Consider the following 127,214-nt stretch of genomic DNA (forward strand, 5'->3'; position numbering starts at 1 on the left):
ATTTATATGTCTTATATCCATGGCATTATTATTAGAATCCCTTGGGGACTGGCTTTTCAATCCTTATCCTTTTCTGTCCACCCTTTTCAGGGACTCTTAAGTGTGCTTTGTTTAAGTTGATGCTGATTTTGTGTTTCTTGATAGATTGAATTTTATTATAGTAATTTGAGTATGAGGAGTGGTGGCAGTATTAGGGTTAAATCCTAAAAGGATCCCATTGGGAAAAAAAGAGTTCAGAGTCTGCTTCTGGAATGATAGGCTCAGAGCCTGTCAACTAATATCCAGAGAGTGGTTTCTTCCCTAGTGAGTTCTTCTCTCAGTCTGCTGCAGTCAAGGAGGCACTCGGATGAATCCTAGAAATCTATGTAGCATTCCAAAGGCCTCGCATCATGTTTGTTATGGCTACTGCACCTCAAAAGAGACATAGAATGCTGGAGAAATGCCAGGTGTGAGAACTGAAGCGACTGGGGATTTCCTCTTCCTTCTGCCCACATTTTCTCTCATTCTCTCACTTTCTTCCTTCACAAGTGTTTTGTGACTCTATCTCCCTAAAGCATAAATAGTATACCTTAGACATAGGTGATAAGCATAGGAATTAAAAAAAAATTAAGGAGTTCCCGTCGTGGCGCAGTGGTTAACGAATCCGACTAGGAGCCATGAGGTTGCGGGTTCGGTCCCTGCCCTTGCTCAGTGGGTTAACGATCCGGCGTTGCGGTGAGCTGTGGTGTAGGTTGCAGACGCGGCTCGGATCCCGCGTTGCTGTGGCTCTGGTGTAGGCCGGTGGCTACAGCTCCGATTCAACCCCTAGCCTGGGAACCTCCATATGCCGCGGGAGCAGCCCAAGAAATAGCAACAACAACAACAACGAAAAAGACAAAAGACAAAAAAAAAAAAATTAAATTGGTTTTTTGAAGGGCACAGTTTTTAAGTAGTTAAGTTGCTTATAATATGTAAAAAAATATATACTTGTAATATATTTGTATATATTTAATATATATTAAATAAATATATGGTGTATTTATTTTATAATAAATATAATAAATATAAATATATGTTTATTTGTATACATAATAATTTATTCAGCCTCTTTTTCTTGTGAATTGTACAAATTTTTTTCTAAATATAATTTAATTTTATTTTGATTTTATAATGATTTTTATTTTTTCCATTATAGCTGGTTTATACTGTTCTGTCAATTTTCTGCTATACCGCAAGGTGACCCAGTCACACGTACATGTATACATTCTTTTTTCTCGCATTGTCATGCTCCATCATAAGTGACTAGATATAGTTCCCAGCAGGATCTCATTGCTTATCCATTCCCAAGGCAATAGTTTGCATCTAATAACCCTAAATTCCCAATCCATCCCAATCCCTCCCCCTCCCCCTTGGCAACCACAACTCTGTTTTCCATGTCCATGATTTTCTTTTCTGTGGAAAGGTTCATTGGTGCTATATATTAGATTCTAGATATAAGTGATATCATATGGTATTTGTCTTTCTCTTTCTGACTTACTTCACTTAGTACGAGATTCTCTAGTTCCATCCATGTTGCTGCAAATGGCATTATTTTGTTCGTTTTTATGGCTGAGAAGTATTCCATTGTGTATATATACCACATCTTCTTAATCCATTCATCTGTTGATGGACATTTAGGTTTTTTCCATGTCTTGGCTAGTGTGCATAGTGCTGCAATGAATATGCAGGTGCAGGTGTCTTTTTCAAGGAAAGTTTTGTCCAATATATGCCCAACAGTGGGATTGCTTGGTCATATGGTAGTTCTATGTATACTTTTCTGAGGTACCTCCATACTGTTTTCCATAGTGGTTGTATCAATTTACATTCCCACCAACAGTGCTGGAGGGTTCCCTTTTCTCTGCACCCTCTCTAGCATTTGTTATTTGTGGACTTATTAATGATGGCCATTCTGACTGGTGTGAGGTGGTACTTCATGGTAGTTTTGATTTGCATTTCTCTAATAATCAGGGATGTTGAACATTTTTTCATATGCTTGTTGGCCATCTTTATATCTTCTTTGGAGAAGTGTCTATTCAGATCTTTTGCCCATTTTTCATTTGGGCTGTTGACTTTTTTGCTTTTGAGTTGTGTAAGTTGTTTGTATGTTTTAGAGATTAAGCCCCTGTCAGTTGCATCATTTGAAACTATTTTCTCCCATTCTTTAAGTTGTCCTTTTGTTTTTTTCATGGTTTCCTTTGCAGTGCAAAAGCATGTCATTTTGATTAGGTCCCACTGGTTTATTTTTGTTTTTGTTTCTATTGCCTTGGGAGACTGACCTAAGAAAACATTTGTAAAGTTAATGTCAGATAATGTTCTGCCTATGTTCTCTTCTAGAAGTTTGATGGTGTCTTGTCTTACATTTAAGTCTTTCAGCCATTTTGAGTTTATTTTTGTGCATGGTGTGAGGGTGTGTTCTAGTTTCATTGCTTTGCATGCAGCTATCCTGTTTTCCCAGCAATTCTTGCTGAACAGACTGTCTTTTTCCCATTTTATGTTCTTGCCTCCTTTGTCAAAGATTAATTGACCATAGGTGTGTCTGGGTTTATTTCTGGGTTCTCTATTCTGTTCCATTGGAATGTCTGTTTTGGTACCAGTACCATACTTTCTTGATGGCTGTGGCTTTGTAATATTGCCACAGTTGTAATACACCACAACTCATAGCAATGCCAGATCCTTAACCCACTGAGCAAGGCCAGGGATCAAACCTGCAACCTCATGCTTCCTAGTCGGATTTGTGTCTCATTTCTTTTCCTGTGGTTGATTTCTACTTTCATGCCATTGTGGTCAGAGAAGATACTTGAAATAATTTCTATACTCTTAAGTTTGTTGAGGTTAGCTTTGTGTGCCAGTATGTGATCAATCCTTGGAAATGTACCATGTGCACTTGAGAAGAATGTATATTCTGGTTTTTTTTGGAGGTAATGTCCTGGAAATGTCTATGAAATCCAACTTTTCTATTGTGTCATTTAGGATCTCTGTTGCCTTATTGATTTTCTGTCTAGAGGACCTGTCCATTGATGTGAGTGGGGTGTCAAAGTCTCCTACGATGATTGTATTCCCATCAGTTTCTCCTTTTATGTCTGTTAGTGTTCGTTGTAGATATCTGCGTGCTCCTATATTAGGGACATATATTCTGACGATTGTAATATCCTCTTCTTGAATGGATTTTTCACCATTAAATAGTGTCCTTCCTTGTCTTTCTTTATGGCCTTCGTTTTAAAGTTTTTGTCCGATATGAGTATTGCAACTCCTGATTCCCTGTCTTGTCCATTGGAATGAAATAGCTTTTCCCATCCCCTCACTTTCAACTTATATGTGCCCTTTGCCCTAAGGTGAGTGTCTTGTAGACAGAAGATTGTAGGGTTTTGCTTTTTTTTATCCAATCTGCCACTCTGTGTCTTTTGACTGGAGCATTCAGTCCACTGACATTTAAGGTAATTATTGATAGATATGTATTTATTGCCATTTTAAACCTTGTTTTCCAGTAGATCCTATGTTTCTCCTTTCTTCCTTTCTTTCTTTCTTTCTTTTTTTTTTTTGATTGGATGATTTCCACTTATTTTATGCTTGAGTACTTTTCTTTTTAGTTTTTGTGAATGTAATGTTTGGTTTTGATTTGTGGTTGCCCTGTTTTTTAAGTACATTAACCCCTTTCTGTATCTTCTTGCTTTAGCCTGAGAGTCATATAGGCTCAAACACATTATTAAAAAAAAAGATTCTATATTTTCTTACATTCCTTCCCTATATTCTGTGATTTTGAAGTCTTTTTTTTAACATCTTCATGTTTGTCCTTTTGATGTTCCTCGTGTTTATCATTGTTTTCACAAGAGATTTTTTTTTTTTCTCCTTCTTCTTCTTTTAGATGTGTATGCTGGCTTATTTAAGTGATTGCTTTCCAATTGTGGTTTCCTCCATCCTACTAATTTTTACTTCTTTTTTTATTTAGAGAAGCCCTTTCACCATTTCTTTTAGAATGGGTTTTGTATTGCCGTACTCTTTTAGCTTTTGTTTGTTGGAGAAATTCTTTATTTCCCCTTCTATTTTAAATAATATTCTTGCTGGATAGAGTATTCTAGGCTGCACATTTTTTCCTTTCAGAACTTTAAATATGTCTTGCCACTCCCTTCTGGCCTATAGTGTTTCTGTTGAGAATTTAGCTGATAACCTTATGGGGGTTCCCTTATAATTAATGCTTTGTTTTTCTCTTGCTGCCTTTAGAATCCCCTCTTAAACTTTTGCCATTTTTAATATAATATGTCTTGGTGTGGTCCTATTTGGATTCAACTTGTTTGGGGCCTTCTGTGCTTCCTTTATCTTGATATCAGTTTCCTTTAGATTTGTAAATTTTTCAGACATAATTTCCTCAAATATATTTTATTTATTTATTTATTTATTTATTTATTTATTTTGCCGAATATATTTTCAATCCCCTTTTCTTTTTCTTCTCCTCCTGGAATTCTTATTATGCATAGATTGCCCGCTTTATATTATCCCATATATCTCTTATATTGCTTTCGTGTTTTTTCATTTCGTTTTCTGTCTGCTGTCCTAATTGGGTGATTTCCTTTATTATATCTTCAAAGTCACTAATTCGTTCCTCTGCATTATTCATTCTGCTCTTTAGTATCTTTAGCTCAGTTTGCATTTCTGCTAATGAATTTTCTAATTTTTCTATGTTCTTCCTTATATTTTCTAGTACCTTCTACAGGAATCTGCATTACTGTTCATATCTGCTCTTAATTCCTTGGTATTAAGCCTTAATTCCTTCAGGATTTTCACTACCTCCCTTTTGAACTCAGTGTCTGTCAGACTGCAGAGGTCTGTTTCATTGTTTGCTGCTTCATGTGAATTCTGTTCCTTTAACTGGGAATGGTTTCTGAGCTTCTTCATCTTGCTTATGTTTTTCTTTTTCTGTGAGTTTAGGGAAACCAAACTGTCATCTTGGACGGCTACTTCTATGCAAGAGCACCCCTTTGTATTTTGTGGGGGATTACTATTTATTTTTGGCATGGGAGTTTGAATATTTGCTGTCTCTTTCTTCGGTGTGAGCAGGCTATTATCCTCAGGGTGCTGAGTGTGTTTCCAGGGAGAAGGAGGTAATGGGTAAGGCTAGTCGTCAGTGTCTGGTTGCTGGGGTCTTAACAACAGCAAGGATGTGCAGGAAGGTGGTACAGGCTACTCCTAGTTTCAGGGCCTTGGGAAGTGGTAGTGAGCCTAGGCAGATTTACAAGGTACCCAGAGCATTTGGCAGTGGCAGCAGCAGGGTGTGTGAGTTCCCAGAGGAGTGAGAGAAACAACAGGTAGTGTTCAATTGCAGTGCCCTTCTCTGAGGTGATTGGAGCTGCAAGTCCTGCCTGTTCAGGGACCCCAGTGGGAGCAGGCCATGCCTACCTCTGGAGTCAGTGATAGCTGTGGTGGTTTGCCCCTGCCACCTGCAGACCACACAAAAAGCACACTATCTCACTTAGTTCATACAGGAGATGCTGCCCAGGCTTCTCCTAGTTGCAGGATCCTGGAAGTGACAGAGATCAAGCATGTAGGCTCTGCCCAGAGTGTTGGGCAGTGACAGCAGCAGGGCCAGTGTGCTCCCAGGGGTCGAGAGTGTTCAGTCACAGTGCCCTCCTCTGTGGTGCCCTTGAGGTGATTGGAGCTGCAAGTGGTGCCTGTACAGGGACCCCTAGTGGTGGTGGGCCACGCCCACCTCTGGAGTCAGAGATAATTGCAGTAGTTTGCCCCTGCCACCTATAGACCATGCAAGAAGCACCTCTTCCCACTTGGCCCCCACAGGAGGTGCTGCACCAGCTGCTCCTAGGTATAGGTTCCTTGGAAGGGACAGTGATCAAGGGTCTGCCAAACCCTGAGGTGACTGGGGCCACAGGTGGAGCCCACTCACAGGCCCCCGGTGGTGGCAGCCCTTGCCTCCCTCTGGTCTCTGAGATGATTTCAATGGTCCTTCCCTGCTGCCTGTAGATCATGCAAGAGGCACCATGTTGCATTTAGCCCCCTGCTGCCCTTAGCCCACACGAGGTGCCCAGCCATCCATAGCCTGCACAAGAAGCTCCCAGTCTCCTCTAGTGCAAGCCAGTGGCTTCTTGCCACCTGAAGCCTGCACCAGAGGTGCCCCACCATCTGAGAGCCCGCACTTGGATACACAGGGAGATTCCTATGGCGGTCCACCCCTCCTCCTCTCACCCTCCTCAACAATGGCACCTTGCTTCTCCTAACACCCAGACCTTCTCCCAGGTTCCCTCTGCCTTGTTGTTTCACTCCCCAGCCTGTAGCACACTGCTCCCCTGCCCAAGGCACAGCACTCCTTAGTCCCTTAGGCTGTCCCCACACAGCAAAGCCTAGTCCTCTCCCCAGGCCTGACCTCCAGAGCTTGAGTCTCAGCACCCAGACACACCTGAGCATCTCAGGCTGTGGTGGCCAGGGCCGGTGGTTCAGATGATCTGTGCGGCTCTCACTCTACTTTTCCCTCCTCAGCTCATCTACTGTGCTTTTCTTGGCAACACTGAGGTCCCTCCATCTTGGCTGATCTCCCCATCAGTTAGGTGACTTCCCAGGGTGTAGGTTCCTTTTCTCCTTCACAGCTCCCTCTCAGGAATGCTAGTCCCATCCTGATTCCTTTTCTCAGTCTCTCTCTCTCTCTTTTTTCTTTTGTTCTACCCAGTTACAGTTATGTCAAGAGTTTCTTGCCCTTTTTGGAGGTTTAAGTTCTTTTGCCAGCATTCAGTAGATGTTCTGTATGAACTGTTTTACATGTAGATGTGTTTTTTTGATGTGTTTGTGGGAGAAGGAAAGTGCAATGTCTTACTCCTCTGCCACCTTGAACTGCCTCCTGATCTATTTAATCTTATTATTACATAATTTTTAGTTATCACATTTTTATATCTTGAAACATCTATACTCTTATCCAACAATCTTTTGAAATAATATGGGTCATTCTTTAATTTTTACTATTAAATCTTTTTATATTTATTCTGTAATATTTGATACATGTGAAAGACTACTTAACTTATTTGTAGGTTAAGAAATGTGGAGTTCCTGGAGTTCCCATCATGGCTCAGTGGTTAATGAATCTGACTGGTATCCATGAGGACTTGGATTTGATCCCTGGCCTTGCTTAGTGGGCTAAGATTGGCATTGCCATGAGCTGTGGTGTCGGTCTCAGACACGGCTTGGATCCTGTGTTGCTGTGGCTGTGGTGTAGGCTGACAGCTACAACTCTGATTTGACCCCTGGCCTGGGGAACCTCCATATGCTGCAGGTGCGGCCCTAAAAAGACAAAGGACAAAGAGAAACAAAAAGTAGAGTTCCTATTGTGGCTCAGCAGGTTAAGGATGCAGCTTTGTCTCTCTGAGGATGTGGGTTTGATCCCTGGCCTTGCTCAGTGAATTAAGGATCAGGTGTTGCTGTAAGCTGTGGCATAGATTGCAGATGTGGCCCAGATCTGGTGTTGTCATGGCTGAGGCAAAGGCCTCAGCTGTAGCTCGGATTTGACCCCTAGCCCAGGAACTTCCATATTGCTACAGGTACAACCATTAAAAAAAAATGTGATCAAATAAGCACCTATGAACTTAGTGGATTACTTCTATAGCTGTCAGAGCTTATCCATTCTGATCACTACCCCCTAAACACACACACACACACACACACACACACACACACACACACACTATCGCTTATAGGGTTTTTCTTAAAAGTCATGGAGAGATTTGATTGTGCCTTTCTGTGTTCTCATTATATCTTACAAACCTTGTTTTTAGGTTTACCTGTATTTCTAAGCTAACATTCATAGATGCTTGCAATGTGCAAGGCAGTTCTTATCACTGTCCTAAGAACGGGTGTTAACTTCATCTCTTCTATGGATGTTTGCTTTAAGCCACATTCAACAGAAGGCTCATTAGCTTATGCAGACATAGATTTATTTTTCTCTCTCAACAAGAAAGTCTGCAGTTAATGCTATAAAGCTAGCATGACAGCAAAAATTCGTCGCATGTGACCTGGTCTCTTACATTAGGTTCCCCAGAAACAGACCCTGATTAAGGGATTTATTAGCATGTGACTTACTAAGGAAATATTCCCAAGAAAGACTTCTTGAGGGAGTTGGGCAGACCAGGAATGAACAGAAATCTGAGCAAGAAGGTGATCTCATATTGAAGTCCAGCAGAGGGTGACTTCCACTAGAATCCTATAGGGGAAATTTTGAGTGAAAACTAAATTTTTTTCACCCAAAAAAAGGGAGGTGGGCTTTCAAAATCTTTGTGAGGCTTATGGAAGGAATGCAAACTCGTAGAAACTGATCTTTCTGTGCAAGAGAGCACAGCAACATCAGTACTGTAAGGGCAGTCTCTGTAAGGAGAGTTGCAAATGCTGGATATTGAAAGCACACAGAAGTTGTGGCAATGGCTGGTGGTCTGATTATGTAGTATACCCATAAATATTATCATAGAATTCAGTATAAAGGAATCTGAGGAGATTTGAGCAGAACACCAATATTGTTCTTTATACTAGTGTTCTCCCATTTTTTTTCCCACCTACCGCTTTTAATGTGTAAGCCTTTGTCCCCTTGTGTATTACCTCATGGTCAGAAGTTTTCTGCTCTACATTCAGCCTCATATATATGGTCTAGGTAGGAAGAAGGGGAGAGGGTAAAAGACTGAAAAAGGACATGCAAGCTGAATATATCCCCTTAAAAAATTTTTTTCTCAAACCATTATACTGTCTATATTGTATTGCCCAGAAGAATGTCAAATGGTTACCACGTTACTGTGTGGGAGTCTGGGAAAGAGTGAATTTTTAGTTGGGCTTCTTGCTGCCCAGTATAAAATGAGGTTGTTCTGTTGGTAGGAAAGCAGGGGTGATGGTGATAGATATTAAGTAAACAACTGTAATGTTTTGTATCTCATCATTTTGCAGTGGATAAGTTGAGACTGAGCAAGGTTATATAATTTGCTAAAGTTGCACAGCCAATAAGCAGTAAACTAAGCCTATGTTCTTAATATGCTGGGGAGCGATTCTTGCATTCTATTTATGGGAGTATCCTCTGGATTAGGGACTATAATTGGACTTGGGCAAGTGTTTTGTCATCTTGGCACCTCAATAGGAAGTAGCTAATTGATGCATCCAGTATACATGGCATGTATTTAAGGAGTATCTGCTAGAAGATTAGATATCTGGGCTATAGAAGTGATTGCATGAGGAGAGAAGGAACTTTAGGACAAGCCTGTCCCCATCCTCGCTCTAGTATCTCAGTTGAAGATTTTTCTATCTATTCGATTACTCAGTATGAGGCACAAAGTTTGAAGTTGGGGCTGGTTTTTGGATTGTTTTGTTCTGCAGATATGGGATTGTGAATTAATCCTTTTAGACGCTGTTGCATTCTAATTAAATTAGCAAATTTCTTTCCCAAATTCTCCAAATTTCAACTTTCTTAGCTTTTTTTCCATCTCTAAGTCACTTTACTCATTGAAACAAAGTTTTCTCAATATTTTAAGGTATACAATAAATACATAAAAATGTAAAGAATATAAATAAAATTAGGGAAAAGAAAGTTTTAACATAATTGTCCATTTCTGGTACAATGAAATGGGCAAGTTCCTTCAGGTAATGTGTCTTAGAGACCATCAAAACATGTGCAAGTAGCATTATTCACAATAGCCAGGACATGGAAACAACCTAAATGTCCATCAACAGATGATTGGATTCGGAAGAGGTGGTATATATACACAATGGAATACTACTCAGCCACAAAAAAGAATGACATAATGCCATTTGCAGCAACCTGGATGGAACTAGAGAATCTCACACTGAGTGAAATGAGTCAGAAAGACAAAGACAAATACCATATGATATCACTTATAGCTAGAATCTAATATCTAGCACAAATGAACATCTCCTCAGAAAAGAAAATCATGGACTTGGAAAATAGACTTGTGGCTGCCTGATGGGAGAGAGAGGGAGTGGGAGGGATCGGGAGCTTGGGCTTATCAGACACAACTTGGAATAGATGTACAAGGAGATCCTGCTGAGTAGCATTGAGAACTATGTCCAGATACTCATATTGCAACAGAACAAAGAGTGGGGAAAAAAAATGTATACATGTAAGGAAAACTTGATCCCCTTGCTGTACAGTGGGAAAAAATAAATAAAATAAACAAACAAACAAACAAAAAACACGTGCAAGTAAGTGACAAAGAGCCACCGCATATTTGAATATTTTAATCAAATAATACTATGGTGATAGTGGAAAGTATTTTTTAAAGGAAATTTAAACATGTTTTATAAGATAACCAGGTTGAAAGATATATAAATAAGGAGTCAGTTTAAAGTTCTGATGCAAGTATATGTTGGCTCTTTGATTTGGGGTAAAAGTCACTGAATATCTCCTTTATGCTGGTGCATGATGGACACTGGGAGTATAATGGTGAAAAAGACACAATCTCTTCTCTGAAAAAATCTTATGTAATTTTAAGGCACCAAGAATATTAGGCAAATGACCTACCCCATTTGCTGACATTGATGGATTGGGGTATGCTTTCTTTTACTTAAGAATTTCATAATATTGCATCATTTTATGATAAAATCATTATGGTCTCACATACTTTTGAAAAATACAGTTTATTCAAGAATATAAACAATGTGCATTGGATATATTTGGTTACTTTGTAATAATCATTTTAAGTATATCATACAGATACATATGGTCAACACTTAGTATTTTTCAGAGAGAATTATATAGATTCAGCTTTTATTTTTGTCTCTATAGTAAAATTATTGACAAAGCAATGAAACAAAGACATATTTTTTCTACAATTGTTTGTCCTCCTATAGTGATTCTCAGGCCCTTTTATTTTATGTTTCACCAACAGTTATATTCAGTATATCTCAACAAATTAAAAACTAAAAGGCCTATACTTTCCAAAAAAATTATATTTTATAAGCAGTCTGTTATTATGTTTATCATTTATTATTAGTATTATGCCTATGAACAATTTAAGGAGAAATTGCTAAGGATTTTTGTTTTTGTTTTTGTTTTTTTTGGCTGTGTCTGTGGCATGTGGAATTTCCCAGGCCAGGGATCAAACCTGTACCACAGCAACGACCTGGGCTGCTGCTGTGACAGTGTCAGATACTTAACCTGCTGTGTCACAAGGGAATTCTGCTAAGGTTTAAAAATAAGCAAAAGCTATTTAGTAGCTGAAAAATGTTATTATATGCTTTAGTACAAATGTTAGGTATCTTAGTAACAATAAAATATGAAGATGTTTAATAAAGAACATTGCCATCTGTAAGTTTATAGCATAAGGCAGCCAAAGCAGAATAAAGATGTTAACATCCAGAGGTCAGGTGATGTGGAAGTGAAGCTCACAGGGTACAAATGTAATGTGTACCACAGTGGGTCAAATGAAATGGAGAAGGACCGTAAGTCAAATGAATATTCCATAGTAAGCAGGGTCATTGGGAATTTGAACAACAAAAGGACTTGTGCACACGTAGGAGGAAAGGATTAGAGGAAATTCCGTCCAAGGTGATGAGTATATCAAGTCATAGATCCCTGGAAGCCAGGGTCAAAAGAACATGGTATGCCATAAACATGAGGGACAGTTGGTTATTGAAATTGCAATTTTAATCCTGTGTCCCTCTAGGCTTGGTAGGTTAGATTAGATGACTTCTGCAACACACCCCCTCCCGCCACCATGGTACTTGGATCCCATGGTGCTTAGGTACCCGAACATGTGTTGTGGCTCAGTGCTTTAAAAGAAATTCGAATTTGTTAGATATTCCTAACAATTTCACTGGAATTTATTCACTTTCTAACATAAGAGTGCCTTGCTTAAAGTTAACTCAGTCTGTAAAAATCAGGATTAAAAGATGAGTAAAGGTGAAATTATTAACTTCTAAAATACTTGATTTATTTTTCCTAATTTTTAAATAATTTTCCTAAATTATTACCTGCCTAGCCATATAGGCATCTGAAGTTTCAAGTATTTACAAACTTGGTCTTTGATTCCAGTTGTGAAGTGTTCAATCTGTGTAATTTCCAATTATCTTTTTATTAGCAACTCTAGTGTTTGAGGCTATTGTTTGGAACCAGGGAAAATTATGTCCCTATGCAGCTCTTTAAAATGGATCCTTACGTAAAGTGAGACTGAGGATAAGGCCCTTGCTTCTCTCCAGAGGTCTCAGCTCTAAATATGAAATTATTTCTGGACTGAAAATAGAAAAAATAAAAGTTAGGCTGTATATCTTCATAATCTTAGTGAGTCTCTTTACTGATATGCTATTTAATATACTAATACTTGTATTGAATATGCAGTGATACAGAGGAAAATAAAAAACAGAACTAAAGGATTACAAAATAATATTTTTATACATAATAAGGAAAACATTACAGAGTATACCAAACATTATATTTCCCTTAAATGTTATCTGTCTCTTTCTTTACCTCTCATCCTTTCTCCAATGATAGCTATTTTGGCTACTCAATCCAAGATCCACAGCTTTCTGTCACATTAAGTTTGAGAGCTTAAATGTGGTATTCTCTCTATTTGAATCCTCAGGGTGTTCCCCTAGTTTGATTAGAGCTAGCTGGTTATTCTTTACTCCTAGAAACACTCCAGGATGGCTCTTACATTCAAATGAAACACATTTGGAGGGCTGCTCATGAAGGACAAAGAAGGCCTGTTCTGGCAGTGGGTTTTCACATTTTTGTAGCTGAGGAAAATAAGAGAGAAAGTAACCAATATGTGAGTGGGAAGTCCAGAATCAACTTTACATCCCTGTGTTGGAAACTAAAGGAGAATAATTATTCATCACTTGATATTTATAACAATCCTGATTACCGAGTAGGGAATAGAAGGCGGGAAAGAAGTGAGCAGAGAGCCAAAGTGGGGAGATTTGATTTGATTTACTGATAGTATATTTTGAGAGACATGATGGCTTAGAATAACTGGATCTGGATGCAGTTGTTCTCCATTTGTACCCCTCTTTGCCATGTACTATCTCCAAGACCTGGGCTCTTTGCTTTACCATTCAAGCCTCAATTTTAGTCTACCTGTCTTCTAAATTAGTCAGCCTCCAACTTACTCACAGATATGTGAGTGATATAAATGATTATTATTTTAAGACACTAAGTGTTGGAGATGGTTTGTTACATGGCAAACCTAACCAATATAATAATGTCATAAGAGTTACTGTGAGAATTACATGAGATAGTGCTTGTAAAAACATTTAGCCCACTGCTTGGTGTATGATAGAGCTCAGTAAGGGGTAAACTCTTATTATTGAGTAGTTACGTATGCCAAACAGCATTATATACACTTAGCTTTTTTTTTTTTGCTTTTTAGGGCCACACCTGCGACATGTGTATGTTTCCAGGCTAGGGGTCAAATCAGACTGTAGCTGCCAGCCACAGCCACAGCCACGGCAACACGGTATCTGAGCCATGTCTGTGACATACACCACAGGTAATGGCAATGCAAAATCCTTAACCCACTGAGCGAGACCAGGGAATCGAACCCACGTCTTCATGGATGCTAGTCAGATTCATTTCTGCTGTGCCACAATGGGAACTCCCTAGGATTTTTTTTTTTAAAAGAGATGCCTGTTACCATCCATTGTTTTGTTGATACCTTGCATGGCTATATTAGTTAGCTTTATAATCTGTGAATTTATATAATTTACCTTCTATATTATACTCTCATGTTTCCATTATTGTGCACAGTTTTGACTTGCTTGTTCCTTAGGATATTTGTAAAGCTTCATTATGAGCAATATAATACTGCTATTTACTAACTGAAGAAGACAATAGTGAATCCTATGATTAGAATGTAGATTGTTATGCTATCTATATATCTTGGCATATGGAAATGTTTATGACCCACCCTTTAGCAATCTCAGAGTATAAAACTACTTTTGCATTTGCTCAAGAAAATTATATTTTATGAGGAAATACATCCTGGAAGAACATAGTAGTTCCTAAAGCCAAATAGAAAGGATTTGAGATCATTCTGTGTAGCAGTGTTTCCAATATTTTAATGTACATATGAATTCTCTGGAGATGTATTAAAATGCTGATTCTGAGTCAGTTGAAAGGGAGCCTGAAAGCCTACATTTCTAATAAGCTCCCAGGTAAGGCCATACTGCTAGCAGAGAGCAGACTTTAAATAGCAGGGCTATACATGCTAATTTCCCTTCCTTCCCTACTCTAGAAGCAAGTTATTGATAGTAAGCATTTTGTTTTATGTACACTAGTATAGATAAAACTTCTTCTTCAAAATACCTCAAATACCCAAATCTACCCAAAACTTCTTCAAAATACCTCAAATACCCAAATCTTCACAGCTGGGTAGAGTCAAGTCATGACAATTAGGTACATATTTCCATTACCTCCACAGAATGCTCCTTACTGTTGGCATGCAGCAAGAAATCTTTGTCTTTTGTGGGGCTCAGGTTTACCATTAATTTCCGATGATCACCACCACCATCTTGCAATTTAAAAAGTGCAATTATAAAGTTAAGAATTATAACCCATTTTAATTTAAGTCAATTTAACACTGAGAAAAGAGTCCAAGGTGCACGTAAAACAACTGCTTCTTTCACTAACATGTCTCTTAGAAATATTTGTACCCAAATGAAACTAAAGAGTCATTGGACAGTAGTAATTCTAAATCCCCTTAGGAGGAGGGTTAATCTTCTTATATGCTTTTTAATTGCAGAATTGTGACTCAAATGGATGTTGCTCTGGGTATCAGCTTCTCTATCTACATAGAAAGCCACTGGTAGTTGTTCCCCCAAATCCAATTTCTTTCTCTTTTAGTGTGATAATAGAACATTTCCCAGCCTGCCTTCTTGTAGCTGAGTGTAGCAATGTTGTCTAAGTTCTAAGGTGAGGTGAGTGGAATTGTCAGGTGCAAGTTCCATTTTGTGTCTTTAAAAAGAAAGAGAATTCATGCATATGTTTTCCTCTGTACTACTGATTGGACATTGTCATGATGGCAAGAAATCTTGAACCACGTGTATGTTGGCAGAGCTAGAAAGAGGAAAGGAGTTGATTCGCTTGGCAACTTGTTGAGCAGAACTGTCATTCCAGCCCTGGCTAAGACAGAAATAAAAATTTGTGTAACCTAAACCACTATTATTCTGAATTTCTCTTAAATGTAACCAAACCTTTATCCTAATTACTAAACTGAAAATGGATAAAATGGAGTAAATCCTTTTAAAATCTAAAATCTAAGATTTTTATCATGAGCTTAGGTCAGGGAGAAACTTCTTAGACTGCTTTCCTTTCCCATGGAGCATTTTTGCATTTGTCTTTACCCTAAATTTAAAAATTCAAGCACCAGATCTACCCAGCCTTCCCAATTACCTGTTTCACTTGAGGGGATTTGGGAATCATAGTAACGGAGTAACACCTTATCTGAAAGAGAATGGGTAAAATCCCTTTGGTGAGATACAGTTTTATCAGATAGTTTCAATATATATGTATATATATATATATATATATATAACACATCAGAAAACATGCTCTTTTATTATGTATTAGTAAAAGCAAAACTTCTGTGATTTTGTGTAAGGTCTTAAAATGTATAAATATGTTCTGAGGAATTATCAAACAATATTGGTATTAAAATATTAAAAATATTGCTCATAGCATTGGTATATTCTTTTACTGGAGGTTGTAGTTTGGTGATATTGAGAAGACTGGAAAGACCTGGTAGGGTAATTTAGTGACAGCCAATATGTGTGGTACCTCCTTCCATATTTCACAACAGATACCACTTCTCAATATATCATTCTTCCCTGATGAACTCTGAATAAGCTTCTGAATCTCCTTCAGTACAGTGGTATTCAAGCATCCACTGCCAGTGTGTTGGAGTTAGCATGCAGCATGAAATCTATTTGCCATGACTGAGTTAATCTATTGTTTATGGTTTGGTAAATTTATTTTTTTAACCTTACTAGTCATCATTATATCATTATAGACAATAGGAAATGTTGTACCTTTCTCTTGGTCTTTTCTCAAGTCTTCAACATAGATCTCATAACTTCCATCCTCAAAAGCAAAAGTAATGTATTGATCGTTATATGTACTGAGAGAAGCAGAATGTTCTGTAACAAGTAAAAATCTTATTATTAAGAATTCAAAAAACTTATTTCCCTGAACAATCTTTTAGAAATAAAGAAAAAAAAAAACCTCCTCAATGGATTGTGTTTTTTTGTTTGTTTTTGCAATATAGCTTCACTTTGTCCATTACTATTCAATAGATGAAAGCCTTTGGCACAAGTTTAATGTAGCTCAAAGGCTGAGGTGGGCCACCTGAATGGGATTAAAAAATGCTAGCCTCCTGCATGAAGGCCATGGGAAGCTATGTTAGTGTGCTTATGGGAGGGTTTGGTGGGAAGAAAGAAGTGGGAAAATGATAGACCCTTGCCCGAGGAAACCTCCATTTCTTGGCTCCTCATGGTCTAGGGAGAACTACGGGCAAGAAGGAACTATATTTTGATAGACATGGATAAGTGAATTCCCAGTTGCAAAGCATAGAGTTACTCAGAGACTTCCAGCAGTCCTGAAGAATGCAGGTGTGAACCTCATTCTGTCCTCTGGCTAAATAACAGAGACACTTAAAGCAATACTCTCAATTTTTTTGAAGATGTACTGGTATATGTAGAAAATGATAGTATTTCTACACTGTGCTGGGGTAAACTGGAGAAGATATAGGGACTACATGTATAGGTCCTAGAGGAAAAAAAATCACTATATTTTCCTTAAGTATAGACTTATGTGCAAGAAAATAAAATATTAAAAAGAATATTAAATATTAAATTTATTTGCACAATTAGGTGATATGATTTAAAAACCATTAAAAACTATTTAGAATATTCAAGTTGAAATTTAAAAATATAATAGCTCTTCCTTTTCTTTCATTGTCAAATCGTTGAAGTTTGGGTAGATAATGTGGTTTTTTCTCCTAAAGGATGATGTATTCTTCCCAGGAATAATATATATGAGATTCTATTCCACGGCAAGCATTTCAAAATTATAGTAGATTTCTAACTATAGAATGCATATACATTGTTAGAGTAACTACCCTGTACCTAGTTTGAATACCGCTATGTGGGCATATCAACAGCAAGTGGACAGAAGTTTCTGATATACACAAAGTTGGAGACTTGGGGCTGCTTCCAGTTGTGGCACTTACCCGGGTCCTGTGTTTTACTTCCCTCCTTACCCTCATACCACCCCTGTGAGCAGTCTTACCTTTGATACTTAGAAGATTAGTTGCTGTGGTATATTTCTGGACCATAGTATTAGTAAAGGTGAAGCCCTCCACAGACCGTTCAAGGTGTCCTAGTTGCTGCTGACAGGCAGCAAGTACCAGAGGTTGCTTTTTGCATTTTTTACCTGCAGGACAAGGGTGGGGATAGGAGTGGACTGTCAGTACTCTATGAAGACCCGTCCCTTATCTCCTCTTTGACTGGATTTCCAGTCAAGGCTGCTTGTCGACAGTGTTGACTGGCCCCAGGACTTCAGCCACCACAGAATCTGAAGGGGTCAGCATCTCCTACACACTTATATCCCATTAGGGCACATCTGTTGGAATCCAGGCAGGAGAAAACTAGTCACCCAGTGGTCTCCACACCCCAAAGGCAACCCTATTAACATTTTAGTTTACTTCGTTGAAATAAAAGAAAAAAACCTTTATAAATATGTAAATATATTTATAATTTTGTATCCTCTATTTTCACTTAATATTTATAACATAACCACTTATCCCATGCTATTAAAAACTCTTTATATGCCATTTTGAAAATGGCTAAAAAATAGTTCATCATCTTTACACTTTTACAGGAGGAATTTGGGTGAGGAAAAAATATATATATCTTGAGGTGGTATATGAAGGCAAATGGAAGCCCAACACTATGTTGAAAAATTATCAGAAAATGCATAGTTTCTCCTTACCTTTTGTTGGTGAATGCCTTTTGGTGGTTTCTTTCCCAAAGTAACAGGCCTTCTTTTCTATGATAAGGCCAGAGCGAAGCTGCATAAAGTACATCTGACAGACTTCTTTAGCCTTCTGTTGGGATTCTAAGCAATTAAAAAAATTGTGATATCATTTCATTTCATCCATCTTTATCCTTTTACAAACCCTGAATATAGCAGGATAAGAAAGCAACTATAGATCTACAGTATCTTATCAGAATCCTTGGGGCCAGCTATATTTCAAATTTCAGAGATTTTTAGATTTTAAGATTGTTGAGTAGAGCATATGTTGTGTATAGCTTGCATATCCATCAGGGACTAGGGCAGCACCTCGTAATAAAAAAATAATAATTTTATACTAAAACATAGGAAGATTTTCATAAAGTAGAATAAATAAAGATCTTATGTTTATTCAGGTTATGATTTAATTGTCAAGTGAGCTCAGGTTGTATTTTGCTCTCAAACAAGTTATGAAACTTTAGGTCTTTAGAAAAGATTTTGGTTTCAAAATTGTTATAAGGGAGTATGGATCTACATCCAACAAATGTCAATCTTTGCCTGAGGAGGAGCTCTTACAGTCATATGAAATCTATAATCTTTTCTACTTATCTAAAATATGCTTTTTAACAATTTTAGAGGGATAGCTGTAGTCTATAAAGTTTATTGACATTAAAAATAGCTAACCTATGTCAAGGAGCTTTTTGCCTGTGTTTTCTTCTAAGAGTTTCATGGTTTCAGGTCTTACCTTTAAGTCTTTAATACACTGTGAGTTAATTTTTGTGTGTGGTGTAGATAGGAGTTAAGTTTCATTCTTTTATATGTGATTATCCAGTTTTTCCACCACCATTTATTGAAGAGATTATCTTTTCTCCATTGAGTATTTTTGGTTCCCTTGTCAAATATTAGTATGTCTACAGTAAGCCAAGCACTGTGCTGATAATTTTACATACTCTTTCATTTAACCCTTTACAAGTAATGTTGCAAGGTAGGTATGATTCTTTTATTTTATAGATGATCACTTGACGTTCTTAGCAGTCATGACACTTATCCAAGGTTATAGGTCTGGTGAGAAGTTGTGACTCAAATGTGTATAATATTAAAGCTCCTCTTCCATCTACCTCCATCTAAGAAAATGCTACACAGCAATTTTAGAGACTAATAAAATGCAAACTGAAATAAAATCAGTTGAAGTAAAAAATTGATTCAATAATTCTTATTTATCCAAATAAAAATTAACATTTCAAATAAAAATTAAATTTGCCACTTGGAAATGATAAAAAGCTTTTCAGAGCTCAATAGGAAAGAAAAATTTTAAATCTGAGTCATAAGATCTAAATTTTAAACATTATAGTAAATGAATTATCAAGCAAGTTATACAATATAGCTAAATTTCAATTCATAGTAATTCAGAAAATGAAAATAATTACTTGTGACTTTGAGATCCATTCTCTGATCTGTTTTTTTTACTCTCCAGAATATCTGCCTTCCTAATATGCTTTTTAAAGTTAAGTGGAATTAACTTTTGTTAGGTGCTATTTTGAGTTATCTATGTCTTGCCTCCAATTCAGATTAACAGCTTTAAGTGTATTCAACTTCAGAGCTGGGCAAGACTATTTTATCATAATCATCCACTCTGGAACTCCACAATATTGTTTTGTTTTACAATTTCAGAAATATCAGCTGTGGTATCTTACATATAGGGTTAGGGTTAGGGTTCAAAGATAATTTACAAAATTGTGCCATAGGCAACATTAAATTTGGTTTCCTGACAACTAATTTAATATAATACATTATTAATTATATGTTATGTGCTAGTCTTAGCCATCAATAACCAATGTTGTGTTTGATATCAATAACCAATATTGTGTTCGGATTGGCCTTTGTGGTTATTATGATTGCAAGATACCCTTCAGCAGTAACCATCAGGAAACTAAAAAAGTAGAGGTTTATTAATTATAAAACCTGAAAATTACACTGTGTATCTGGGATCACAGAGAGAGCACAGGTAGAGAGAGTTCATGGGACTGGGGTTCTGCTTTTTTTGAGGTTGAAGGAGCTTAGGATATCAAGAGCTCCCTATTTATTGGTGAATTTAAAATATAAAAGCAGGAACTTAAAGTGTGGGGAGGAAAAAAAAATAGTGGTCCAAATTGCTAGATATGGAAATCAACTAAGATTTCTGGTTCGTTATCTAGTCTTCTGGTTCATCATATGTTTATTTAAGATAACTGTCTTTCAACTGGGTACCACCTTGAAGTGGATAGCACAGCAACCAAAACTTAAGTCAGGCACTTACTTTAGAAAAAAGAAAAACAAAACCCAACTGTCAGAGTTCCCACTATACTGTATCACATTGTCTCTTGAGAGCTAAAAGACATGAAATGATACTCTTAGCATGCTCATTCCTAATATGCTTATCTTTATGTCTAGCATCTCATGGGGAAATGACAGGTATGTCTAATATTACAGACTGTATGGGGACCAAGATATTGATCTTGGATAGTAAGATATGAGGGTCATAATATTGAGGAAGTATTGTGGATGTAGAAGAAGAGAATTTGGGTTTAAAGATGTGAATGTAAAGGACAGCATCTAGTGGACAAACACTGGGTATTTATTGGGGCTGACTGTGTTTGAAGTATGTAAAATACTTTACATTGCGAGGATTTGGTAGAATGTATAATTTGGTGTCCTAGGCAGTGGAAACTGAGGTGTGAGGGCTGAGTTCTTGGCCTGAACACATAAAGCTGGCATGGCCATGGGAACTCTGTAGAAGATAGTGCCATTAGGGTCAGAGGGTCAGCTCAAACTTATGATAAGGCTATTGCAATTTCCTGTGTCTCCATCCTGCTTGATATCTGAGGGCAATGTCTTTGTAAGGCTTTTAAGCAAATTCTAATAAGTTTCATCATAGCAACAGGGTGATAAAATCCCTCAGGCATTTCTGGTAAGTGGGGATAGACCTGGAAATTTTGTTGTAGTTCTGCCACTGAGAGAGCCAGACAGTGGCTGAGAGGACCTACAGAAGTAAATCACTTCATCTTTCATTTTTCCTTAAACACTCATTTCACCAAGGTCTCTTCTCACTGCTGGCTGCCTTTAACCTGTCTGTGGCATTTGACTTGGGGACCGCATCCTTCTTTGAACCCTTCTTCCCTTATTGGGTGTATCAGCAGTCTCTTTAGATTCACCTTGTTTCCCTCTGATCAGTTCTTCTGTGTTTCTCTGATAGATCTTCCTTCTCTGCCTGCTCCTAAAATGTTGATGTTCCTGAGAATTTTGTCCTTTGCCTTTTCCTCTCATTCAAGACGTTCTTTCTGGGCCATCTTACTTGCTCCAGTGACTTCAATCAACTTTGTATATGCTGATGACTTAACATCAGATTTTATGAGAGGAACCACATATTCAGATTTTTATGTAAAATCTCCCAATTTTTAAATATTGCCTCAATTATAAAACAATAACACTGTTCAGTCCAAAAAAAAAAATATACTTCTCCTGGATGGATACACCCCACGGCTCCTGGATTATGTCTTCTGGATAGATCCATAAGGAAGCTGGATTTCAGGGCAGGGACAGGGTTGGTGGATATGACAGAGGAAGTAGCAGAGGAGAATGGCCTGACCCTGAGGAGTAGCTTCCTGGAAATAGGGAAGGAAATGAGTTTGGGGAGAGGCTTTCCTAAAGCTCATGAAGTCCTGTACTAAAGGTGAAATGCCCTGGTGATGACAAGAACTCATATGGTACCTGACTTATGGACACCTGTAACAGTTGGATACTGAGTTTTGTGACTTTGTGATTGTGTCAGATCCAGTTAGCCTAAGTGGGGAGAAGAAATTAAAATGAACTTTCTTGTTTTGTTGCTTGAGGGCTCATAATAGTTTATTTAGAAAAAGAAGATGTGACATTCCTTGCATCTTGAGTTTTGAGAAGCGGTTTGTACCTATCACATACCACAAGTATCTGCTAAAATTTTAGCCAGGAGTGTTTAAGTAACAATACTTTTAGTATTGAGCTGAGCCAATATTGTTGGAAGAGAAAATCTGTTAAGGAACAGTAAAAATAATGCGACATGATTTGAGGATTATCTTTACCATTATTTCTCTAAATGTGTAAATTAACTCTTAGGGCCACTGCTCCCTTAAAGGAGGGGTTACATTTTCTTTTTCCATCAATGCCAGCAACTCTGGTATATACTCCAGACTGTTCCCTCAGTCCAGAATCTATAGAGAGACCACACTTCCTAGGGTACAAAGAGAATGCATTCTGTATTAAGAAGCAATTTGGGGGTATATAGTCACTTCTGATGAGTCACTCTTCTTGCAAGGAGCATTCTGACTCAGACATAAATAAAAGGGACTAGCTTTGCTGTGATTTCCTGGCAATTCAGAAACCACAGTCAAATTACTGGTTTCCTTACGTACAAAAGAAGAACATGGGTGGGCCAGAGCCTCAGGGAGGACAGAAATGATATTCCTTAGCACTGACTTGTCTTCCAGCCTAAAATGTTTGGGGAGATGGGAGGAGTTCAAAGAACAAGGGTGTACCAGTCCCCACCATCATTTCTCATCCTCTGTTTTCTCACGGTCCACAGAGCTCTGTTAATTCTTTTGTGTTACTGCTCTCAAGTGAAAAACATGGGTATAAATTTGCAAAATTCTTTCCTAGGATAGGTAATTTTAAGGCTCAAAGTTGTATGCAGCCCTTTCATCTTAAAGCTATGGCAACTACCTGACTTTTTACCCTTCATCTTATTCCAAATCCTTTGAGTTTGCAACTGGATAGACTTGAGGATCATTTTGTCAATTATTTTCTATTTGGACCCTGGTTTATTTAAATATCTTCACTTGTTATTTTCTCCTTTATCAGAAGTCACAAGTCAAGACCACAAACTTGATATACCAAAGGTCTTAATAAATGTTGAATAGAAGTGGGCAAGTTTAAAATTTTGTCAGTTAATCTGGGGGAAAGGTTTTGGGACTTGGTGGCAAGAGGTATGGGTAGAGAAGGGATTGATATGAACAGCTACAATTGTGTTTATCATGGAGTTCCCATTGTGGTTCAGAAGTAATGAACCTGACTAGTATCCATGAGGATGTGGGTTCAACCCCTGGCCTCCTTCAGCGGGTTATTGCTGTGAGCTGTGGTGTAGGTTGCAGATGTGTCTCAGATCCTGCATTGCTGTGGCTGTGGCATAGGCTATCAGTAGCTTCTAGCCTGGGATCCTCCATATGTCACAGGTGTGTCCCTGAAAAGCAAAAATAAATAAATAAAATGGTTATGTTCATCACTATTAGCAGGTTTAAATCATCTGAGTCACACCTGTTCTGTGATATATCAAATAAGCAAAAGTTGGCCATATAGTCTGTTAAAATGAAACTCTCCTCTATTTCACACTTATGAGCTGTATCTTTCAATTTCAGCTCTTGTATTCTTAGTAATTTTTGGTAAGGTTATAAACCAAAACATATGGTTTATATGTAAAGCATATATAAACATTGGAATGATATGGGTTTGGTAATAGATTAAAAAAAATAGTGTATAAAACAATCAGAAAGACTTAAGTCCTTACTTCTCAACTTGGGAGATTTTATCGAGACTTTGCCGGCTGAGCTATTCATCTTTGCTGTGGAAATTTTGGTGGTTGAATACTTCACTTCAGGCTTCATTTTCAGGCTTCTGTTGGATTGAAATATAGCATTAGTGCATTTGTCTCAACTTGAAAACAAACAAAAACAACTGTAGATAGCCCAATGTATAATCGATAACACAGCTACATAGAGAAAATAATTATTTCAGTAAAATTTGAACATAGTATTCTGAATATATATCTAAATCAGAATATAGTCAGAGGACAAATTAACTGCAAAGAAACTCTACTCTGTGGGTTTATTGTTAGTGATAATATTGATATTGAAATTCTAAGACTGCGTTGCTGTGGCTGTGGGTAGGCCGGCAGCTACAGCTCCGATTCGACCCCTAACCTGGGAACCTTCATATGCCTTGAGTGTGGCCCTAAAAAAAAAAAAAAAAAAAAAAAAAAAGGAAGAAAAAGGAAAAAAGAAATAAATAAAAGTTAACACACGATGATGACCTAACTGCACTGTCGCACATTATGCTTACAAGTTAAATACTATTATTATGAAATTTATTATTTTAAAGGAGATGGACAACTGCCTGAGCATTTGAAGTTAAATTCCTAGTTCTGATTATTTTCTTTCTACATTTGGAGGGAGAAGACAGAAAACAGGGTCAGGAAGTTCCGGCATAAAGATGGAAATCAGGAGAGTAGATTCTGGTCCTGGTTCTGCTTTTGCGAACTAGATTCTTACACATAGCCGTTCTATTTACAGCCAGTTTCATGAAAAAAATTCTTTTTCTTTCTTTATTTTTGGGGGGGAGGGCCACACCTGAGATATATGCAGGTTCCCAGGCCAGGGGTCAAATCAGAGCAGTCAGAGCAGTAGCTGCCGGCCTGCCCACATCCACAGCAATGCCAGAACCAAGCCACATCTGTGACCTACACCACAGCTCATGGCAATGCCAGATTCTTAACCCACTGAGTGAGGTCAGGGACTGAACCTGTGTACTCATGGATACTAGTCAGATTTGTTTCTGCCCAGCCATGATGTGAACTCCTATTGTGTTAACTTTTAAATTGTACAGAAAATAGTTCAAATAGTTTCCTGCATATTTCAGTTCTTCAGGTAACTCTTTACTGATAGTATGAAAATTGCATTGCTAGATTTTTTAAAAGTTGTATTTTCAAATAAATCTAGGAAATGTTTCAATCTGTATTCCACTTCTTGGGAAGTCAGAATTCATATTAGTATAGTAAAGGTGTTGACAGTCCCTCACTGAAGAACTGTGGCTACCTTTAACTAATTATTTTCAGTAATTTTTTGATCTTGTAACCTCCTCAAGCTCCTCTGTTAACACTAATAGCTAGCTGGTTTGTGAGAACACACTTGGAGGAATTCTCCTCTAAACCAACATTAGCTTGCAGAGTTATATAAGATAGGTAAGAAACTGAAAATCACATTTAAAATGGAGTCATTGGCACAGAGAAAGTAAGCTGCTTTTTAAGAATAACATGATAAGTCAAAAGCATAGTCAAGAAATATTTTCTAATCCTAGTCTAAAAAACAAAGCAGTTTCTTTAAACTATCTACAAATCTTTTGCTTAAAAAATACCATCACCCTTTTCACCATTTTTTCAGCTTAAAATTTACTCTTTATTATCTTATTTTTAAATCAGAAATATTACAGAGTATATGGAAATATAAGCATTACTGGTTCCTTTTTGCTGCTTTTTCTAATAACATATGGCAAATACTCACCTAAGTTATAAATATGAAGGGTTGCTGTCAAGTAATGAGGTTTCCTGTCATCCGCACTTGGTAGTAGTTGATGCAGTTATATTCCAACTCTACTTTTATATACCCCTATTTGGTTTAAGCAACACTGGGTGACAGCATTTGATGAATAAGGCAATGCAACAACAGAACTAGTTGAATGGGTTAGAATGAGTAGAAACATATCTTATTCCCATGGCCAAATCCTAAACAGCTTTTAAGATTGTTCTAGCTTTAGCACTTTCAATGAGTTATATACTCGGTTAGTCATTTATTTTTATAAAACCTCTATGACATGGATTCCACGTAATGTTTATTGCTCAGTTATAAAGCAATAACTTTATAAAACAGGACACAGATTATTTAATTGCCTTTCTCTTTTCTACAGAAAGTTGAAAACTTTAAGTATTTTTTTTGCAGGTTATAAAGATGAGGTAAGTGCACTTAGAAAATGTATAAATGACCAGAAAGCATGTATGCTGTAGATCCTGACATTCTATTTTCAATGCAAAAATACTATGCATGTCTATTTTTTATTTTAAAAAGTAGAATCATACTGCAAATATTGTTTTGTAAGCTTTTTTTCATTATGTAATTAATACTACATCATAAACATTTCCACATGTTAGAATCATTCTTTTTACAGGAAGTATTACAAATAGCACTCATTCATGTAAATATATCATAAGCAATCTTATATTGACTAACTCTTTGGTTGTTTCCGGTTTTCTCTTTCTTTTTTTTCTTATATCACCAGTGTCACAACTGACAGCTGTGTGTATGTGTGTGCATGTGTATCTGTGTTTGATTCTTGGTAAACCTTTGTAAGTTCATTTGTAACATAAATTCCTAGTGGCAGAACGCTGTATCAAAGAGTACATGCACCTTGTATTTTAAAAGATATTATCCAATAGACTTCAAAAAATTTTGTATTGATTTATAATTTTTCAACAATTCAGATGAGTGCCTTTTTCTTCACTGCCTTTGCAGCAGTAGCATTCAACACCTTTAAAATGTTTGCATTTTTAAAGAGTGGAACATATCTCATGGTTTTGAATTTTATTTCTTTAATTATTTAGTGAGAATGAATATCTTGTTAAAACATATTTGTCGTCAGTGTCTGCAAATTAATGGTTTATACCAACTCTTGGTAAATTAAGAAATGAAACCCTTGTCTGTCAAAATTTTTCCTTAGTACCAATTATCTTTAGACTTTGAGAATTGCATTTTTTTAATTTTGACATGTTTTTAAATATCATGTAGTAAAATTCACTTAGTGTTTTCTTTTAGAACTTTTCATTTTTGTGTCATGCTTCAAAAGGTCTTCCCCTCCTCCAAGATTATAAATAAATTTATTATGTAATTTTCTAAAACTTTTATTCTTTACTATTTAATACCTAAATCTTTAATCCACTATTACTTTTAGTATAAAGTGCAAGAATTTTTTTCCTCAAATGCTTATCCCAAACACATGTGTAATCTTATTTAGATAAAGTGAAGTTTCATATTATGTAGGGACTGTCAGGCAGAGAGCTATAAGTGCAACAGTATGGAGTTTGAATTTTATCCTATAGACAATAGGAATCTTTTGAAAGTTTTATGAGCAAGTGAGAGATAACATCAAAGATGTGTCTTATGACTGTTTTTGTGGGGTTTTTTTGTTTGTTTGTTTGTTTTTTTTTTTTTTTTTTTTTTTTTTTTGCTATTTCTTGGGCCACTCCCGCGGCATATGGAGGTTCCCAGGCTAGGGGTCAAATCTGAGCTGTAGCCACCGGCCTACGCCAGAGCCACAGCAACGCGGGATCCGAGCCGCGTCTGCAACCCACACCACAGCTCACGGCAACGCCGGATCGTTAACCCACTGAGCAAGGGCAGGGACCGAACCCGCAACCTCATGGTTCCTAGTCGGATTCGTTAACCACTGCGCCACGACGGGAACTCCTGTTTGTTTGTTTGTTTTGGTCTTTTTAGGGCCATTCCATGGCATATGGAAGTTCCCAGACTAGGGGTTCTGTCGGAGCTGTAACTGCCAGCCTACACCACAGCCACAGCAATGCAAGATCCAAGCCACATCTGTGACCTACACCACAGCTCACTGAGCAAGGCCAGGGATCAAACCCGCATCCTCATGGGTACTAGTTGGATTTGTTATCACTGAGCCATGATGGAAACTCTTTATGACCATTATTTTATGGCTCTGTAAAGGACCAGAAGGAAGGATAGAAGGAAGTTAGAAGGCTAATTGAATAATCCAGGTAAAAATGGATGAGGAGAGACCTAGTAAGACTAGTAAGGAGAGGATGAACATGATGAGTGCTGCAGGCATTTCATAAGAGTCCTTGAATATAAGGATGAGAAAGGCTCCCAGAAAGCCCTGTTCTAGCTCTGTTAAGTCACTCAGCCCATTAGTAGCTGAGTCAAGATTAGAACCAAATTTCATTCCCAGTTCAAGGTTGTGTCCACCACAGAGCCCCCAGAGCTTGTTTTTGATATGAGCATATCAGCTATGGACTAGGGAGGGAGAGGTAAAGAGAAGTGAAAGTGGTGCCAGTGGTTCAGGGTAGGAAACTCAAGTGGAAGTTCTTTGGCAGAAACAGGTAGTGAGTGTGATTTTGGGCAAATAGTATCTCAAATTTGAGGAGCAATTAAGGGGAAATTTCAGCAGGGACCTGGAACTAGGTTGTGGGTAGAGACCAGAGTTAGCCATGTGGATTTGTTCATTTGTGAAAGCAAAAGAGTTGATGATGTGGGAACAAATGAGATTGTCTTTCCTGAGGGTGGAGCAGGAAGAGAAAGCTGTGTCTAGATGAAACTGTGGGTTAAGAGAAGAAAAAGAGTTAGCGAAGAAGATCGGAAACAGAAGCAGAAAAAAAAGAGGTCGTATTATCAAGGCTAGGAAAGGAGATAGTCTCAAAAAGGAACATTTGGTGATGAGTCCTGCAGGGCCCTAGCAGGAGATTAGTTAGGGATCTTAGAGAGAGTCCTTTAAGCATTGTGGGAAACTGCAGTGCATGACACAGTGTGAAGAAGAAAGGAGTGAGGCTTTTCAAGAAAGTAATGAGAGGGAGACAAAGAGTATCTTTATATCTTGACAGTAGCATGAAGAAGGGAAGATGCTACTTACTAGTTAAGTAATCTTGAGCAAGTTACTTGATGTCTTTAAGGCCTCAGTTTCCTCATAATAACATTTTTTTCTTATAATAATTTGAACTCGTAGGGTTGTTGTGAGAATTATATGAGAAGGGATATTTTAAGCACTTAGCACAATAGCTGGAACATAGTAGAAATTTAAACTAATGTTGCTGTTTGACTTTTTTTTTTTTTAATTGGGATATGGGACCCTTAGGAATGTTTCATTTCAGAGAGAAAGCCAATGAAAAGGAGAAAGTTGATATAGTAAAGTTCCAGAGGAGACAGAAAAGAGAGAGGGGGGGAAAAACATTACTGAAAGGGTCAACTTTGAAAAGGAAGAGACCTACTTCTTTCTTTCCTCCTTTGTGAGAGTAAGAAAAGCAAGAGAATGGGAGAAATGTGAAATGTAAGGTTTAGGAACATGAACTTGAGGGTCTTGTAAATGGCCTGAATCTTCTTCATAAAGTAGGTTGTGAGAAGTGTTACAGAAATTAAGAGCAATATGGTTAAAACAACTACCCAAGGAATGGGAGATCCTATTTGTTGAACAGCAAGTTTCATTTTTGGAAGATGAAAAAAGTTTTGGAGACAGATTGTGGTGATGGTTGCTCAACAATGTCACTGTACTTCACATACATTTTAAAAGGTTAAAATGGTAAATTTTGTTATATTTTAGCACAATTTTATATTTAAAATTTTTAAAATGAGGAGCTCCCATTGTGGCTCGGTGGTAACCAACTGACTAGTACCCATGAGGACACAGGTTCGATCCCTGGCTTCGCACAGTGGATTAAGGATCTGGCATTGCCATGAGCTGTGGTATAGGTCGCAGATGTGGCTTGGATCTGGTGTTGCTGTGGCTATGGTGTAGGCTGGCTGCTAAAGCTTCTGTGTGATCCCCGGGAACCTCCAGATACCATGGGTGTAGCCATAAAAAGCAAACAATTTTTTTTTAATTAAAAAAAAAAGGTTTTAAAAGTGGGATTGGGAAAAGTAGAAAAAGAGAAGGTTGTTTTATAAACAGGGAAATTCTAATGTTCCCTGTTTTGGAGGTAGAGATGTTCTGATGATAATGGTGGTGAGGATGAGGCTTTGTGGGTGAGCTATGGAAGACTACTAAAGAGTCATTTAAATAGGCACTAAAGTCAGCAAGGGTGATGACAACAGGGGCAGTATCAAACAGAAAAGGATGTTGGGGGTCTCTGTAACCAGAATGGAAAGAAATTAATGTAAGTAGTTACCAAGGGCAATGGAAAATGAGAAATATGCCACTTTCTCTATTGACCCTAAGAAAGAAGGAGAGCAAGGTTTGAGTGTCACCAGGGGAAAGCTCTATTTTAGATAATAAAAGGAAAGAAGGAATTCTTTTTGAAGAAGAAAGGAGGGAGGAGAGAGTAAAGAGTGTGTATGTAGTGGGAAGGCAACCTTCCAGAGCAAATGACATACATTTAAATTACAAAAAAGAAAAAATAAAAATGAAAAACTACAAGGAGATTTTAATCAATAAATAGTGTCTTATATAGAAATTCATTAGTTGGTAATTCATTTTTGAGCAACCACAACAATAAAAGTGTATGAGGTATAGTCATTTCCAAAGTTGCTGTGTGTGATTGCTTTTTTGGCTGTAGAAGGCTTCCAGAAACCTACATTAGACAAATATTGAGGAGTTCCTGTTGTGGCACATCGGAAACAAATCTATTATCCAGGAGGATGCGGGTTTGATCCCTAGCCTCACTCAGTGGGTTAAGAATCCAGCATTGCCGTGAGCTGTGGTGTAGGTTGCAGATGTGGTTCAGATTCTGAGTTGCTGTCGCTGTGGTGTAGACCAAGAGTTACAGCTCTGATTTGACTCCTAGCCTGGGAACTTCCATACGGCATGGGTGTGGCCCTAAAAAAAAAAAAAAGAAGAAAGAAAAAGCAAAACAAAAACAGATATTGAGTGCCCATGATTTGCCAGGGACTATGTATTCCATCAGCATTAACCCATGGGACACTACAAAAATTTTCACTTCATTTTGTCATACAGTCTACATCTGATCACCTGAAAAATCATTTACTAAATCATTAACCTTCTCTTATATGTCAAGCAATGCTCTTTGATTAGCAATTTTCCCTCTTTTAAAGTACTGGTACCCTTAAGAATGTTAAGTTAGCTGCTGGTCTTTCTTTCTTTATTGTGAATTTACTTTTTTTTTTTTTTTTTTAGGGCTGCAAATACAGCATATGGAAGTTCCCAGGCTAGGGGTAGAATTGGAGCTGCACAGCAATGACACAAACAGCAATGATAAATCAGAGCCAAGTCTGTGACCTACACCACAGCTCATGGTAATGCTGAATCCTTAACCCACTGAGCGAGGCCAGAGATCAAACCTGAATCCTCATGGACACCATGTTGGATTCTTAACCTGCTGAGCCTGCCACAATGGGAACTTTGTGAATTTACTTTTAAAATAAATAAATTTAAAGTAGATTCACTGAGAGTTCCCTTCGTGGCTCAGTGGTTAATGAACCTGACTAGGATCCATGAGGATGCAGGTTTGATCCCCAGCCCTGCTGTGGAGCAGCATTGCTGTGAGCTGTGGTATAGGTTGCAGACGCAGCTCAGATCCTACATTGCTGTAGCTGTGGTGTAGGCTGGCAGCTGTAGTTCTGATTTGACCCCTAGCCTGGGAGCTTCCATATGCTATGGGTGTGGCCCTAAAAAGCAAAAAAAAAAAAAAAAAAAAAAAAAAGAAAGAAAAGAAAAACCTTTAATGCCTTAGAATGTAGTTAAATGTTTGAAAAGAAACATTACTAGTCATCATTATAGGAATATCCCTACTTCTCTGAGGTTCCAAGTTCACAAATGGTGTGGATTTGTATCTGTACTACAATACAGAATGCTGCCTAGTAATAAGATCAGTAATCAAACATTTGTCTAGTGCTGGGCTAAGTGCTAGGGATACAGTAGTGAACAGAAAAAACTTCTTTCTGCCCCCCTGGAGTTTATTCTTTTGGGAGAAAGATGTTGAGCAAATGATCACACAAATAAATCATTTGCAAAAACTATAAATAATAATTAGGATGGTAAGGACGATAAAGGAGTAGTGTGGTCAGAGAAGGTAGCATGAAGAACACATGGCAGAGAGGAAACAGAGGGTGCCTTCTGGACAGAGAAAACTTCCGGGGCAAAGGCCCTGACAGAATTTGTAGTGTGTAGGGAACTGAGAAGGCCAGTGTGGCTGAAGCAGATTAGGAAATGGGGAGAGTATAACGTAATGGGCTGGAGTTGGGGATGGAATGACACAGAAGCCAGGAAGGAGCTTGGATTTTATTCAAGGTGCAGTGGGAAGCCAAAGAAGAGTTTAAGTGACATGGAATGTGACTTCGTTTTTTTTTGTTGTTTGTTTTTTTAAAGAGTGCTCTGGCTGCCATATGAGGAACAGATGGAAGGCAGTAAGAGGGAGTGAAATCAGCATGGAGTTGGCCTTAGTTCAAACTCTTTATAGTAGTGGTGGTGGTGATGCTAATGGTGTTAACAGTTACAGTGTCTTGAGCATCTTCTATAGGTCAGATGCTTTACATACAGTATTTTTGATTGTCACTATGACACTAGTATTTTAATATGATTGCCTCTGTTTAGAAGTGAGGAAATAGAGGATCAGAGAGATTAAATATCTTACCAAAAAAAAAAAAAAAAAAAACCACCACATAGCTAATAAGCAGCAAAGTCAGAATCTGAAATCAAGTCCATCTGGTTCTTTCTTTTATTCCATGGGACCCATTAGTAGAATGAGATGGAACTGTATTCCTGGGCCTTAAATTCCATTCACTGCCTTGTCAAGCTTGCATGTTCTTGCCTGTGTAGAGGATCTCTGAGGGTAGGGTGGGATTATACAAACCCATTGTTAGGTACTAGAAAATTACTGAAAGAAGACAGCACCCCCAAACTGGTTCTGCCTGGTAGGAGAGAGAGGAAATGGGGAGTATAACTAAGTTTGGCAACACTATGTGACTTAATTTTGAGAGATTTTGCAGTGGAGCAGAAGGGAGAAGGTAAGAGGAGAGGGTGCTCACACTGGCCTTCCGTGGTTGTGGTGGTTACATTCTTTCTTGGGAGAGATCAGAATACGTGATGCAGAAGAAGGGGAAGTTGAAGTTTTGTGAACAGTAAGACAGAACTCAAACTGAATCACTTCCTGCCCCTTACTCCTCAGCACTCTGAAAATTCTTACATGCCACTTAGTCAGACCCAAGAGAGAACACTTCTCCCAGAGAGAGGAAATATTCTGTAAAGAAATATGTTGAATCAATCTATGACTCAAACCAAAACTTTTGTGAGAGGAGGGGAGGGATAGTATAAGTTTTTAGGGAAATTTTCTTTTATGGCTTCAAGGTAAATAGCACAGCATTTATAAAGCATTCCCTGCCTTTTTTTTTTTTTTTTTTTTTTTTTTGTCTTTTGTCTTTTTAGGGCCACACTTATGGCACATGGAGGTTCCCAGGCTAGGGGTCTAATCGGAGCTGTTGCTGCTGGCCTATGCCAGAGCCACAGCGACACCAGATCTAAGCCTCGTCTGAGACCTACATCACAGCTCACAGCAACGCTAGATCCTTAACCCACTGAGTGAGGCCGAGGATCGAACCCGAAACCTCACGGTTCATAGTCGGATTCATTTCCGCTGCACTACAACAGAAACTCCTTCTATGCTTTCTTACAGTTTTCCTGGATGCAGTCTTATCTAATCATTTTTATACACTATACAACCTGCCCCTTCAAACTTTCTAGCCTTACACAGCCCTTCCCTCCATACCCTGTACATTTCAGACCCATTGGACTGTTTACTGTTCCTCAAGTTACCATGCACTTTTGCACCTTCATGCCTTTGCTCAAGCTCTTCCTCTTGCTAGATATACCTCTTCAACCCTTCACTTGGGAAACTTCTACTTAACTTAGAACTCAATTCAGTTGTCTTTGCCTCCCTCACCACACACAGTCAGCAGAATTTTTGTTTCCTCCCTTACTTTCTTATCATATCCAACTTTATTTGTTTCTCTATCTCCTTCTCTGAACTGCTAGCTCCTTGGGAACAAGGGTTATACCTTAGTCATCTTTTGTTTTCCAAGCAACTCACCATAAGCAGGCACTCAGTAAATGTTGTATAATTTAGATCATTCCTTGCAAAAACCCTACAAACTAAACAGGACAGATATCACCAATTGGACAGATGTAGAAACCCTGTCCAAATCCCAAAGAACTGTACAGAGTAGGGGAGTTGGAACTGTGGGTTGAGCATTGTGAAACTGGCACTACTGCATTCTGACCTACAAAAATAACATTTTCGTATGGCTTAGTCTACAAGAACCCAGGTCTTCTTGTTCTTGGGTTAATGTGTTTTCTAAAGCATTTAAAGAAGCTAACTTTCTGTTTGGCCCCGTAGTTTTAGTGTGACCAACATTTTGAATTATTCAGTTCAATGTGTTGTTTTATTACCATTGGATGCCCCTCCCCGTGCCTCACATATTTTGGAGACCCAACTGTGTCCTGAACCAAGTCTTTAGCGATTTTTAAAGAAGAAGCAGTAGAATGACCTCCCATTCCCAAGCTTAGACCCAGGATTTGCTCCCTCCGCAGAGGGCTTTTCAGCTCGCCAGGTCTCAGTTTCTTTATCTCAAAAATGAAGTGGGTGTTTGAAAGTGTGGGTATTCTTATCCTTTTGACTCTCTTTCCTGTGCCCTGTATAGGCTCCCAGTTCATCCCCTTCCTTACCTTCTTCCAGGCCTGCTTCTATACAAGAGCTGCAGCAGCCCCTTGCCCACCCAAAGGATGCCATCCTCAGAAAAATGTCCAAGCTCTTCCCAGCCCTGTGTTCTCCTCCTCTTCTTTTACTTACCTTATAGCAAACATGATGAGGGTGGACAAGGGGAAATTAAGTAACCTGAATATCATGCCTTGTATAGAGGTGGATCTGAAATCCAGGTAAGTCATGGACATGGGTACATTTCATCTTATGGCAAAATTACAGTGAAAAGGAAAGTCTATGGAGTCTGTATCATAGTTTTGTTTTTGTTTTTATGGATTCAGAAAGCTCCAAGTCCTAGAGGAAAGCAATGTGTAGGAAAGAAACATCAAGGAATAAATAGGTCTTTGGCTTTAGTTTGATGCTGAAGTTTAAAATTAAGATGACTTTTTTCTTTTACTTTAAAAATTCATTTTTAGGAACCATGAGGTTGCGGGTTTGATCCCTGGCTTCGCTCAGTGGGTTAAGGATCCAGCCTTGCCATGAGCTGTGGTGTAGGTCGCAGATGCGACTCAGATCTGGCATTGCTGTAGCTCTGGTGTAGGCCAGCGGCTACAGCTGCAATTAGACCCCTAGCTTGGGAACCTCCATATGCCACAGGAGTGGCCCTAGAAAAGGCAAAAAAAAAAAAAAAAAGACCAAAAAAATTTAAGTAAAACAGAACAAGTAATATTACAAATTATGAATTTTTTAAAAATTCAAAGGAGTATAAAAATTCAATAGAATTATTGAAAAATTAAAATAGAAATTCTGTTTTTTTTTAATTAACCCTCATATAATGTTCTCTGTGCCACACTGTACTGTACTAAGTGCTTTATATAAGTAACTTATTCAGTCATCATAACAGTTTTGTCAAGAGCATACTATTATTTCCCTTGTTTTACAGATGAGGAAACTGAGCCACAGAGATCAAAGAACTTACATAAGATCCCATAGCTAAAACCTCAAGCAGACATTTTTAGAATTCATGAGGTGCTCTAGGAAGGGGTGGAAGAATTCAAATCTGTTGGGCTTCAGATCTTCCTCCCTATTTGCAAACTCAGAGCAGAAACCCCTTTTCCATTCTGAACTTCTGCTTAAAGTTTTCTAGGTCAAAACATTTTTGCTACTAAGAAAACAAAAGCAAAAGTTTGAAAATATGGTATGTTATCTGGATTATTTGACCTTGTAAAGGAGACCAGTTCCTGCACCTTCAGTGGTTGTCTAGGTAGTGAGTAGATTTAGCAGCATTAAAAGGAAATCATTACATACAATCATTACAATTTATGGTTGGAAGAGGAAATTTTCAAAAGAATAAGAATTCTTTAAGAAGTAGAAAAAAGTAGAATCCTTTAAAAAGTAGAAAAAAGAAATATTGAATAGAAGTTCCTGTTGTGGCTCAGCAGAAATAAATCCAACTAGTATCCATGAGGACACCAGTTTGATCCCTGGCCTTGCTTAGTGGATTAAGGATCCAGCATGACCTGTGGTGTAGGTTGCAGATGTGGCTTGGATCTGGTGTTGCTGTGGCTGTGGCTTTCAATCTAGCTTGTAAGGCAGTGTAAGTGTGGAATGGAAAATATTTTAGATGTAATTAAAAATAAATCACAGAAAATATTTCTGGCAAGCATTCTGTAGAAGTTGGCAGGGAATAAGCAGTGGGGGCAAAATCTCAGCCTGGGCAAAGGCTTTGCTCAGAAGTACATGAAGAAAAAGCAAGTACCAAGCCACAGCATATGAATATACCTTAGTTACCAGGACATAAAAGCAGCACTCAAAACTGGAGATAAAATCCAATCTGTTTTGCTTCAGTTCACTGCATTAGCCTGACTTGTTTTGCTTTCTAAAAAGTTTATACTTAGATTCACAAAGGAAAACAACTTGCAAGGGCAGGCAATGATGATAGAGCAGACTCTATCACCCCTATTTATTCATAAAAAAGATAGTAATTGCATCTATGTGTATGTGTGCTTAAAAGAATTATTTCTGGATTGTGCCTAATTCTCCACAAATATATACCCACAAGTGTTAGAGCATCTGGAATTAATAACAATACAACAAAACAGATTGCTTAACCAAAGATGAAAACTTGCCCATTAATGTCAACTTGACTCTGTGCCCAGATTCCAAAGCCTAAACTGATTTAATATTTGCACAGTTACAAATCCTAACAAGGATGTGGTTCTGAGGGCAGTATCCAAAATTCTATTGGATGATTTGCTGTTGGTTTCTTAAGAAAAACATCAGATTTTATTTATTTATTTATTTATTTATTTATTTATTGTCTTTTTTAGGGCCGCAATGGTGGCATGTGGAGGTTCCTAGGCTAGGGATCGAGTCGGAGCTATAGCTGCTGGCTTATGCCATAGTCACAGCAGCACCAGATCTGAGCTGATCTGCGACCTACACCACAGCTCACAGCTCATACTGTCTCCTTAACCCACTAAGTGAAGCCAAGGATTGAACCTGTGTCCTCATGGATACCAATCAGATTCGTTTCCACTGAGCCACATCCAAGAGAAACATCAGATTTTAGTCAGGCAAAGACAGCTTTAGATTTTTAAGTGCATCTTCAAAGTAGAATGCATTATGACTTTAAATTAGCTGATTTAGAAATAGGCTGATTTGGGTATGGTACATTCTTAACTACATAAGACATTGATAAGAAGAATTTATTTCAGATACCACAGATATCTATTTAAAGCTAGATATGAAAATCTACCTAACTCCCATTCCCAGTGCATAGGGATGCCACTAGATAATTCTGGAATTGATCCTTGAGACTGGTAGGCTTCATTTGGAGGCAAATTTGGAAGAAAAAAAAAAACAAAAGGAGCTCCTGAAAGGATGAGCCAGATGGTTATGGTAATGGAGAAAGAAGGACTCTGTCTCTAAAATTTAGGACCAAGAGAAGGCAACCCAAAGCAGCAGTTGAAATAGCAGAAATTTGTACTGGTGGAAGATCCAATGTACCAGATCTACTTTAAAAATAAAAAACATTTAAGAAAAAATTTCCTATTTATGATTGAAAGTCAGCTACTAGTTTGTAAAGTGCTTGCTACTTATATCATGAAGACTATAAGTTGTAAAAATATTCTTTGCTTTGTCTGAACGTTCTCTTTTAAGGCTCCTCATATTCAACTAGAAGATAAGAATTGTCCTTGTGCTAAATAAAAACAATAATAAACAAATGGGTCCTAACTAAACTTTGTACAGAAAAGGAAACCATAAACAAAATGAAAAGACAACTTACAAAGTGGGAGAAAATATTTGCAAACAATGCAATCAACAAGAGATTAATTTCCAAAATATACAAACAGCTCATACAGCTTAATATCCAAAAAACAAACAACTCAATGAAAACAATGGGCAGAAATTCTAAAAAGACATTTCTCCAAAGATAGACAGATGGCCAAAAGGCACATGAAAAGATGCTCAACATCACTAATTATTAGAGAAATGCAAATCAAGACTACAATGAAGTTATACCTCTCACCAGTCAGAATGGTCATCATTAAAAAGTCTACAAATGATAAATGCTAGAAAGGGTGTGGAGAAAAAGAACCCTCCTCCACTATAGGTGGAAATATAAATTGGTACAGCCACTAAAGAGAAAAGTATGGGGGTTCCTTAAAAAACTGAAAATAGAGTTACCTTTTGATCTAGAAATCACATTCCTGGGCATATATCTAGAAAAAAAACTCTAATTTGAAAAGATGCACACAATCCAATGTACATAGCAGCACTATTCCCAGTAGCCAAGATATGGAAGCAACCTAAGTGTCCATCAACAGATGAATGGATAAAGATGTGGTGTATGTATATATCAGTGTATGTGTGTATATATATATATATCAACCATAGAAAAGAATGAAATAATGCCATTTGCAGCAACATGGATGGACCTAGAAATTATCATATTAAGTGAAGTGAGACAGAGAAAGACAAACATCATATGATATTTATATGTGGAATCTAAAAAATGATATAAATTAACTCATTTCCAAAACAGAAAGAGACTCACAGACATAGACAAAAACTCGGGGTTAGCAAAATGAATAGCCAAGGGTGGGTGGGTGATAAATTTGGAGGATGGGATTAACACATACACATTACTATATATAAAATAAGTAAACAACAAGGACTTACTATATAGCACAGGAATTATATTCAATATCTTAATAACTTAAAATGAAAAAGAATCTGAAAAGAATATATGTATATTATATATTTTATATATATATAAATCTCTTTGCTCTACACTTGAAACTAAAATTAACTATAAATTCTATACTATAGAAGTATGGTAAGTTGACTATACTTCAATTAAAAAAGACATAAATACACAAATAGTTATACACACACAGAAGAATTGTCCTTGTGCTAAAAAACCTTCCAAACCAATCAACCTATCAGCCTTTAGTGCTTTGATGATCTGGTTTATCAAATGCTCGTGATAATTACACACAGCAGATACTTTGTTAAATTATATGCCATTTGAATGATATATTAATTAAGAAAATTAATGAGCGTACATTATTATTCATTATTATTATTATTAGATCCTAATGATTCAAGAGTAATTTGATAAATTTTCTTTTCTTTTTTTGCTTTTTAAGGCCACACCCGTGACACATGGAAGTTCCCAGGCTAGGGGTCCAATCAGACCTAGAGCTGCTGGCCTATGCCACAGCCGCAGTAATGAGAGATCTGGAGCTGGGTCTGCAACCAACACCACAGCTCACAGTGAAGCCGTATCGTCAACCCACTGAGCCCAGGATCAAATCTGTGTCTTCATGAATACTAGCCAGGTTTGTAACCTGCTGAGCCACAGTGGGAACTCCTGATGATTTGTTTTCTTTTTTCTAATTAAGGTTACTTTGCAACTGATACAGAGCAGAGGGATACCTCAACTCCAAAATTACAATCCTAGGGAAGGTATTTTTTTTTCTGAAGTGTGTTTGTCAGCTAACTTAAGTTGAGGGAAAAAAATACTAGTTTCCCCAGACTGAAACAACATATTTCTAGGAAAGGGAAAGACAGTGCATGCCTTAAAGTTGAAGGTGAACCACAATGCCTATCTATCAGAAGGCTAAAATGAGATAGAAAATACCAGGTATTTGCAAGGATTTGAGACAACTGGAATTCTTATACATGGCTGCTGAGAGTGTAAATTGCTGCGGCCACTTTGGAAAATAATTTGATTGTATTCACTAAAGCTGAACATATGCATATCTTTGATCCAACAATTCTACTTGAAGGCATATACCCAACAGAAAGGCATTAAAATGTTTACCAAAAGACATGTAAGAGAATGTTCCTAGCAGTCCTAGTAATATAATTTCAAGCTAGAAATAGTGCAAATGTCTGTCTACATTATAAATTGTGGCACATTGATTTAGAGGAATTCTAACCGGTAATAAGAATAAACAAGCCACTTCTATGTGCAACAACACAGAGGCATTTCACAAACATAATACTGAGTAAATGAGGCCAGATACAAAAAAGTATATAACGTATGAATTCATTTATAAATAGTTCAGAACCCCCACAGGCAAATTGAATATATGATATTAGAAAACATAATAATGACTTTTTTTGAAGCGGAGAGAATTAACTAGAAGAGGTCATGAAGAAACTTCTGAAGTTCTTTACTCTTCTGTTTCTTTTTATGGTTACTAGGTTTGTTCACTTTGTGACAGTTCATTAAGCTGTATAGCTATGATTTGTGCAGTATGTTATGTATTAATGAATTTTTTAAGTTAAAAGAAATAGAAATTGCCAGTGAATTCTGAAATAAATGGATTCCACATTCTTAAGTGTGGTGGTCAAAGAGACTCATTGGCATAATTAAATAAGCACTCTATTTTATGGTTAAAAAAATTAAAGGAACATCAATGTCTGTTTGATAATGAACTTAGCTGACTAGAAAATGGTCAGACAGAAAATGGACGCATTTCCTTTCTTCCCTTAGTATGGAAGAAGTGCTTCTATTGTGCCTGATTAAAGATTTAATTTACGTCCTGAAAGAATTGAAAATCAGATTAATGCACACACAAAAAAATCCTAGGAATAAACCTGACCAAGGAGGTAGAAGACTTATACACTGAGAACTATAAAACATTAATTAAGGAAATTAAAGAGGATTCATAGAAATGGAAAGTATCTCATGCTTTTGGACTGGAAGAATTAATATTGTTAAAATGGCCATACTACCCAAAGCAAGCTGCAGATTTAATGTGATTCCTATCAAATTGCCCATTACATTTTTCACAGAACTATAACAAATAATCCAAAAATTTATGTAGAACCACAGAAGACCCAGAATTGTCAAAGCAATCTTCAGGAAAAAAAAAAAAAATACAAAGCTGAACACATAAATCTCTCAGACTTGAGATAATACCATAATGCTACAGTTATCAAAACAGTGTGGTATTGTTACAAAAACAGACATACAGATCAATGGGACAGAATAAAAAGCCCAGAAATAAACCCAGACACCTACAGTCAATTAATGTTCGACAAAGGGGGCAAAAATATAAAATGGAAAAAAGGCAGTCTCTTCAGCATGTGGTGCTGGGAAAACTGGACAGCTTCATGTAAATCAATGAAACTAGTACATACCCTCACACCATGTACAAAAATAAACTCAAAATGGCTTAGAGTCTTAAACATAAGACATAACACCATAAAACTTCTAGGAAAGAACATAAGCAAAACATTCTCTGACATCAACCATACAAATGTTTTCTGAGGTCAGTCTTCCAAGGCAATAGAAATAAACCAATGGGACCTAAATCAAACTGACAAACTCTTGCACGGCAAAGGAAACCATAAACAAAACAGAAAGACAACCTATGGAATGGGAGAAAATAGTTTCAAAAATATAACCGATAAAGGCTTAATCTCCAAATTATACAAACAACTCATACAACTCAGTAACAAAAAACAAACAAACAAACAAACAAAAAATCCAATTGGAAAATGGGCAGAAGACCTAAGTGGATTTTTCTCCAAAGAAGACATACAGATGGCAACAGGCACATGAAAATGTGTTCAGCATCACTAATTATTAGAGAAATGAAAATCAAAACTACAATTAGGTACCATCTCACATTAGTCAGAATGGCCATCATTAAGAAGGCTACAAATAGCAAATACCGTAGAGGGTGTGGAGAAAATGGAACCCTCCTACACTGTGGGAATGTAAATTGGTACAACCGCTATGGAAAACAGTATGGAGGTACCTCAGAAAACTAAAAATAGAAATACCATATTATCCAGCAGTCCCACTCCTGAGAATATATTTGGACAAAACTAATTCAAAAAGATACATGCACCCCTGTGTTCAGTATAGCACTATTCACAATAGCCAAGACATGGAAACCACCTAAATGTCCATGGATAGAGGAATGGATTAAGAAGATGTGGTTTATATTCACAATAGAATACTACTCAGCCACAAAAAGAACAAAATAATGATATTACTTATATGTGGAATATAAAATAAGACACAAGTGAATCTGTCTACAAAATAGAAACAGATTGACAGACGTAAAGCACAAACTTGTGGCTGCCAAGGAGGATGGGGAGGGAGTGGGATGGACTGAGAGTTTGAGTTAGTAGATGCAAACTATTACATTTAGAATAGATAAATAACAAGATCCTATTGTATAACACAGGAAACTATTTCTAATCACCTGGGATAGGCCAGGTGAAAGTAATATAAAAAAATTATGTATGTGTATGTATGCCTGGGTCACATTGCTATTCCGCATAAATTGGCACAACATTGTAAATCATCTATATTTTAATAAAGAAAGAAAATCAGATTAAAGAAGATTTTTAAGGTGTTTTTCAGACTAAGATAGTATCCTCAGGGTAACTCTGAAAAACATTTGGCTGCCCTTTTCAGTGATGGTCAAGAAGTCCTTATAAACTAAAAATGGTTGGAGTTCTGCAGGAATTAGAGGATGTTGAGAGTTACCTAACAAGAGTATTCTTTCTTAACTGACAAATCTCACTTCTTTCTCCAAAGAAGAAATCTAGATATGCAGAAACATAAGCCATTCATTGACAATACTGTTTCCATCTGACAATAATACATCCAAGTGTGGACATGTGACCCAGATCTAGCCAATGATGTCCCAGGTGTGCCTGGGACTTCTGGGAAAATTTCTCCTCTTAGAAGTAAGTGCTCACAGACATAGAGACCTTGTAGTTGCCAAGGGGGATGGGAGGGAGTGGGATGGATGGGGATTTTGGAGTTAGTAAATTTGAACTATTACATTTAGAATGGATAAGCAATGAGGTCCTACCGTACTTCCCAGGAAACCTATCCAGTCTCTTGGGATAGAACATGATGGGAGATAGTATGAGAAAAAGAATGTCCGTATATGTATGACTGGGTCACAACGCTATACAGCAGAAATTGGCACGACACTATAAATGAACTATATGTATATTTTTAAAAAAAACGTAGTGCTTTTTGACTTCCACTCACTTAGCCTCTGTGAGGATGTGATACTCAAAGCTGGGCCAACCATCTTCTCCCATAAAGGGGAAAACATGGACAGTCTGAGAGTGACTGAGCAGAGGGTTAGAAAGGGCCTAGGTCTTTGGTGACATCCTTGCTACTTTGCGTTAACTCTGGGGCTGCCAACTTAAGGACTTCTTATTTAGTGAGAAGTGAGTGTCCTTGTATGTTAAAGCCATGTTCAATTTGATATTCTTTTGTTTCAGGTAAAGAATATCAAGTGATACAAATTCTCTGTATATGTACTTGTCTAAATGTAACCTACATTGGCTTTTTCTAAATCTTGAAATGGTTAACAACTAATAGTTTTTGGACTTTGACTTAATAATGTCTTTAAAGTCAGTTGGATTGTTTCAACATTTTCCCCTCTCATCAGAGCTCTTCTTCTTTAAAAGAAATATTTTTGTGTGCTTTTTTTTTTTTTTAAGGGCCCCACCCACAGCGTATGGAGGTCCCAGGCTAGGGGTCCAACTGGAGCTACAGCTGCCAGCCTACTCCACAGCCACAGCAACACCAGATCCCAGCTGCGTCCGCAACCTGCACCACAGCACATGGCCATGCTGGATCCTTAACCCACTGAGTGAGGCCAGGAATCAAACCCGCAACCACATGGTTCCTAGTTGAATTCGTTTCTGCTGAACCACAATGGGAACTCCTCTTTTTAAAAATTTTTAATTGTGGTAAAAAAAATACATAATTAAAACTTACCCTCTTAACCATTTTTTTTTTTTTTTGTCTTTTTAGGGCCGCACCTGTGACATATGGAGGTTCCCAGGCTAGGGGTTGAATTGGAACTGTAGCCAATGGCCTATGCTACAGCCACACCAGATCTGAGCTGTATCTGTGACCTACACCACAGCTCATAGCAATGCTCGATCCTTAACCCACTGAACAAGGCCAAGGATTGAACCTGCATCCTCATCGATACTAGTCAGATTTGTTTCCAAGACGGGAACTCCCTTAACATTTTAAGTGTATGTTTCCGTAGTGTTAACTGTATTCACATTGTTGTGCAACAGATCTCTAGAATGTTTAAATCTTGCGAAACTGAAATTTTATCCATCACATAACAGCTCTCATTTCCCTCTTCCTCAAGCCCATGGCAACCCTGTTCTATTCTGTTTCCTAATAGCACCATATGAGTGTGATCATGCAGTATACAGTATTTGTGTCTGGCTTATTTCACTGAGCATTCTGTCTTCAATATTCATCCTTGTTATAGCATGTGATCTCATTTTTAAGGCTGAATAACAATCCATTGTATATATATACACTATACTTTCTTTATCCATTCATTAGTGGACATTTGGGTTGATTCCACCACTTGGCTATTTTGAATAATACTGCAATGAACATGAGTGTGCAAATATCTCTTCAATATCCTTCTTTCAGTTCTTTGGATATATACCCAAATGTGAGATTGCCAGATCATATGGTGATTATATTATTAACTTTTTGAGAACTTTCATACTGTTCTCTATAGTAGCTAGTTTAAACATTTTATTTTATTTTATTTTATTTTATTTTATTTTATTTTATTTTATTTATTTTTTTTTTTTGCTATTTCTTTGGGGCCGCTCCCACGGCATATGGAGGTTCCCAGGCTAGGGGTTGAATCGGAGCTGTAGCCACTAGCCTACGCCAGAGCCACAGCAACGCGGGATCCGAGCCGCGTCTGCAATCTACACCACAGCTCACAGCAACGCTAAACATTTTAATATTTAAATGTTGTTATATTTTAAGCAAAAATTTAGTATAATAATATGTTATAAAATTGATATATTTAAATAAAAATATATATGAGAGAAAGCATGTATCAGAAATAGAAAGGATAAGCTGAAAATTTTTTTGTATCAAGACAAGATTTTGAAAATTTAGGAGTTCTTCAACTATTTGAGGTGTTCTTTTAAAAAAATTCATATTGCCTGGCCATCATTAATAAGTCAACAAATAACAAATAATGGAAAGGTGTGGAAAAAAGGGGACTCTCTTATACTGTTGGTGGGAATGTAAATTGATACAACCACCATGGAAAACAGTGTGGAAGTACCTCAGAAAACTAAATATAGAACTACCATGTGACCCAGGAATCCCACTCTTGGATAAAACTTTCCTTGAAAAAGATATGTGTACTTGTATGTTCATTGTAGCACTATTCACAATAGCCAAGACATGGAAACAACCTGAATGCCCATCAGTGGATGAATTGATTAAGAAGATGAGGTATATATACACAATACTACTCAGCCATAAAAAAGAATGAAATAATGCCATTTGCAGCAACATGGATGGAACTAGAGACTCTCATACTAAGAGAAGTAAGTCAGAAAGAGAAAGACAAATACCATATGATACCACATATCTAGAGTCTAGTATATGGCACAAATGAACCTTTCCACAGAAAAGAAACTCATTGACTTGGAGAACAGATTTGTGGTTGCCAGGGGGAAGGGGCGCGGAGTGGAATGGACTGGGAGTCTGGGCTTAATAGATACAAACTATTGAATTTGGAGTGGATAAGCAATGAGATCCTGCTGTATAGCACTGGGAAGTCTATCTAGTCACTTGTGATGAAACATGATGGAAGATAATGTGAGAAAAAGAATATGTGTGTATGTATGACAGGGTCACTTTGCTGTATAGTAGAAATTGACAAAACACTGTAAATCAACTATAACAGAAAAAATAAAAATCCTTAGAAATTCAGATTGCCATTAATAGTATTATTATTACTATTTTTAGTGCTAATTTTACAGATTGCCATATAGTACTTTTATTGCTATTATATTCTTGTCAAACACCAGTTGGGTTTGTTTACCCCAAATTTTTATGTATATAACTTTGTGTATAAAACTATGAAAATAATTTATACATAATCGTGAATTAAGTCATTTTGGGTGGACAAATAGTGTCAAAATAAAATAACTTGTATAGACATTGAAGCTCAAATTTCATTAACATCCTACTTATAAAGTAAACTGTTAAGCAGGTTCCATATCCTCCAGTAACCAATGTAGAAACCAAATTTTAAAAACCGTCAATTAATAAGACATCAGTGTTTTAAAAATTAAAAAGAATAATTGTACCAAAGTGTAAATCAAATATTTATACATTCATAACAAAATAAAATATTAAAAAATAATTATAAGAAGAATTTTGACATATTAATAAAATAGATAAAAACTCAAATAGATATATATTAGTGTTAGAACTCCACTGATAATGCAGATAGTGAACTCATGATTATGTATATCATGTATAATTTCTTCCCCTGTCTCTGTAACTGAACTGCTTTAATTTCGGTATTAAGATGAAATAATACAAAATAATCCCAGGGCTCAGATTTGGCAGCCTAATAATGTTCTCCACTAAAGAAATTAGGGCTCTTTGGAGAATGGCTCATTTCATGTTTTGGGTAGAAGAAATGCAAGGTGACCCTGAATAACTTGTTGCCTGAAAGCAGTGATGCATATTTTAAAGTTCTGAGGTAGTTTAAAAAAAAAGAGGAAATGAGCCACCTTAAAGGGGCTTCTGTGCTAAATTGTGACAATGTGACTCAAAACAACAAAAAATTATAGCTAATCAAAACAAGTCTGAAAACAAGTTAATTACAGCATCACCCAAAATCATAAATCCATAGTGATGCTCAAAAGGGAAAAGTACTAAAACCTGTTTTCTGATCAAACTATTATCTCACATTACCTTTATTCAGAAGTTAATTATAAATATATTCTCATAATATGTGAACGTGTTTCCTTGTACAAAGACCAAGTTATTGCTAGCATAACCTTTATAGGATTTTTCTCCTATGTTTGGATATGCCTATCAAGTAGTGACAAACGCTGGCAAGGTTGTTAAAAGTTCTGTTAACTCTTTAGACATTCCACAGCACCTTCAGTTCCACATTATCTCAAATTGGCTGCTATTTAAAAAAAAAAAAAAAAAAAAAAGCCAGAAAGAAAGTCCTTCTCAATGCTGGTATTCAGTAGGCTGTTTCCTTTTTCACTCATCTCCACTCACACCATGCCAGCTGTTAAATGTTTTGAACATCTCCCCTGGATAGACCAGGAGATTTTCTTTCACAACCAAATGGCCACCCAGTGATATACTGCATCATTAGTAGATATTAAATTCAGTTGTTAGAAAACATTTAAAAATTAAGACTATGAAAGCTTTCCACTCACAGATGTGATAGTTCCTGGCCATTGACCTAAATAAACTAAGCCATAATCCACACCCTGGATATTATTCCCATAAAACAGAGCTTCTTTGTGCAGCAATCAGAAAATACAACTCAAAGGTCTGGAAACTTGTCCACACTGGTATGACACGCCTTTTTCTTCCACACTGCCCACTTTGCAAGCTGCAGCCGTCCTCTAAATTGCCGACTTCATTATCCTTACATGAGATTCTAACTAGGCTCAGTCTTGGTTACTTGGTAGCTGGGTTTAAGATGAAAATTACTAAAGTGGGAAGACTGCTAAATACTTCTTCTCCTTTCCAAGGTAAGACCTAATTATGTTCCTCCTTTGGACAGATATGACCCGTTCCTCAGTATGCCTAATGATGCAGAGCAAAAGAACTGGTTTCCCTTCCTTTGCTAAGAAGAGGTGTTGCCTATAATAAGTACAGAAATATCTGGTTTTAACAATGAACCACAATCCTGGAAGTTACTAGTCCCTGCATGGTTCTTCCTAGATTGTAGGGAGAGCCAATAAATCTAAACACAGATTTTCTTTAAGGAGGAATTGCCACAAATAACCAGAAAAAAAAAGAAAAAAAAAAAAAAGGATACTGCTAAAAATGACTTCTATCTAATCTTTTATACTTTTATGGATTAAAAATACAAGGATTTATAAACTATATTTTTTCCCAATTGGCACATCACAATACAAATGACTTTATTAATATTTCTAAATGCTGAGTCTAATTTCATGGACTTCATAGTACTATGAAAAAATCCTTCCACTTTACATGATGAAAGGTAATAATAATTGGGCAGGCAGATGTAAACATTACATGTCACATCCTAGGCATGGAACCCATCGTACTTTTTTTAGTAAAATAGCTTATATTCCTTTGATTCAATAATATACAATTTATTCTATTAATTATAATTTGTCACCATGTAACATCAACTGTGAGTATGGTTTCACAAACCACATGACGCTTTTTTTTTTTTTTTAATTTTGTCTTTTGCCATTTCTTGGGCTGCTTCTGTGGCATATGGAGATTCCCAGGCTAGGAGTCGAATCAGAGCCATAGCCACTGGCCTACACCAGAGCCACAGCAACACGGGATCCAAACCGTCTCTGCAACCTATACCACAGCCCACGGCAATGCTGGATCCCCAACCCACTGAGCAAGGCCAGGGATCGAACCCGCAACCTCATGGTCCTAGTGGGATTTGTTAACCACTGAGCCACGACGGGAACTCCACAAACCACATGACACGAGTAAGTCAGTGAAGGAAAAAGTACATACTCTCCTTAATAAAATAATGCTACATATACATTGAGGTAATATGGATCTTATATAAGTCAAAATGAAGAAAAAAGGGAGCTAAAGAGCTAAAAAATAGCCACAAAATCATATAAGAATGCATGTTGCCACCTGTGTCTGTGGCTAAAACTTTTTAGAAAGATGAAAAAGTAATATTTACTCAAGGAAATACTTAATACCTATACTACTGACTTACCAGTATGAAGCAGTCATGCTGGCAACTGATAAAGTATGTTTAAACAGGATTGCTAAAGAATGAGGACAAGTTATACATAATATATGTATAAAAGATGATGGAAAAACAAAACCTCAGGAAGGAAAAAAATACTTTTTTTTTTGTTTGTTTTTTTTAGGGCCACACCTACAGCATATGAAGTTCTCAGGCTAGGGGTCAAATTGGAGCTATAGCTGCCAGCCTACACCACAGCTCACAGCAATGCCAGATCCACTACCCACTGAATGAGGCCAGAGATTGAAACAGCATCCTCATGGATATTAGTCTGATTTGTTTCCACTGCACCACAACGGGAACTCCCAAAGAAAGAGTGTGGTTTGTTTCCACCCGGTTTTGAACTGGGGACCTTTCCCATGGGAGGTGAATGTGATAACCACTACACTACAGAAATTAGCCTGCATGTTTTTGGAATTAATAAATTCAGGTTAGAGGAAAGTTCACGTTTGTGTTTAATAATCCCCCCAAATGAAAGAACATGGGGAAAAGGCATATGTTCTCTTTAAAACAGAAAATATAAACTGCTGAAATATCATTTCTTAAACATCTGCCACTGATAGATCTGGCTAAGAAGTTGGAGTGGTTGAGATTTGAACACAGCAGACATGCAGAACTATGAAGTTCTGTCAAACTCTTTAAGAAAATACCTTGTGGTTGCAAAGGAAGAGGGGGAGGGAGTGGGATGGACTGGGAATTTGGGGTTAATAGATGCAAACTATGGCCTTTGGAATAGAAAAGCAATGAGATCCTGTTGTATAGCACTGGGAACTCTATCTAGTCACTTATGGTGGAGCATGATAATGTGAAAAAAGAATGTATACATGTATGTATAACTGGGTCACCTTGCTGTACAGTAGAAAATTGACAGAACACTGTAAACCAGCTATAATGGAAAAGATAAAAACATTATAAAAATAAATAAAAGAAAATACTTTATCTTTGTTGAAAAATCCAAGTAATGAACAAAACGTTCTTACAATTGCAAAAGCTCTTGGATGCTTTAGCATTGCTGGGGGAAATTGTGATGGTCATCTAATATATGAGCTGTTCAAAGTAAAGGGGAACTAGATGTGGACTGGTATGCTGGTTAAAAGTGAAGACAAATTTATGGGTGGATACCTGGTTCCACTAAGAGAATGGAGGATGACAGGGACCCTTTCTCTCAGATGGTGATGAATGTAGCCCTAAAGAAAGTAGGTGAAAGATTTTAATGTTATCTCCCTAAAATTTTTTTTGAAAATGATGGAAACTCTGAATAGAAAAATAGATTCTCAAAGAGGATTAGAGATGCATTAAATTAAATCACTTAGAATCCATCTTCCTTGTTGGTTCTTTTTCCTTCGTGGAATTTGACTCTGGGTTTTAATTTCTGGTCTGAAATATGGTGGTTGTATCATCTTGAGTTAGTACTTTCTAAATCTCACTTGCTTAATTTTATACATTGAGAAAATAACATTTATCTCATAGAGGTACTGTGACAAATGGATAACATGGAATGGAATGTCTCACATTTAATAAATGTTCAGTGATTATCAACAGCTACCTTTCATGACTGCTTCTGACTTGCTTTACCTTCCTAAGCATCTCAGTGCCTCTCTAGGGTAGAGTGTTTTATTATTGTTTTTTGTTTTTATTTTACGTTTTACACCAGAGGGTGAAAATATTCAGTCTTAGGAAAGTTAAGATCCAAAAATCACACAACTAGTCACTATCAGATGATGGACTCTATCTGACTCTAAAACTCTGTTTCTTACTATTATGCTATACTGCACTCTTCACCTGAGGCAAAACAAAACAAAAACAAAAACATTCACAGATATAGCAAAATTTACCAACAATAACAAGGACAGCATGTGAGCATGTGCCAGAAGGCTGCTACAGGGAGGAAGTGTCCCAAACTCTGTATTCCCTTTTTACCACCCCCAACAATGAACTTTACTTGTCCTCTTAAGACTCTGTCCCCTTAAAGTTTTCTTTTGCATTCTGATATTAGTGTCAGAACCTAGAGGGAAATTGAAAAGACATTAGAAGTTCTACTATGATTCCTGAAGTCCTTGAACCAAGCATCTTTTTTTAAAGGATGGAATTCAGATTTCTTTCTGCTGTTCAAGACTATTTTTGGTCTTAATGTTACTAAATGTCCCTGTTGCAAACTGAGCTATAAAAGAAGGAGAATTCTGTCATTTGATTTTCACCATGTTTGCCAAAATTTCAACTTGTTGAATGAAACATACATTGATTTTGGCACAGTCACACACACACAGTGCACCTAAAAAGACTTTATGCTATCAGATTAACCAGCATAAATATTCCCTGATGTATATATTTGTCTTTTCCCAAAGTTGCCCCTTCTGCAGTACTTCCATGCAATGATTTAATTTTGCACTTATATCTCCAAAAAGACCTCATGCTGTCAGATTTACTGGCATAAAAAAATCCTTGAGGGAGTTCCCACCGTGGTACAATAGGTTAAGGATTCCCAACAGCAGCAGCACAGGCTGCTACAGAGGTGTGGGTTGGATTCCTGGCCAGGTGCAGTGGGTTAAAGGATCCGGATGCATTGCCCCAGCTGTGGCATCCATCCCATCTGTCAAGGGTGTGGCAGTAAAATGGAAAAAAAAAAAAAAAAGAGAGAGATCCTTGGTATTCATTTTTTTCCCTGTGCCCCACCCCTATGCCTCACCTCCCACATATTTCTCTGTGATAATTTAATTCTTCCATGGAGCAGAACTTTTTTACCACTGAAATTTAGATACATTCCCCCAAGCTATTTGCAAGTTGTTTCTTTTATCTCCTACAGACTCTGACCATGAATGGCAGCTCTCATTTCTCAATCTCTTCCTTTACTTTCACCTCTATTTCATTACCTAAGTGAAAATTCCTCTCAGAATTTTTCCCCTCTGTTAATGGGAAAGGGAAAAAAGTACATTCTGGATTTAGATACCAAAAGTTAAACAGTGATGGGAAAAATAAGAAAAATATCTAGGTCAATACATTGTTGAGAAAATGAATTATGCAGCTACCAGTCAAAGACTGGTAGGAAATCCAGGATCCTTTCAGAGAAGCATGAAGAACATGTGAAATGTGAGTTGCAGAGAGTAATGTCCATGACAGTTCTTTACTCTTTAAGGGCACTATCCAACAATTCAGCTCAAGCACCCCAAACTTTAAGAAATAAAAGATTCTGAAGTCCTGAATACAGAGCTGTGACTTTTCAGGGTTGGAATTAAAAGAAGAGCACTAAGTCTTCAAAAGACAAAAGTGAGAAGCAATAGTAGGTAGGGATGTAGGGAATAGCATAGGATGGCATACAGAGATGTATACAGTGACATATACAGATGATTCAAATGCTTACACAGTGCTGAGGAGGGAGTGAAAGTTAAGATCTAGCCACACCTAGTCCTGGATACTCCACTCTCAACTCTCCAAAGATATTCTGGAATCAACCTGTGTACAGCTACAATACTTTAGGGTTTTGAGCCATTTCTTTATTAAAATAGCCTGGAGGAAAGTATTCATGTGAGGAAAGATAAGGCAAAGAAAAGTGCAAGACAGAAAGAAATAAAGAGAACAAAAACAGTTTTCATTCTAAATGAATAGTATCAAAACTAATGAGCTTTTGAATTTACTCATTTAGAATGTCAATTCCTTATTTTTTTCACAAATGATTTATTTTTGAGCAGATGTTTTTGAGAGGAGGGCTCCTTTTTGGTTCCTTTATTTGTCCCTCTTTCTTGAAAACCACTTGTAAACAATTGTGAGTAGGTTTGTCTTGGATAAGCATTAGGAGTAGGAAGTAGAATTATCAACTTGGTTGTGGGGGAGGGGAACATGTACTATAAAGACTATTACCCTTTATTTTAGCAATTTATTAGTAATTTTACAAATCACTCGAAAGAAAGCCAAATGGAATTCTAAGTAGCAACTCATCTTTTACTACTATTGGCAATTATAATAAATCAACCTAATTATTTTATAGAAATAAAAAGCATTTCTCCATGGTTTTTAAGATCTTACTTCACAAGAACTGACTAAAAATCTATCAGAATGTTGATTTCATTCTTACCTTGTGATCTGGTTTTGTTTTCTTCCCTGAAAAGCTGTAGCTCTGTGTTCAGAGAGTTGCAGGCTCTTTTTATTACTCAAAGTTTGGCAGAGAGCCAAACTGCTGTAGAAGGGAAAGCTGAGTGGGTGTGATTTTAGCAGGTTTTTAATAGCGTGTAAAGAGCAAATAGTTACAATTCTATCAGCTAAGATTTACTGCTTTCTGCCTTCTCCTCCTTTCCTTCTTAAAATTAATCTAGCAATTATAGATTTTATGCTCTGTGTTTTTATACTTGCAACTCACATCAGGATTATCTCACAGTGCAACCCTTTCATTATCTCCAAACTTGAGCAATTATCTGCTATAAACCATAGTATTGTGTCTGGGAAGAATGAAAGAGGAGGGCTGTCTCCATATTTGAGATAAAGGCAAGCAGGCAGAAAGCTGAGATGATCTGTGCTGATTGAGTATTGAGCTGTGTGCAATAAGTGGGAGAGATGGATGACAGGTAACAACAGAGGGAATGTCATCCTATTCTACCCTGAGAATTCTTGCAAATACTGAGATTACAAAGGATAATAGTATGGCTTTATGATGTACTCTGAACTCTGAACTCTTCATTAGTACAAAATAAACAGTGTCTCTTATAAGCTGTATATAGTTGGATTTTATTTTGTTTAATTTCTAACCAGTTTGACTATCATTTGTCTTTGAACTGAATTATTTAGTATATTTACATTTATTGTAATTACTAATACTTGCATTTATTTTTACTATCTTGCTTTATTTTTCTATATTTTATCCTCCTGGTTATGCCTCATCTTCTTTCTTTCCTTCTTTTGGATTAATCAGTTTTTTAAATTAGGAAAATTTCCTCTAGCAGTCATGCCCTATAACTGTTATCTCCTCAGTAGAGTAAGACTGCAAAATGAAACAAAAACTGCCAAAACTTCAGCTCTGCTTTTAAGGGACTTTCTAATTTGTTTTAAGCCTCTGCCTCATGCAGTTGCATAATCTGACAAATATTTTCTTGAGAAAACTCTTTGTATGTAAGGCCAAGTTCTCCCCAGCCCTTTCTTTTCACTGAGTTTTTGGCACTTCAAACCTCCAATTTTGTCTCTGCAGCCCCTTAAGATAACCAAAGACTTTTTCAACTTCTCTGTTCTAGTAGTGTCCTTCTGCCCAGACAAAATCAACATTACCAGCCTTCTGGTGCACGCATTGGAATTGTCAAATGCCCCTAGGAGAAAAGCTTCAGCTTATCTCTTCTTGGAATCTTGATTCCTCATACCCAATGCTTCAGTAATTTTCTCTTACATGTAAATGTATTTTCATTTGCATGCTTTTGTTTGTTCATTTTTGGTGATTTATCTGTCCTTGTTATTCTTAACGGCGACATTTCATTGGGAGTGAAAGTCCCTAGCTATTTGAGTTGAATGCAAATGAAAGCATGGCTTCAGAAGCCAGGAGTCTTGTAGGTCATTTGGGCTTTATTCAAATGATCATAGAATTTATTATCAAAACTATAAAACTTTTGAGATTGAAAACAGTGTTATTAATAATTAGGTCAGAGTAATAGGTGAACACTGAGATATAGTTACGCTAGGTTTTATGGCTTATACAGTTCTTTTTCCTCTCCTGTTTCTTCTCAAATACCAAATCTGCCTCCTTTCAGGATAGATGGAAGGTGGCTATCTGAAATTTTCCTGACCCACAGACACATGCTATATCTGGTGAAGTTACTTTGCTCCTAAAAAGATAAATAATGCTAAAACTGAGACTTTGCTACCAAGACACTTTAAAAAATTAAATTGCAAAAGATATACTTTAGGCAGAGGAAGCTGACCCCAAATGGTAGGTCTGAGCTCCAAGTGGAATTGAAAAGCAAAGAATATGATAAATACGGAGGTAATCGTAAACAGATACTAACTATAAATGATGATTATTTATTTTAAAATTAAGAAAAATAAGCTAGAACTAAATATGTGACAAAAGTAGCCCATAAATCTGGAGAGGTGATGATAGGAATGGGAGTTCTCTAAGACCATGGATTTGTTAGAAAGGGGGTAAAAATATTGCTAAATTATAGGCTCAGATACATTAAGCATGCCTATTATATTTTCCAGGAAGATTTTCAAAATAATAGGTATCAGGTGCATGACTAACTTCCAAACTATGGGAGGAGGAAAAATAGAATGAGAAAAAATAGTCTATACAGTAGAAATAAATAATGGAAAGAGAACAAAACATAATGAAAGGCAAGACAAAGACAAAAGACAAAACAGGGTATATTTAACCCAAATATGTCAATAATTTTGTTGCATGAATTAAATGCTCCAAAGAACTAATATTAGACTTGAAAATATCCGTCTATATCCTATTTTTAAGAAACTTATATAGAATCTATAAATTGAAATTAAAGGATAGAAAAAATATATGCTGGAAAATAGTAATCAAGCTGATATTGCTTGATTCATGTTATGCTTTTAGGTAGAAAGTATACCTAAAGATAAAGAAGTTTACTGAATATGAGCAAACATTCAATTTACTGGGAAGAAATACATCTAAATCAACAAAAACTGTCACAGTCTAAAGTACATAAAACAAAAATGAACAGAACTACAAGGGGAAATACACATATTAATCATTCTAGTGAGAGATTGAATACATATATCTGAGCAAGTATGGTTAAGTAGAAAAAATATAAGAATATAAACATTTTGGATGACACAATCAATGAAGTAGGTCAAATGGAATGTAAATTGCATTTTATTTAGGAGTGAAGGAGTGGGATCAAGATTGGGAAATATTAGGATATGGAGCTCACCTTCTCCCACAAACACATCAAAAAAATACCATCTAAATGTTCATAAAGAACATCTATTGAATGTTGGAAGAAGACCTCAGACTTCCAAAAAGTGCAAGAGACATAACTGAGTAGAGCAAAAAGAAAAGAGAGAGAAGAGAAAAAATGAATCAGTATGGGACCAGCACACCTGAGAGGGAGCTGTGAAAGAGGAAAGGAATCTGCAGCCTCAGAGGAAAGTGCAGCAGGTGGTTGGAGGAGGGCAAAGCAGAGAGAGAGCTGCACAGATGATTGGTACCACTGCCCAGCCTACCACAGTCTGTGACACTTGGGTGGGGGTGTGTGCTGAGACTCCAGTTACTGTCACTGCCCAGGGCCCTGCAACCAGGAGCGGGGCTGGGCACTGAGACTCAGGCTGCAGAGGTCGGTTCTGGGGAAAGGACTGGGACTGACTGTGTGGAAACAGCCTTTGGTGACTAGGAAGCACAGTGCCACAGCCGAGGGAGCACGAGAGGAGGCCTGGGCCTGCTGGAGAAGCAAGGAGCCATTGTTAGGGAGCATGAGAGGAGGAAGGGTGGGACCACCACAGGAACTTCTTTCTCTGTGTATATGCAGCCTCTCAGGGGACAGGACATCTCTTGTGTGAGCTGCTGGGCAGGTGCAAACCACTACAGCCATCTTGGACTCCAGAGGTGGGCATGGCCCACCACCACTAAGGGTCCTATGACCAGGCATCAGTGGCAGCTCCAGTCACCTCAGGGGTCACTGCAAAGAGCCCTGCAACTGAGCACCGTGTTTCCCTCACCTCCCTGGGAAAGCACACACCCCACAGTTGCCACTGTCAAGAGCTCTGGGTGCTGCTACCACCTCTCTGAGTGTTACTGAGATTGCCTAGGGCCCTGCAACCAGAAGCAGCCTGTGGCTCCACCTCCCATGGGTCTCTGCCACTGTCAAGCCCCATCAACCAGCCGCTGCCTGCCTACATGCACTGCCCATTGCCCCCACCTCCCTGGAAGCACAGGAAGGGCAAACACCTTCATGCCCCCTATTAAGGAGATAAAAGCCTGCACACACTGAGGAAACAGACAAGTATCCAAACCAAAAGTAGCCCTAACATTAAAAACAAACAACAAACAAACAAAAAGTAATCCCTCACAAGCTACCCAGGTGTGTTCTCACAAATAAATAGACCTCCAAGACTGTTAATTATTGTTTTCCCTAAACTCACAGAGTAAGAAAAAATATATAAGCAAAATGAGGAAGCATAGGAACCATTCCCAGTGTAAAGAACAGGAGGAGTAAAGAAAAGAAGCAGACCTCTGCACTCTTAACAGACACTGAGTTGAAAAAGGAGGTAATGAAAATGCTGAAGGAATAAAAAATGGATATCAACAGCAACACAGATTATTTTAATAAGGAGCTAAAAACTATACAAAGGAGCTAAAAAAGTTAGAAAATTCATTCGCAGAGACACAAGCTGAATTAAAGATATTGAAGAGCAGAATGAATAATGCAGAGGAACAAATTAGTGACTTGGAAGATAGAATAATGGAAATCACCCAATCAGGACAACAGACAGAAGCCCAAATTTAAAAAAAATATATGAAAGCAATGTGAGAGATCTATGGGTTAATATAAAGTAGGCAAATCTACACATAATAGGGATTCCAGAAGAAGAAAAAGAAAGAGGGATTGAAAATATACTTGAAGAAATTATGGCCGAAAACTTTCCAAATCTAAAGGAAACAGATATCCAGATACAGGAAATGGAGGGCCCCAAACAAGTTGAACCCAAACAGACCTACACCAAGACATAGTAAAAATGGCGAAAGTTAAAGATCAGGAGAAGATTCTAAACAGCAAGAGAAAAGCAAAGAATTAATTATAAGAGAACCCCTGCAAGGCTATTGGCTGATTTCTCTACAGAAACACTACAGGCCAGAAGAGAGTAGCAAGATATACTCAAAGGTCTGAAAGGGAAAAATTTGCAGCCTAGAATACTCTCCCCAGAAAGATTATCATTTAAAATAGAAGGAGATAAAGAATTTCTCCAACAAACAAAAACTATAAAAGAATACAGCAATACTAAACCAGTTGTAAAAGAAATACTGAAATGGCTCCTCTAACTAGGAAAGAATCAAGAAGATAGATGATGGAGGAAATCACAACTGAAAGTAATCACATAAATAAGCCAGTATACAGATCTCAAAGGGGAAAAAAAGAAGTTCACATTGTGACTCAGTGGGTTAAGAACCTGACTTGAATCCATGAGGATGCAGTTTTGCTCCCTGGCCTCTCTAAGTGGGTTAAGGATCCAGCATGGCTGTGGTCTGTGGTATAGGTCACAGACACAGCTCAGGTTCCCTGTTTCTCTGACTGTGGCATAGGTTGGCAGCTGCAGCTCTGATTCAACCCCTAGTCTGGGAACTTCCATATGCTGCAAGTGCAGCACTAAAAAAAGCTGATAAATAAATAAATAAGTAAATTAAAAAAAAAAAACTGTTTGTAAAAGTGACAATAAGCACAAGGGACAGCAAAAGGATAAACATGAAGATACAAAAAAGGACATCAAAATCATAAAACGTGGGGAAAGGAAGTAAGAAAAATCTAGAGTTTTTTTTAAATTTTTTATTACTCAAATGAATTTATCACATCTGTAGTTGTATAATGATCATAACAATCTGATTTCACAGGATTTCCATCCCACAGCCCAGGCACATCCCCTCACCCCCCAAACTGTCTCCTCCAGAGACCATAAGATTTTCAATGTCTGTGAGTCAGCATCTGTTCTGCAAAGAAGTTCAGTCTGTCCTTTTTTCAGATTCCACATGTCAGTGAAAGCATTTGATGTTGGTGTCTCATTGTATGGCTGACTTCACTTAGCATGATAATTTCTAGGTCCATCCATGTTGCTAAAATTGCCATTATTTCATTCCTTTTAATGTCTGAGTAATATTCCATTGTGTACATGTACCACATCTTCTGGATCCACTCCTCTGTAGAAGGACATTTAGGTTGTTTCCATGTCTTGGCTATTGCAAACAGTGCTGCAATGGACATTGGAGTACATGTATCTTTGCGAGTCATGGTTTTCTCTGTTTAGATGCCCAGGAGTGGGATTGCTGGATCAAATGGTAGTTCTATTTTTAGTTTTCTGAGGAATCTCCATACTGCTTTCCACGGTGCTTGCACCAACTTACAATCCCACCAACAGTGTACTAGGGTTCCTTTTTCTCCACACCCTCTCCAGCACTTACTGTTTGTAGACTTTTGGATGATGGCCATTCTGGCTGGTGTCAGGTGGTACCTCAGAGTGGTTTTGATTTGCACTTCTCTAATACTGAGTGATGTGGAACATCTTTTCATGTGGTTTTTTGGCCATCTGTATGTCTTCCTTGGAGAACTGTCTGTTTAGATCTTCTGCCCATTTTTGGATGGGGCTGTTTGTTTGTTTGGTATGGAGCTGTAGGGGGTGTTTATAAATTTTGGAGATGACTCCCTTGTCAATCGATTCACTTGCAAAGATTTTCTCCCATTCTGTGGGTTGTCTTTTCGTGTTGTTTAGGGTTTCCTTTGCTGTGCAGAAACTTTTCAGTTTGATTAGGTCCCATTTGTTTATTTTTGTTTTTGTTGTCAATACTCTGATAGGTGGATCTGAGAAGATGTTGGTGTCGTTTATGTCGCAGAGTGTTTGGCCTGTGTTTTCCAAATCTAGAGTTTTTTTTTAAGAATGTGTTTGAGGGAGTTCCCATCGTGGCGCAGTGGTTAGTAAATCTGACTAGTAACCATGAGGTTGTGGGTTCGATCCCTGGCCTTGCTCAGTGGATTAAGGATTTGGTGTTGCCGTGAGCTGTGGTGTAGGTCGCAGATGCAGCTTGGATCCCGGGTTGCTGTGGCACTGGGATAGGCCGGCGGCTGCAGTTCTGATTACACCCCTAGCCTGGGAACCTCCACATGCCATGGATGCAGCCCTAAAAAAGGCAAAAAGACAAAAAAAAAAAAAAAAGAAGAATGTGTTTGAGCCTATATGACTACCAGTTTAAAAGTGAGAAATACATACTCTTTTCAAACACATGTAAACATATTTTTGTCTCTAATGTAAGTTACAGAACTATTTCAATTGATGTCACTTAATACAGCAATTTAGGGAATTCCATGGTTCCATCTCTTCACAAAAACAACTAATAAGCTGGAGAAAACTGTTAAAATCCAGTTTAATATTACCCTTCAATCTAGTAAAAACTTAAAACAACCATGGAAAACAATGAAGAGAAAAGATAGTTCATTGCAGTGAGAGAGTGTTTTGGCATTTTTAATTGGGTATTTGCCATCCATCACCCCCCCAAATCAATGGCAGTTATGAAGACTGGACAGCCTGTACTCCTGGTTCAGGTGCTAGTGCTAGAAGGAGTAAGATGGATCTTATTCTCAAAGAATTGTAGTTGTGTGTTTTGATCTGACATGTCTCACTACAGGACTGATACTAGGGCCTTCCTTTTTTAAAAATAATTTGCTTTGAAGCATTCCCAGGGCTGGCGTTGCTTCCTGGGAAGTTTTTACCAAAAGCAAAGGTGTTGTCTGCAGCATCCTGGCACAAGGGATGAAACAGAATAAGCAGGAGTTATTCTTAATGGGTTAAGGATCAGGCATTGTTATGGCCATGGCTTGGGTTTGGTCTGTGGCCTGGGAAAGAAAGGAAACTTGAGAAAGGAAATATGGGAGAATAAGAGCTTCTCAAACTTCTCATGTATACTAGGGAATCAGGAAGACAATGCTTATACCCAAGCCTAGCCACATGTTCAAAAGAGGCCTGAGAAGACCCTATACTTTCACCTATGGCTCCATGCTAGCATGAAGCAAAGGCTAAGGTAGACTTATAAATCACCTTGCTAAGCACTGAAGGCATTCCTCAACACAGAACCAATCTGCAAAAACTGGAAGAGTAATTTTTTTCTTCTATTTTTGACTATAGTTGTTTAAGCAAATCACTATGATAACACTGGCTGAAAGCTAAGCTAATGGAACACAGACTTCGGTGGTCACACACAACAAAGAATACAGACCATAAAAAATACTTTAAGAAGCTCACTAAACAGACAACAACAACCGACAACATGTAGGAGCATCAAACCTGGGACTGGGAAGAATTGAATTTCCAGAATTACTACTTTACAATTTTCAACATGTTGAGTGTTAAACGAATTATGAGCTACAGAAAGAAACAATAAAATATGGCCCATTCATAGGATAAAAAAAAGTTGACAGAAACCATCCTTGAGGAGAATCAGACATGGGATTTAACCAGACAAAGACTTTAAATTATCTTAAATATGTTCAAAGAGATAAATGAAACCAGGAGAATGATATGCCACCAAAATAGAGACTATCAATAAGGAGAAAAAATTATAAAAAGAGCCAAATAGAAATTCTGGAGTTGGAAAAAAAAAAGAGGCAAAATAACTAAAATGATAAATTCACTAGAGGAGTTCAATAGCAAATGTGAGTATTAAAAAGAATCAGTGATTAGGTCAATTGAGATTGTCCAGTCTGAGAAACAGGAAGAGAAAAGAATGACGAATAATGAACAGAGATTAAGAGACCTATAGGACATCATCTAGCATGCCAACCTATGCATAATAGAAGTTCTAGAGGGAAATAAATGAGAGGAAAGGACCAAATATTTTTTAAAAAATTATTAAAAACATGTTTGATGAAATAAAGGCATCCATATATCCAAAATACTCAACAAAATTTAAGCAGGATAAACTCAGAGATCCCTTGTCTTTAGCTTTTGACAAGCTAAAGACAAGGGAATTTTGAAAGCCATAAGCGAAAAGTTTCTTATCTTGCGTAAAGTATCCTCAGTAATTTCTCTTCAGAAACCGTGGAAATGAGAAGGCAGTAGTATGACATACCTAAAGTGCTGAAAGAAAAACACCATCAACCAAAAGTTCTATGTGTGGCAAAACCATCCTTCAAAAATGAAAAGGAAATTAAGATATTCCCAGATATACAAAAACAGAGAGTTGGTCACTAGTAGATCTGCCCTGCAAGAAATATTGAGATAAGCCTTTTAGTCTGAAATGATAGGACACTAGAGGGTAACTTTAAGCCATATGAAAGGAAAAAAAAAAAAGAACAATGTTAAAAGGTAGCTTCAAGAGTAAGTATAAAATGTAATAAAAGTATAAAATGTAATACTATTACATTTTTATTTATAACTTCTTTTTTCTATATAATTTAAAGAATAATGCATAAAACAATAATTATAAATCATATTTATGGACACAATATAAAAATATTTAATCTGTGAAAAAACAAAAGTATGGAATTGTAAAGGAGAAGAATTTTGTATATTATTGAAAATAAATTGGTATTAATTCAAACTTGATCATTATAAAGTTAGGATTCTATTGTGATCCTCAGGGTAGCCATGAAGAAGAAAACAAATATATATAGAATAAGAAATAAGAGGGTAATCAAAGTGGTATACTAGAAAGAAAATAAAAAAAAGAAGGCAGTAATGAAGGAAGTAGGGAACAGAAAAGATATGACATGTTGAGAACTAATAGCAAAATGGCAAAAGTATGCACTTATGAGTATTTACTTTATGTAAATGGATTAGATTTTCCAATGCAAAGGCAGAGACTCACAGAATGAGTAAAAACCATCATTCATGGAGTTCCCTGGTAGCCTAATAGTTAAGGATTTGGTATTGTCACTTCTGTGGCTTGGGAACTTTTGTGTGCCATGATGCTGCCAAAAAAAAAAAAAAAAAGACCATGATCCAACTATCTTCTGTCTACAAGAGATTCACTTTAGACCCAAGGACACAAATAGACAAATAGGTTGAAAGTAAAAGGATGGTAAAATGTATTCCATGCAAATAGTAACCAAAAGAGAACTGGTATTGCTGTGCTACTATCGAACAAAATAGACTTTAGGACAAAAATTGTTACAGGAGACAAAGGCATTATAATATTGATTAAAGGGTCACTCCATCAATAAAATTAATAATTATAAACATATACACACCAAACTATAGAGCCCCAAAATATATAAAGCAAAAGCTGACAGAACTGCACGGAGAAATAAACAATTCAACTGTAGTAGATGGAGACTTCAATACCCACTTTCAATAATGAATAGAAAAACCAGACAGAAGATGAAGAAGGAAATATAGGGCTTGAATAACACTATAAACCAACTAGACCTAACAGATAGCTATAGAACACTCTACCCAACAGCAGCAGAATACATTTTTTCCTAAGTCTCCATGCAACATTCTCCAGTAGAGACATATATTAGGCCACAAAACAAATTTTAATGAATTAAAAAAAAAATCAGGACTTCCTGTCTTGGCACAGTGGTTAATGAATCCGACAAGGAACAATGAGGTTGCAGGTTCTATCCCTGGCCTTGCTCAGTGGGTTAGGGATCCTGCGTTGCCATGAACTGTGGTGTAGTTTGCAGACGTGGCTCGGATCCCATGCTGTGGCTTTGGCGTAGGCCAGTGGCTACAGCTTCGATTTGACCCCTAGCCTGGGGATCTCCATATGCCTCAGGAGCAGCCAAGAAATGGCAAAAAGACAATAAATAAATAAATAAATAAATAAATAAATAAATCAGTTAAAATTTCTTCTCTGAGCACAATGGAATAAAAGTAACAACAGAAGGAAAACTGGCAACTTCACAAATATGGAAAAGTTAATACACACAAGCAACTAATGGGTCAAAGAAGAAATTAGATGTGAAATTAGAAAATAATTTGAAATGAATGAAAATGAAATATATGCAAACTTATGCAGAGAAAACTGTTATAGGGGAGGAAAATTTTTCCTCTAGGATATCTTTCTAAGTTCCTTTGACTGGCCAAATAATCAAGTTGACATAAGGCAGCTTAACAGAAGGAAATCATAGGAATATGATTTCATTTGTATAGAGGCCCCATAGGTTTGAGACTTAACTGACTAAAGAAGGCTGTTAATAGACATTTTTAGACAAAGAATAAATTATTTGTGATTTGACAAATTTTCCTTCGGGTAGTAAATTAATGAAGAAATAACACAGTTTGTGTATACAGCTCTCAGCCTTGAATTCCCTATCTCCAGTAATAAGTATGCCTTACACCTTCTTGGCATAGAGAGAACATCATCCCACAAGAGCACTGTTTCCTGCTTTCAGAGGAACTTAGGAGGGTCAGAATAGTCTCGTAGCTGTTTGTCAAGTAACTTTAGATTATAATAATCAACATGCTGCCTTTACATATTTTGAAGTAGCTTCCCCCAAGCTCTAATCACAGTGCTCAAAGGAAAAAAAATCTTTTTGTCTTTCTAGGGCTGCTCCTGTGGCATATGAAAGTTCCCAGGCTAGGGGTCAAATAGAAGCGGTACCTGCCAGCCTACACCACAACCACAGCAACATGGGATCCAGAGCTGGGTCTGTGACCTATACCACAGCTCACTGCAATGCCAAATCCTTAACCCACTGAGTGAGGCCAGGGATTTAACCCACATCCTCATGGATACTAGTCAGTTTCATTACCACTGAGCCACAACAGGAACTCCAGCTCAAAGGAAAATTTATAGTTGTAAATGCCTACATGAATAGAGAAGAAAAAAATGGGCAGAAGATCAAAATACACATTTATCCAAAGAAGAAATACAGATGGCCAAAAAACACATGAAAAGATATTCAACATCACTAATTACTCTAATTTTTAGAGAATTGCAAATCAAAACTACTAGGAGGTACCACTTTACACTAGCCAGAATCCATCCTCAAAAAAGTCTACAAATAAATGCTGGTAGGAGTGCAGAGAAAAGGGAACCCTTTTAAACTGTTGGTGAGAATGTAAATTGACGGAACCACTATGGAAAACAGTATGGAGGTTGTTCAAAAAACTAAAAGTAGAACTACCATATGATCCAGCAATCCTACTGCTGGGCATATGTGTGGAGAAAGCCATAATTCAAAAAGATATATGCAATATTTACAATAGAACATGGAAGTAACCTAAATGTCTATCAACAGAGGAGTGGATAAAGAAGATGTGGTACATATACACAGTGGAATATTACTCAGCCATAAAAAGAATGAAATAATGCTTTTTGCAGCAACTTGGATGGACCTTGAAATTATAATACTAAGTGAAGTTAGTGAAAGACAAACATCATATGATACCACTTATATGTGAAATCTTTAAAAAGGACACATATGATCTTATTTGCAGAATAGAAACAGACTCACAGACTTTGAAAACAAACTTATGGTTACTAAAGGGAATAGGTTGAGAGAGGATGGGTGGACTAGGTGTTTGGGATTGGCATATGAAAATGAGATATATGGAATGATTGGCGAACAGGGACTTGCCTGTATAGCACAGAGTATTCTACCCAATATTCTGTGATAATCTCTGTGGGAAAAGAATCTTAAAGAGAATGGATGTGTATATGTGTATAATTGAATCATTTTTTTTTTCAGTTTTGGTCAGTTTGATTAATATGTCTCAGTGTATTCCTCCATGGGTTTATTTTATATGGTACTTGTTGCCCTTCCTGGATTTGAGTGAGTGCTTCCTTTCCAATATTAGGGAAGTTTTCAGCTATTATCTCTTGGAATATTTTTGTTGTTGTTGTCTTTTTGCTATTTCTTGGGCCGCTTCCGTGTCATATGGAGGTTCCCAGGCTAGGGGTCCAATCGGAGCTGTAGCCAACGGCCTATGCCAGAGCCACAGCAACGCGGGATCAGAGCCACGTCTGCAACCTACACCACAGCTCATGGCAACGCCGGATCGTTAACCCACTGAGCAAGGGCAGGGACTGAACCTGCAACCTCATGGTTCCTAGTCAGATTCGTTAAGCACTGCGCCACGATGGGAACTCCTCTCTTGGAATATTTTTTCTGTCTCCTTCTCTCTCTCTTCTCCTTCTGACCCCCACATAATATGGATGTTAATGCATTTAACGTTGTCTCAGTGTTCCCTGAGAGTCTCTTCATTTGTTTTGAATCATTTTTCTCTTTTCTGTTCCACATCCGTAATTTCCACTAATCTGTCCTCCACCTTGCTTATTCATTCTTCTGCCTCCTGTATTCTGCTGTTGGCTGCTTCTAATGAATTTTTTATTTCAGTTATTGTATTTTGCATCTCTTCTTGCTAGAGCTTTACATCTTGTATTTCTTTGCTCAGTGTTTCCTGTAAGTTATCCATCTTTGCCTCCAGTTTATGTCTAATGTCTTGCATCATCTTCAGCATCAACAGTCTAAAGTCTTTTTCCCGGAGGCTGAGAATCTCCTCATCGCTCAGCTGATTTTCTGGGGTTTTTTCTTTCTCCCTCATCTGAGTTATAGTTCTCTATCTTTTCATTTTTTATAGATTTTTGGTGTGGTGACCTTTTTGCAGATAATAGAGTTGTAGCCTCTCTTGCTTTTGCTGGCTGCCCCCCTTGTGGCTGAAGTTGGTACAAGAGGGTTTGCTGCAGGCTTCCTGATGGGAGGGACTCATGCCTGCCCACTGGTAGGTGGAGGGATTCTAAACCCTCTGATGGGTGGGGCTTTGTCTCTGGATGGGATTAGAGGCAGCTGTGTGCCTGAGGGGTCTTTAGGCAGCCTGTATACTGAGGAGCAGAGCTGTGATCCCACCTGAATTGTTGTTTGCCCTGGGGCTTCTCAGCACTGGCTCATGGTTGGGGCCAGATTTTCCCAAAATGGCCACCTCCAGAGAAAGGCATGCTGTTGAATATTCCTGAGATCTTTGCTTCCAATGCCCTTCCCTCACAACAAGCCACATTCAACCCCTGTTTTCCCAGGAGGTCCTCCAAGAACTGCAGTCAGGTTTGACCCCAGATTCCTATGGAGACTTTGCTTTGCCTTGGGACCCAGTGCATGTGAAAGTCTGTGTGTGCCTTTTAAGAATGGGGTCTCCATTTCCCCCAGTTCTGTGGAGCTCCTGCATACAAGCCCCACTGGCCATCAATGCCGCATGCTCCAGGGGCCCTTTCTCCCAGAGCCAGATCCCCACACATGGGAGTTTGATGTGGGGCTCAGAACTCTCACCCCTGTAGTTGAGTCTCTGTGAACCAGTTAGTTTCCAGTCTGTGGGGCTTCCCACCCAGGAGGTATGGGGTTGTTTATATCATGAAATCACCCCTCCTACCTCTTGATGTGGCCTCCTCTTTGTCTTCTGGAGTAGGATATCTTTTTGAAAGTTTCTGTTCCATTTGGTTGAAGATTGCTCAGCCTTTAGTTGTGCATTTTGTTGTTTTTAGGAGAGAAGTTGGGCTCCAGTACTTCTATTCCACCATCTTAATCCCATCTTCTGAATCACTTTGTTTTACAGCAGAAATTATCACACTTCAAAAAATGAAAAAAAAAAAGATCCCAAAACCAATAATCTAACTTGAAATCTTAAGGAACTATAAAAAGAAGAGCAAATTAAACTCAAAGCTGTTACCAAATGCAAGTTTGTGAGTCTGATGCACAATGAGGTCAAATACACCAAAACATTGGAGTTTGGAGCAGAGAAGATTTTACTGCAGCACCAAGCAAAGGGAATGGGTGGCTCATGCTCAAAAACACCCAAACTCCCTGAAGGGTTTTGGCAAAATATTTTTAAAGGCATGGTGAAGGAAGAGCATGCCAGGATATGTGATCAGCGCTTGCAAAATTCTCTGATTTGTTAATGATAATCAGTCTTTGGGTGCCAGACCATCTGGGGCTAAGTGCTTATGATCAAGAAGTAGTTAATTTTGGAGTTCCCTTCGTGGCACAGTGGTTAATGAATCTGACTAGGAACCATGAGGTTGCGGGTTCGGTCCCTGCCCTTGCTCAGTGGGTTAAGGATCCGGTGTTGCCGTGAGCTGTGGTGTAGGTTGCAGAGGCGGCTCAGATCCCGCATTGCTGTGGCTCTGGTGTAGGCTGGTGGCTACAGCTCTGATTCGATCCCTAGCCTGGGAACCTCCATATGCAGTGGGAGTGGCCCTAGAAAAGACAAAAAAAATAAAAAGTAGTTAATTTCTTCAATTTGGTGGTTGTTTTAGCATCTGAAAAACTCAGGAAATAAGCATCAGATACTATCCTCTAGGAACTTCAAAAAATACCTAAAGCAGAGGATATGGAAGAAAGGCATGTCCTGAGAAGGCCCCATAGGGTCCTGCCTGGTTACAAGGTAGCAGAGGAAAGGGAATTATGAAGATGAGAGCTAAATAAACTAAATAGAGAATAGGAAAGCAATAGAGAGAATCACTGGAACCAAAAATTGATTCTTTGAAAGGATAAACAAAATTGGAAAAACTCTAGCTTGACTAAGGAAAAAAGGGGATTCAAATTGCTAAAATTAGAAATGAAAGTGAATATATTACTGTCTTATAGAAAAATTATAAGAAAATACTATAAATAATTACATATCAACAAATTAACCTAGATAAAATGGACAAATTCCTGTAAAAAAAGGCAAATTAGGGGAGTTCCCATCGTAGCTCAGTGGCTAACAAATCCGACTAGGAACTATGAGGTTGCAGGTACGATCCCTGGCCTTGCTTAGTGGATTAAGGATCCGGCATTGCCATGAGCTGTGGTGTAGGTTGCAGACACAGCTCGGATCCCTCGTTGCTGTGGCTCTGGCGTAGGCTGGCAGCTACAGCTCCGATTCGACCCCTAGCCTGGGAACCTCCATATGCCGCAGGTGCAGCCCAAGAAAATGGCAAAAAGACAAAAAAAAAAAAAAAAAAAAAAAGGCAAATTGTTAAATTTTCCTCAGGAAGAAATAGAAAATCTAAACAGACCTATAACAACAAAGAAAAGCCTATGAATTCGCCAATCATTTAAAGAAGAATTGACACCAGTACTTATAAAACTCTTCAAAAAAATAGAGGACTCAGTAGCACAAGGAATAGCAGGGAACTTCCTCAGCATGACTAAGGGCATTTATGAAAAACCCACAATATTACACTCAATTATTAAAAACTGAAAGCTTTTCCCCTAAGATCAGAAAAAGACAAGAATGCTTGCTTTCACCACTTCTGCTCAACATTTTACTGGAAGTTCTAGACATGGTGCAATTAGGCAAAAAAAGAAATAAAACATTAAAATTATCAAAGGAAGAAGTAAAAATTTTTGTAATTATTTGTAGATACATGATCTTATATGTAGAAGAATCCCAAAGAATCCACAAAGACTAGAACTAATAAATGAATTTATCAAAGTTGTGGGTTATAAGATCAGCACATAAAAGTCAGCTTCATTTCTATACAATTGCAGTGAGTCAAAAAATAAAATCAAGAAAACAATTTCATTACAATAGTGTCAAAAAGAATAATGTCCTTAGGAATAAATTTGACTAAGGAGGTGGAAGAATTGTACACTGAAAATAACAAAACATTGAAAAAATTCAAGAAGACATAAATGAATGGAAAGATATTCCATGTTTATAAATCAAAGGACTTAATATTGTTAAAATGGCCATATTCCCAAAATTGATCTATAGATTTTACACAATCCCTATCAGAATTATAGCTAGCTTCTTTCTAGAAATGACAAACTGATTCTAAACTGTATAGAAGTGCAGGAGACCCAGAATAGTCAAAACAATCTAGAAAAAGAATAGCAAAGTGAAGGACTCACAATTTCTGATTTCAAAACTTACTACAAAGCCACAGTAATCGAAATAGTGTGGTATAAGCATAGAGACAAATAGAACAGTGGTGTAGAATAGAGAGCCTAAAAATAATTCTTTGTGTATATCTTCAAATGATTTTTGACAAGGATGTCAGGGCCTTTCAATGGGGGAAGAAAAGTCTTTTTCAGGATATCCACATTGAAAAGAATGAAATTGGACTGCTATCTCACATGATATACAAAATACATAAAAATGGATCAAAGACTTAAATGTAAGAAATAAAACCATAAAAATCTCAGAAGAAACCTTAGGGGTAAATCTGTATTTGGTGACAGATTTTTATATAAGTCCTTGTTTAATATGAGACTTTAAAAAACATTTGTTTTAATATTCCGAAGTTGTTGGCTATGCAGCAATACCCACTGAAAGCTCATCAGAAGCCCTAGGGCAGTGGAGCCTAGTGGAGCAGTCCATAAAGTTAGCCTCTATGGTCACATATCAGGGAGAATGGGTTTGGAGGGGCATTCAAAAGACATTAAGCCCAGAGGACAAGAAGTCATGTCTCTCTGAAGGACAGGAGCTCCTGGCCACCCTGTGGCATATGGAGCTCCTGGGCCAGGAATCAGATCTGAGCCACAGCCAAGAATTAAGTCACAGCTGCGGCAACGTGGGATCCTTAATGTCGGATCCTTAAATCCAATTCTCCATCTTCTTAGCATTTATACCAAAGACCAAGAAAAACAACCACATGATAGACCTCACTTAAAAAATAAGACTCCCCGAGTTCCCCTCGTGGCTCAGTGGTTAACGAACCTGACTAGGATCCATGAGGATGAATGTTCAATCCCTGGCCTCAGGTTCTCTGATGTTTCTCCTTATAAGGACACTAGTACTATCAGACCATGGCTTCACCCTCATGACTTTATCTAACTAAAATTATCCAAAGACCCATCACCATATAACATCATATTGGGGGATAGGGCTTTAACATATAATTTTGGGGAAATACAAATTTAGTTCATAATAAAGGGGAATATAGACTGAGAAGACTAGATAGCTGAAGATCCACCCCTGAAATATTCCAACAAGGATTTGAAAGGGTTTGAGAATTCAACAATTAAGATGAAAAGGAGTCATGAATGAGGTAAGAAGAAATCCAGTAAAGTGTGGTATCTTGAAATCTAAAGGGAGAGATTGTTTCAAGTATTGCATTTGCATCAGGCTCAAAGATATGGGATCTGATGCATGCATGGAGGAGTTAAAATTATATCCATTATTTTGAAAAAGATAACAGTATATAGCACAGATGAAAATAGGCAGGCATATTTGGGCATGGGAAGATATGAAAGTTATATACTTCTATTTTTTTTTCAAGAGAAAAAAAAAGAAAGGTCATGAACTGAGTGTGATGAAGGTAGAAAAGCCATTTAATGTTAATAACAGAGCAGAATATAATATAATACGATTATTGCTCAATAATCCTGAGGACTACTTCATTTGGGGGTCTTATTTTATTTATTTATTTTTGTCTTTTGTCTTTTTAGGGCTGCACTCGTGGCATATGGAGGTTCCCAGGCTAGGAGTCAAATCAGAGTTGTAGCTGCTGGCATATGCCACAGCCACAGCAGTGAGGGATCCAAGCCACATCTGTGACCTACACCACAGCTCACAGAAATGCCAGATCCTAAATCCACTGAGCGAGGCCAGGGATTGAACATTCATCCTCATGGATCCTAGTCAGGTTCGTTAACCACTGAGCCACGAGGGGAACTCGGGGAGTCTTATTTTTTAAGTGAGGTCTATCATGTGGTTGTTTTTCTTGGTCTTCGGTATAAATGCTAAGAAGATGGAGAATTGGATTTAAGGATCCGACATTAAGGATCCCACGTTGCCGCAGCTGTGACTTAATTCTCGGCTGTGGCTCAGATCTGATTCCTGGCCCAGGAGCTCCATATGCCACAGGGTGGCCAAAAAAAAAAAAAAAAAAAAAAAAAAAAAATTAGTATTAGATGTTGAATTTTGTCAATTTTTTTTCTACATCTACTAAAATTATTGTGTAGTTTTTCTTCTTGAGTACTGTGATGAATTACATTCATTTTTGAATTGAGCTAGTCTTGTATTCCTGGAAAAAAACACTTGGTTATGATGTATTTTCCTTTTTATGTATTGTTGGATTTAATTGGCTAATATCTTGTTTAAAATTTTTGCATTGGAGTTCCCGTCGTGGCGCAGTAGTTAACGAATCCGACTAGGAACCATGAGGTTGCGGGTTCGGTCCCTGCCCTTCCTCAGTGGGTTGACGATCCTGCGTTGCCATGAGCTGTGGTGTAGGTTGCAGACGCGGCTCGGATCCAGCATTGCTGTGGCTCTGGCGTAGGATGGCAGCTACAGCTCCGATTAGACCCTTAGCCTGGGAACCTCCATATGCTGCAGGAGCGGCCCAAGAAATGGCAAAAAGACAAAAAAATTAAAAAAATAAAATAAAATTTTTGCGTCTTTGTTCATGAAGGATATTGGTCTGTAGTTTTCTTTTCTCGTTATGTCTTTGCCTGGTTTGGGGATCAAGATAATGCTGGCTTCATAGAGTAAGTTAGACAGTACTCCTCTTCAATTTTCTGGAAGTTTTTGTACAATTGGTATTATTTCTTCCTTAAATGTTTAGTAGAATCCCACAGAAGGCATCTGGGTCTGGTAGGGTTTTTTTATTTTACATTTTAAAATTTTTATTAAAATATAGTTGATTTACAGTGTTCCCTAAATTCCTGCTGTACAGCAAAGTGACTCAGCCACCCATACACACCCTTTTTTATTTTTCATTTTCCATCATGTTCTTACCCAAGAGACTGGATACAGTTACAGTTTCCTGTGCTATAAACCAGGACCCAATTACCCATCCATTGTAAATGTAACAGTCTGCATCTACCAATCTCAAATTCCTCATCAGTCCCCCTTTCCCCCTCCCCCGGCCCCAGTAAACACAAGTCTGCCCTCCATGTCCATGATCTGTTTCTGTTTGTTGATAGATTAAATGTGCCATATTTTAGACTCCACATATAAGTGATATCATATGGTGTTTGTCTTTATCTTTCTGACTTGCTTCAGTTACTATGAGACTCTCTAGTTCCATCCACGTTGCTCAGATGACATGATTTCGTCCTTTTTATGGCCAAGTAGTATTCCATTCTATATATGTACCACATCATCTTAATCCATTCATCTGTCAATGGAACTTTGGGTTCTTTCCATGTCTTGGCTATTGTGAATAGTGCTGCAGTGTATGTTTCTTCTTCAGTGAAAGTTTTGTCTGGATATAAGCCCAGGAGTGGGATTGGTGGATCATGTGGTAGTTCTTTTTTTTTTTTTTTTTTTATTTTCCCACTGTACAGCAAGGGAAATTAGAGCAAAAATAAACCCATGGGACCTCATCAAACTGAAAAGCTTTTGCACAGCAAAGGAAACCCAAAAGAAAACAAAAAGACAACTTACAGAATGGGAGAAAACAGTTTCAAATGATGCAACCGACAAGGGCTTAATCTCTAGAATGTATAAACAACTTATACAACCCAACAGCAAAAAAGCCAATCAATCAATGGAAAAATGGGCAAAAGACCTGAATAGACATTTCTCCAAAGAAGATATACAGATGGCCAGCAAACACATGAAAAAATGCTCAACATCGCTGATTATAAGAGAAATGCAAATCAAAACTACCATGAGATATCACCTCACACCAGTCAGAATGGCCATCACTAATACATCCACAAATAACAAGTGCTGGAGGGGATGTGGAGAAAAGGGAACCCTCCTGCACTGCTGGTGGGAATGTAAACTGGTACAGCCACTATGGAGAACAGTGTGGAGATACCTTAGAAATCTATACATAGAATTTCCATATGACTCCGCAATCCCACTCTTGGGCATCTATCCGGACAAAACTCTACTTAAAAGAGACACATGCACCTGCATGTTCATTGCAGCCCTATTCACAATAGCCAGGACATGGAAACAATCCAAATGTCCATCGACAGATGATTGGATTCATATGATAGTTCTATATTTAGTTTTGTCTGGATATAAGCCCAGGAGTGGAATTGGTGGATCATATGTGGTTCTGTATTTAGTTTTCCAAGTTATTTCTACACTGTTTTCCATAGTGGTTGTACCAATTTACATTCCTACCAACAGTGAAGGAGGGTTCTCTTTTCTCCACATTCTTTGTTTTTTGTTGACTTGTTAACAATGGCCACTCTAACTGCTGTGAGGTGGTATGTCATTGTAGTTTTGATTTGCATTTCTCTAATAATTAGTGATGTTGAGCATTTTTTCATGTGCTTGTTGGTCATCTGTATATCTTCTTTGGAGAAATGTCTGTTTACGTCTTCTGCCCATTTTTTTATTGGGTTGTTTGCTTTTTTTTTTTTTTTTTTTTTTGTCTTTTTACCTTTTCTAGGGCTGCTCCTGTGGCATATGGAGATTCCCAGGGTAGGGGTCTAATCAGACCTGTAGCCACCGGCCTACACCAGAGCCACAGCAACGTGGAATCCAAGCCACATCTGTGACCTACACCACAGCTCACGGCCACACTGGGTCCTTAACCCACTGAGCAAGGCCAGGGATCAAACCCACAACCACATGGTTCCTAGTCGGATTCATTAATCACTGAGCCACGACAGGAACTCCTGTTTGCTTTCTTTTGTTGTTGAGTTGTATGAGTTGTTTGTATATTTTGGAGATTAAACCTTTGTCTCTTGACTCACTTGCAAAGATTTTCTCCCATTCTGTGGGTTTCCTTTTCATTTTTTAAATGGTTTCCTTTGCTTTGCAGAAGCTTTTGAGTTTAATTAGGTCCCAATGGTTTATTTTTGTCTTTATTGTCATTATTCTAGGAGATAGATCAAGCAAGATGTTCCCATGATTTATGTCAAAGAGCGTTCAGTCTATGTTTTCCTCTAGGAGTTTTATAGCATCTGGCCTTACATTTAGGTCTTTAATCCCTTTTGAATTTATTTTTGTGTATGGTGTTAGAAAATGTTTTAACTTCATTCTCTTACATGTGGCCATCCAGTTTTCACAGACTCATTTATTGAAGACACTGTCTTTCCTCCACTGTATGTTCTTGCCTCCTTTGTCATATATTAGTTGACCATAGGTTCTTGGGTTTATTTTTCATCTAATTCTGTTTTTGTGCCAGTATCATATGTTTTAATGATTGTGGCATTGTAGCATAGTCTGAAGCCAGGGAGTTGATTCCTCCAGTTTCATTTTTTCTTGTCAAATTTCTTTGGCTGTTCGAGGTCTTTTGTGTTTCCATACAAATTTTAAAATATTTTGTTCTAGTTCTGTAAAGAATGCCACTGATAACTTGATAGGGATGCATTGGCTCTGTAGATTGCCCTAGGTACTATTGTCATTTTGACTATATTTATTTTTCCAATCCAAAAGCATGGTATATTTTTCTTTATGTTAAATTTTATTTCTTTAATCAGTGTCTTTTATTTTTCAGAATACAAGTCTTTTGTCTCTTTAGTTATGTTTATTCCTAGGTACTTTATTCTTTTTGATACAATGGTAAATGGTATGTTTTCCCTAATTTCTCCTTCTGAACTTTTGTTGTTATACAAAAAGACAGTCAATTTCTGTGTCTTGATTTTGTATCCTGCAACATTACCAAATTCGTTGATAGTTCTAACAGTTTTCTGGTAGTGTCTTTAGGATTTTATAGGTAAAGTATCATGTCATCTGCAAACAGTGATAATTTTACTTCTTTTTCAATTTGGATTCCTTTTATTTCTTTTTCTTCTCTGATTGCCATGGCTAGGACTTCCAAAACTATGTTGAGGAGTTCCCATCGTGGTGCAGTGATTAATGAATCCGACTAGGAACCATGAGGTTGTGGGTTCAATTCCTGGCCTTTCTCAGTGGGTTAAGGATCCGGCATTGCCATGAGCTCTGGTGTAGGTCACAGATGCAGCTTGGATCCCGCGTTGCTGTGGCTCTGGTGTAGGCTGGCAGCCATGACTCCGATTGGACCCCTAGCCTGGGACCCTCCATATACCGCGGGAGTGGCCCAAGAAATGCAAAAAAAAAAAAAAAAAGAAAAAAAAAAGAAAACTATGTTGAATCACATTGGTGACAGTGGACATCCTTGTCTTGTTTGTGAGACTTTCAAGCGAAATGCTTTCAGTTTTTCACCATTGAGAATGATGTTAGCTGTGGGTTTATCATAATCAGATTTTATTATATTGAGGTTGTTCCCCTCTATGCCCACTCTCTGGAGAGTTTTTATCAGGAATAGGTGTTCAGTTTTGTCAAAACCTTTTTCTTTATCTATTGAGATTATCATATGGTTTTTGTTTTTCAGTTTATTGATGTGGTGTATTCCATTGGTTGATTTACGGATATTGAAGAATTATTACATCCCTGGGATAAATCCTACTTGATCATGGTGTATGATCTTTTCAATATATATTTGAATGCAGTTGGCTAATAGTTTGTTGAGGATTTTTGCATATATGTTCATCAGTGATATTGGCCTGTAATTTTCTTTTTGTGATATCTTTGTCTGGTTTTGGTATTAGAGTGATAGTGGACTCATGTAATGAGCTCGGGAATGTTATTTCCTCTGCAATTTTTTTGAAAACTTTCAGAAGAAGAGGTGTTAACTCTTCTCCGAATGTTTGATAAACTTCAGCTGTGAAGCCATCAGGTTCTAGACTTTTGTTTTTGGAATTTTTAAAATCACATTTTCAATTTCAGAGCTTGTGATTGTTCTATTCATATTTTCTGATTCAGTTTTGGTAGGTTGTACCTTTCTAAGAATCTGTCCATTTCTTCTAGGTTGTCCATTTTATTGGCATACAGTTGTTCATAGTTGTCTCTCAAAGTCCTTTGTATTTTTATGGTATCAGTTGTAGCTTCTCTTCTTTTATTTTACAATTTTTATTTTTTCCATTACAGTTGATTTACCATGTTCTGTCAATTTCTACTGTACAGCAAAGTGACCCAGTCTCTCTCTCTCTCTCTCTCACACACACACACACACACACACACACACACACACACGTTCTTTTTCTCACATTATCCTCTATCATGTTCCATGACAAATGACTGGATATAGTTCCCTGTGCTACACAGCAGGATCACATTGCTTATCCATTCCAAATATAATACTTTGTATCTATTAACCCAAAGTTCTAAGTCCTTCCCACTCCCTTACCACCCGCCTTGGCAACCACAAGTCTGTTGTCCAAGTCCATGAGTCTCTTTTCTGTGGAAATCTTCATTTGTGCCATATATTAGATTCCAGATATGTGATATCATATGGTATTTGTCTTTCTATTTCTGACTTGCTTCACTTAGTATGAGAGTCTCTAGTTCCATCCATGTTGCTGCAAATGGCATTGTTTTGTTTCTTTTTATGACTGAGTAGTATTCCATCATGTATCTATACCACATCTTAATCCATTCATCCATTGATGGACATTCAGGTTGTTTCCATGTCTTGGCTATTGTCAGTAGTGCTACAATGAACATAGGGGCACATGTATCCTTTTCAAGCAAAATTTTGTCTGGATATATGTTCAAGAGTGGGATTTCTTGGTCATATGGTAGCTCTATGTATAGTTTTCTAAGGTGCCTCCATACTGTTTTCCATAGTGATTGTATCAATTTACATTCCCACCAACAGTGCAGGAGGGTTCCCTTTTTTCCACACCCTCTCTAGCATTTGTTATTTGTGGACTTATTAATGATGTCCATTCTGATTGGTGTGAGGTGGTACCTCATGGTAGTTTTTATTTGCATTTCTCTAATAACCAGTGATGTTGAGCATTTTTTCATGTGCTTGTTGGCCATCTGTACATCTTCTTTGCAGAAATGTCTATTCAGGTATTTTTCCCACTTTTCAACTGGGTTGTTAGTTTTTTTGCTGTAGAGTTGTGTAAGTTGTTTATATATTTTAGAGATTAAGCCCTTGCCAGCTGCATCTTTTGAAACTATTTTCTCCCATTCCGAGAGCTATCCTTTTTTTTTTTAATGGTTTCCTTTGCTGTGCAAATGCTTGTCAGTTTGGTTCTAATTTAATTAATTTGAACACTCTACCTCTTTTTCTTGATGAGTCTGGATAAAGGTTTATCGGTTTTGTTGATCTTTTCAAAGAACTAACTTTTGGTTTCATTGATCCTCTCTATTGTTTTCTCTATCTCTGTTATTAATTTCTGCTCTAATCTTTATGATTTCTTTCCTTCTACTAATTTTGGGCTTTCTCTGTTCTTCCTTCTCTAGATGTTTAAGGTTTAAGGCTAGGTTATTTTAGATTTTTCTTCTTTCCTCAGAAAAGATTTTATTGCTATAAACTTCCTTCTCTGAACCACTTTTACTGTGTCCCATAGGTTTTAGATTGTTTTATCTTCATCATTATTTGTCTTTGAGTATCTTTTAACTTCTCTTTGATTTCTTCGATGATCCATTGGTTGTCTAGTAGCATATTGTTTAGCTTCAAGGAGTTTGTGGTTTTTTTTTTTTTTTTTTTTTTACTGTTTTTTTGTTTTGTTTTGTTTTTTTCTGGGGCTGCGCGCATGACATATAGAGGTTCCCAGGCTAGGGGTTAAATTGGAGCTACAACTGCTGGCCAAATCCAAGCTGCATATGCAACCTATACCACAGCTCATGGCAATGGCGGATCCTTAACCCACTGAGCAGGGCCAGGGATCGAACCCACAACCTCATGGTTCCTAATTGGATTCGTTTCTGCTGTGCCACAAAGAGAACACCAAGTTCAAGTTTGTTTTTTTGTTTGTTTGTTTGTTTGTTTTTATTGTAGTTGTTTTCTAGTCTCAGCACTGTCATCAGAGAAAATGCTTGAAATAATTTCAATTTTTAAAAATTTACCAAGGCTTGATCTGTGGCCCAAGATGTGATCTATCTTGGATAATATTCCATGTGAACTTGAGAAGAAAGTATATTCTTTTGCTTTGGGGTGAAAAGTTCTATAGATATTAGCTAAGTCTATTTGGTCTAGTGTATCATTTAAGGCCTGTGTTTCCTTGTTGATTTTCTTTCTGGATGATCTGTCCATTTGATGTAAATAGGGTATTAAAGTCCCACACTATTATTATGTTACTGTTGATTTCTCTTTTTTTGGCTGTTAGTAGTTGCCTTATTTGTTATGGTTCTCCTATGTTGGGTGCATATATATTTACAGTTTTTGTGTATTTTTCTTGGATTGATACTTTAATCATTATGTAATGTCCTTCTTTGTCTCTTGTGACCTTCTTTATTTTCAAATATATTTGATATGAGTATTGCTACTCCTGCTTTTGCATAATTTCTATTTGCATGTAATATTTTCTTCCATCCCCTCACGTTATTTCTGTGTGTGTCCTTAGATCTGAAGTGGGTCTCTTGCAAGCAGCCAATATATGGGTCTTGTTTTTATATCCATTCAGCCAGTCTGTCTCTTTTAGTTGGAGCATTTAATCCATTAACATTCAATGTAATTATGGATAAGTATGTGCTTGTCACTTTTTTAATTTCTTTACATTGCTATTTTTGGTCTCTCTTTTTTTTTGGGGGGGGTGCTGCGCCTACAGCATATGAAAGTTCTCAGGCTAGGGGTCAAATCGGAGCTGTAGCTGCTGGCCTACACCACAGCCACAGCATTGCCAGATCCAAGCCACATCTATGAGCTACATACACCACAGTTCACAGAAATGCTGGATTCTTAACCCATTGAGTGAGGCCAGGGATGGAACCTGCATTCTTACGGATACTAGCCAGGTTCATTACCACCGAGCCACAGTGGAAACTCCACCATTTTGGGTCTTTTTTCTTCCCTTCCTCTTTTTGTTGTCTTTTGTGATTTGCTGACCATCTTTAATGTTATGTTTTTTTTTTTCTCATGTGTGACCATTATAGCTATTTGATTTGGGGTTCCCATTATATTTTGATATAACTATCTATATGTGTGCAGAATTGTTTCTGGTTGCTGGCCTCTTAATTTCAAATGCATTATCAATGTTCTGCCTTTGTCCTCTCCTCTTCTCATGCTTGCTAGTTTTGATATTATATTTGTCAATAAGTGATTCCCTATTTTTATGTTATCTTTGCCTTTACCAGTGAGCTTTTTCATGTTTAGTATTCTTGTTTCTAATTTTGGCTTTTCCTTTTCTATTTAGAGAAGTTCCTTTAGTAGTTGATGTAGAGCTGATATGGAGATGCTGAATTCTCTTAGCTTTGGCTTGTCTGTAGAACTTTTGATTTCTCCGTCATGAGAGCTTTGCTAGGTAGATTATTCTTGGTTCTAGGTTCCTGCTCTTCATCACCTCAGATATATCTTGCCACTTCCTTCTGTCTTGTAGTGTTTCTATTGAAAAATTAGCTGTTATACTTATGGGGTTTCCCTTATATATGATTTGTTGCTTTTCCCTAGTGGCTTTTAGTATTTTTTCTTTGTATTTAATTTTTGTCAGTTTGATTAGTATGTGTATCACTCTGTTTTTCCTTGGATTTATTTTGTATGGACTTGTCCGTGCATCCTCAACTTGAGCGAGTGTTTCCTTTTCCATGGTAGGGAAATTTTCTGCTATAATTTCTTCACATATTTTCCCTGGCTCTTTTTCTCTCTATTCTCCTTAGGAAAGTCCTATGATGTGAATGCTGGTACATTTAATATTGTCCCAGAGGTCTCTTAGACTCTCCTCATTTCTTTTCATTCTTTTTTCTTTATTCTTTTTCTGTGGCAGTGATTTCCACTACTCTGTCTTCCACCTCACTTATGCATTCTTCTGCCTCCGTTAACTTGCTATTGGTTCCTTCTAGAGTATTTTTGATTTCAGATATTGTGCTATTCTTCTTGCTCTTTAAATCCTCTAGCTCTTCGTCAAACATTTCTTTTAAGTTCTCAATCTGTGTCTCCATTTGTCTTCCAAGATCTTGGATCATCTTTACTATCATCACTCTGAATTCTTTTTCAGGTAGTTTCCCCATCTCCTCATCCTATAGTGGTTTTGTGTGTTTTCATCTTGGCCCTTTGTCTGAAAGCCACTTCTTTGTCATCTCATAATGTCTGCCTTTCTGTTTGTCATCCCTTTGACAGTAGGTATGTAGCAGCAGGTGCCCAGTCCTGGAGTTCTCAGTGGTGGTAGGGGTTCACATGTACCCAGAGCATGTGTTGGGAGCAGTGGTATTAAATTCCTTCTCCTGGAGCTGGGTGACTGCTAGGGATGGGGCCTGTGAGGTAGGTGGCAGTGATTCACAGCTCACAGGATCACTTTTGTAGCACATGGGGGCAACAGTGTCTCCTACAACCCCTCCTGCTACCACGTATTTCTCAGGACTATTTCCATAGCTTGCAATGTCATCAGTTGCTCCTGCCATCCCTCCCTTTACTGAAAAGTCTCTAGGGACTGCTCTCTGTAGCTGTAAGGGAAGGTGCTGCCATTATGCCATCACTCCCCTTGGTTGGCCACTCTAGCAGTCTCTCTCTACAGGCCCAAGGGCAGGGGCTTTTACCTAACTGTTGCTAAAAGACTCTCTGTAGCTGCAGCATGTGTACATCTTCCATTTCTTACCCCCACCTGGCTGCTGGTAGCAATGCTCTCTGTAGCCACTGCAGATCAGAATATGGACTAATGGGCTTCATATGGCTCCCTTGGTGTGGAATGAGTGCCATTGATATAGGTTTCCTTGGGGCCACTGGCAGGGGCCCTGAAGCTTGTGCTTTTCTCCAGCCAGGAAGCCTGCAGCTCTGGCAGGGAACTTGCACTGGCCACCCTCTTTTGGCTCTTTTTGGCACAGGTAAGGTGCCACTAGTGCAAGCTCCTGTAGGGCCACTGGTCAGAGCTGTGGAGCTTGGCTTTTCCTGATCAGGCAGTTTACAGCTCCTGTGGGAAATGGGCACTGGTGGCATTCTCTTGGCTCTTTTGGAAACCTTGTTGCTAGTACGAGCCCCTGTGGAGCCACTGGGCAGAGCCACAGCACTTGTGTTTTCCCTGGCCAGGCAGATTATTGCTCTTGCAGGGAATGGTTGCAACTGCTGGCAGCTCTTCTGGCAGAGGTCAGGTGCTGCTAGCATGGAGGCCACCAGTAGGAGCTGGGAGCTTGTGCTGTTCCCACCAGCAGTTACTCCACCTGCTCCAAGAATTCTGTAGCCCTAAGGGCAGGGCTGCTTCCCAGCTGTTGCTGGGCAGCTGCTACCGAGTGGCTCCCAGAGCTGAAGCAGACAGTGCCCTGCAGCTTGAGAAAGCACATACAGGGAACAAGGCTGTAATGGATCCTGCCCCTTCCTTCCAGCATCCGCAAACAGTAGCATCTAGCCTCTGAGCCTGCCTGGGTTGCCTCCACTTACATGCCTTCAGTTGTGGTCACCCTATACTCTAGTCCCTCCAGGCTGTTTCCCATGTAGCCACCCCCAGTTCCTTCTTTGAGTTTGATCTCAACACCTGCATACGGTTGCCCATAGCACTGACCATTTGTGGAGGATTGTTTCTGTTTTAACTGATTCACACTGATTGTCTAGAATTCCTCCTCTGTTTTGGCTGATCTCCTCGCTGATGGGGGAACTCCCCAGGGTGCAGAAGCTTTTCTTCTTTCCAGACCCCTCCTAGGGATGTAGGTCCCATCTTGCTTCCTTTTGCTTCTTTTCATTCTTTCTTCTTTTGTCCAATCTGTTTTCATGAAGTTTTTCTTGCTGTGTCATAATCATGAGGTCTTTTGTCAGTTTTTAACAAATTTTCTGTGTGAATAGTTCCACACGTCAATGTATTTTCATTGTATTTGTGGGAGTAGGTTAGCTTCATGTCCTGTTACTCCTCCATCTTCCTCTAACCCAAATTTCATGAAAAGCTTTAATTTACACATCCAAGAAGCTCAGTGAACGCCAAGTAGGATAGATACAGAGGTACATACAAATGTATCAAAAGTGTGGTAAGCCAAAAAAAAAATCTTAAAAGAAAACAGAAAAACAACTGATTATATGTAGCAGATGCCAGTTAGGTTAATAGCCGAATTCTCTTAAGAAATAATGGATGCCAGAAAGCAATGGGATCACATTTTAAAAGTACTGAAAGAAAAAAATTATTGTCAATCAGGATGCATGTACAGCAAACTATCTTTCAAAAAGACAATTTTTATTTTTTTGAATTTTTATTATAGTTGATTTACAATGTTCTGTCAATTTCTGCTGTACAGCAAAATGACCCAGTTATACATATACACACATTCTTTTTCTCACATTATCCTCTGTTTTGTTCCATCACAAGTGATTGGATATTGTTCCCTGTCCTTATATGTAGGACCTTATTGCTTATCCACTCCAAATGCAGTAGTTTGCATCTATCAACCCCCAACTCCCAGTCCACCCCACTCCCTCCCCCTCCTCCTTGGCAACCACGAGTCTGTTCTCCATGTCCATGAGTTTGTTTCTTTTCTGTTGCCTAGTGAGACTGACCTAAGAAAACATTTGTACAGTTGATGTCAGGGAATGTTTTGCCTACATTCTATTCTAGGAGTTTTATGGTATCTTATGTTTAAATCTTTAAGCCATTTAGAGTTTATTTTTGTGCATGGTGTGAGGGTGTATTCTAGTTTCATTGATTTACATGAAGCTGTCCAGTTTTGCCACTTGCTAAAGAGACTGTCTTTTTTTTTATATTATATAAAAATATAATTATTTTTATATTCTTGCCTCCTTTTTTAAAGAATAATTGACCAGAGGTATCTGGGTTTATTTATGGGCTCTTTATTCTGTTCCATTGGTTTGTATGTCTGGGTTTGTACCAGTACCACACTGCAATAAAGACAGTTTTCCAAAAATATAAAGAAGTGGCCAATAAACACATGAAAATATTCAACATTATTATCCATCAGGAAATGCAATCAAAACCATCAGGTACCACTTCCTAAACACTAAAATGGCTAAAAAAAGAGAGATAATAGCAAGTGTTGGAAGGAATGTGGAGAGTTGGAATCCTCAGATCCTATTGGTAGGAGTGTAAAATTGTGCAACCACTTTGAAAAACAGCTGGAAATTCCTCAAAAGATTAATCATAGAGTTTCCATGTGGCTTAGGAATTCCACTCCCAGGTACATATACTCAAGAAATGTGAAAACACTGTTCATGAAAAAACTTGTGCATGAACATTCATACTGATAATAGCAAAGGGGGGGGACAACATACATGTCCATCAACTAGTGAATGATAAACAAAATGTGGTATAGCTATATAATGGAATATTATTTAGCATTATAAAGGAATAAAATACTGCCATAACATGGATGAACCTTGAAAACATTATGTTAAGTGAAAAAAACAAGATACAAAAGGCCACATATTAGTGATTTTTGCATGAATCCATTTATTTGAAAGATCTAGAATAGGTAATTCCATGGAGATAATAAGTAGATTAGTGGTTGCCAGTGTCTGGGCTGGGATGAGGAAAGGAATGGGGAGTAACTACTAATGGATACAAAGTATCCAATGATACCTCAAAGGGTTTCATTTGAAGTCATGAAAATGTTCTGAAATTTGAGTGTAGTGATAGTCCCACAACTCTGTGAATGTTTTGTAAACCACTGATTTGTACATTTTTTCCAGTTTTTTAAAAACTTTTTTTTTTTTTTTTTTTGGGCAAAGCAAGAGAGATTTATTAAGGCCTGCAGAATGGATGGGCTGAGCTCAAGTTGGCACCAGCAGTGATTGTGAGGAGATTTTAGGCTTGTAAAGGATCCCTGGTGGGAATCTATGGCAGGAATTTATGGCAGGAACAGTAAAAAAAGAAGGAGGGGAAGGTAACACAATTCAGGGAAGTGGTCCCACTTCAGTCCCATGACTGATCAATTGTTGCATAAGGAATTGACCTACAGAGAGCAGTTAATCTTTGTAGGTGGTTCCTCTATGCAGGAAGTTGTTTTATGCAGCCCATTGTTTTTCATTGCCAACTCACATTGCCAACAGCCACATTGGCAGGGGTGGGGGTGGGGGTAGGGGGTTCTGTCACCATCCCCCTGGGAACCTACCATTCCAGCATTTTGTTACATGGAATGGGGGGGGGGCAATTCTCTCTTCTGTAGCTAATTCCTGCTGGTTAGGGGTGATAAGCACTAGGTGGTCTTATGGCTGGGCATGTTAAGTACCTATTATAGAGACAGGAAGAAAGAAAAGATTAGACAGAGGTTTGGGGTATAGGTTGATACCAATACTGTTGAATGAGGAGTGTAGCTTTATCTAAGTAAATTTTAATGCTTGATATGTTATTAACACATAATTAACAGGAGCTATTGGTCATTATACCTGTTGTTTCCTTTCTGTTGTTACAAGAGGACACCTTGGAAATGTAAGGTTGCAGATCCCAGCTGTAAAAAATAAATTTTATTGGAGTAGAGTTGACTTAGAAAGTTGTGTTAGTTTCAGATATACAGCAAAGTAAATCATTTACACATATAGGTATGTATGTTCCTTTTCAGATTATTTTCCCATATAGGTTATTATGCAGCATTGAGTAGATTACTCTGTGCTAGACAGTAGGTCCTTGTTACCTTTGTATTTTGCATATAGCAGTGTGTTGTGCCGTGAAAGAACAGAGACCATTCCAACTGAGAAGAAACAAATTAGGAGTCTTTATTACTGGCCAGGGCCACACACTGCCTAAAAGCAGCTTGAGTGTGAAACCCCGAACAAAGAAACAGACCGAGTTTATAAAGGCAAACTTACATCCAGATTGGGAGGGGGTGCGCATACATAAGTAGGGGTGCAAAAGCAAAGTGGCGGTTAAATTACTTCAAACCTTAACTAGTAATATGTTTAGGTTAATAATAATGATTTATGGTAAGGGCCGTATTTCCTGACTTCAAGCAGGCAGCTTATGCCAACACCAAAGAGGTAATTAGATGGGTAACCTTGTAGCATCTGTAGTCCTCCTTATCAGCTAACTTTGCTCTTCTAAGGAAGGGGGCTGTGGCCTGAGACTTAGGTGCTGGGTTGAGGGTTGATTACATTACACCAGCACTGTGGAATGTTAATGAGGCCCAAGTACCTACCAGTCTCAACTTCCTTTTAATCCCTCCAGACCCACATTTCCCCTTTGGTAACCATGAACTTGGTTTCAAAATCTTTGAGTCTGTTTCTGTTTTTTAAGTTCTTTTGTATCCTATTTTTTATCAGATCCCACATATTAGTGATCTCATATGATATTTATCTTTCTTTTACTGACATTTCACTAAGTGTGATAATTTCTAGGTCCATCCATGTTGCTGCAAATGGCATTGTTTCATTCTTTTTTATGGCTAAGTCCATTGTATATATGTATCACATCTTTTTTATCCAATACTCTGTTGATGGACATTTAGGTTGCTTCTCTGTCTTGGCTATTGTAAATAGTGCTGCAATGAACACTGGGGTGCATATATATATTTTTGTATAGTTTTAAGTGAGTAAATTTTATATATGTACATCATATTTCAGTAAAGCTCTCATTTTTAAAAAAAGCTGAGTGGTTAAAAATAAAAACATCAACAACTCAAAAATCTGATTTCTTAAGCTAACTGTCAGTGCTCTATCTCCTTTCATTCCTCTTGGCCAGGATCCTGTGGGGATGACTTCTCAGCATCACTTGTGAGCACATTCAAAGGACAGTGTGAGCTAAAATTAATTTCTGACTATATTTTCATCCCTCATATGGTCAAGCTTATTCTTTAAGCTCTCTAGAAGAAAGAGCAACTCTATGACGTCCTTAGTAACTATTAGTGTAATATTCAAATATTTAAGTCCTTTGGCTGTGCCTCCTGGAAATTAAATCACTTATTACAACTTTATTTTCAGGGGAGAATAAAATTTTCTTATAAAACTCATGTAGGGTACTATATCTTAATACTTTTTAATGCTATTGTTTGGTATTTTGGAGAAACCAGAAAGAATGTAAGATTGGACATCAAGGGACATGCTTTCTGGGCCAGTCTCTGTTCCATGACAAGAACAAAAGGAGGAATCACTATTCATTTTATGTGCATTCTTCAGAATTGAGGTCTTTTGGGTCATTTATAGTTATAATTGTTATAAAGATTATGATGAAAATATATTGGAGGATATATTTGAAAGCAAGTGTCCATTCAACACTAGATTGAAACATCAGTGGCAAAGAGTGGCATGTTTTTATGTGGGGGTGACCCTCCTAGTCAAAAACACAAGATTACCACTGGTGCTCCCCAGAGCCAAAGATCTGAGTAGAGTTGGCCCAGATGGCGCTATGTGGTGCCTGCCCTACTCCTGGAGTTAGTGTACCCAGGAATGGTGGCCCTGCAGGTAATGGCCAGCTAGTGCTCTCACTGAGAGAAAGGATGAGCTCTCCTGATTGATGGTTAAAAAAAAAAAAAAAAAAAAAAAAAAAAAATTCTAATACCTGCAGGCCCTGAGAAGGTGGATAACTGTGATTATCTTCTAGTCCCACCCTTAGAAGCTAAAGGCTCTGGCCAAAACCATTCCAGAAGATAAGCAAAAGGTAGCACATTTGGAGCCTCTTCCCAAATTTAGGAAACATAGTTACATTTCTGCCTTCAAATCTATGTGTGATTTGGGAGCAGTTCCCTTCTTCTCTGATCTTAGGTTTCCTCATTCCAAAATAAGATTAAAGATGAGGACCTTTATCTCTTTCTCTCTCTCTTTGGCCATTCCTGTAGTACGTGGAAGTTCCTGAACCCAAGATCAAACCCATGCCACAGCAGAAGTCCAAGCCACAATGGTGGAAACCAAATCCTTAATCCACTGAGTCACCAAGGAACTCCAAAGGTAAGGATCTTTAAAGCATCATCTAGTACGAATATCTGATAATTTATTCAAACCTGAACATCTTTAATCCTTTATATTTCCTCATGATAACAGGCCTCTGTTATGATCATTTTTATTTCTCTTTTGGATTTGCTTCAAATACTTCACTCTTGAGAGCCAGTGCTTCAAAGAGTTAATTGGGCCTTGTGTGAAAAGGCATATTTTCTCTGTTAACATTCATGATGACTCATACTAAATGATAAGAAATGTGAAATTTCTATATAAGTAAAAAACAATTGATCCTACTTTCCAAGTGAGATTATGAGAATATTCACAGTATGATTAGCAGCCAATTTTTCTCTGCAAGATGAATATCTAATTCCCATGCTTATATAAGGTCATTATTTTTCTGAGTACAGGCCTATGTTTATGATTTAAATTAAGCTGTTATGAAGTGAGGGTTCAAACTTTTATTTTGCATCATATTCTGGAAAGTAACATTTCTGGAAATCCTGCTTAATATTTCCTGTCAGCAATTAGTCAGTTTCCCCTCCATATCTGACTTCCTCTTATAGTCCATTTCCATTGTATCTTTGTCCTTGAGATAAGCTTGGATGAAGCAAAAATTTCTGGAATACATCTATGATCATGTGCCCGTATCATGCATCACAAGTGCTGAAAGAGGTGTAGGCGGGAAGCTAAAATTTGTTTAATCCCTACTAAGTGCCAGGTACACACATTATGTCATTTAATCTACATAATGTCCCAATGAGGAATCCTGTCATCCCCATTTTACAGATAAGGAAACTGAGACATGTTTAAGTTAAATTACTTGCCCAAGATAACACTGCTACTAGGTGATGGAGCCAGGTTTAAACACAGGACTGTCTGACTGCACTACACCTTACTGATTCTACTTGTGTGTTAACATTCCCACCAAAAGCTGAAGATTAAATCTCTCAGTTATCTATCTGTGCCCAGTCAGAAAAGCAGAATTACTCTGGATATTTCAAATAGAAGGAATAAATTCAAAGGAAGCTGAGAGTTTGCACTCTTACTGAAACTTCAAGAACTCGGGAGCCCACAGTCCCACTGATGCTTACTGGACTCATTATCAGAACTTCTGGAGCTTATGGTTGCCTGTTTTCACTGATAGATCCAAAGGCACAAAATAGAAAAGATGTCTTCTATCTTTCTCTTTGCCCAGTCTTCAAGAGATCGCATTGGAAACTGCCTGGCAAGGAAACCTGGAAAATCTAGTTTGCATATTTCTAGCACCCTGCAAGGGAGAATGCCAAAGGGCAAGAATGAAACTAAACATCAGTTTTCACAAAGGGTGACATCATAGTTTTGATTCCCATCATCCCCTTAGTTTTAGAGGCCTCTTTTCTCATAAATTGTGTTGTGATTCAGTGCCATTGCTGAGCAAGTGGATTTCCATCTTTTAGGTACTTAAGCAGATAAGGGATTCATTGGAAGTATATTGAAGGGAAACCTGGAGAATCCACTTTAGAAAACAATGGATTTGGGAAACAGGGACTGATGGGGGCAGGATGAGGACAGAAAAGCTGCAAGATACTCCTGCTTAGAAGAATTCACTCTATGCATTTTTAATTTTTAATTCTCTACTGAAGATTCAAAGTTCAAGCAAAGAGAACCAAGTTGGTTAATCTTAGAAAGGATGGCAACCTCATTGGGAAAGGTAATTTTCCCCAAGTTAAATAGGGAGCTATCACTCAAAGATATGGAATTGGTTCTTGGGCAGAAAATAAACCAAGCAAACATAGAGACAATGCCAGCTTGCCTTACAGTCCCCATTGCCAGGTACTTTCTCCAGTGTTTTCCCTCCATCCTGAGTCCATAATGGTATCCATTCCACCTCCCTGAGAATTGTAGCCCCATCTCTAAATGGAATTTTTTCCTTAGGAATTTTTGTTTGAATGCCAATAGAAGTTTTTATGAACTTTTACCTCCTTTCTTTGACCTGATGCACCTTTTTGATACCCTCTCCATCCAGGACAACTGCCCAAGTAACCCTCCCATCCTCACTCTCCCTTCCTGTTTCCTTCAGAAGTGAATAAAAAGCCATGATATTCTCTTCCAACTCTGTCTACTTCTTCTTTCTTTTCTTTCTTCCTCTCAAGGAATGTTTTCTGGGCCTACTCCTTTCTTCTGTCTAGTTTAGCCTCTATAATAAATATCATCATAACTTCCACTTATCGGGTACCTACTATATACCTAGTGCTTTACACATTATTTTAATTAATTGACACTGGAAAGCCAGTGAAATTCTTATTACACAGGCATTAAAAATTAAGGCAGAGGTCACATATCTGGTTAGTAGTGAAGCTCGTATTTAAGCCCAAGTCTGCCTAATTCCCAAACTTGTGTTCTTTTCATAGAACTGTGGAATCTTCACTGCCCCTCCTTTGGGGGCATAGGAAATGGAAGAGTGATCAGAAAACCTACTAAAGCTTCTTGCCAAGTCTTTGTTTCGAAAGAACATTTTAGATAAAACAAAAGGATATTCCAATATAAACAGAACAAAAATCAGGAAATCCCCATCTTTATCAGGTTGATTAATTTCAGCCTTTCAGGATGAAGTACACACAGTAACCCCCTAATTTCTGGATACTAAGAAATGTAGCCTTCTTCTCCATTCAGCTTGCCAATAGAAAATGGAAAAAAGGAAAGTTAAAGATTTCAAGAAATTACTCTGCAGTTTTACTCGGAGGCATGAAAAAGAAGACTTAGGTTGGTTTAGAGACTTAGGTTGCTGATTAGGAGACGTGAACTGAAAGAAATAATCATTTACATAATTGATGTAAATATACAGAACACATTATTCCAAGAAATATGTTGCCTGCAATTGTGATGACAGCTGCTTTCATTTAGGCAGGATCAAGGCAGGATTTGCAGGTAAGGGAAACAAATGAACACAATTCTCCTGCTTAAAACTCACCAATGTCTTCACATTGCATGTGGGATAAAATTCAAGATCCTTGATATGGCTTCCAGATTCTACCTGATCTAGACTGGGCCTTGCTCACCAGTTTTATCACATACTTCACTTTCCTCTTGCTCTGTACTTCAGCCACACTCAACTTTGGTTCTTTCATTTCTAGGCCCTTGTAAGGACTATCCTCTCTCCCAGAAATATTTGCTTTAATTAATTTATGGAAGTTCCCAGTCTAGGGGTCAAATCAGAGCTACAGCTGTTGGCCTACACCACAGCCACAGCAACGCAGGATCCGAGCCATGTCTGCAACCTCCACTACAGCTTTCAGCAATGCTGGATCCTTAACCCATTGAGCAAGACGAGGGATCGAACCTGAGTCCTTACGGATCCTAGTTGAGTTTATTATTGCTGAGCCACAACGGGAACTCCTTCTTTCTTTCTTTCTTTTTCTTTTTTTTTTTTTTTTTTTTTTTTTTTTTGTAGAACGTTTATAAGGAGAGGTTGCTGGATTTTATCAATACCTTTTCAACAAGTATTCATATGATCATGTGGTTTTTTTCTTCTTTAATTTGTTGTTGTTATGAATGATGGATTTTAGTCCATACACTTATATTCCTAAAATCTACACAATTTAGTAATAATACTTATAATTCATTTTATTAGATGCTAAATTTTGTTTACTAAAATTTTATTTAGAATGGTTATACGTAGATTCATCAGTGAAAGTGGCCTGGAAACTTTTTCTTACTCTTCATCTAGTTTCAATAATAGGATTATGCTGGCTTTATAAAATAAAGGAGCTGAAATTGCTCAGAATTATCTGTTATTTAAGAATTACTGCACAGTTATGAAACATGTGACCCTGATGCCTTGTTTTAATGGTTTTGTTTTGGTTTTTTTTAGCTATTTCTTGGGCCGCTCCCACGGCATATGGAGGTTCCCAGGCTAGGGGTCGAATCTGAGCTGTAGCCACCGGCCTACGCCAGAGCCACAGCAACGCGGGATCCGAGCCGCATCTGCAACCAACACCACAGCTCATGGCAACGCTGGATCGTTAACCCACTGAGCAAGGGCAGGGATCGAACCTGCAACCTCATGGTTCCTAGTCGGATTCGTTAACCACTGCGCCACGCCGGGAACTCCGATTTTAATAATAATCTGAATTATAGAGGTTCCTATTACTTACTACTGTAACATAATACCACAAATTTAGTAGCTTAAAGCAATGCAAATGAATTCTGTTATAGTTCTGAAGGTTGGAAATGCAAAATAAACTTCGCTGGGCTAAAATCAAGGTGTCATCAGAGCTGCACTCTCTCTGAAGGCTCTAGAGAATAATTCATTTCATTGTCTTTTCCAGCTTCCAGAGGCCACCTGCATTTCTTGGGTTCTGCCATTTTCCTCTATCTTCAGTTAGCAGTATAGCATTTTCAAATCTCTGCTTCCCTGGTCACAATGGTTTCCTCTGTGGTCAGATAACTCTCTATCTCCATTTTATAAGGACACCTTAATTACATTTAGGAGCAACCCAGATAATGCAGAATAACCATTCCTCAATATCCTTTATGTATACTTGCAAAAATCTCTTTGCCGTGTAAGGTAATATTCACGAACTCCAGGGATTAGGACCTGGATATATTTGGGGTTATTATTTATCCTACCACCCTTCCTATTATATGAAGACCCTTGAGATTACATCATTGGGACCAACCAGATAATGTGGGGTAATCTCTTTATATCCTAAACATAATCTATAAAGTCTCTTGACCACATAAAGCAACATATTAGCAGATTCAGGAATTGGTGCACAGACCTCTTTGGGGGATAATTATTCAGCCTGCCATGTTACCTTTCAAATCTTATCTATGGAAATTGATGGTTTATACTTCTGAGGTCAGTTCTAGCCATTTCCATTTGTGGGGAGCTGAGAAGATACAAGAAGCCGAGGAAGGGAGCTTGCCTGAACGGTGCAATTCCGAGGGCAGTCTCCTAATCAGGAAAAGGGGCCTGTCTGAACGGTACAATTCCGAGGGTAGGTTCCTAAACAAGGGGATGCCTGCCTGCACGGCACAATTCCGAGGACAGGCCCCAGAAGACAATAAGGCTCGCCTGCTGACATAGGTGGAAAACTAAATTTCCCAGGAAGTAATTTCCATTTTGTGTCGCTGAGTGGGGATTGTTCCATGGATAACTTAGTCTTTTCTGTTATTCACTTGCAATTCAATTTTCCTCAGTCTTTCCTGATTACTTACGTATTATTCTTATTTTCCTGTGGTGATTTGTGATTTAACAAAGTTACAACAATAATATAATAAGAATTTCATCCTGAAGGACTTTCCCCTATTTAAATCCAACTTAGTTAAAACATAGTGTTTACCTATTTTAATGAGGTCCATAGAAGTTAGCCATATATTGTCCAAAAAACCTAGCTGTGAGTTTTGTCTTTGATTTTAAAAGCTTTTAAGTGATAGCTAGTTTAATTAAGTTGGTTTATATTTACTTACACTATCTCCCTGCCACATCGCTTTGAAGATAAGCACCAGTCTGCAAACAAAGTTTGTAAATGCCAAATTCTTGTGTCTGTGGCCTCTTCAAAGTACTCACTAAGTTTAGCTAAGATAGAGATTTAAAACAGGATGCACAGCTGCTATACCATGTAATAGTTAACCAATGTACTTTTAACACTGTAATGTAATCTGTAGTGAAAAACTGTCTGTATAATCAACCACTGTTGCCAATAAAGTTTGAGCAGTCCAGCGCCCTGAAAGAAGGGACAAAGAGGCTGTCTCCGTATGTACATTCACTGATGCCATGTCCCTCTCTGATTGGGAAAAAGTGTACACGCCCTGGCCACCGGAGCTGTCCTCTGGCAATATCCATTGCGGATGGAAATACTTTCTAGTCTTAAAATATGTTACTACAGATTTGCATAAAATATTTCTCATAATTTTTAACTCCTTTAATTCTTTGTTATCCTTTGTCATTCTTTTTTTTTTAATTATTTTTTTTTATTTTCCCACTGTACAGCAAGGGGGTCAGGTTATCCTTACATGTATACATTACAATTACATTTTTCCCCCCACCCTTTCTTCTGTTGCAACATGAGTATCTAGACAAAGTTCTCAATGCTATTCAGCAGGATCTCCTTGTAAATCTATTCCAAGTTGTGTCTGATAAGCCCAAGCTCCCGATCCCTCCCACTCCCTCCCCCTCCCATCAGGCAGCCACAAGTCTCTTCTCCAAGTCCATGATTTTCTTTTCTGAGGAGGTGTTCATTTGTGCTGGATATTAGATTCCAGTTATAAGTGATATCATATGGTATTTGTCTTTGTCTTTCTGGATCATTTCACTCAGTATGAGAGTCTCTAGCTCCATCCATGTTGCTGCAAATGGCATGATGTCATTCTTTTTTATGGCTGAGTAGTATTCTATTGTGTATATATACCACCTCTTCCGAATCAAATCATCTGTCGATGGACATTTGGGTTGTTTCCATGTCCTGGCTATTGTGAATAGTGCTGCAATGAACATGCGGGTGCATGTGTCTCTTTTAAGTAGAGTTTTGTCCGGATAGATGTCCAAGAGTGGGATTGTGGGGTCATATGGAAGTTCTATGTATAGATTTCTAAGGTATCTCCAAACTGTTCTCCATAGTGGCTGTACCAGTTTACATTCCCACCAGCAGTGCAGGAGGGTTCCCTTTTCTCCACAGCCCCTCCAGCACTTGTTATTTGTGGATGTATTAGTGATGGCCATTCTGACTGGTGTGAGGTGATATCTCATGGTAGTTTTGATTTGCATTTCTCTTATAATCAGCGATGTTGAGCATTTTTTCATGTGTTTGCTGGCCATCTGTATATCTTCTTTGGAGAAATGTCTATTCAGGTCTTTTGCCCATTTTTCCATTGGGTTGTTGGCTTTTTTGCTGTTGGGTTGTATAAATTGTTTATACATTCTAGAGATTAAGCCCTTGTCGGTTGCATCATTTGAAACTGTTTTCTCCCATTCTGTAAGTTGTCTTTTTGTTTTCTTTTGGGTTTCCTTTGCTGTGCAAAAGCTTTTCAGTTTGATGAGGTCCCATGGGTTTATTTTTGCTCTAGTTTCTATTGCTTTGGGAGATTGACCTGAGAAAATATTCATGATGTTGAAGTCAGAGAGTGTTTTGCCTATGTTTTCTTCTAGGAGTTTGATGGTGTCCTGTCGCATATTTAAGTCTTTCAGCCATTTGGAGTTTATTTTTGTGCATGGTGTGAGGGTGTGTTCTAGTTTCATTGCTTTGCATGTTGCTGTCGAGGTTTCCCAGCAATGCTTGCTGAATAGACTTTCTTTTTCCCATTTTATGTTCTTGCCTCCCTTGTCAAAGATTAATTGACCATAGGTGTCAGGGTTTATTTCCGGATTCTCTATTCTCTTCCATTGGTCTGTCTGTCTTGATGACTGTGGCTTTGTAGTATTTCTTGAAGTCTGGGAGAGTGATGCCTCCTGCTTGGTTTTTGTTTCTCAGGATTGCTTTGGCGATTCTGGGTCTTTTGTGGTTCCATATAAATGTTTGGATTGTTTGTTCTAGTTCTGTGAAAAATGTCCTGGGTAATTTGAGAGGGATTGCATTGAATCTGTAGATCGCTTTGGGTAGTGTGGCCATTTTTACAATATTGATTTTCCCAATCCAGGAACATGGAACATCTTTCCATTTCTTTACATCTTTGATTTCTTTGATTAAAGTTTTATAGTCCTCGGCATATGGGTCCTTTACCTCTTTGGTCAGGTGTATTCCGAGGTATTTGATTTTGTGAGGTGCGATTTTAAAAGGTATTGTATTTTTGTGTTCCTTTTCTAATATTTCATTGCTGGTATACAGAAATGTGACTGACTTCTGAATGTTAATCTTATAGCCTGCTACTTGCTGAGTTCACTGATCAGTTCAAGTAGTTTTGGGGTTGAGTCCTTAGGGTTTTCTATGTATAGTATCATGTCTTCTGCATACAGTGACAGTTTTATCTCTTCTCTTCCTATATGGATGCCTTTTATTTCTTTTGTTTGCCTAATTGCTGTGGCTAGGACTTCCAAAACTATGTTGAAGAGCAGTGGTGAGAGTGGGCATCCCTGTCTTGTTCCAGATTGGAGTGAGAAGGCTTTCAGTTTTTCCCCATTGAGTATCATATTTGCTGTGGGTTTATCATAAATGGCTTTGATTATGTTCAGGAATGTTCCCTCTATACCCACTTTGGCGAGGGTCTTGATCGTGAATGGATGTTGGACTTTGTCAAATGCTTTTTCTGCGTCTATTGAGGTGATCATATGATTTTTGACTTTTGTTAATGTGGTGTATGATGCTGATTGATTTGCATATGTTGAACCATCCTTGTGAACCTGGGATGAACCCAACCTGGTCATGGTGTATAATTTTTTTGATATGTTGTTGGATTCGGTTGGCTAAGATTTTGTTGAGAATTTTTGCATCTATATTCATCAAAGATATTGGCCGATAGTTTTCTTTTTTGGTGGTATCTCTGTCTGGTTTTGGAATGAGGGTGATGGTGGGTGGCATCATAGAATGTCTTTGGGAGTATTCCTTCTTCTTCAACCTTTTGAAAGAGTTTAAGGAGGATGGGCACCAATTCCTCTTTATATGTTTGATAAAATTCACCTGTGAAGCCATCTGGTCCTGGACTTTTATTTGTAGGGAGTGATTTTATGACCTCTTCAATTTCATTTCTAGTCATCGGTCTGTTCAGCTGGTCTGTTTCTACTTGATTCAGTTTTGGCAGGCTGTAAGATTCTAGAAAATTGTCCATTTCTTCCAGATTGTCAAACTTGTTGCCGTATAGTTGTTCATAGTATTCTCTTGTGGTTTTTTGTATTTCTGCTGTATCCGTTGTGATTTCTCCTTTTTCATTTCTAATTTTGGTTATTTGGGTTCTTTCTCTCCTCTTTTTAGTGAGTCTGGCCAGGGGTTTGTCAATTTTGTTCACCTTTTCAAAGAACCAGCTCTTGGTTTTATTAATTTTCTCTATTGTTTTTTGAGTCTCTATTTTATTGATTTCTTCTTTGATCTTTATAATTTCCTTCCTTCTGCTGACTTTAGGACTTTTCTGTTCCTTTATCATTCTTAATCTGGTGTACTTTGTGTGTTTTTTGAGGATTTTTTTTTGCCAGAATTAGGTTTGTGAACGATTTTTTTATTAGTCTTTTCAAAGGAGTAACTTTTTTTTTTTAATTTAGATTCCTTTATTTATTTATTTATTTATTTTCCCACTGTATAGCAAGGAGTAACTTTTAAATTGAAATTTTCTTTCTGTATTAATTTTTATTTCTGTTTCATCAATATCAGCTTGCATTTTATTTTCCTAGTTTGAGCATTTGTTCTACTTTTTTTTTTTTTTGTCTTTTTGCTATTTCTTGGGCCGCTCCCGCGGCATATGGAGGTTCCCAGGCTAGGGGTCTAATCAGAGCTGTAGCCACCGGCCTACGCCAGAGCCACAGCAACGCTGGATCCGAGCCGCTTCTGCAACCCACACCACACCTCACGGCAACGCTGGATCGTTAACCCACTGAGCAAGGGCAGGGACGGAACCCACAACCTCATGGTTCCTAGTCGGATTCGTTAACCACTGCACCATGACGGGAACTCCTTTGTGTGTGTGTGTGTGTGTGTGTGTGTGTTTTCTACTTTTAATATCATCTTAGTTTTCTTTCTTCTTTCTTTTCTTTTTTTTTTTTTTTTTTTTTTTTTTTTTGTCTTTTTGCCATTTCTTGGGCCGCTCCAGTGGCATGTGGAGGTTCCTAGGCCAGGAGTCGAATCAGAGCTGTAGCCACCGGCCTACACCAGAGCCACAGCAACGCAGGATCCGAGCCGCATCTGCAATCTACAGCACAGCTCACAGCAATGCTGGATCCTTAACCCACGGAGCAAGGCAAGGGATGGAACCCGCAACCTCATGGTTCCTAGTCAGATTCATTAACCATTGCGCCACGAAGGGAACGTCCTTCCTTCCTTCCTTCCTTCTTTTCTTCCTCTCTTTCTTTCTTTTTTTTTTTTTTTTTTGTCTTTTTACTATTTCTTTGGGCCGCTCCCGCGGCATATGGAGGTTCCCAGGCTAGGGGTCGAATCAGAGCTGTAGCTGCCAGCCTACGCCAGAGCCACAGCAACACGGGATCCAAGCCACGTCTGCAACCTACACCACAGCTCACGGCAACACTGGATCGTTAACCCACTGAGCAAGGGCAGGGACCGAACCCGCAACCTCATGGTTCCTAGTCGGATTCGTTAACCACTGCTCTACGACGGGAACTCCCTCTTTCTTTCTTTCTTTCTTTCTTTCTTCCTTCCTTCCTTCCTTCCTTGCTTGCTTGCTTGCTTGCTTTCTTTCTTTCTCCCTTTCTTTCTTTCCTTCTTTCTTTCTTAAAAAATCTGATTGCCATAGCTAAGACTTCCAATACTATGTTGAATAGAAGTGGTGAGAGTGGGCATTCTTAACTTGTTCCAGATTTTAGTAGGAAGGCTTTTAGCTTTTCATGATTATTATATTGGCTGTGGCTGTGAGTTTGTCATAAATAGATTTTTTTTTTTTTTTTAAGGCTGCACCTGTGGCATATGGAAATTCCCAGGCTGGGTTGGAATCAGAGCTGCAGCTGAAGGCCTATGCCACAGCCATGGCAATACCAGATCTGAGCTGCATCTGTGATCTATGATCTATGCCACATCTTGTGGCAATGCTTGATCCTTAACCCTCTGGAGCAAGATCAAGGATTGAACTGGCATCCTCATGGACACTATGTTGGGTTCTTAACCTGCTGGGTCACAAAGGGAACTCCATAAATAGCTTTTATTCAAATATGTTCCCCCCATACCCACTTTGGTAAGAGGGTTTTTTTTTTCATGAATGGATGTTGAATTTTATTAAATGCTTTTTCTGCATCCATTCAGATGATCATGTGGATTTTGTCTTTTCTTTTATGATGTGGCATATCACATTGATTGGTTTGTGTATGTTGAGCTATCCTTGAAGCCTTGGGATTAATGCAACTTGGACAAGGTGTATGATCTTTTTTATGTATTGCTGGACTCAGTTTGTTAATATTTTGTTGAGAATTTTTGTGTCTATATTCATCAAAGATATTGGCCTGTGATTTTCCTTTTTTCATAGTGTCTTTGGTTTAGGTATCTGGGTGATTTCATAGAATGACTTTGAGAATGTTCCCTCCTTTTCAGTCTTTAGGATGAGTTTGAGAAGGATAGGTATAAATTCTTATATATTTGGTGGAATTCCCCAGTGAAGCTATTGTTCCTGGATTTTTGTTTGCAGGGAGATTTTACAATTACAGATTCTATTTCACTTATGATTGGTTGTTCATATTATCTATTTGTTCTTGATTCAGTTTTGGTGGGCTGTGTTTCTAGAAACTTGTCCATTTATTCTCTGTTGTCCAGTTTGTTAGCATGTAATTGTTCATAGTTTTCTGTTGTTTTTTTTTTTAATTTCTGCCATATCAGTTGTTTTTTTCACCTCTTTCATTTCCTATTTTGTCTATTTGCATCCTCTCTTCTTTGTGGTGAGCCTGGCCAGAGGTTTGTTGATTTTATTTACACTTTCACTGAACAAGCTCTTAGTTTTATTGATTTTTTTTCCAATTGTTTCTTATATCTCTATTTTATTTATTTCTGCTCTGATCTTTACTATGCTTCCTTCTGCTGACTTAAGGTTTTGTTTATTATTTTTTCCTGATACTTTTAGATGGTAGATTGGTTATTTATTTGAGATTTTTCTTGTTTTTTGAGGAAGGCCTGTAGCCCTATGAACTTACCTCTAAAACTGTGTTTGCTGCATCCCATAGGTTTTCTGTGATTGTATTTTCATTGTCATTTGTCTCAATATATGTTTTAGTTTCTTATTTGATTTAATCTTTGACTTTTTTTTTTTTTTAGTGGCATGTTATTTAATCTCCATTTAATCATTTTTTCCTCATTTTTCTTTCTGTGATTGATTTCTGGTTTTATGCTATTTTGGTCAGAAAAGATGTCCTCTTAAATTTGTTAAGGCTTGTCTTACATTCCAGAAAGTGTCATTCTAAAGAAGTTTCCATTTACATTTTAAGAGAATGTATATTCTGTTTTTTAATGTAATGTCCTGAAATTATCAATTAAGTCTCACTGTTTTATTGTATCATTTAGGATCTCCTGTTACCTTATTGATTTTCTCTCTGGAAGATCTGTCCATTGATATGAGTGCAGTATTAAAGCCTCATACTATTTTTAAAAATTTTTATTGGGGTATAGTGAATTTATAATGTTATATTAGCCTCAGATTTACGACAAAGTAAATCAGTTATATACATATACATATATCCATTATTTTTTCCCATATAGGTTATTACAGATATTGAGTAGACCTCCCTGTGCTATACAGTAGACTTGTTAGTTATCTACTTTATGTATAATAGTGTATATATGTTAATCCTATACTCCCAATTTTTCCCTTCCTCCCCCCCAATCCATGATTTTCCCTTAGGTAACCCTAAGATTGATTTTGAAATCTGTGAGTTTATTTCTGTTTTATAAATAAGTTCTTTTGTATCACTTTTATTAGATTCTACATATAAGTGATATGATATTTGTTTGTTTTCTGTCTGACTTACTTCACTTAGTTTGAAAATCTCTAGATCTAACCAGGTTGCCACAAATGCTATTATTTTGTTCTTTTTTGTGCCTGAGTAATATTCCTTGTATATATGTAACAAACCTTCTTTATCCATTCCTCTGTTGATGGACATTTATGTTGCTTCCATGTCTTGACTATTGTAAGTAGTGCTGCAGTGACCACTGGGGTGTGTGTATCTTTTTGAATTATGATTTTGTCCAGATATATGCCCAGGAGTGGAGATGCTGTGTCATATGGCCATTTTTTAAATTCAGTTTTTAAAGGAACTTCCATAATGTTCTCCATAGTGGTTGCAACAATTTACATTCCAACCAACAGTGTAGGAGGGCTCCCCTTTCTCTGAATCCTCACTAGCAATTATTGTTTAAAGACTTTTTGATGATGGCTATTCTGACTGGTGTGAGATGTTACCTCATTATAGTTTTGATTTGCATGTCTCTAATCATTAGTGATGTTGAACATCTTTCCCTGTGTTTTTTGGCCATCTGTTTGTCTCTGGAGAGAAATATATCTTTAGATCTTCTGTCCATTTTTTCATTGGGTTGTTCATTTGTATTTTGTCTTTTTTAGGGCTGCACCTATGGCAAATGGAGGTTACCAGGCTAGCAGTCAAATCAGAGCTGTAGCTGCCAGCCTATGCCACAGCCATAGCAGTGCCAGAGCCAAGCCACATCTGCAAACTACACTGCAGCCCATGGCAATACCAGATTCTTAACCCACTGAGAGAGGCCAGGGATTGAACCTGAGCCCTCATGGATAGTAGTTGGGTTTGTTACTGCTGAGCCACAATGGGAACTCCCTGTTTGCTTTTTGATATTGAGCTGCATGAGATGTTTGTATATTTTGGAAATTAATCCTTTGTTGGTCAGTTATTTGCAAAGATTTTCTCTCATTCTGTGGATTGTCTTTTGCTAATGGTTACCTTTTCTGTCCAAAAATTTTAAAGTTTAATTTGGTCCCATTTGTTTATTTTTGTCTTGATTTTCATTACTCTAGGAGGTAGATCGAAAAAGATACTGCTGTGACTTACGTCAGAAAGTGTTCTGCCTGTATTTTCCTCAAAGAATTTTGTAGTATTTGGCCTTACATTCAGGTTTTTTAATCCATTTTGAGTTTATTTTTGTGTATGGCTTTACAGAATATTCTTGTTTCATTCTTTTACATGTAGCTGTCCAGTTTTCCCAGCACCACTTATTGGAGAGACTCTTTTCTCCATTTGCATATTCTTGCCTCCTTTGTCGTAGATTAGTTGACCATAGGTACATAGGTTTATTTCTGGGCTTTCTGTCCTGTTCCATTGATTTATATTTCTGTTTTTTGTGCGATACACACTGATTGATGACTGTAGCTTTGTTGTATGGTCTGAAGTCTGAGAGCCTGATTCCTCCAGTTACATTTTTCTTTTTCAAATTGCTTTGGTTATTTGGAGTCTTTTGTACTTCCATACAAATTTTAAACTATTTTGTTCTAGTTCAGTGAAAAATGCCATTGGTAACTTGGTAGGGACTGCATTGAATCTGTAGATTGCCTTGGGTTGGATAGTAATTTTCACAATATTGGTTCTTCCAATTGAAGAACATGGTATATCTTGCTATCTGTTTGTGTTGCCTTTGATTTCTTTCATCAACGTCATAGTTTTCAGAGTACATGTCTTCTGTCTCTTTAGGTAGGTTTATTCCTAGGTATTTTATTCTTTTTGATGAGATGGTAAATATGATTGTTTCCCTAATTTCTCTTTCTGATCTTTCATTGTAGGTGTATAGAAGTGAAAGAGATTTATGTGTTTTAATTTTCTATCCTGTAACTTTACCAAATCCATCGATGAACCCTAACAGTTTTCTGGTAGCATCTTTAGGACTTACTTTGTATCATGTCATCTGCAAACAGTTGACAGTTTTACTTCTTCATTTCCAATTTAGTTACTTTTGTTTCTTTTTCCTCTCTGATTTCCATGGATAGGACTTACAAAACTATGTTGAATAGTAGTGGTGAGATGGACCTCCCTGTCTTGTTCCTGATCTTAAAGGGAATTATTTCAGATTTTCGCCATTAAGAATGATGTAGCTGTGGGTTTATCATATATGGTCTTCACTAGGTTGGGGTATGTTCCCTCTATGCCCACTTTGTGGGGAATTGTTATCAGAAATGTGTGTTGGATTTTGTCAACAACTTTTTCAGCATCTATTATGATGATCAAATAGTTCTTATTCTTTGGTTTGTTAATGTGGTGTATCATACTGATTAAGTTGTGGACATTGAAAAATCCTTGCTTCCCTGGGATAAATCCCTCTTGATCATAATGTATGATCCTTTCAGTGTATTGTTGGATTCAATTTGCTAGTATTTTGTTAAGGATTTTTTTTATCTACATTCATCAGTGATATTAGCCTGTAATTCTTTTTTTGCGTAGTATCTTTTTCTGGTTTTGGTATTAGGGTGATGATGGACTTATAGAATGAGTTTGGAAGTGTTCCTTCCTCTATAATTTTTTGGGACAGTTTCAGAAGGATAGGTGTTAACTCCTCTCTAAATGTTTGATAGAATTCATCTATAAAGCTATCTGGTCATGGACTTTTGTTTGTTGAAAATTTTTTAATTCCATTTTCAATTTCAGCACTTGTGATTTGTCTATTCAACTTTTCTAGTTCTTCCTGGTAAAATCTTTAAAGATTGTACCTTTCTAAGAATTTGTCCATTTCTTCTGGGTTTTCCATTTTATTGGCATATAGTTGCTTGTGGTAGTCCTTTATGATGCTTTGTATTTCTGTGATGCTAGTTGAACTTCTCCTTTTTCATTTCTAATTTTATTGATCTTGCCCCTCTCCCTTTTTTCCTTGATGAGTCTGGAAAAGGATTTATCAACTTTGTTGATTTTTTCGAAGAACCAACTTTTGGTTTCATTGGTCTTCCTATTTTGTGTGTGTGTGTATCATTTATTTCTGCTCAGATCTTTATGATTTTTTTCTACTCACTCTGGATTTTGTTTGTTCTTTCTCTAGTTGTTTTGTTGTAAGATTAGGTAGTTTATTAGAGATTTTTTTCTGTTTCCTGAGGTAGGCTTGTATTGCTATAAACATCCCTCTTAGATCTGCTTTTGCTGCAACCCATGGGTTTTGGATCATAGCGTCTTCATTGTAATTTGACTCTAAGTATTGTTTTTATTTTCTACTTGATTTATTCTATTATCCATTGGTTGTTTAGTAGCATGCTGTTTAATCTCCACGTGTTTGTGGGGTGTTTTCCTGTTTTTTTCTTGTCATTGATTTCTATTCCTAGAGCATCATGGTCAGAAAAAATGCTTGATATGATTTCAATTTTCTTAAATTGACTGAGGCTTGATTTGTCACCCAGACTCTGATCTGTCCTAAAGAATGTTCAATGTGTGCTTGAGACAAATTTGTGTTCTGCTGCCTTTGGATGGAATAGTTTATACATATCTATTCAGGCCATCTGGTTTAATGCATCTTTTAAGGCCTTGTTGATCTTCTGTCTGAATGATTTTGTCCATTGCTGTAAGTGGGGTGTCAAAGTCCCCCACTATTATTGTGTTATTGTCAATTTCTCATTTTAAGACCTTTAGCAGTTGCCTTATTCATTGAAGTGCTCCTATGTTGGGTGAATATATATTTACAATTGTTAAATTTTCTTCTTGGATTGATCCTTTGATCATTACATACTATTAAGATATTATGTTGTAGTTCTGTGGGGAGGTGGGATTAAGATGGCAGAATAGAAGGACTGGAGCTCAACTTCTCTCCTAAAAACAACAAAATGCACAACTAAAGGCTGAGCAATCTTCAACCAAATGGAACAGAAACTTTCAAAAAGATATCCTACTCCAGAAGACAAAGAGGAGGCCACATCAAGAGGTAGGAGGGGTGATTTCACAATATAAACAACCCCATACCTCCTGGGTGGGAAGCCCCACAGACTGGAAACTAACTGGTTCACAGAGACTCAACTACAGGGGTGAGAGTTCTGAGCCCCACATCAAACTCCCATGTGTGGGGATCTGGCACTGGGAGAAAGAGCTTCTGGAGCATGTGGCATTGAAGGCCAGTGGGGCTTGTATGCAGGAGCTCCACAGGACTGGGGGAAATGAAGACCCCATTCTTAAAAGGCACACACAGACTTTCACATGCACTGGGTCCCAAGGCAAAGCAAAGTCTCCATAGGAATCTGGGGTCAAACCTGACTGCAGTTCTTGGAGGACCTCCTGGGAAAACAGGGGTTGAATGTGGCTTATTTTGAGGGAAAGGCATTGGAAGCACAGCTTTTGGGAATATTCATTAGTGTGCCTTTCTCTGGAGGTGGCCATTTTGGGAAAATCTGGCCCCATCCATGAGTCAGTGCTGAGAAGCCCCAGGGCAAACAACAATCCAGGTGGAATCACAGCTCCACCCCTCAGCAAACAGGCTGCCTAAAGACCCCTCAGGCACACAGCCGCCTCTAATCCCATCCAGAGACAAAGCCCCGCCCACCAAAGGGGTGGGAATCAACTCCACCTACCAGTGGGCAGGCATGAGTCCCTCCCATCAGGAAGCCTACAGCAAGCCCCTGTACCAACTTCAGCCACAAGGGGGCCAGACACCAGAAGTAAGAGAGGCTACAACTCTATTATCTGCAAAAAGGTCACCACACCGAAAATCTATAAAAAATGAAAAGACAGAGAACTATAACTCAGATGAGGGAGAAAGAAAAAACCCCAGAAAATCAGCTAAGTGATCAGGAGATTCTCAGCCTCCGGGAAAAAGACTTTAGACTGTTGATGCTGAAGATGATGCAAGACATTGGACATAAACTGGAGGCAAAGATGGATAACTTACAGGAAACACTGAGCAAAGAAATACAAGATGTAAAGCTCTAGCAAGAAGAGATGCAAAATACAATAACTGAAATAAAAAATTCATTAGAAGCAGCCAACAGCAGAATACAGGAGGCAGAAGAATGAATAAGCAAGGTGGAGGACAGATTAGTGGAAATTACGGATGTGGAACAGAAAAGAGAAAAACGATTCAAAACAAATGAAGAGAGTCTCAGGGAACTCTGGGACAATGTTAAATGTTCCAACATTCGTGTTATAGGAGTGCCAGAAGGAGAAGAGAGAGAGAAGGGGACAGAAAAACTATTCCAAGAGATAACAACTGAAAACTTACCTAACATGGGAAAGGAAGCACTCACTCAAATCCAGGAAGCACAACAAGTACCATATAAAATAAACCCAAGGAGGGACATCCCAAGAAACATATTAATCAAACTGACCAAATTAAAGACAAAGAGAAAATATTGAAAGCAGCTAGGGAAAAGCAGCAAATAACATACACAGGAACCCCGATAAGGGTATCAGCAGATTTTTCATCAGAAACTCTGTACACCAGAAGGGAGTGGCATGATATACTTAATGTGATGAAAGGAAAAAGCCTCCAACCAAGATTACTTTACCCAGCAAGGCTCTCATTCAGATTTGAAGGAGATATCAAAAGCATCACAGATAAGCCAAAGCTAAGAAAATTCAGCAACACTAAACCAGCCTTACAACAAATACTAAAGGAACTTCTCTAGACAGAAAAGACAAGGCCGCAACAGGAAGCAAAAATACCACAAATGACAAGGCTCACCAGTAAAGGCATATATATAGTAAAGGTACAAAATCATCCCTGCACAATTATGCCACCAAAATCAGAAATTGTGAGAAGAGGAGGGTACAAATGCAGGACACTGGAGATGCACTTGCAATTAAGAGACTAACAACTTACAACAATCTCGTGAATCTATATGGTTGAAGGTTTCTCAGCATTTAGTTTTAATTTTGTTGTTTTTAGGAGAGAAGTTGAGCTCCAGTCCTTCTATTCCACCATCTTAATCCCGTCTCTGCCCTCTAAATTATTGTTTATTTTTTCTGCATCTCTGTACATCTATCTATGTGGGTTCTTTCTTTTTTTTTTTTTTCCCTGAAGAACATGTTTTAGTATTGCCTTTAGCAGTGGCAAGTTCTCACAGTTTATGTTGGTCTGAAGATGTCTTTATTAGACCTCCTTTTTGAAAAATATTTTCTTTAGATATATAATGTTTAGATTGGCATTTTTTTTCTCTTTGACTAAAGATGTCTTTGCATTGTGCTCTGATTTTTTTCAGCTGAGAAGTCGTCTGTCAGTTTATTTCCTCTTTGAAGGAAACCTGCCTTTTTTTTCCTACTGATTGCTTTTAAGATATTTCTTAGGGTATTCATCAGGCCTTTTTATTTTTCTGTGTTTCTAATGCTCCTTCTGAGTCCTTGCTGACCCTGGAGAGACCCCAAGGGCTATCCTATTACTGGAGACTGTAAATGACTTGCCTAGGAATGTGTTTCATATGTAAACTAGCCAATCCAGCACCCATATTCCAACCACCTCATTTATCAGGCTCTCAAAATGGCAAGCTGCTATCTCTAGGGCCATGTATTAGACAAGTAGAAACAGTCTTTAAACCTCAGATTCCACTGAAATTATTCAAACTAACCAGGCCCAACCTGGCCATTCCTTCCCACATAAACCACAATAGGAATTTTCGCTCATATTTTCCCCTTACTCCTGCCTCCTGACTGACCCTGATGCTTACCTCTGTTACTCTACATGGCGTGGCCAGTCCTTTCCTCTTGGGAGCTGAGTAACAAACTATCTTTTCAATAACAGTTGTCTCCTGATCTCTTGGCCTCACTATACCAGAATAATAATAAAACTCATGTCCTAAAACATTTGCATTTATTATTCCAAAATTTTATTATGACCTGTGTTTTTTTTTTCCAGTATTCTATAATGCTTAGGGATCATATCCTTTCTGAAATTGTATCATAATGTCTTTTGTCAGTGCGACTGATTGTACAGTTGTTCCCAATTATTTGTTCCTGCCCGTATCTAAATATTTTTTCCCAGTATCTTTCCATTCTTCCTGTTATGAAAGACAGAGTATACTTACCTATTCTTTGACTTTGAGCTTGGCTATATAACTTGCTTTGACCAATATTATGTTAGCAGACTTGACACAAGCATAGACCAGAAATGTATTTATGCAACTGGCCTTACTCTTGTGATTCTGCAAATATCATGAGAAAAATTGTGGGCTGGACCCGACAGGATCAACCTTCATCTTGGAATCAGGCCCAGCTAGAACCAAATAAATATAAGCCATAGGAAATAGTTACCATTTTTTGAGTGAATAAACAAATGAGTGAAAAAATGAATTTGAAGAAACCGGAAAAGTCATAAAAAGATTCTGGACATGTGTCTGTTTTTTCCTATATTCCTGACCATGAGTAGTTACCAGGTAGTAGAAAACAATATGATGTATCATGAAAGTTTATTTTTTTCTGTGGATGAATAAGGCTTTAACATGGCCAGAATTTTTGACCTCATTATGAAGTCTTATCTTTTTCTGCCAAAGAGATGAAAGTTCATATTCATCCTGAATGTTATATAGATTTAATAATTGCCAAGAATAGCCACAAATTATGAAAGCAAGAAATGACCTGCCTGCTAGTCAGACACAATTTATATACAATTTAGGCAAGGTAGATAAATGAGGCTTAAACTCACTTTTTAGGAGGATAAAAAGTCATATTATGGATTAAAAGCCTGTGCACCAATGGGCTATGAAGAATAGTAAACAATTTAGCAAACAGGAAATACTGTACTCCTGTTATAGGTAAGAGCACAAACCTGAGAACCATGGTCCTTGAAGTCACAGAGGATATACCTGGCATGGACAAGACAGAGTTAAGGGACCACTTTCCTACTCCCCTTTCTATATCCTTTCTCAAGGATACCAGGCAGCACTATTTAACTAAAACACTTCCACTTGGTGGAAGAGTTATTTGCAAGAAGATTTCTAGGTCTTGGGAGTATTCTTAATGAAGGGGCAAATGATGGAACAAGAGAACCATGGCTGCCAATAGAGTAGTCAAATTGAAAGGGCCATAGATTATCAGTGGGTAAAGTGAAATTTTGAAGGCATAGGAGGTAACTCAAACCCTCAGACTATGTTGTGTTAGTTAAGCAGCTAAATTGAAAGTTTGGCAAGGTCTAGCTGTAACCACAGCTCAGTCTACAAGAGGCAGGATGCCTTTGACTAGAGACTTCATTCAGTGTATTGACTGAGTTGCCTAGATCCTATGTTTTTAAATGGAAAATAGCCAAACATGCCAAACATGGAAGAATTTTCATGGTCATTCAGACTAACTATGCCTTTACTGCTGCTCATTTTCTTTTTTTTTTTTTTTTTTTGATTCAAAAAAATTTTATTATAGTTGATTTACAATTTTCTGTCAATTTCTGCTATACAGCAAAGTGCCCATTAATATATATACACATTCCTTTTCTCATGTTAGCCTCCATCCTCTTCCATCACAAGTAATCAGATATAATTTCCTGTGTTATATAGCAGGATCTCATTGCTTATTCATTCCAAATGCAATAGTTTGCATCTACTAACCCCAAACTACCAGTCCATCCCACTCCTCCCCCCTCCCCATTGGCAACCAGAAATCTATTCTCCATGTCCATGAGTTTGATTTTTTTTCTATAGATAGGTTCACTTGTGCCATATATTAGATTCCAGATGTAAGTGATATCATATGGTATTTATCTTTCTCTTTCTGACTTACTTCACTTCATATGTGAGTCTCTAGTTCCATCCATGTTGCTGCAAATGGCATTATTTCATTCTTTTTATGGCTGAGTAGTATTCCACTGTGTCTGTGTACCACATCTTAATACATTCATCTGTCAATGGACATTTAGGTTGTTTCCAAGCTTGGCTATTGTGAATAGTGCTGCAATGAACATAGGGGTGCATGTATCTTTTTCAGTGAAAGTTTTGTCTGGATATATGTCCAGGAGTGGGATTGCTGAATCATATGGTAGTTCTATGTTTAGCTCTCTGAGGTATCTCCATACTGTTTTCCACAGTACAAATTTACATTCCCACAAACAATGGAGGAGGGTACCCTTTTCTCCATACCCTCTCCAGCATCTGTTATTTGTAGACTTACTAATGATGGCCATTCTGGCCAGTGTGAAGTGGTGCCCCACTGCAGTTTTGATTTGCATTTCTCTAATAATTAGTGATGTTGAACATTTTTTTCATGTGCCTGTTGGCGATCTGTATGTCTTCATTGGAGAAATGTCTATTCAGGTCTTCTGCCTGTTTTTCAATTCAGTTGTTTGCTTTTTTGCTGTTGGGTTGAATGAGTTGTTTGTATATTTTGGAGATTAAGCCCTTATCAGTTGCATCATTTGAAACTATTTTCTCCCATTCCATTGGTTCTCTATCTTTTAATGCTTTCTTTTACTGTGCAAAAGCTTGTCAGTTTGATTAGCTCCCATCGTTTTATTTTTTTTTTTATTTCTGTTGCTTTGGGAGCCTAAGAAAACATTTATATGTTTTAAGCATTTATATGTTTAAACATTTCTTTAAGCCATTTTGAGTTTATTTTTGTACGTGGTGTGAGGGTATGTTCTAGTTTCATTGACTTACACACAGCTGTCCAGTTTTCTCATGACCAGTTGTTGAAGAGACTGTTTTTTCCCATTTATATTTTTAGCTCCTTTGTCGAAGATTAATTGACGATAGGTGTCTGGGTTTATTTCTGGGTTTTCTGTTCTGTTCCATTGGTCTGTATGCCTGTTTTTGTACCAGTATCACACTGTCTTGATTACTGTAGCTTTGTAATATTGTCTGAAGTCTGTGAAAGTTATGTCTCCTGCTTTTTTTTTTTTTTTTTCCCTTATGATTGCTTTGGAAATTCTTGGTCTTTTATGGTCCCATATACATTTTTGGATTGTTTGTTCTAGTTTTGTGAAAAATATCGTGGGTAATTTGATAGGGATTGCATTAAATCTGTGGGTTGCTTAGGGTAGAATGGCCATTTTAGTGATATTAATTCTTCCAATACAGGACTGGGGAATATCTTTCCATTTCTTTGAGTCCTCTTTAATTTCCTTGATTAATGTTTTGTAGTTCGTAGCATATAAGTCTTTCACCTCCTTGGTCAGGTTTATTCCCAGGTATTTAATTTTTTGTAGTGCAATTTTAAAATGTATTTTTATACTCCTTTTTAAATATGTACTGTTAGTATATAGAAATGCAACTGATTTCTGAATGTTAATCTTATATCCTGCTACTTTGCTGAATTTGTTGATCAATTCGAGGAGTTTGTGTGGAGTCCTTAGGGTTTTCTATACACAGTATCATGTCATCTGCTTAGAGTGACAGTTTTACCTCTTCTCTTCCAATTTGGATATTTTTTATTTCTTTTGTTTGTCTGATTGCTATGACTAGGACTTCCAATACTATGTTGAATAAAAATGGTGAGAGTGGGCATCCTTTGTCCTATTCTAGACTTTAGGGGGAAGACTTTCAACTTTTCTCCATTGAGCATGATATTGGCAGTGGGTTTGTCATGAACAGCTTTTATTATGTTAAGGTATGTTCCCTCTGTACCTATTTTGGTAAGAGTTTTTATCATGAATGGAAGTTGGTTTGTCAAATGATTTTCTGCATCTATTGAGATGATCATGTGGTTTTGACTTTTCTTTCATTGATGTGGTTTATGGCCTTGATTGATTTGTATATGTTGAACCATCCTTGTGAACTTGGGATGAATTCCACTTGGTCATGGTGTATGATCTTTTTTATATGTTGTTGGATTTGGTTGGCTAAATTTTGCTAATAATTTTTGTGTTTATATATTTGAAAGTTATAAGCCTATGCTTTTCTTTTTTGTTGTTGTCTTTGTCTACTTTGGTATTAGGGTGATGGGAGCCTCATAAAATATCTTTGGGATTATTCCTTCTTAAGTATTTTGGTAAAGTTGAAGAAGGATGGGTTTAAGTTCTTCTTTGCATGTTTGGTAGAATTCACCTGTGAAGTCTCTGGTCCTGGACTTTGGCTTGTAGGGAGTGTTTTGATTACATATTCAACTTCATTTCTAGTGGTTGGTCTGCTCAATTGATATGTTTGTTCTTGATTCAGTTTTGGCAAGATATTTCTCTAGAAAGTTGTCTATTTCTTCAAGATTGTCAAATTTGTTGGCATATAATTTTTCATAGTATTCTCTTACAGTTTTTTGTATGTCTACAGTATCTGTTGATATTTATCCTTTTTCATTTCCTATTTTGTTTATTTGAATTCTTTCTTTCCTATTCTTGGTGAGTCTGGCCAGAGGCTTGTCAATTTTGTTTACCCTTTCAAAGATCCAGATTTTTAATTGATTTTTCTATTGGTTTTTGAATCTCTATTTTATTGATTTCCTCTCTGATCTTTATGATTTCTTTCCTTTTGCTGACTTTAGGTTTTGTTTGTTCTTTATCCATTTCTTTTAGGGGGTAGCTTAATTTGTTTATTTGAAATTTTTCTTCTTTTTTGACGAAGGCCTGTATTGCTATGAACTTCCCTCTAAACACTGCTTTTGTGGTATCCCATTAATTTTCAATGGTTGTGTTTGTCTAGAGGTATTTTAATTTCTCTTTTGATTTCCTCATTGACCCATTGGTTTTTAGTAGCATGTTGTTTAGTCTCCATGTAATCAGTTTTTTCTCATTTCTTTTTCTGTGGTTGATTTATAGTTTCATGTCACTATGGTCAGAGAAGATACTTGAAATAATTTCTATACTCTTTTATTTGTTGAGGTTAGTTTTGTGCCCCAGTATGTGGTCAATCCTTGAGAATGTTCTTTGTGCACTTGAAAAGATGGTACATTTTGATTTTTTTGGTTGCAATGTCCTGAAAATGTCAATTAAGTCTAAATTTCTACTGTGTCATTTAGGATCTCTGTTGCCTTATTGATTTCTGTCTAGAAGATCTGTCCATTTATGTGAGAGGGGTGTTAAAATCTCCTACTATTATTGATTCCCATCACTTTCTCCTTTTATGTAAGTTAGTGTTTGTTGTCTATATTTAGGTGCTCCTATGTTAGGGCATATATATTGGCAAGTGTAATGTCCTCTTCTTGAATGGATCCTTTTATCATTAAATTGTGTCCTTCTTTGTCTTTCTTTAGGGCCTTCATTTTAAAGTCTATTTTGTCTGATATGAGTATTGCAACTCCTGATTTCCTGTCTTGTCCATTGGAATGAAATCTTTTCCCATCCCCTCACTTTCAATCTATATGTGTCCTTTGCCCTAAGGTGAGTCTCTTGTACACAGCAGATTGTAGGCTCTTGTTTTTATATATATATGCATAATCTGCCATTCTATGTATTTTGATTGGAGCATTCATTCCATTGACATTTAAGGTAATTATTGATAAATATGTATTTATTGCCATTTTAAACCTTGTTTTCTAGTCAATTCTATGTTTCTCCTTCGTTTCTTTCTTTTTTTGGTTGTATGAGTTCCTTCTATTTTATGCATGTGTCCTCTTCTATTTAGTTTTTGTGAATATAATGTTTGGTTTTGATTTGTGGTTGCCCTCTTACTTTTTTATTTAGAGAAGCCCTTTCAGTATTTCGTTTAGAATGGTGTAGTATTGCTGTACTGTTTTGGAGAAAATCTTTCTTTCTCCTTCTATATTAAATGATATTGTTGCTGTGTAGTGCATTCTAGGTTGCAGATTTTTCCCTTGTAGAACTTTGAATATATCTTGCCATTCTCTTCTGGCCTGTAGTGTTTCTGTAGAGAAATCAGCTAATAGCCTTATGGAGTTTCCCTTATAATTAACGCTTTGTGTTTCTCTTGCTGCCTTTATAATCCTCTCTTTATCTTTAACTTTTGCCATTTTTATTATAATATGTCTTGGTGTGGGTTTGTTTGGGTTCAGCTTGTTTGGGGCCCTCTGCTTCCTATATCTTGATATCTTTTTCCTTTAGATTTGGAAAGTTTTCAGCCATAATTTCTTTAAATATTTTTTCAATCCCCTTCTCTTTTTTTTCTCCTTCTGGAAGCCCTATTATGCATAGATTGGCCGACTTTATATTATCCCATAGATTTCTTACATTACTTTCATGTTTTTTCATTTGGTTTTCTGTCTGCTGTCCTGATTGGGTGATTTCCATTATTCTATCTTCCAAGTCACTAATTTGTTCCTCTGCATTATTCATTCTGCTCTTCAGTTCCTTTAACTTAGCTTGTGTTTCTGCAAATGAATTTTCTATATATATATTTTTTTGCTTCCTTCTTAGGTTTTCTAGTTCCTTTCTAAAGTAATCTACATTACTGTTCATATCTGCTCTTAGTTCCTTCATATTTGCTCTTAATTCCCTCAATATTTTCACTTTCTCCTTTTTAATATCAGTGGTTATAGAATCCAGAGGTTTCTTTCATGTGAATTCTCCTGTTCTTTCATCTGGGAATTGTTCCTGAGCTTCTTCATTTTGCTTATTTTTTTTCTTTTTTTTTAATTTTTTTTATTACTCAAATGAATTTATCACATCTGTAGTTGTATAATGATCATAACAATCTGATTTCACAGGATTGCTTATATTTTTTATATTCTGTGAGTTTAGGGGAAACTACTGTACTCTTGGATGACTATTTATAGCATGAGCACCCCCTGGGTTATTTTGTGAGAGATCACTTTTTATTTTTATGGTGCTGTGCATGCTTATAGGGAGATGTAGGCAATGGTTAAGGCTAGTAGCTAGTGCCTGTTTGTTGGTCCCTTGACAGTAGCAAGGACCCACAGGAAGGTGCACAGGCTGCTCCTAGTTGCAGGGCCCTGGGAAGTGAGTGATCAGGCAGGTGTAGGTGGTGCCTGAAACATTTGGCATTAGCAGCATCAGGGTGGGTATGTTCTCAGGGGAGTGAGAGCAACAACAGGTGGTGCTAGGTTGCAGCACCCTCTTCTTTGCTAACCTCTGAGGGGCCTGGGGCCATAGGTGGTACCTATTCACAGAACTCTAGCGGTGGCGGGCCATGCCCACCTCTGGTCCAAGATGGCTGCTGTGGTTTGCGCCCACTGCCAGTAGGCCACACAGGAGGCACTGCATGGTGCTTAGCCCCCTCCACTGCTCTTAGCCCACACAAGAGGTGCCTGGCCATCCATAGCTCACAAGGAGGTGTCCTGTCACCCATGCAAGTGGTGCCTTGCCGCCATAGCCTGCACCAGAGGCATGCCTCCCTCTGAAAGTCCACACCTGCACAGGGAAAGATACTTGTGATGGTCTGTCCCTCCTCCTCTTGCCCTCCCCAACAACAGTACCTTGCTTCTCCTGCAGTCCCAGACCTCCTCCCAGGTTCCCTCAGCTATAATGCTTGGCTCCCCAGCCCATGGCACACTGCTCCCTAGCCCCTCAGGCTATCTCCACACAGCCAACCCTAGTCTTCTCCCTGGAACTGACCTGGATGACTATTTATAGCATGAGCACCCCCTGGGTTATTTTGTGAGAGCTCACTTTTTATTTTTATGGTGCTGTGCATGCTTATAGGGAGATGTAGGCAATGGTTAAGGCTAGTAGCTAGTGCCTGTTTGAGTCTCGGTGCTCAGCCCCCACCCAAGCTTCTCAGGATCTTGTGTCCTGGGCGGTGGTAGTGATGGTCTGTGCAGCTCTCATTCTCTTTTGCCCTCCTCAGTCCATCTGCTGCACTTTTCTCTGTGACTTTGAGGTCCCTCCATCTCAGCTGATCTCCCCATCAATTAGGTGGCTTCCCAGAGTATAGGTTCCATTCCTCTTTAACAGCTCCCTCTCAGGAGTGCTAGTTCCATCCTGATTCCTTTTCTCTCTCTCTCTCTTTTTTCCCCTTTTGTTCTATCCAATTATGTGGAGGGTTTCTTGCCCTTTTTGGAGGTTTAAGGTCTTCTGCCAGTGTTCAATAGACGTTCTGTGGGAATTGTTCTACATGTGATGGTATTTGTGGGAAAAGGCGAGTGCCATGTGTTACTCTTCCACCATCTTGATCCTTCTCCCTCTATAAAGTATTTAAAATGATGTCTAAACAGACTTAACCACTCAGAAAATGTTAGCTATTCCTTCTCTGAATCATCCAAGCCAGCTTCTTAAAACCTGATGCTTCAGTGGGTTTCATTGTTGGGTTTATTATATATGTCACAAGTCATTGTATCTCAGATTTGCATTATTAATAAGGTCAAAGATCATTAACATTTTAGTTGCTTTTGTTGAAAACTTTTGGAGTGGCAAGCCTTCTTTATGAAGTTCTTTAATGATTTTTTCCTTATTTTCTGACTATATTATTTATGTAATATTCTTCTTCATTTTATTTATTTATTTAGGGCCCCACTTGCAGCATATGGAAGTTCCCAGGCTAGTGGTCTAATCAGAGCTGTAGCTGCTGGCCTACACCACAGCCACAGCAATGCCAGATCTGACCCATATCTGCAACCTACACCTTAGCCAAAAACACACTCGGAGTTTCTCAATCCCACGGCTCATGGCAATGCTGGATCCTTAACCCACTGAGCAAGGCCAGATTCATTTTTGCTGCATAATGATGGGAAGTCCTGAAATAGTCTTTAAACCTATCTTTTTTTACTTAATAATATGAAGCATAAACAATATTCCTGAATTTGAGTTGAGGTCCTAGAATTTTTTTTTTTTTTTTTTTTTTTTTGTCTTTTGTCTTTTTGTCTGTTGTTGTTGTTGATGTTGCTGTTGTTGCTATTTCTTGGGCCGCTCCCGCGGCATATGGAGGTTCCCAGGCTAGGGGTTGAATCGGAGCTGTAGCCACCGGCCTACGCCAGAGCCACAGCAACGCGGGATCCGAGCCTCGTCTGCAAGCTACACCACAGCTCATGGCAACGCCGGATCGTTAACCCACTGAGCAAGGGCAGGGACCGAACCCGCAACCTCATGGTTCCTAGTCGGATTCGTTAACCACTGCGCCACGACGGGAACTCCTAGAATTTTTTTAAAATACTAAAATGCATGAAGATAAACAAATCAGCATAAATACTAAAATAAAAATATCCATCAATGGAATCACCTAAAATGATCTCAATGTACTACAGCCTCTTAAGAGTTTGTAGGTTCTTTAGGGGCTTATCTGATCTAAATAATTTTTTGATGTATTAATACTTACAGTTAGAACCCTGGCAAATGACTGCTTAGTTTCTCTATTTAAGAGGTAGAAGGGGGAGTAAATAGACTTGATTTAGGTAAGGCACACATGCTTGTTCTCTAAGATGCCTTCTTGATTTTGAAGAGCTCTTTCTGCTAGGAGTTCCTGATACTCAGCCAAAAACATACACGGAGTTTCTCAATCCCAATTCCAAACTCAGGTAGCAGATTGATTGGTTTAACTTTGGTCTACCATACCTAGGGAAGCAAGAACACAATTTTCTGGGCAAAGTCATCATCTTATTCACTGGGCAGATAGAAGTTATACCCTTTAATCACTATTCCCTCTACCCTTAAAGTATACCCACATCTTCTCTCAGCTCAGAAGTCCAAGTTTAGGAGTTCCCATTGCAGCACAGTGGATAAATGATCCAGCTTATTTGTGTGAAGGCACAGGTTCAAGCCCAGTGTTGCCACAGCTCTGGTGTAGGGAACTTCCATATGCCGTATGTGCAGACAACATCACTTAATGTGATTTCAAATCCTCTCATTATCATAAGGGTTAGTTTTGGAGGTTGCTCAGGTTTGACAAAGAGCTCCTTATCAAAGTACTAAAGGTATATATCAGCAGCTGGACTTCAATAAGAAAGTCACTGTCCTTATTATAGAAGCATTATAATTTTAGGAGGGAGGATTTCCTGTTGTGGCTCAGGGGTAACGAAACCAACTAGTATCCATGAAGTTGCAGGTTCAACCCCTGGCCTTGCTCAGTAGGTTAAGGATTCAGCATTGCCATGAACTGTTGCATAGTTTGCATACAAAGCTCGGATCCTTCATTGCTGTGGCTGCGGCATATGCTGGCAGCTGCAGCTCCGATTCAGTCCCTAACCTGGAAACTTCCATAGGCTGCAGGTGAGGCCCTAAATAAATAAATAAATAATTTTAAAAATAATTTTATGAGCGGACTGATTTCTTTCATGGTTCATTGTTATAGTCCACTAAATCCTTAAGATTTATTGTTGGTCCCTAGATACAATTGTCCATTCTTTATACCAAACAGGTTCCAATCCATGGAATTGCACAGATTCAGTGTGATACCGTCACTGGTCTAGGACAAAATGAGAAAAATTAGGGCCATGTAAGACATACATGAATATAAGGTGCCCTTTTGGACAATATTGACTTTTATTATATTATTGCACAAATACTTGATCAGTAAAGAATATGTTTGCGGAGTTCCCGGCGTGGAGCAGTGGTTAATGAATCTGACTAGGAACCATGAGGTTGCGGGTTCAATCCCTGGCCTTGTTCAGTGGGTTGAGGATCTGGCGTTGCCATGAGCTGTGGTGTAGTTTGCAGATGCAGCTCGGATCCAGCGTTGCTGTGGCTCTGGCTTAGGCGGGTGGCTACGGCTCTGATTGGACCCCTAGCCTGGGAATCTCCATCTGCCGCGGAAGCCTAGAAAAGGCAAAAAGACCAGAAAAAAAAAATATATATATAAATATATATATATTTATATATATATATGTTTGCAACTCTTTTCAGTCCTTCAGACTCTTTTTTTTTTTGTCTCTTTTTTTTTTTTTTTTTTTTTTTGCTATTTCTTTGGACCGCTCCCACGGCATATGGAGGTTCCCAGGCTAGGGGTCGAATCGGAGCTGTAGCTGCCAGCCTACGCCAGAGCCACAGCAACGCGGGATCCGAGCCACGTCTGCAACCTACACCACAGCTCACGGCAACGCCAGATCGTTAACCCACTGAGCAAGGGCAGGGACCGAACCCGCAACCTCATGGTTCCTAGTCGGATTCGTTAACCACTGCGCCACGACGGGAACGCCCCTTCAGACTTTTTTACAGCAATAAAAGTTATACCTCTGCAAAACCCAGAAATGTAACAAATGTATCTATTATTCATTATTAGTATGTGTTTATTATTGTGACATCCAGGGAGAGTGCCATTGGGCCTCAAGATTTCTTCCTGCATTGTGGCAGAAAGAATACATTGTAGTTTCACCTGCCCTAGGGACAGGACTCCTTGAAGATAAAGAGGACCCTGTCCTTAGATAGTCTGAGGGAAAGAAATGTCAAAGGGACCAATTCATAGACCTCTTCAAAACAACTAGTTTTCCAACATGGTAAAGCCCTTGCCATTCCTTTCTTCCCATAAAAGAAGTCCTGGCCTAAAAAACAGTCCTTTCTTTTCTTTTGCTATAGCTCCCTTGCCCCACCCTTATTCCTATAAAAATGTTCCATTTTGTATAACCTCTCAGAGGGTCCTCTAGTTGTCCCATGGAATGCTGCCGGATTCATGAATTATTGATGAAAGCCAATCTGACTTTCACACTTAAAAAAAGCAACTCATTTTCCAGGAGAAAAAATTATAGCTTTTATCCTTGACTTCAAAGGAACCTGGACCATACCAGCAATAACCAGTTCCATGTCATTCATACATTCTGTGCCTGACTTCACTAGCCAGGCCTGCTAATTATTCCTGACCACATCCTACCCTACCAGCTTCATCCTAGATAGTCCAGTTCTCTTATGAGCTAGTCCCAGTGTCTGCCATCCCTGATATCCACACCCTCTCCTCTAAACACCTTTCCTTAGATTTGAATGTCATCACATTCTTTGTCTTTTTGCCATTTCTTGGGCCGCTCCCGCGGCATATGGGAGGTTCCCAGGCTAGGGGTCTAATCAGAGCTGTAGCTGCCACCCTACGCCAGAGCCACAGCAACGCTGGATCCGAGCCGCGTCTGCGACCTACACCACAGCTCATGGCAATGCCGGATCTTTAACCCACTGAGCAAGGGCAGGGACCGAACCCGCAACCTCATGGTTCCTAGTCGGATTCGTTAACCACTGCGCCATGACGGGAACTCCCATCATCACATTCTTAATTCATTGATTTCATTAATCTTTTAACATGCAGGTTTTGTTCTGAGTACTGGATACACAGATTGATGGTCTTGGCTCTTGAAGAGTGCCAAATTTAGTAGGGACATGAAAGACAACACTAGATTTTTATAAAGTGACCTTCAAACTAGAGTCTGTCCTTCCAGCATCTACTTTGGTGTTTCTGTTAGAACCAAGACATACCGCTTCTCTTTTCTCAAAGAGAAAAGAGCAGAAGTGAATTATTATAGTCCCAAAGATTTAAGGAAAGGTGGGCAATGTTTTGCAATATTTCAGATAGATAAGTTGCTCCCCACTCCTAGCACAAAAGGAACTTCCAGGGAACTGGTTCTTACATTTCTGCCCTAGAGCAGGGTGTGCTAATCTCTAACTCATTGTTTTAAGAATTTGAAACAAGGTACTGGTGTAGATGAGCTTTAGAGAGAGGTAATATCCCCAAACTAGAAAACTTGTAAGATACTGAGGGTACCCCATTGGAACACTTATCTAATGGCACAATAATGCTGTATAACAAACCACCCTGAAACTCATGTCAACCATTTATTTTAAGCCTGTGGGTTGGCAGGTTGGTTCTGCTGATTTGGTCATTGCTTCTGTCACTGTCCTCCCAGATCTTTAGAAAATGGCTCCCTTTTCCAAACCTCATTGCTGTGACAGAAAGGAAACTTGACTGAAGACACACTAACATCACTAATAAAGTAGCAGGAATGTTTGACTTATAATAATTCATTAAATGTTACATTTGATTTATCCTTTTTTCTGTGTATGTATTTACCAATAAAAACATTAAAAAGATCATGAAGGGTGAAGAAGTGTATGACCGGTCAAGGTTTACAGTGAGATGTACCCTGAGGGAGCAGGGCCAAGAATCAATCCCAGGAGGGCAGGGTGGAGAGAATGGAAACAGGGTAGCAGAAGCATCATGTTCCGAGGCTACTTCCAGGAAGCAAACAGCAACTTAGACACTTGCTGGAAAATAACAGCCGTGATCTCCAGCTCTGACTAAAGGAGGATAGAAGAATTCTGGGAACCCTTGGGCTAGAGGGAAATTGATGCAGGTGGTGGCCTGGCCTCTCAAGATGTGGATGACTATCAACCAAAGAAGGCTGTGGTTCAATCAACTATCACATTTTTGCTATGGAAACCGTATAGCAGTTCTCAAAAAATTAAACATAAAATTATCATATGATCTAGAATTCTAGGCATAAAGAATTAAAAACAGTTATGAAATACATGTATGCACTGTTCATAGCATCATGATTCCGTGTAGCCAAAAGGTGGAAATTAACCCAAATGTCCATCAAAGGATGAATGGATAAACAAACTATGTTATTGACATACATTGGAATGTTATTCAGCTATAGAAAGGAATGAAATACTGAAACATGTTATGGTGCAGATGGACCTCATGAAAGCATTATGTTAAGGAAAAGCAGCTAGACACAAAGGGCCGCATATTGTATGATTCCATTTACATGAAATAGCCAGAATAGGCAAATCTAGAGACAGAAAGCAGGTTGGTGGTTGACAGAAGCTGAGGAAAAGGGGGATACCCCTTAATGGATATGGGGTTTCCCTTTGAAATGACGAAAATGTTTGGGCACTAGATGGAGGTGGTGTTTGCATAGCAGCATGGATATACTTAAATGCCACTCTACTTTTCCAGCCTACTCTAGATCCTTGCATCTCCAAAAAGCATGTCCCAGGGTGGCCAAACCCCTTTCCCCAATTAAAGAAGAAATAAAAGGAGCAATTTGAGGGTTCATAAAGACAGAAAACATAGTGAGCCCCCCATCCCCCACTGAGACCTTGGATTGTAGCATGTTCATTCAAAAGACACTGCTGTATTTAAGATAAGTCAAAGTTATAATATTGATTTAGTGAAGTTTTTAAGCTTTGATAACCTTAGAAGTATAAAGGCTAAAAGCTGGCAAAACTACTTAACAATAGTTTTATATTTACATAGTTTTGTACACTTTGAGTAATAACTTAAAAAAATTTTTAGTTATTGTTTGCTAACTTGAATCAGAGTGATGGGAAAAAATAAAATTGTGCAATTATTATTAAAAATTCGCAAAACTAAGAGTCCCAGTCGTCACTCAGTGGTTAATGAATCCAACTAGGGAACCATGAGGTTGCAGGTTCGATCCCTGGCCTCACTCAGTGGGTTAGGGATCCGGCATTGCCGTGAGCTGTGGTGTAGGTCTCAGACATGGCTCAGATCCCGCATTGCTGTGGCTCTTGTGTAGACCGGTGGCTACAGCTCTGATTAGACCCCTAGCCTGGGAACATCCATATGCCATGGGTGTGGCCCTAGAAAAAGACAAAAAGATAAAAAAATTTTTAAAATTCACAAAACTATATAAAGTTAAAATAAAATCGAAATAATCAAATTTTCAAAATGATGCTTTAGGGAATTATCACTGGGGAATAAGATTATAAGGACACACTTTTATTTACTTGTCTGCACTTTTTAAATCATTTCAAAAAATCAACATCAATTTTATTTTTAATAAAATAGATTTACCTTTTGAAATAAAAATGTTTAAAATGAGAAATAGTCAAATTTTAGATATAAAATGGTGAATTATTTATCTATAATTTATGTATTACCCAGAATCTTCTGGGTATTTGACATTTCTATTAAGAATAAAAAATTGTCTTAAGATTTTCAATCAAGATCACTATGGGCTAGTGGAGGTGATTAGAAGGCAAAGGAAGGAAGTTATAAAATCAGAGAAAATAAAAGGATCATGGAAGACCTTTAGGAATTTGCAGCCTAATTAAAAAAATAATATAGTAGAAAATTTACATGTTTAGAAATATGTAGGCATGGATTTAAACCACTGTTTTCCTACTTATTGGCTCTCTGATCTTAGGCAAGTCAATTTTTTAAGTCTTTGTTTCCTCATCTGTCCAACAGAACATTTTATCTCCTTTGTAAAGTTAGTTTGTTTATAAAACAATACAGATAGGAGTTCCTGTCATGGCTCAGTAGTTAACAAACCCGACTAGCATCCGTGAGGACACAGGTTCGATCCCTTGCATCGCTCAGTGGGTTAAGGATCCTACTTTGCTGTGAGCTGTGGTGTAGGTCACAGATGCAGCTCAGATCCAGCATTGCTGTGGCTATGGTGTAGGCCAGCAGCTGCAGCTCTGATTAGACCCCTAGCCTGGGAACCTCCATATGCTGAGGGTGTTGCCCTAAAAAAAATAATAATAATACAGGTAAAGCTTCAACCACAGTGCATGATAAATTCTTGGAGTTTTCATTTATCTTAGTATGTTTATTTTACTCTTTCTTAAACTTTTTACCTTTTTTAAAAGTTCATTTGTAAAATATACAAAATATAAAATTTACCATTTTTATCAGTTTTAAGTGTACATTTCAATAATACATTCACAATTTTCTGCATCCATCTCCACAGTCCATTTCCAGGACTTTTTCAGAATCCCAAATAAAAAGTTTGTACCCCTTAACAACTCTTATTTTGCCCTGCCTCCAGCCTCTGATAACTTCTATTACACTTCCTGTCTTTACAATTTTGCCTATTCTATGTATCTCATATAAATGAAATCATGTGATATTTGTCTGGTTTATTAAATTTCACATGTTTTCAAGGTTAACCTATGTTGTCATGTGTGTTAGAATTTAATTTCTTTTTAAATACTTTTAAATAGTATTTCATTGTATGTATACATACATTTCATTTAGCACTTCATCTGTTGATGGATATTGGATTGTCTTCACATTTTGGCTACTGTGAATAATACTGTTGTGAACATTGGTGTGTAAATAGCTGTTTGAATTTCTGCTTTCAGTTTTGGGGTGATATATGCCTCAGAATGAAATTTCTGGATCATATGATAATTCTATGTTGAATCTTTTGAGGTACCACTATATTGTTTTCCACAGCATAGCTAGCTATACTGTTACGAGACATGTTTTTATAATATTTTCTTAGCCTCTTTGCTGAAAATTCCATCTTGTCCTTCTTTACTTTGTCCCGTCTTCCTGCTTGAGAAACAGTCATGGTGATGGTAAATGACTTGCGGATCCTCTGAAATGCTATGCATAGATAGCTAACTCAAATGATAATGATTCTTAAATGCCTACAGTTTAGAGTAAAAGTTTAACTATCTACCAGCTAAGTGACTTTTAAAATAATAAAAGAACTTATAAAATAATAAAATAATAAAAAAATAAAAATAATAATAATAAAATAATTAAAAAAAAACCCCTATATCCTACACCTACAACCCCCTTTTCATTTGACGTAATCCTCAAGAGCAGTGTGGTTTCTTGAGGCAGGGCTCTTGGTCCCTGAGACCTTGAGTCCCCCGGTTCCCACCTTTACTTAAGATAAATGTCTCTGTGTCTTGTTTTATGTTAACTTTCTTTCCTTAAGTTCCATAGCACCCATTCGTCAGCCCCATCCTGCTGAGCTGGTCTGGGCACTATACCATTTTACATTCCCCCCAGCAATACACGAGGTCCCAGTATCTCCATATCCTTGCCAATACTTAGGTCCCCCCCTCTTTTTTTGCATAATAGCCATCCCAATGGTGTGAAGTAGTCTCTCACAGTGGTTTTGTTTTGCATTTTCCTAACAACTTGTGATGTTGAGCATCTTTTCAAGAGCCTATTAGCCATTTGTATATATATATATTTTGAGAAATGTATATTCAAGTTCCTAGCACATTTTTTAATTGAATTTTGCTGTTGAATATAGGAGTCCTTTATATAGTCTAGATATTAATCCCTTGTGAGATAAGATTTACAAATATTTTCTCTCATTGTGTGGGCTGTCTTTTCACTCTCTTGACAGTGTCTTTTTATGCACAAAAGTTTATAATTTTGATGAAGCTTAACTATTTTTTTCTTTTATTATCTTTGATTTTGGTGTCATATTCAAGAAGTCGCCACCAAATCCAATGTCATGAAGCCTTCTCCATGTTTTCATCTAAGAGTTTTATAGTTTTGCTCTTACATTTATGGATTTGATCCATTTTGAGTTAATTTTCATATATGGTGTAAGTCCAGAAGAATATTTTATGAAGGATATTTATGCTGACTATAGAATTCAGTAGGTGGTAGATTTTTTTTTTTCCTTTCAGTGTCTTAAAGATTTCATTCCATTGTCTTTGGATGCCAATGTTTTTTTTTATGTTATTCTTATGTATGTTAATGCATCTCTTTTCCATGGCTACTTAATTTTTTTTGTTTTACTTTTGGTTTTTAGCACTTCGTGACATGCTTAGGAGTGTGTGTGTGTTTGTGCATATGCACACTTATGTGTTTTATCCTTCTAGGAGTTTGGATTTGAATTTTGGATTTTGATATTTTGTTGAATTTCAAATTTAAGATTTTTGGGCATAATTTGTTAAAAAATTTTGTCTGCCCTTTGTCTCTTCCCCTTCTAAGACTAATCAAGCACAGATCATTTGATATTGTCCCACAGTTACAAGAGATTTTTCTTCTTTATTCATATTTCTTTTCTTCAGATTGAATAATTTATCAATCTGTCTTCAAGTTCACTATCTCTTTCTTCTGCCATCTCTAATTGTCCTGTTAATTTATCATTCTGCCTCCTGCAGAAACTATCTAGGTCCTGGATGATTATAGCTATTGCAAGATCAACCAAGTAGTAGCCTAATAGCAGCGCTGTGCCAGTCATGGTATCATCACTAGAGAGAATGGATAAGGCCATTGGTAAATAGTATGTAGCTGACAATTTGGTGAATATATCCTTTTCTACTCCAACCAGGAACAATCTGATCTGGCATAAAACAGATTCATAGACAAATGGAACAAAATAGAGGCCAGAAATAAACCCAAACATATACGGCAACTAGTTTTCAACAAAGGCAATAAGAACACACAGTGGAAAAATATAGTCTCTTCAGTAAGTGGTCCTGGGAAAATTATATAGCCACATGCAAAATATGAAAATATTTGAAAATAATGAAATTGGACCTATATGTTACACTGTGCACAGAATTAAACTCAAAATGCATTTAAAGACTTAAGTATAAGAGCTGAAAACACAAAACTCCCAGAAGACAAAAACAAACAAACCAAAAAACCCAGTTTTAAAAAATGGGAAAATGAAAAAAAAAAAAAAAAAAAAGAACTACTATATGACCTTACAGTGCCACTTCTGCATATATACCCTCCCCCCCCAAAAAATAAAGCAAAATCTCAAAGAGATACTTGTACACCCACATTCATGGCATCATTATTTATAACAGCCAAGGGCAAAAGCAACTTTAGTGTCCCTTGACTTGTTAATGGATAACCAATGTGATATATTCACACAATAAAATATTATTCAGCCTTAAAAAGGGAGGAAATTCTGACACATGCTATAACATGAATGAAGCCTGAGGACATGATACTAAATAAAGCATAAATAGTCAAGTATAAAAAAAAAATGGGAAAATGATATGAATAGACACTTTTCTAAAGAAGACACACAGGTGGCCAACAGGTATATGAAAATGTGTTTAATATCATCACTAAAATACAGGAAAATACAAAGTAACAAATGTTGGTGAGGTTATGGAGAAAATGGAACCCTTGTACACTGTTGGTGGGATTGTAAATTAATACAGCCATTATGGAAAACAATACAACAGCTCCTCAAAAAATTAAAAATAAAGTACCATACCATCCAGCAATCCCACTTCTGGGTATATTTTCAAAGAAAATGAAATTGGACTTTAAGAGGTGTGTGCATGTTCATTGCAGCATTATTCACAATGGCCAAGGCATGGAACAGACCTATGTATCTATCAGTGGATGAATTAATGTATATAATGTGGTATGTATACACACACACTGGCACACATATACACACATAGGAATATTATTCAGCCATTAAAAAGAAGAAATTTGTGACAATGTGGATGAACCTAGGCGACATTATGCTTAGTGAAATAAACCAGACACAGAAAGACAAATACTGCATGATCTTGCTTATATGTGAAATCTTAAAAAAAAAAAAAAAATTAACTCACAGAAGCAGAGTGTAGTATGGTGGTTATTAGGAGCTGGAGGATAGTAGAAATGAGGAGATATTGCTCCACAAACTTTCAGTTATAAAACAAGTGAAGTGTTCCCATCATGGTGCAGTGGAAATGAGGGACATGAGGTTGTGGGTTTGATCAGTGGGTTAAGGATCTGGCATTGCTGTGAGCTGTGGTGTATGTCACAGGTGCAGCTCAGATCTGGTGTTGCTGTGGCTGTGGTATAGGCTGGCAGCTGCAGCTCCAATTAGACCCCTAGCCTGGGAACCTCCATATGTTGCAGGTGTGGCCCTAAAAAGACAAAAGACAGAAAGAAAACAAAACAAAACAAAAAAATGACTGAGTCCTGGAAATATAATATGGCATGGATACTATAGTTAAAATAATGTATTGTGAACTTGAAATTTGCTAATTAAAAAAAGGATGAATAGAGAGAGTCTGATCTTGTTATTTTTGTAACAATACCACATTGTTTTAATTACTATAGCTTTGTTGGTTTTTTGCAACATATGTAATTGAATATTCATTCTATTTCATATCTAAGAATATATATCTCTAAGACTTTAAAAACATGCTTTTCATTTGTAACTTCTCTCTTGTGTACCTGTCTTGAGTAAAAAAAACCCTGAGAAGTTAAATTATTTGCATGATTGCTTAAAACAGTGTTTGTCAAAATTTTGCGTCACACACATAGAAAATGATGACAGTTGCACAGCTGCCTATAGTAAGCAAAAAAAAAAAAAAAAAAAAAAAAAAAGCACCTCAAATCCAGACTGACCTGAGGGAGTTTTAACTCCCAAAGAGAGGAATACAGAGGGATAAAGTGGGTAGGATCCATTTTAACATAGGAAAGGAAGAGAGGGTAGACCTCATTGAAAATTTGTCATTTAAGCAGATTTTTGAAGGAGGTGAAGAGTTAGTCATGCAGGTATCTGAGCAAAGGAAACAGCTGGGACAAGGACCACAAGGCTAGAGAGACACAGTTAGCATTGAGAAATACCAAGTATTCCATTTGGTGCAAGAAAGAGAGTAGAGGGAGCTGCAGTGGGTATAAAGGAATAACTGTGGCATGTTAGATGGGGCCTTAAGCTCAAGGAAAAGACATATTTATGGAAAAGTGGGGGAGTTCCCACTGTTGCAAAATGGCTTAAGAATTCCACTTCAGTGGCTTGGGTTGCTGCAGAGGCACGGGTTTGATCCCCAGGTAGTACAGTGGGTTAAAGGATCTGGCATTGCAGCAGCTGTGCCTCATATTCAATCCCTGGCCCAGGAACTTCCATATGCTATGATTGTGATCATAAAATAGAGAGAGAGAGAGAGAGATAGGGATCCAGTACATGCATTTAGCAAAGGAGTGGCGTTATCTGTATAGACTATAAGAGGACTAGGGTCAAAGCAGGAAGACCTGAGAAGAGATTTTAGCATTAACTTCAGTGAGAGGTCTTGGTGCCTTGAATTAGGTGAGAGCAATGGAAGCAGTGACAAATGATTGGAATTCTATATGTTATGAAGGCTGACCTGGGCAAGTCACTTAGCATCTCTGAACATTAGTCATGAATCGGTAAAATGAGTATAAATAGTATCTATCTTATAGAGTAATCATGGGATAAAAGGAGATAGTACATGTTAAGTGTTTAGCAAGGCTCAAAGTGAGCCTTGGGGCATGGAAGCAAAAGGTTTTATTAAAAGAATTCAGAAAATCATCCACTCCTTCATTTATGCACCCCAAAAATACTTATTAAAGTAAACATTTGTGCTTTAAATACAAGTTCAAATTTGTAGAGATTATGAGGGAAGCCATTTGGATAAAACTGAGAACAGTGCACTTTTTTTTGAAGGACAATGTGCTTTGATGTAGGCCAGAAGTACCCAACCACAATGACCACAGGAAATTCTAGCCACAACTCTTATTTACTAAAATGTC

At 37.8% G+C, this 127,214-nt stretch overlaps 1 protein-coding gene and 1 non-coding gene across 7 annotated transcripts; both read right to left on the reverse strand.

Annotated features, from left to right (window-relative positions):
• On the reverse strand, positions 10,620 to 52,734 carry IL33 (interleukin 33). Of its 6 annotated transcripts, none has more exons than XM_005660112.3 (9): positions 52,587 to 52,662; positions 25,345 to 25,449; positions 23,577 to 23,683; positions 17,984 to 18,109; positions 17,282 to 17,425; positions 16,024 to 16,131; positions 15,389 to 15,439; positions 14,410 to 14,507; positions 10,620 to 12,735 (listed from the first exon to the last, which is right to left on the reverse strand). In XM_005660112.3, the coding sequence occupies exons 3-9, from the start codon at positions 23,671 to 23,673 to the stop codon at positions 12,529 to 12,531; spliced, it is 831 nt and encodes a 276-aa protein (XP_005660169.1). In that variant the 5' UTR covers positions 23,674 to 23,683; positions 25,345 to 25,449; positions 52,587 to 52,662; the 3' UTR covers positions 10,620 to 12,528.
• TRNAG-CCC lies at positions 48,842 to 48,914 on the reverse strand. The gene has a single exon. It is a non-coding gene; the product is annotated as a tRNA-Gly (tRNA).

This window comes from Sus scrofa, chromosome 1, assembly GCF_000003025.6.
Source record: "Sus scrofa isolate TJ Tabasco breed Duroc chromosome 1, Sscrofa11.1, whole genome shotgun sequence".
NCBI classification, from domain to species: Eukaryota; Metazoa; Chordata; class Mammalia; order Artiodactyla; family Suidae; genus Sus; species Sus scrofa.

What these genes read in the sequence shown, in the direction of transcription:
- IL33 (XM_005660112.3), bottom strand. Translation starts at nt 23,673, where the DNA reads ATGAAGCCTGAAGTGAAGTATTCAACCACCAAAATTTCCACAGCAAAG. An exon ending in AAAATCTCCCAAGTTGAGAA is followed by an intron (nt 18,110 to 23,576) that starts GTAAGGACTTAA and finishes TTAATTGCTTAG; the next exon opens with AATCCCAACAGAAGGCTAAA. An exon ending in TAATCTTCTAAGTATCAAAG is followed by an intron (nt 16,132 to 17,281) that starts GTAAGACTGCTC and finishes TACTTGTTACAG; the next exon opens with AACATTCTGCTTCTCTCAGT.